Source organism: Phyllobates terribilis, unplaced genomic scaffold, assembly GCF_046119375.1.
Source record: "Phyllobates terribilis strain yellow unplaced genomic scaffold, ASM4611937v1 Scaffold_7__3_contigs__length_470593459, whole genome shotgun sequence".
In the NCBI taxonomy this organism is placed as follows: Eukaryota; Metazoa; Chordata; class Amphibia; order Anura; family Dendrobatidae; genus Phyllobates; species Phyllobates terribilis.
The window spans coordinates 442,559,989-442,704,167 of record NW_027362767.1 but is presented as its reverse complement, the minus strand read 5'-3'; positions in this window follow the sequence as shown (position 1 = coordinate 442,704,167).

Here is a 144,179-nt window from a genome sequence, read left to right as displayed (position 1 = left end):
CAGAAATGTAGAAATTTTAGCAAACTAAAACAGAAAAACGGAAATATCACATGGTCATAAGTATTCAGACCCTTTGCTCAGACACTCATATTTAAGTCACATGCTGTCCATTTCCTTGTGATCCTCCTTGAGATGGTTCTACTCCTTCATTGGAGTCCAGCTGTGTTTAATTAAACTGATAGGACTTGATTTGGAAAGGCGCACACCTGTCTATGACGCGCCCCCTGGGCCATATTCTTTAGGGGAATACCCGGAGCCGGATCAGATGGGGGTTGTAGTCTTCCGAGTGGCTGTGACCCGGTCCGTGCCCAGGGTGTCAAACTCAGTTGTATGTGGCAGTCCTACAGATGTTATTAAGTTCTTAATGTCGACTACGCCACCCGTTGTATTGCGGTCACTATGTCCGCCGCTGCAGCAGGGTCCGCTGAGGCTGATGGTGTAGGTGCAGCTTTTGATGGTATAACCCCCAACGGGTGGGGTATAGCCTCAGGGGGTCAGGTGCAGAGGATGGGGGTTGTGGTGGTGCAGCGTAGATGTAAAATGAAGACCGAGTCGGGTTGTGCAGTTTAGGGTATTTACTCACTGCTGATGTTCCGGTCACTCCAGCTTCAAGTGACCACCCGAGCCGTGCTGCGTCCACCAGGTCCTGGATCCAGCCAACCCCCAAGCAAGTCCGGAGCGTGACCCTGAGCTCTCCTTCTGTCCTTTCCTCTGGCCGTCCCCACTAGTGATCCACCTAGGTCCAGCTCCCTCGGGCCTTCTGTTGGGAGACCCTTGGCCTTGGGTTCCCTGACCCTCCGCGTGGTCTGCCTTCGGGGTGGATGTGGTGGGTGGCCGTGGCAGACGCTGCCCACGGCCTCCGGTCTCTGGCTAGGGTGTGCTTTTGCCCCCACCAGTTTGGGCTCCGGTACCCTATTGCCGACCCTTCACCCGGGGATTGAATTTGGGTTCTTAGAGTCTCTTCTTTTTACCCCCTCTGGGTCTCTCTTTCTTCTCCTCTCTCACTCTGGCTCAGGCCGCTCTGCTCCTCTGCTCTCTTTCACTCCTCTGCAAAGGCTGACTTACTCCACTCTGACAGACTGACTGACCCTGATCTTAGATGGTGCCCACCTTAAATACTCCCTCTATGTGTGAGCTCAGGTGACCAGCACCCAATGAGCTCCTATCTTTACCCAGGCTGCTCCCCCTATCTGCCCCTACACTACTTGGGATGTACCACCCCCCTCCCACTCCAGCCAGGAACAGACTCGGTCGTACCTGCACATTTCTAAGTGGGAGTACCGTTGGTCTGTTCCCCGGAAATGGGATGTGTGTAGTGCATGCAGCCTACCGAGCTCAGTTCCACACTCCATCCTTACCCGGGAGTGAAATATCACACCTCTGGGTTGAGGTGCAATACCCCTGTAGCAGCCGAATCCTCAGGGTGCTACATCTATATAAGACCTCACAGCTCACAGTGCATGTTAGGCCAAATGAGAATCATGAGCTCAAAGGAACTGCCCAAGGAGCTCAGAGACAAAATTGTGGCAAGGCACAGATCTGGCCAAGGTTACAAAAGAATTTCTGCATTACTCAAGATTCATAGAGCACAGTAGGCTCCATAATCCTTACATGGAAGAAGTTTGGGACCACCCGAAGTCTTCCTAGACCTGGCCGTCCAGCCAAACTGAGCAATTGAGGGAGAAGAGCCTTGGTGAGAGAGGTAAAGAAGAACCCCAAGATCACTGTGGCTGAGCTCCAGAGATGCAGTAGGGAGATGGGAGAAAGTTCCACAAAGTCAACTATCACTGCTGCCCTCCACCAGTCAGGCCTTTATGGCAGAGTGGCCCAACGAAAGCCTCTCCTCAGTGTAAGACATATGAAAGCCCGCATAGAGTTTTCTCAAAAACACATGAAAGACTCCCAGACTATGAGAAATAAGATTCTCTGGTCTGATGAGACGAAGATAGAACTTTTTGTTGATAATTCTAAGCGGTATGTATGGAGAAAACCAGGCACTGCTCATCACCTGCCAAATAAAATCCCAACAGTGAAACATGGTGGTGGCAGCATCATGCTATGGGGGTGTTTTTCAGCCGCAGGAACAGGATGACTGGTTGCAATTGAAGGAAACATGAATGTGGCCAAGTACAGAGATATCCTGGATGAAAACCTCTTCCAGAGTGCTCTGGACCTCAGACTTGGCCGAAGGTTCATCTTCCAACAAGACAATGACCCCAAGCACACAGCTAAAATAACAAAGGAGTGGCTTCAGAACAACTCTGTGACCATTCTTGACTGGCCCAGCCAGAGCCCTGACCTAAACCCAATTGAGCATCTCTGGAGAGACCTGAAAATGGCTGTCAACCAACGTTCACCATCCAACCTGACGGAACTGGAGAGGATCTGCAAGGAAGAATGGCAGAGGATCCCCAAATCCAGGTGTGAAAAACTTGTTGCATCATTCCCAAGAAGACTCATGGCTGTACTAGCTCAAAAGGGGGCTTCTACTCAATACTGAGCAAAGGGTCTGAATACTTATGACCATGTGATATTTCAGTTTTTCTTTTTTAATAAATTTGCAAAAATGTCTACATTTCTGTTTTTTTTTCAGTCCAGATGGGGTGCAGAGTGGACTTTAATGAGGAAAAAAAGAACTTTTTAGAATTTACCAAATGGCTGCAATGAAACAAAGAGTGAAAAATTTAAAGGGGTCTGAATACTTTCCGCACCCACTGTATGGAGCCTAAAAGTCAAAAGTTCAAAACATTGTTACCCTTTTTCTTGACAGTGTATGTGGTATGGCCATGATGTGATGGTATTTGTTCCTTGTATGTGGTATTATTCAGTCACAGTGTGGTGGTAATACATGATCTTGTCATGGTGTGGCAGTATTTATAACCTGTATGTGGTATTATTTGGTCACTACGTGGTGGTAATATGTGGTCTGGTCATGGTGTGACGGTATTTGTTCCTTGTATGTGGTATTATTGGTGATTTTAAAAAATGTATGTGACACATTCCTTTAAAGAAAAGTAAAGAAAAATTTACCCAAAAAGAGTAATGGGTATTTTAAGAAATTTTTAATAGAATAGAGTAGGGCCCAGTCAAAAGAGTCTACCTTGTCATGGTGGCGGCTTAAAAATTCTTTTTGCCAAAACAAAAGCTGCTGGCTATGAATGTGATCTGGTGTTTGATGGGAACTGTTAATGTGTGATTGGTGAGGACGTGGTGCAGAAGTGGAGTTTTTCCAAGAGTGGGCGGTGGGATTGTAGAAAGTTCGAGGGATGGAGGCAGAGCTGGGGTGGAGCCTGGGCGGAGTCTCAAGGGGGCCTGAAAATTTTGCCAGTATGGGGCCCTGAAATTTCTGGTGGCAGCACTGCTAACATGTAACATTTAATTTTACTTTGCTTTATTGAATCAGGTGTCGCTTACTTTGGACTTGTGCTTTTTCACCTTCCTTGCTTTTCCTTTGTGGATTCATATTTAACCATTTCCTGACATGACGACTTACCATTCTTGCACTTTTGTTTTACCTCTCCTTCTTCCAAGAGCCATAACATTTTTTCCTTTCTCCACTTAGCCATATTTGGGCTTGTTTATTGCGATAGAAGATTAAAATTTAAATGAAACCATTCATTTTACCATTGACTGTACGTGACAACAAGGAAAAAATATCAAGTGTGTTGAAATTGCACAAAAAAATGCAATAATCCAATTGTTTATAGGTAAATACCTAGAACTGACAATATGATACTCCAGGTCGGTACAATAACAGTAAACACAAACTTGTTTAAGTCATAACTGTAACTTTTGGGAAGGTACAGCCAATAAAAAAGAGCAATTCTGTCATTTCAGATTTTTTGGGGGGGCTTAAAGGAATTTACTAGTGTTGAGCGAACATGCTCGACACTGCTCGGTACTCGCCCGAGCATCACGCTACTCGGGATGTTCGGCGAGTACCGAGCATTTCCGGGTTACTCGGGCGGGAGCTCGGGTCTCCGCCCTGCATGTTTGGCGCTCTTTACAGAGCCAATGAACATGCAGGGATTGCCAGCCAGTCACTGTAATGCCGCAGCCATGTTGTTTGTGGGCATTACAGTGATTGGCTGGCCGCACAGCATCACCTCGAGTATTTAAAACCGGGCGCCGCCATCTTGGACACAGTCGCTCCGGATCAGACAGTGTAGGGACAGCGCTGCTGATTTAGGGAGAGATATATCCTGCAAAATAGTTAGTGTAGGGTCTGTAAAGGCTGCCAGATCAAACAAACAGTCCTTCTCAGGACTAATATCCATCCCAGGTATATCAGGCAGGCAGGCAGGCTGTATAGGAGACGCAGTGGTTATACCAGCAAACGCTGCATTGCAGTCCTGTGTGCTGCTCCTGTTGCTGAAATTGCTGGATTTAGCTCCAGGTCCCGGGGGCCAGGAAAAATCCATTTTTTTTATCTAAATCCTCTTTTTTTTTTCCTCCTTCACACTGTACAAATAGCCGTCTTATTAACCTATTGGTGTCCCCCCCCCCCCCCAAAAAAAAAAAAGTGTGCCTCTGATTTTTCAGACACAAATATATCTGTTGAAAATAGTCTGGTGTAGGCCAGAGAAATAGAAGTGTGGTTTTGCAGTTCTATGGGCCATTTGTATCTAAAAAAAACTGTTTGAGTGTGTAGCTCACTGTTCAGCCGCAAATATATATATTTAAAAAAGTCTGGTATACACCAGTAAATTATTACTGTGGTTTTGATGTTCCACGGTAAAACATCTCTATTATCCTGTTTTTGCCATTTTTTGCTGTATAAAAATAATAATAGTGTCTCCCTGATTTTTCAGACACAAATATATCTGTTGAAAATAGTCTGGTGTAGGCCAGAGAGACAGAAGTGTGCTTTTGCTGTTCCACGGTAAAAAATCTCTATTATCCTGCTTTTTGCATTTTTTGCTGTAAAAAATAAATAGTGTCTCCTGATTGTTCAGACACAAATATATCTGTTGAAAATAGTCTGGTGTAGGCCCGAGAAATACAAGTGTGGTTTTGAAGTTCCACGGTTCAAACCTCTGTATTATCCACTTTTGGGCCATTTGTATCTAAAAAAAAACAGTTTGAGTGTGTTGCTCACTGTTCAGCCGTAAATATCTCTATTTAAAAAAGTGTGGTATACCCCAGTAAACAATAACTGTGGTTTTGCCATCCCAAGGTAAAAAATCTCTATTATTCAGGTTTTGGTAGTTTTTTTCCGTAAAGAAAAACAGTAGTGTCTCCTGACTGTTGTGACACAAAAATATATCTGTTGAAAATAGTCTTGTGTAGGCCCGACCTCCCAGTGTGTTTTAGCAGTTCCACGGGTCAAATCGCTGTACTATCCAGTTTTGGGCCTTTGGTATCTAAAAAAAAAGCAGTTTGAGTGTGTTGCTCACTGTTCAGCAGCAAATATCTCTATTTAAAAAAGTGTGGTATACCCCAGTAAACAATAACTGTGGTTTTGCCATCCCACGGTAAAAAATCTCTATTATTCAGGTTTTGGTAGTTTTTTCCGTAAAGAAAAACAGTAGTGTCTCCTGACTGTTTTGACACAAAAATATATCTGTTGAAAATAGTCTTGTGTAGGCCCGACATCCCAGTGTGGTTTCGCAGTTCCATGGGTCAAATCGCTGTACTATCCAGTTTTGGGCCTTTGGTATCTAAAAAAAAAGCAGTTTGAGTGTGTCACTCACTGTTCAGCCGCAAATATCTCTATTTAAAAAAGTGTGGTATACCCCAGTAAACAATAACTGTGGTTTTCCTCTTCCACGGTTCTAATCTACTCTTTATTACCCTTTTTCCATTGATAGTGCAAGTGTAAGCTATTTTACTTCATTTACAATGGGCAAGGCGCGTGGCAAGGGACGTGGAAGTGGACGTTCTGGTGATGGTTCGAGCAGAGGACGGGGCCGTGGCCAAGGTGAAAATGTGCCAAAACCAACAGCCACGTCTTCTCGCTCCCACTTCTTGACCGAATTACTAGGGAAGCACAGAACAACACCAGTATTGAGAACTGATCAGTGTGAACAGGTTATTAATTGGATAGCAGACAATACTTCCAGTTACCTGGGCACCACCACCTCCGGTCTGTCTTCCACACGGTCAGCTCTTAGTAGCCGTGAGTCTCGACCGCATACTCCTCCTCACCCTGATGCTCCTTCCTCCCACCATGCCGAGTGTCGTCAGACAGCAACTGATCCCACACTTGGACACTCTGAAGAGCTGTTCACTGGTCCATTTCCATATTTGGGCCCCTCGCCTGATACGCTTGAAGTGGTGGAAGAGGAGATCCCATGTTGCGATGCCCAAATATTTGAACAGCCACGGCTACAGGAAGTCGACGTTGGCAATCTGTCACAAGAGGTGGACGATGACGAGACACAATTGGTGCGCAAGTGGAAGAGGAGGAGGTGGTGGATGATCTAGTAACTGACCCAACGTGGAAGGAGGACATGCAGAGTGAGGCCAGCAGCACACAGGGGGAGGGAGGCAGAGTACCCCAACAGGCAGGAAGAAGCAGTGTGGTGGCCGCAGACAGAAGGCAGGCAACCGTTCCCCGTAACACCAACACGAGGGACGTTGCCAGTACAAGCGGTAGGTCTTCCAGAGTCCGGAATTTTTTTAAAGACTCTGCTGATAACCCCAAAAAGACCATATGTTCCACCTGCCATGCCAGCATCAGCAGGGGTGACAAAACTACCAGCCTGACCACCACCAGCATGATCAGGCACATGGCAGCAAAGCACCCGACTTTGTGGGGGGAAACCCAGGGTCCATGACCAGTGTCAGCGGGTGTCACCACTGCTTCTTCCACTGTTGTGCGTGCAATAGAACCCCCTGTTGTGTGTGCAAGGCAATCCCATGTCCATACTGCAGGTAAAGATGCCCCCTCCTCTCAGTCTTCACTTGTTATGGCAGTTTCTCAAGAAACAGCATCAACGTCCACGTCCACATCCCACCGCAGCGTTCAATTGTCCATATCCCAGACCTTTGAACGAAAGCGGAAATTCGCAGCTAACGCCCCACAGGCCACAGTCCTAAATTTGTCCATTTCACGACTGCTTGCATTGGAAATGCTGCCTTTTAGGCTGGTGGAGACTGAATCCTTCCGCAATCTTATGGCGGTGGCCGTCCCTCGGTACTCAGTCGCCAGCCGACACTATTTTGCCCAGTGTGCCATCCCCGCACTACACAAGCACGTGTCCCAAAGCATCTGCCGTGCCCTCAACAACGCAGTTACTGGGAGAGTCCACCTGACAACGGACACGTGGACAAGTGCTTGTGGCCAGGGACGGTACATCTCTCTGACGGCACACTGGGTAAACATAGTGGAAGCCAGGAGCCAGTCGGACCTTGGGACGGAACACATCCTCCCCACACCGAGGATTGCGGGCCCTATGTCAGTCAGAGTTGCCCCCACAGTGTACAGCTCCTGCGCATCCTCCTCCTCCTCATGTTCAGCCTCCATCTCAGATATCACCACATCAGTTATAAGCTGGAAGCATTTCAGTACTGCCTCCGCCAAGCGGCAACAGGCTGTGCTGAAACTCATACGCTTAGGTGATAAACCTCACACTGCTTGTGAGTTGTGGACAGCTGTGAAAGAGCAGGCAGATCTGTGGCTGAGACCGCTGAACCTACATCCCAGCATGGTCATGTGTGACAATGGCCGTAACCTGGTGGCGGCTCTGAGGCGAGGTGAGATCACACACGTACCATGCCTGGCTCATGTGCTTAACATCGTGGTTCAGCGGTTTCTTAAATCGTACCCCGAGTTGCCAGATCTGCTCGTGAAAGTACGCCGCCTGTAAGCTCATTTTCGCAAGTCGGCTACAGCTTCCGCCGCCCTTGCTTTGTTGCAGCAGCGTTTGCAGCTTCCGGCACACCGACTGGTGTGTGATGTCCCCACACGTTGGAACTCTACCCTCCACATGTTGCAAAGAATTTGTGAGCAGAAGAGAGCAGTTGTGGAGTACCAGCTGCAACAAGGCCGTCGATATTCAGGTCAGACTCCACACATAAGACCTCAGGAGTGGACCTGGATGTCTGACATATGTACCATCCTGACAAACTTTGAGGAGGCCACCAAGATGGTGAGTGGCGATGACGCCATCATTAGTGTCAGCATCCCACTTGTCTGTCTTTTGCAACGCTCTCTGCAGAGAATTAAAGAGGAGGCATTGCAGCCAGAGTATGATGAGATGGATCAAGAAGCCGTAGCGGGCGATTACACACAGCCCAGCCTCATCTCATCCCAATGTGCATTGGGGGACAATGAGGGAGAGGAGGAGGAGGAGGAGGAGGAGGAAGAACAGGAGCTGCTATCATGCGTTGTAGACGGTAGTACCTGTACAAGTGTCATACCGTCGGTTCAGCGTGGGTGGCCTGAGGACAGGGGGGAGGAGGAAGAGGAGGAGGAGGAGGAGAGCATGGTCAGTCGTCATTTTGGTGAGGACGCGGAAATCTTGCCCGCTACCAGTCTGGCACGCATGGCTGACTTTATGTTACGCTGCCTTAACCGTGACCCTCGCGTTGTCAAAATGTTGGGTGACAGTCATTACTGGTTGGTGACACTTGTAGACCCCCGCTACAAGGAGAACTTTCACTCTCTTATTCCTGAGGTGGAGAGGTCTACAAAAATGGGGCAATACCAGAAGGCCCTTGCTGCAGAACTCTTAAAAAAATTCCCATCTGAACACGCTAGCGGCAGAGGTCACAGTTCGTTGCCCAACCAAGGCGTACAGGCGAGAGAGATGCAACTCCAATCCAGCAGAGGCAGGGGAACACTGTCAACGTTCTGGGACAGTTTTCTGACACCCGCCCAGCTTACAGGCCCTGAGGAGCGGGGTACTCTCACAAGGAGTGGAAAGTTTCAAAAGATGGTGAGGGAGTACCTTGCCGATCGTACCAGCGTCCTCCGTGATTCCTCTGTGCCTTTTAATTATTGGGTATCCAAGCTGGACACTTGGAATGAACTCGCTCTGTACGCCTTGGAGGTCCTGGCCTGCCCTGCCGCTAGCGTGTTATCGGAGCGTGTTTTTAGTGCCGCTGGGGGAATTATAACTGATAAGCGCACTCGCCTGTCAACTGACAATGCTGACAAGCTGACCCTTATCAAAATGAAGAAGGGCTGGATTGGGCCAGACTTCTCATCACCACCAAATGACAGCAGAGTAACATAAAGTCAAATCCACTGTATTATTTCGGGAGGTGTATTCACATGCACCACTTCACACCCACACATGGGTATATGCTTCCTCGTTTCGGCTGTTTAATCTTCTTCTCCTTATCCTCAGCCTCCACCACCACTATACCACCAGGGTGCCAGCAATGCAAGTTCCTCCGTCCTAATTTTTGGCAGCTTTTGCTGGGAAAGCATAAGCAAATACCATGGGACACCCACTCCCCTATAATGGGACTTATGTTTGTAATATGCTGTACTGCATGGCTCTTGTAAGGGGCATTGCAAGTTGCTCCGTCCTAATTTTTGGCAGCTTTTGCTGGGAAAGCATAAGCAAATACTACGGGAGACCCACTCCCCAATAATGGGACTTATGTTTGTAATATGCTGTACTGCATGGCTCTTGTGAGGGGCATTGCAAGTTGCTCCGTCCTAATTTTTGGCAGCTTTTGCTGGGAAAGCATAAGCAAATACCATGGGACACCGACTCCCCAATAATGGGACTTATGTTTGTAATATGCTGTACTGCATGGCTCTTGTAAGGGGCATTGCAAATTGCTCCATCCTAATTTTTGGCAGCTTTTGCTGGGAAAGCATAAGCAAATACTACGGGAGACCCACTCCCCAATAATGGGACTTATGTTTGTAATATGCTGTACTGCATGGCTCTTGTAAGGGGCATTGCAAGTTGCTCCGTCCTAATTTTTGGCAGCTTTTTGCTGGGAAAGCATAAGCAAATACCATGGGACACCCACTCCCCAATAATGGGACTTATGTTTGTAATATGCTGTACTGCATGGCTCTTGTAAGGGGCATTGCAAGTTGCTCCTTCCTAATTTTTGGCAGCTTTTGCTGGGAAAGCATGAGCAAATACTATGGGAGACCCACTCCCCAATAATGGGACTTATGTTTGTAATATGCTGTACTGCATGGCTCTTGTAAGGGGCATTGCAAGTTGCTCCGTCCTAATTTTTGGCAGCTTTTGCGGGGAAAGCATAAGCAAATACTATGGGACACCCACTCCCCAATAATGGGACTTATGCTTGTAATATGCTGTACTGCATGACTCTTGTAAGGGGCATTGCAAGTTGCTCCGTCCTAATTTTTGGCAGCTTTTGCTTGCAAAGCATAAGCAAATACTATGGGACACCCACTCCCCAATAATAAGACTTATGTTTGTAATATGCTGTACTGCATGGCTCTTGTAAGGGGCATTGCAAGTTGCTCCGTCCTAATTTTTGGCAGCTTTTGCTTGCAAGGCATAAGCAAATACTATGGGACACCCACTCCCCAATAATGGGACTTATGTTTGTAATATGCTGTACTGCATGTGACGCGCCCCCTGGGCCGTGTGTACACTTGTGTGGGATACCCGGTGCCGGGTCTCTGGGGTCTGTAGTCTCCGTGGCGGTGACCCGGTTCCGTGGCTCAGGCTGGTCAAACCAGTGGCAGTCTTTCTTAGGTTTAGAGGTTAATTGTCCGACTGCGCCACCCGTGGATTGCGGTCAGGGAGTACCACCGCTGCGAGGCAGACCGCTGAGGCTGGTGTTGTGTGCGCAGCATAGAATGGGATAACTCCCCTCGGGAGGAGTATAGCCTCAGGGCAGTGAGTGTGGATGATGGGGGTGATGGTGCACGAGCGCAGCAGGAACGACTCAGAGTCTTTGCAGTGCAGTTCAGGGTCTTTACTGATGATTATAAGGTAGACCCTCCTGGGAGTACTGGCTAGCATAAGAGGCCTGGTCAGTCTGTGAGCAAGCAGGAGTTCCCCTGGCCAGGTGGAGTTGTAGGCCTCCCTGTCTGTCTGCACTCTTCCTGGCTACCTTGCTGTAAGCGGGTAGAAGTAGCCCACGTCCCTGAGTGTACCGTGTAGTGCTCACCCGTATGGCTGGTGACTTGGGGCCTTCTGTTAGCCTCCGCTCCACGACGGCGGTGCTGGTCCCTTGCTTGTGACTGAGCCTCCGGGCTTCTATGGCCAGAGGACCTGAAATCCCCTGCCGGCTGGTTTCTGCTGCTGGATATATAAGCCCTCACAGCTTCGGACTCCTGTGTCCGGTTCCTATTGTCTTCTGCCAGGGCGAGCTCTGCTCAGCTTCCAGCCCCTGGTCTTTAGCTCCTAGCTCCTACAGAGCTCCTTGCTGTTACTTTCCCTTGCTCTCACTCTGACTCTGACTGTTCTCTGACTCACTCAACCCCGCCCCAGATCCAGTTTATAAGGGCAGAATTCTCCCCTCCCAGGACTGGGGCAGGAGGATGTTGCATGTTTAAGGGATCCTGACCAGGAAACCTCCCACTTGCTCTCCGACGTAATATCTCTATTACTGTGGTGACCAGATCCCTGAGGTGCCACACATGGCTCTTGTAAGGGGCATTGCAGTTCCTCATAATTTTTGGAAAGCCTTCCATTCACTGCTTAGGCCAACAGTGCACGGGAGACCCAGTTGCTATAAATCGAAAAAAAGGTTTAGTTAACGCCCTCTGACCTCCATGTCATTTCCAAGGGGCATTGGAGTGGCTCGAAATTTTTGGTAGGCATTGCACTCACTGTATGCCCTATAACTGTGTAGCCGAACCGCTCCTTTTGTTACAGAAACATATCCTACAAGACATATCTGGTTGACTGGCCTGATATTGATGTGAATGGTCCCTGTTCCTCCTGCTCTTTCTCCTTTGCTACCACCTCATCCATCATTTATCACCTGAAGCTTTGTTTTAACGGGAGTCATGGAACTGGGATAGTAGCAGGAAAACATCCAGCAATCCTCGGAGGAGGTAGGATATGCGCCAAAACGCGGACCACCTCAGGCCTACCCGCTACTACATACATGCGCTTGCATTCCAAGAAAACAAAGCAGATGCTAACTTCTATCATCATCATCATGCTCCTCACCTAGGCACTCTCAACTCCCCTGATGGAGAAGCCAGGGCCCACCGGAGGAGTCTGGTTCTCTGGTGGGCTCGTCCAATGCTGCCCTAAAGCAGGCCAGGCTAAGAAAAGTGTGGGGGAAGGTGACAGGAGAAATCAGGGCGGCTGGGGACCGAGTATGGACACCTGGCCACCACCTGGCGGCTGGGGACCGAGCGTGGACACCCGGCCGCCGGGCGGCTGGGGACAGAGTATGGATACCTCGCTGCCGAAGTGGCCATGAGGTAGTGGCCAGCTTCGGCCTCCTCCAAACTAAAAGGCCCCATTTCAAGTGAAAGCTAGCAGTATGGTATTGCAGCCTGCGGGTGGGTGGGTGGTTGGCTGCATATTTTCGCTTGCATTGCAAGGAATGGGGGAGGTACAATTGAACGCTGCCCTGGGACAAGGACTTGCACGGGGATAGTTGCAAGTCTGCATCTTCTGATGCGGCAAGGATCACTTCTGATGGGCACACTTTTAGACAGTGACCTGGGGGTCAGAGATGCTTCCAGGGGTCTTCCCCATGCTGATCCCTTGTCTTTTCAGCACTGTATGCATGTGTCACACAGCACATGGCCAGATAAGGTTGTAAAATGTTAAAATGACATTTCCCGGTGAACGCATTTGTCACGGTTGAAAGCAATACAAAAGTGCAAAAACGCATGAAAAATGCTACTTGTGAACATAGCCCAAGGTGTGGAGGAGTATTTTTGTTTTTGGTTATTTATTTTACCTTATACACAAGTTTTTACCCTGGAAAGGAAATTCCTTAACATATTTCACAGGAAAACCGTTTCAGTTTCGTTTTTGAACGTTTTATTGTGAGCCCGCAAAAGTGGCTTAATACCTGTAATGCACACGCCTGGACTGACTGGCGTGTGCGTGTTTATGTAGTGATTCCACTGTGCCATGAACCGGAGAGTGCCTGGAGGGGCGTAACTAAGTATCTGCCCGATCCGACCAAGGTCGCACGACATACGACGCCAGGGCACCAGGGAGGAACCGAGCAGAGGAACCAGAGTCTACTACAGGTCAGACTCCGGACACGGCAGTTGACCCACACCGGGGAATACAGGAACAGGCAGACTAGAGCACAGGCTGGGTAGGGTCCAGTACAGACTGGGAGACAAATTCGAAACGGCAGACGCGGTGGACAGGGCAGAGCAAAGCGAAAACCGCAGACGCGGTGGACAGGGCTGAGCAAAGCGAAAACCGCAGACTCGGTGGACAGGGCTGAGCAAAGCGAAAACCGCAGACGCGGTGGACAGAGCTGAGCAAAGCGAAAACCGCAGACGCGGTGGACAGAGCTGAGCAAAGCGAAAACCACAGACGCGGTGGACAGGGCTGAGCAAAGCGAAAACCGCAGACGCGGTGGACAGGGCTGAGCAAAGCGAAAACCGCAGACGCGGTGGACAGGGCTGAGCAAAGCGAAAACCACAGACGCGGTGGACAGGGCTGAGCAAAGCGAAAACCGCAGACGCGGTGGACAGGGCTGAGCAAAGCGAAAACCGCAGACTCGGTGGACAGGGCTGAGCAAAGCGAAAACCGCAGACGCGGTGGACAGAGCTGAGCAAAGCGAAAACCGCAGACGCGGTGGACAGAGCTGAGCAAAGCGAAAACCGCAGACGCGGTGGACAGAGCTGAGCAAAGCGAAAACCGCAGACGCGGTGGACAGAGCTGAGCAAAGCGAAAACCGCAGACGCGGTGGACAGAGCTGAGCAAAGCGAAAACAGCAGTCGCGATGGACAGAGCTGAGCAAAGCGAAAACCGCAGACGCGGTGGACAGAGCTGAGCAAAGCGAAAACCGCAGACGCGGTTGACAGAGCTGAGCAAAGCGAAAACCGCAGACGCGGTGGACAGGGCTGAGCAAAGCGAAAACCGCAGACGCGGTGGACAGGGCTGAGCAAAGCGAAGACCGCAGACGCGGTGGACAGGGCTGAGCAAAGCGAAAACCGCAGACGCGGTGGACAGGGCTGAGCAAAGCGAAAACCGCAGACGCGGTGGACAGAGCTGAGCAAAGCGAAAACCGCAGACGCGGTGGACAGAGCTGAGCAAAGCGAAAACCGCAGACGCGGTGGACAGAGCTGAGCAAAGCGAAAACCGCAGACGCGGTGGACAGAGCTGAGCAAAGCGAAAACCGCAGACGCGGTGGACAGAGCTGAGCAAAGCGAAAACCGCAGACGCGGTGGACAGAGCTGAGCAAAGCGAAAACTGCAGACGCGGTGGACAGAGCTGAGCAAAGCGAAAACAGCAGACGCGATGGACAGAGCTGAGCAAAGCGAAAACCGCAGACGCGGTGGACAGAGCTGAGCAAAGCGAAAACCGCAGACGCGGTTGACAGAGCTGAGCAAAGCGAAAACCGCAGACGCGGTGGACAGGGCTGAGCAAAGCGAAAACCGCAGACGCGGTGGACAGGGCTGAGCAAAGCGAAGACCGCAGACGCGGTGGACAGGGCTGAGCAAAGCGAAAACCGCAGACGCGGTGGACAGGGCTGAGCAAAGCGAAAACCGCAGACGCGGTGGACAGAGCTGAGCAAAGCGAAAACCGCAGACGCGGTGGACAGAGCTGAGCAAAGCGAAAACCGCAGGCGCGGTGGACAGAGCTGAGCAAAGCGAAAACCGCAGACGCGGTGGACAGAGCTGAGCAAAGCGAAAACCGCAGACGCGGTGGACAGAGCTGAGCAAAGCGAAAACGGCAGACGCGGTGGACAGAGCTGAGCAAAGCGAAAACCGCAGACGCGGTGGACAGAGCTGAGCAAAGCGAAAACCGCAGGCGCGGCGGACAGAGCTGAGCAAAGCGAAAACCGCAGACGCGGTGGACAGAGCTGAGCAAAGCGAAAACCGCAGACTCGGTGGACAGAGATGAGCAAAGAGAAAACCGCAGACGCGGTGGACAGAGCTGAGCAAAGCGCAAACCGCGGACGCGGTGGACAGAGCTGAGCAAAGCGAAAACCGCAGACGCGGTGGACAGAGCTGAGCAAAGCGAAAACCGCAGACGCGGTGGACAGAGCTGAGCAAAGCGAAAACCGCAGACGCGGTGGACAGAGCTGAGCAAAGCGAAAACCGCAGGCGCGGTGGACAGAGCTCTGTTCACACGGAACAGACTAGAAGGGAAAGGCAGAACCAGATACCCCCAGGGTACTTGCAGAGAAGTAGCGAGTGGTCCACAAACTCACAAAAGGAAGTACAGTGACAACGAGCAGGAGTAGGTACGAGTTCAGACTCTGCAGAAAAAGGGAAAGTACGAACATAGAGAAAAACAAAACAGGCTACTAGAGAATACAGACAGGACACAGTTCAGACACGGGAACTGATACCGAAGGCAGGAAACATAAACGGGACCTGGCATATCAGTGACCAAAGGCCAACTGACAGAACACAATGCTCAGGCAGGGATTCATTGGAGCAGCTGGGTTAAATATCAGATGGCAGACAGCAATAGGCTAAGGACGCACAAGGGGTGTGTCTGCAGCAGGTACAAAAAGCAGGAAGTGATCGGGCGCCGCCCTTAAGCAGCAGACACAGAGGCAAACAGACAGCATGGAGGGAAGCCAGGCTAGCAAACTGGACTGGAGATTAAGTGCGCGTTCTTGCACAGTGGGAGATGGACCACTATGCAAGGACGCCGCCAGGTATGTAACAATACCTCTGACCACGTTGTTGACAGCAGTGACCTGGGGGTCAGAAATGCTTCCAGGGGCGATCCCCATGCTGCCCCCATGTCTTTTGAGCACTGTCACTATCGTTTTGGGCACTTTTTAGGCTTTCTTCAGACTGCCGGGGGTGCTGCCGCAAAAATGCTCGGGTCTCTCATAGACTAACATTGGGCACGTTGCTCGGGTCGAGCACCCGAGTATCACGGTAAGCTCGGCCCGAGCTTCGAGCACCCGAGTGACGCGCCCCCTGGGACATATTCCTTTGTGAGGGGAATACCCGGCACCGGATCAGATGGGGGGTTGTAGTCTCCGAGCGGCTGTGACCCGGTCCCGTGCCCAGGGCGTCAAGCTAAGTGTTATGTGGCAGTCCTTACTGATGTTATTAAAGTTCGTTGTGTCGACTACGCCACCCGTTGTGATGCGGTCACTGTGGCCGCCGCTGCTGCAGGGTCCGCTGAGGCTGATGGTAGGTGCGCAGCTTGGTGGGATAACCCCCAACGGGAGGGGTATAGCCTCAGAGGGGACAGGCGCAGAGGATGGGGGTTGTGGTGGTGCGGTGCAGCCGGTAATGATGACAGACTCGGGTTGTGCAGTTAAGGGTCTTTACTTACTGCAGATGTTCCTGGTCACTCTAGCTCCAAGTGACCTCCCGAGCCGTGCTGCGTCCACCAGGTCCTGGATCCAGCCAACCCCCAAACAAGTCCGGAGCGTGGCCCTGAGCTCTCCCTCTGTCCTTTCTTCAGCCGTCCCCACCAGTGATTCACCTAAATCCAGCTCCCTCGGGCCTTCTGTTGGGCAACCTTTGGCCTAAGGTTCCCTGACCCTCCATGTGGTGTGCCTTCAGGGTGAATGTAGTGGGTGACCGTGACAGACACTGCCCACGGTCTCCGGTCTCTGGCTGGGGAATGTCTTTGCCCCCACCAGCTTGGGTTCCGGTACCCTTCTGCTGACTCCTCACCCGGTGTTCTTATTTGGGTTCTTGGGTCCCTTCTTTGTCCCCCTCTGGGTCTTTCTGCACTCCACTCTCTCTCTCCAGGGCTGTTGTTTCTTTCTCTCTCTTGCTGCAGGCTTGTCCTCTGCATCTGACTTCCTCTCTGCGTCTGACCCTGATCTTTGATGGTGCCCACCTTATATACACCCTCTATGTGTGAGCTCAGGTGACCAGCACCCAATGAGCTCCTATCACTACCCAGACTGCTCCCCCTTTCTGCCCCTACACTACATGGGATGTTCCTCCCCCCTCCCACTCCAGCCAGGAACAGGCTCGGTCGCACCTGCACATTTCTAAGTGGGAGTGCCGTCGGCCTGCTCCTCTGGAATGGGATGTATGTAGTGCATGCAGTCTATCTGAGCTCAGTTCCACACTCCTTCCTTACCCGGGAGTGGAATATCACACCTCTGGGTTGAGGTGCAATACCCCTGTAGCAGCCGAATCCTCAGGGTGCTACATTCCCCCCTGGTAAATCACAGCACGTCCTCGGGCTGCAAGACATAAAACACCAAAACATACAAATTTTTATAAACATATAAAACACATAAAACATATATATATAAAACTTTCTCGTCGTCTTTTTCTTTCTTCCTCCTCTGGTCACCGTGCAACTCGTGACCAGGTAAAGTGCGACAGTCTTTTGAAAAACAGTTTCTCATATAAAACCGGTAGGGGGCGCCTTAGGAAGCGCAACTATGTACAGGGAAATTTTGGCCGTTCTCAGTCCCCGGCCAGGTAAAGGGAAAGGGATGGCTGCTCACAGTCCTCAGCCTGGTATGGAAGGGGTCACACAGGTAAACAGTTCACTGGTCCCAACGGGGACTAAACTTTAAAGCAGCCACGGTTACTTGGGTACCCCGACAGGTAACTATATACAGTCCTTTGTACTATTTCAGTCATAGTACCTTCTAGCCTTGAACCCGTCCGGGTCTTCTGGCTCCTCCTCCCTACACCGCAACTCCTCCTCTGTCAGGCGATGCACGTGGAGGGCGTAAGGTCCCTTGGCACACTTGTGCCGGGTGAACGTTACCTCGTCACCGACGTAGAGGTCACGGCCTTTGTGACCCTCTGGCAGGTGAGACTCGACATCCCGTCGGGTAACGAAGACGTCACCCATGGTGTTCCGGTCCTTTATGAAGCCCCACCCATGCTGCGCATTAAACTTTATTACCGTCCCGATGGTACGGGGACGATCTGCTGCATAGGGGTCCCTTCTGGTCCGACTCTTTTGCTCCGCGCTGCGGGTCTGGGCCCATTGCTCTCTGGCCCGCCTCTCCTCCCGCTCTCTCTTGAACTCTGCCAGCTGTTGACGGCAACACTCGGTACGCTCTGCTGCAGCTGCCCGAGTCTCTCCGGTGAACCCCATCAAATCTTCTCCCGTGGGGTCCCACACGAACTGGGCTTCCTCGAGTGGAGGCGAGACCCGAGTCACGGGCTTCGGAGCCGGGATTAGGGGCTCACACAAGGGCCCCAACTTCTTTTGTCGCTCCAGTTCCAAGAATTCTTTGGGCCAGATGAAAGGCCGCCCGTCCGGCCACGTTAGCTGGCTGAAGGGGTCCTCTCCCAGATATGGCACCCTTGGTGTTGCGGGTGCGGGCGCGATGGTGGGGGCACCCAGGTTGCCCAGGCCTTGCGGCCAGGCCGGGGGCATCTGGAAGGTAAATGGAACTGTTAGGACGGCGGCGCCCTGGGCTACCTGGCCTTGCGACCAGGCCGGAGGCTCCGCGGAGGTAGATGGCTCTGCTGGGGATGCGGCGCCCGGAAACGCTAGGCCCTGCGACCAGGCCGGAGGCTCCTCCTTCTTCGCCACGCTCCGGGTCACGACGCGTGACGTCACCGGGGTCGCGACGGCGGCTTCCGGTCGGGGCCTAGTCGGTGGCGGTGTCATGGCGGTCTCGGGTACGGCCGGGGGACCTTCGGGCTCTGCGACGGGGAGCTGGGGCAGGTAAGCGGTCTTCCGGTATGGGGTATAGGCGTCCCCCTTACCTGCTGCCATGCGTCTCGCTCCCTCTTCTGCGCCGTCTCCGGCCTTGGGTCCTCCCGCGTCATCCGCAGAGGCAGTCGATGTCTTCTTCCAAGGGAGCGGGCTCCGTGGACGGGTTCCAGCTTGCTGGGCCATCTCCCGGCCCCACTCCGCCAGGATCTCCCTCTGCACTCGGGCCATCCTTCCCGCGAGGCCCTCCAGGGCACTCCGCGCGCACTCCCGGTCTCGGGGAAGCTGCGCCAGGATCTCCGCTAAGCCTAGCGGGGTTGTTGACTCCAGCAGGCTCCTGACCATCGGGTCGGTGCTGCTCTGCTCTTCTTCCGGCAGGCTCCTGGCCAGCGGGCCGGTGCTGCTCTGCTCTCCTCCTTCTTCCTTCTGCAGGCTCCTGGCCAGCGGGCCGGTGCTGCTCTGCTGCCGCTCCATTCCCGGGTCTACTCTTCCTCTTCTCGACTCCGGGTGCTCTCGCTCTGGACACCTTGCCTCCGGGTGCGCTCGTTCTAGACTGCTCCAAGCGACACCCATCTTTTCTCTTCTCTTTCGTCTCCTCCCCCTCCGAGGGCGGTCCCGGGGCAACTCGGTGACTGTCAGCTCCAGGGGTAGTTCTTTCACGCTGACAGACACCTCCAGCATCACAGTCTCTGTTGGTGGGGGCGGTTTCCACTTTTGGCGCCATTTTCTGTCCCGGCCCACGATGGGAGGTGGCCTCTTGCTCTCCTTTGGCACGCCCATAATGGCGTCCGCTGCTCTTCCAAGGCGGGAAATCTGCGGTTTTGGCGGGAATCGCTTCCCAGTGGCGGGAAACTCTGCAGATGGCGGGAACAAGCTGGAAATGGCGGACAATCGGCGGGAAACGACTGGTGATGGAGTCCGATGGCGTGGACCCTCCGGAACCGGCAGGAGTCTTCTTTCTGAGGTAAACTTGCACTTTTCTTCAGGCACGCAGTACCCGGGTGTTGCGGGCACGTAATCCTGCCGACTACGCCAAAGTTGACGCGCCCCCTGGGACATATTCCTTTGTGAGGGGAATACCCGGCACCGGATCAGATGGGGGGTTGTAGTCTCCGAGCGGCTGTGACCCGGTCCCGTGCCCAGGGCGTCAAGCTAAGTGTTATGTGGCAGTCCTTACTGATGTTATTAAAGTTCGTCCTGCCGACTACGCCAAAGTTGACGCGCCCCCTGGGACATATTCCTTTGTGAGGGGAATACCCGGCACCGGATCAGATGGGGGGTTGTAGTCTCCGAGCGGCTGTGACCCGGTCCCGTGCCCAGGGCGTCAAGCTAAGTGTTATGTGGCAGTCCTTACTGATGTTATTAAAGTTCGTTGTGTCGACTACGCCACCCGTTGTGATGCGGTCACTGTGGCCGCCGCTGCTGCAGGGTCCGCTGAGGCTGATGGTAGGTGCGCAGCTTGGTGGGATAACCCCCAACGGGAGGGGTATAGCCTCAGAGGGGACAGGCGCAGAGGATGGGGGTTGTGGTGGTGCGGTGCAGCCGGTAATGATGACAGACTCGGGTTGTGCAGTTAAGGGTCTTTACTTACTGCAGATGTTCCTGGTCACTCTAGCTCCAAGTGACCTCCCGAGCCGTGCTGCGTCCACCAGGTCCTGGATCCAGCCAACCCCCAAACAAGTCCGGAGCGTGGCCCTGAGCTCTCCCTCTGTCCTTTCTTCAGCCGTCCCCACCAGTGATTCACCTAAATCCAGCTCCCTCGGGCCTTCTGTTGGGCAACCTTTGGCCTAAGGTTCCCTGACCCTCCATGTGGTGTGCCTTCAGGGTGAATGTAGTGGGTGACCGTGACAGACACTGCCCACGGTCTCCGGTCTCTGGCTGGGGAATGTCTTTGCCCCCACCAGCTTGGGTTCCGGTACCCTTCTGCTGACTCCTCACCCGGTGTTCTTATTTGGGTTCTTGGGTCCCTTCTTTGTCCCCCTCTGGGTCTTTCTGCACTCCACTCTCTCTCTCCAGGGCTGTTGTTTCTTTCTCTCTCTTGCTGCAGGCTTGTCCTCTGCATCTGACTTCCTCTCTGCGTCTGACCCTGATCTTTGATGGTGCCCACCTTATATACACCCTCTATGTGTGAGCTCAGGTGACCAGCACCCAATGAGCTCCTATCACTACCCAGACTGCTCCCCCTTTCTGCCCCTACACTACATGGGATGTTCCTCCCCCCTCCCACTCCAGCCAGGAACAGGCTCGGTCGCACCTGCACATTTCTAAGTGGGAGTGCCGTCGGCCTGCTCCTCTGGAATGGGATGTATGTAGTGCATGCAGTCTATCTGAGCTCAGTTCCACACTCCTTCCTTACCCGGGAGTGGAATATCACACCTCTGGGTTGAGGTGCAATACCCCTGTAGCAGCCGAATCCTCAGGGTGCTACACGAGCATTTTAGTGATCGCTCAACACTATCAGTCGTCATCTTGGTGAGGACACGGAAGTCTTGCCCGTTACCAGTCTGGCACCCATGGCTGACTTTATGTTACGCTGCCTTAACCGTGACCCTCGCATTGTCAAAATGTTGGGTGACAGTCATTACTGGTTGATGACACTTTTAGACCCCCTCTACAAGGAGAACTTTCACTCTCTTATTCCTGAGTTGGAGAGGTCTACAAAAATGGGGCAGTACCAGAAGGCCCTTGCTGCAGAACTATTAAAAAAATTCCCATCTGAACATGGTAGCGGCAGAGGTCACAGTTCGCTGCCCAACTAAGGCATACAGGCGAGAGAGACGCAACTCCAATCCAGCAGAGGCAGGGGAACACTGTCAATGTTCTAGGACAGTTTTCTGAGACTTGCCCAGCTTACAGGCCCTGAGGCGCAGGGTACTCTCACAAGGAGTGGAAAGTTTCAAAAGATGGTGAGGGAGTACCAGCGTCCTCCGTGATTCCTCTGTGCCTTTTAATTATTGGGTATCCAAGCTGGACACTTGGAATGAACTCACTCTGTACGCCTTGGAGGTCCTGGCCTGCCCTGCCGCTAGCGTGTTATCGGAGCATGTTTTTAGTGCCGCTGGGGGAATTATAACTGATAAGCGCACTCGCCTGTCAACTGACAATGCTGACAAGCTGACCCTTATCAAAATGAACAAGGGCTGGATTGGGCCAGACTTCTCATCACCACCGAATGACAGCAGAGTAACATAAAGTCAAATCCACTGTGTTATTTCGGGAGGTGTATTCCCATGCATCGCTTCACACCCACACATGGGTATACGCTTCCTCATTTCGGCTGTTTTTTGCTCTTCTCTTTATCCTCAGCCTCCACGACCACTAAACCACCAGGGTGACCGTGGTCCATGTTGCCAGCATTGCAAGTTCCTCTGTCCTAATTTTTGGCAGCTTTTGCTTGGAAGGCATAGGCAAAGACTATGGGAGACCCTCTCCCCAATAATGGGAATAATGTTTTTAATATGCTGTACCGCATGGCTCTTGTAAGGGGCATTAAAATCGTCTTGTTAAGCTACTGTGACCTCCACGTCTCTTCCAAGGGTCGTTAATATTGTCTTTTTATTCCACTGCGACCTCCACCACTCTTCCAAGGGGCATTAAAAGCATCTTGTTAAGCTACTGTGACCTCCACGTCTCTTCCACAGGGCGTTGATATTGTCTTTTTATTCCACTGTAACCTCCACCACTCTTCCAAGGGGCATTGATATTGTCTTTTTATTCCACTGCGACCTCCGCCACCCTTCCAAGGGGCATTAAAACCGTCTTGTTAAGCTACGGTGACCTCCACGTCTCTTCCACGGGGCATTGATATTGTCTTTTTATTCCACTGTAACCTCCACCACTCTTCCAAGGGGCAATAAAACTGTCTGGTTAAACCACTCTGAACTCCACGTCTCTTCCAAGGGGCATTAAAACCATCTTGTTAAGCTACTGTGACCTCCACATCTCTTCCAATGGGCATTAAAACTGTCTTGTTAAACCACTCTGAACTCCACAGCTCTTCCAAGGGGCATTGACATGTTGTTTTTAATTACCTCTAACCTCCACGACTCTTGCAACGGGCATTGCATTTCCTCCTAATTTTTGGCAGCTTTTGCTTTTCAATGCATAGGCGAACACTAAGGGAGACCCACTCCCCAATAATGGGTAGAAGGTTTTTAATACGCTGTAATCCACGTCTGTTTCAAGGGGCATTGCAGTGCCTAATAATTTTTGGAAACCCTTCCATTCCCTGCTTAGGCCAACAGTGTACAGGAGACCCAGTAGCTATAAATGGATAAAACGGTTTAGTTAAGGCCCTCTGACCTCCATGTCACTTCCAAGGGGCATTGGAGTGCCTCGAAATTTTTGGTAGGCATTGCATTCACTGTATGCCTTATAACTGTGTAGCTGAACCGCTCCTTTTGGTACAGAAACATATCCTACAAGACATGTGTGGTTGGCTGGCCTGATATTGATGTGAATGGTCCCTGTTTCTCCTGCTCTTTCTCCTTTGCCACCACCTCATCCATCATTCATCACCTGAAGCTTTGTTTTAATGGGAGTCATAGAACTGGGATAGTAGCAGGAAAACATCCAGCAATCCTCGAAGGAGGTAGAATATGCGCCAAAACGCTGACCACCTCAGGCCTAGTTGCTACTACATACATGCGCTTGCATTCCAAGGAACAGAAAGCTAAGTAGGTGGATGGCCTCATGATCATGAATAATTTACTCGTTGTGTAGGAGGCCGACCACTGCTGCTGTCTACCTTCTGAACTTTGTGTTGAAGCCTGATTGACCCAGGACCCGCAATCCTCTATGTCTGGAGGACGTGTTGCATCCCAGTGTCCAACTGTGTCCCGGCTTCCACAATATTAACCCAGTGTGAAGGCGTCAGTGAGATGGACCATTCCTGGCCACATTCACTTGTCCACGTGTTTGTGGCTAGGCTGTCCTTCCCACTAAATGCACTGGGGAGGGCAAAGGTAATGTTTTGGTATGCGCGCTTGTGTATAAGGCGCACCGGGACAAATAGGGGCGGCTGGGGACCGTTTATGGACACCCGGCCACCCCCACGCAGCTGGGGACTGTGTGTGGGCACCCGGCCGTGGGGCGGCTGGGGACTGAGTATGGACACCAGGCTGCCCCATGGCGGCTGGGGACCAAGCGTGGACACCCGGCCGCCGGGCGGCTGGGGACTGAGTATGAATACCAGGCTAACGACGCACCCATGACGTGGTGGCCAGATTCCACCTCCACATGCCTAAAAGGCCCAATTTCAAGTGCAAGCAAGCTAGCAGTATGGTATTGCAGCCAGGGGGTGGGTGGGTGGCAGGCTGCATACTTGCGCTTGTATTGCAAGTTATGGGGGAGGTACAATTGAACACTGCCCTGTGACAAGGACTTGCACGGGGATAGTTGCAAGTCTGCATCTTCTGATGCGGCAAGGATCACTTCTGATGGGCACACTTTTAGGCAGTGACCTGGGTGTCAGAGATGCTTCCAGGGGTCTTCCCCATGCTGTTCCCATGTCTTTTTAGCACTGTATGCATGTGTCACACAGCACATTGCCAGATAAGGTTGTAAAATGTTAAAATGACATTTCCCGGTGAATGCATTTGTCACGGTTGAAAGCAATACAAACGTGCAAAAACGCATAAAAAATGCTACTTGTGAACATAGCCCAAGGTGTGGAGGAGTATTTTTGTTTTTGGTTATTTATTTTACCTTATACACAAGTCTTTACCCTGGAAAGGATGTTCCTTAACCGCTTTCCGACCTGGTCAGTAATAGGGAAGGCTGGTTCAGCGGGGGCTCCGGCGGTGAGCCCGCACTGAAGTGAGCACATGTCAGCTGATTATTGGAATCGCAATCCACCTGCGGCTGTTAACATGTTAAATCTCTGACAGTGGCATTTAACTCGCGCTTCCGGGAGTCCTAAGCCCCGCCCATCAGTGACCCCGTCACGTGATCGCGGGTCACCAATGGGTGGGCATGACAACTCAGGGTCTGCAGCAGACGCCTGTGGTTGTCATGTCTCAATTGCTATGAGCGCCACCTAGTGGTCAGCGCTCATAGCAAGTGAGCATTTCTCCTGCATACAAGCGATCTGCTCATCGCTTGTATGCAGTAGAAGCAATCAGACAACTGCTGCTTCTAGTCTCCTCTGGAGACTATAGAAGCAAGCAGAAAGTGTAAAAAAAAAGTTTTTAAAAAAAATAAAAAATATATAAAAGTTTAAGTCACCCCCCTTTCGCCCCATTCAAAATAAAAAAAAAAATATATATATATAAAAAAAAAAACACATACACATATTTGGTATCGCCGTGTTCAGAATCGCCCGATCTATCAATATAAAAGAAGAATTAATACAATCAGTAAACGGCGTAACAAGAAAAAAATTTTAAACGCCAGAATTAAGTTTTTTTGGTCGCTACAACTTTGCAATAAAATGCAATAACGGGCGATCAAAACATCGGATCTACCCCAAAATGGTATCAATAAAAACGTCAGCCCGGCACGCAAAAAATAAGCCCTCACCTGGCCCCAGATCCCGAAAAATGGAGAAGCTAAGGGTCTCGGAAAATGGCGTCATTTTTTTTGTTTTTTTTAGCAAGCTTTGGATTTTTTTTTCACCACTTAAATAAAAAAGAACCTACACATGTTTGGTGTCTATGAACTCGTAACGACCTGGAAAATAATGATGGCAGGTCAGTTTTACGTGGTAAAAAAAGGACCCAAAAAACAACTGTGGAATTGCATTTTTTTGCAGTTTCACTGCACTTGGAATTTTTTTCCCATTTTCCAGCACACGATATGGTAAAACCAGTGATGGTGTTTAAAAGTACAACTCGTCCCGCAAAAAATAAGCCCTCACATGGCCATATTGAACGAAAATTAAAAAAGTTCTGGCTCTGGGAAGAAGGGGAGCAAAAAAGGAAAACACAAAAACAGAAAGACCCATGGTCGTTAAGGGGTTAACATATTTCACAGGAAAGCACTTTCACTTTCGTTTTTGAATGTTTTATTGTGAGCCTGTAAAAGTGGCTTAATACCTCTGACCACGTTGTTGACAGCAGTGACCTGGGGGTCAGAAATGCTTCCTGGGGCGATCCCCATGCTGTCCCCATGTCATTTGAGCACTGTCACTATCGTTTTGGGCACTTTTTAGGCTTTCTACAGACTGCCGGGGGTGCCGCCGCAAAAATGTTCGGGTCTCCCATAGACTAACATTGGGCTCGTTGCTCGGGTCGAGCACCCGAGTATCACAGTGAGCTCGGCCCGAGCTTCGAGCACCCGAGCATTTTAGTGCTCACTCAACACTAGAATTTACCAAAAAGTGGTATAAGTACTATAGTATATTCTTGTACATAGGATCAGTATTATAGTAGTTATATTCTTGTACATAGGAGCAGTGTTATAGTAGTTATATTCTTGTACATAGGGGGCAGTATTATAGTAGTTATATTCTTGTACATAGGAGCAGTATTATAGCAGTTATATTCTTGTACATAGGGGGCAGTATTATAGTAGTTATATTCTTGTGCATAGGGGGCAGTATTATAGTAGTTATAGTCTTGTAGATAGGAGCAGTATTATAGTAGTTATATTACTGTACATAGGGGGCAGTATTATAGTAGTTATATTCTTGTACATAGGGGCAGTATTATAGTAGTTATATTCTTGTATATAGGGGCAGTATTATAGTAGTTATATTCTTGTACATAGGAGCAGTATTATAGTAGTTATATTCTTGTACATAGGAGGCAGTATTATAGTAGTTATATTCTTGTACATAGGAGCAGTATTATAGTAGTTATATTCTTGTACATAGGAGGCAGTATTATAGTAGTTATATTCTTGCACATAGGAGCAGTATTATAGTAGTTATATTCTTGTACATAGGGGGCAGTATTATAGTAGTCATAGTCTTGTACATAGGAGCAGTATTATAGTATTCTTGTACATAGGGGCAGTATTATAGTAGTTATATTCTTGTACATAGGAGCACTATTATAGTAGTTATATTCTTGTACATAGGGGCAGTATTATAGTAGTTATATTCTTATACATAGGAGCAGTATTATAGCAGTTATATTCTTGTACATAGGGGGCAGTATTATAGCAGTTATATTCTTGTACATATGAGCAGTATTATAGTAGTTATATTCTTGTACATAGGGAGCAGTATTATAGTAGTTATATTCTTGTACATAGGAGCAGTATTATAGTAGTTATATTCTTGTACATAGGGGGCAGTATTATAGTAGTTATATTCTTGTACATAGGAGCAGTATTATAGTAGTTATATTCTAGTACATAGGAGCAGTATTATAGTAGTAATATTCTTGTACATAGGGAGCAGTATTATAGTAGTTATATTCTTGTACATAGGAGCAGTATTATAGTAGTTATATTCTTGTACATAGGGGGCAGTATTATAGTAGTTATATTCTTGTACATAGGGGCAGTATTATAGTAGTTATATTATTGTGTACAGCGACAGGATTACATTATATTACACATGGACTATGTAGCAATGTAGGAAAACAAAAGAAGAAATGTTTATCCAGCACCAGAGATCCAATTAATACTTCATGTTTGGCTTTATTGATTTATCCACATAGAAATAATCCAGACCAAGACACAAGTTCAGCATCCGCTGTATTTCTGATCAGTTATGATCCTCAGTAATAGCACAACACATGTATGTACAGTATCTGATCATTTTATATTCTGCCCAACCTTCATTCATTAGCAACGCAGAGCCACATGGGCTTGCAGAGGTGAATGTTAATAAGATGAAATCAATCAAGGTAAGTGTTATCCAGGATTGAAAGAAGAAACTGATGACATTGTATAAACAAACATCAAAGAGCAAAACATATATACATGCATAAAAACATCATAATAAAATATGTATAGGAAAATTTATGAAGAGATTACTGATGTAAGATGCCACCTTGTTTCGGATTAAGACCATGTGTTACACTATTTTTATAGTGTTAGTTTAGTAAAAACTGTAAAGTTAGCTTAAAAGCCTAGTCATAGTAATTGTAGTAGCCTCACATTATAGTTGTATATTTAGCATTTTGTTCTCGGTGAACAATAAGCCACTGATGTAACACTTGTGTAATTTTGGCTTTCACTCCCACAGTTAAATGACTGAAGGATCAGACTTCAACAAACATCAGTAAAATGAGAAAAGACATAAAATAATTGCACCCCAAAGAACTGTCAGGTTATATGTGACCATTTGCAAATCCCCAGAAGACCATCCCATTAATTTTACTGAAATGCGTTTCCATTAAAATTATTCAGAGAGGAAAAGGAAGGTAATTTAGGAAGGTGAAATTCCAGGCACATTATGAGCCCCAGCATAAATATGAATCAGGGATATTTACTGCCAACAGATGCTGCAGTCAAAAAGCAATTAATGCAAAAAAATGGACTTAGGTATGTGTTTCTGAACCTCAGCAGAAAGTGAGTTCCAAGGGAACAAAGGCTCTCGTGCTAATTGAAACAAACTGCCTTGTTTTCGACAAAGTGAAAATTTGTCAGATGTTAACTTGTTAACAACTAACATAAAATTCCCTCTGATTACAATGAAATAATCAGCAAGGAGCTGCAGTATTGACAGAAATATCACTATTAGCGGAAAGCTGTCGCCCTATTCACGCCGTATGCAAATGTCTGCACTTGTGCCGGATTCTGACGCTTTGTCTGTAATAATTTTTTTTCTGTATTTGATTATTTTATGAGTTTGTGTCCACACATAGACTAAAATCCATGTCACCTCCAGCTGTATATGGGCCCCATGTCTAGTCGCCTCGGGTTCTTATAAGCCAAGTGAGCTCTGGCATCTATGCAATGAATACTGGTTTTACGTGATTATTCTCTGATCCGAGCTGCAAATAGAGCGGGCAATGATTAGATTTTGTGCCGCGTCCATTCATATCATTGTGCTGTCCGCACAGCAGTGATGACTTCAGCTCGGATTTCAGTTGGCAACATCCAACATATATATATATGGCAAAAATGTACCATTGTTACATGAAGTCCGTTCAGGAACTGAGCCTGCTCCATACAATGGGCACCCAAGTTATACAGAAGGCACTAATGTCTAACCGCTCTGATCAGAGCTCGCAGTTAGTGATGATCGAGCACTAAAATGCTCGAGTGCTCGTTACTCGACTCGAGCAGGTCGCACGCTCAGACGGGCTTGATTCGAGTAACGAGTATAATGGAAGTCAATGGAGAATTTGTCCGGAAGACCCTAACCGCAGATCTGGGGGGGCAGGAAAATCACAGAAATTGATGTAAACAGTGCTCAAATGGAATGGGAGCAGCATGGGGAAGACCCCTGGATGCATCTCTGGCTCCCAGATCGCTGCTAGGAACTAAATAAATAAATAATGTTAAAAAATGTCGTGGGTTCCTCCCTATTTTTGATAACCAGCCAAGGTAAAGGTGACAGCTGGGGGCTGATATTATCAAGCTGGTAAGGTGCATGGATTTTGGCCCCATCCCAGCCAAAAAATACCAGCCGGCAGCGCCCCAGAGGTGGCGCATCACATTAGATGCCCCAGTTTTGGCACTTTGCCTGGCTCTTCTAATTGCCCTGGTGCGATGGCAATTGGGGTACTATTTTTTTGGGGTTGCTGTCAGTTGTGTAGTGTCAGCTGGCATCAATCCCTGAGGTTAGTAATCGAGAAGCGTCTATCAGGCACCTCCCTTACTAATTCAGTAAGATAAAAGTAAAAAAAACACACACAAAAATATTTTATTTAAAATACAAACCCCGACTCCCTGCTTTACAAAATTATTAATAATGAAAAAAAATGCTGGTCTGAACTAGTCCAAGCATAGCTGCACTCACTATTCTGCTGGTGCAGTCACTGTGTACATACATTACATTACTGATCCTGAGTTACATCCTGTATTATACTCCAGAGCTGCACTCACTATTCTGCTGGTGCAGTCACTGTGTACATACATTACATTACTGATCCTGAGTTACATCCTGTATTATACTCCAGAGCTGCACTCACTATTCTGCTGGTGCAGTCACTGTGTACATACATTACATTACTGATCCTGAGTTACATCCTGTATTATACCCCAGAGCTGCACTCACTATTCTGCTGGTGCAGTCACTGTGTACATACATTACATTACTGATCCTGAGTTACATCCTGTATTATACTCCAGAGCTGCACTCACTATTCTGCTGGTGCAGTCACTGTGTACATACATTACATTACTGATCCTGAGTTACATCCTGTATTATACCCCAGAGCTGCACTCACTATTCTGCTGGTGCAGTCACTGTGTACATACATTACATTACTGATCCTGAGTTACATCCTGTATTATACTCCAGAGCTGCACTCTCTATTCTGCTGGTGCAGTCACTGTGTACATACATTACATTACTGATCCTGAGTTACATCCTGTATTATACTCCAGAGCTGCACTCACTATTCTGCTGGTGCAGTCACTGTGTACATACATTACATTACTGATCCTGAGTTACATCCTGAATTATACTCCAGAGCTGCACTCACTATTCTGCTGGTGTAGTCACTGTGTACATACATTACATTACTGATCCTGTACTGATCCTGAGTTACATCCTGTATTATACTCCAGAGCTGCACTCACTATTCTGCTGATGCAGTCACTGTGTCCATACATTACATTACTGATCCTGAGTTACATCCTGTATTATACTCCAGAGCTGCACTCACTATTCTGCTGGTGTAGTCACTGTGTACATACATTACATTACTGATCCTGTACTGATCCTGAGTTACATCCTGTATTATACTCCAGAGCTGCACTCACTATTCTGCTGATGCAGTCACTGTGTCCATACATTACATTACTGATCCTGAGTTACATCCTGTATTATACTCCAGAGCTGCACTCACTATTCTGCTGGTGTAGTCACTGTGTACATACATTACATTACTGATCCTGTACTGATCCTGAGTTACATCCTGTATTATACTCCAGAGCTGCACTCACTATTCTGCTGGTGTAGTCACTGTGTACATACATTACATTACTGATCCTGTACTGATCCTGAGTTACATCCTGTATTATACTCCAGAGCTGCACTCACTATTCTGCTGGTGCAGTCACTGTGTACATACATTACATTACTGATCCTGAGTTACATCCTGTATTATACTCCAGAGCTGCACTCACTATTCTGCTGGTGCAGTCACTGTGTACATTCATTACATTACTGATCCTGAGTTACATCCTGTATTATACTTCAGAGCTGCACTCACTATTCAGCTGGGCCTCAGGGCAGATGGGACAGGAGGATGGGGAGAGCAGTCCTGGTCACCTAGGCGCAGTGTGGTGCAGTGTGAAATAAGGAATCCGGAGGCCATAGGGATAGTCTTCCAGGGTTTTTACTCACAGTTCTTTTAGCTCAGCCGCAAGGCTTCTCCCTGCTCCTCGCGGATCACTGCGGCCACCAGGAATGAGGGCTCAGCGCACCCAGGTGCTTCAGGTGCCTAGGTCAGGACCCTCAGAGTGTTCCTAACTCTCCCCTTTTTGGACCTCTCCTGTCCATGTGTAGACTAAAGGCTGGGTATCCCTCTGGACTTTTGACAGATTTGGGGCACGGCGGCAATTGCTGTTGCGTCCGTCCCGCGACGGGATCCACTATAGCCCACCGGGCTTCTCTGACAGAAACTTATAGTGACAAAGTCAGATATCGGGGGCCGGCACCCCTCTTGCAGCAGGAGTCCCTCTGGCTGGGCCAGTATAGCGAGGACAGGTGGCGTACACCGCTCCGTCTGCATCCTCCTGGGATCCTTTTGCTATGGAGCCACACTATAGCTCCCGACCCTCTCTAGCAAGGGAACTTGACCGAGGTAGAGACTCTGTTAACTCGTCCCCGCTCCTCGTGTCGAGGTCAGAGCACGAGGACCGTGCATCTTCAGCACCCTGCAGGCTCCTACACAAGGCCACTGTCAGCTGTGAAGACCACAATCGAAGAACATTGTTCTAAGATGGCTGACTAATATATATGAAACTATGTGTGCAAACTAAAAGTGTGTTCTACTACCTCCACCCACTACATGGTTCCCCTAACTTTTGGTTCCCCCCACTCGTGATCCTGCTGAGGCAGCACTATGGTGCATACTTGCCTCCCATAGGTCAGGAGTGTGTAGTGTTGGATGCAAGACAGGGTCCTGACCAGTGCACCTTCCTTACCTGGGTGAGGAAACACTACACCTGCTGACAGGCTGCAGTACCCCCCCTTGTGGCGACCGAACCCTCAGGGGCGCCACACATCCTGTATTACACTCCAGAGCTACACTCATTATTCTGCTGGTGCAGTCACTGTGTACATACATTATATTACTGATCCTGAGTTACCTCCTGTATTATACTCCAGAGCTGCACTCACTATTCTACTGGTGCAGTCACTGTGTACATACATTACATTACTGATCCTGAGTTATATCCTGTATTATACCCCAGAGCTGCACTCACTATTCTGCTGGTGCAGTCACTGTGTACATACATTACATTACTGATCCTGAGTTACATCCTGTATTATACTCCAGAGCTGCACTCACTATTCTGCTGGTGCAGTCACTGTGTACATACATTACATTACTGATCCTGTACTGATCCTGAGTTACATCCTGTATTATACTTAAGAGCTGCACTCACTATTCTGCTGGTGCAGTCACTGTGTACATACATTACATTACTGATCCTGAGTTACATCCTGTATTATACTCCTGAGCTGCACTCACTATTCTGCTGGTGCAGTCACTGTGTACATACATTACATTACTGATCCCGAGTTACATCCTGTATTATACTCCTGAGCTGCACTCACTATTCTGCTGGTGCAGTCACCGTGTACATACTTTACATTACTGATCCTGAGTTACATCCTGTATTATACTCCTGAGCTGCACTCACTATTCTGCTGGTGCAATCACTGTGTATATATACTGCTCACAAAAGTAAAGGGAACACTGAAATAATACATCCTAGATCTGAATGAATGAAATCTTCTCATTGAATACTTTGTTCTGTACAAAGTTGAATGTGCTGACAACAAAATCACACAAAAATCATCAATGGAAATCACATTTATTAACCAATGGAGGCCTGGATTTGGAGTCACCCCCAAAATTAAAGTGGAGAAACACACTACAGGCTGATCCAACTTTGATGTAATGTCCTTAAAACAAGTCACAATGAGTCTCAGTATTGTGTGTGGCCTCCACGTGCCTGTATGACCGCCCTACAATGCCTGGGCATGCTCCTGATGAGGCTGAGTATTGTGTGTGGCCTCCACGTGCCTGCATGGCCTCCCTACAACGCCTGGGCATGCTCCTGATGAGGCTCAGTATTGTGTGTGGCCTCCACGTGCCTGCATGGCCTCCCTACAACGCCTGGGCATGCTCCTGATGAGGCTGAGTATTGTGTGTGGCCTCCACGTGCCTGTATGACCGCCCTACAATGCCTGGGCATGCTCCTGATGAGGCTGAGTATTGTGTGTGGCCTCCACGTGCCTGTATGACCTCCCTACAATGTCTGGGCATGCTCCTGATGAGGCTCAGTATTGTGTATGGCCTCCACGTGCCTGTATTGCCTCCCTACAACGCCTGGGCAAGCTCCTGATGAGGCTGAGTATTGTGTATGGCCTCCACGTGCCTGTATGACCTCCCTACAACACCTGGGCATGCTCCTGATGAGGCTCAGTATTGTGTATGGCCTCAACATGCCTGTATGGCCTCCCTACAACGTCTGGGCATGCTCCTGATGAGTCTCAGTATTGTGTATGGCCTCCACGTGCCTGTATGACCTCCCTACAACCCCTGGGCATGCTCCTGATGAGGTTGCGGATGGTCTCCTGTGGGATCTCCTCCCAGACCTGGACTAAAGCATCCGCCAACTCCTGGACAGTCTGTGGTGCAACGTGACGTTGGTGGATGGAGCGAGACATGATGTCCCAGATGTGCTCAATCGGATTCAGGTCTGGGGAACGGGCGGGCCAGTCCATAGCTTCAATGCCTTCATCTTGCAGGAACTGCTGACACACTCCAGCCACATGAGGTCTGGCATTGTCCTGCATTAGGAGGAACCCAGGGCCAACCACACCAGCATATGGTCTCACAGAGGTCTGATGATCTCATCTCGGTACCTAATGGCAGTCAGGCTACGTCTGGCGAGCACATGGAGGTCTGTGCGGCCCTCCAAAGAAATGCCACCCCACACCATTACTGACCCACAGCCAAACCGGTCATGCTGAAGGATGTTGCAGGCAGCAGATCGCTCTCTGCGCTATCTCCAGACTCTGTCACGTCTGTCACATGTTCTCAGTGTGAACCTGCTTTCATCTGTGAAGAGCACAGGGCGCCAGTGGCGACTTTGCCAATCCTGGTGTTCTGTGGCAAATGCCAAGCGTCCTGCACGGTGTTGGGCTGTGAGCATGACCCCCATCTGTGGACGTCGGGCCCTCATACCACCCTCATACAGTCGATTTCTAACCGTTTGCGCAGACACATGCACATTTGTGGCCTGCTGGAGGTCATTTTGCAGGGCTCTGGCAGTGCTCCTCCTGTTCCTCCTAGCACAAAGGCGGAGGTAGCGGGCCTGCTGCTGGGTTGTTGCTCTCCTACGGCCCCCTCCACATCTCCTGGTGTACTGGCCTGTCTCCTGGTAGTGCCTCCTGCCTCTGGACACTACGCTGACAGACAAAGCAAACCTTCTTGCCACAGCTCGCATTGATGTGCCTTCCTGGATGAGCTGCATTACCTGAGCAACTTCTGTGGGTTGTAGAGTCCGTCTCATGCTACCACAAGTGTGAAAGCACAACCAACATTCAAAAGTGACCAAAACATCAGCCAGAAAGCATTGGTACTGAGATGTGGTCTGTGGTCCCCACCTGCAGAACCGCTCCTTTATTGAGGGTGTCTTGATAATTGCCAATAATTTCCATCTATTGTCTATTCCATTTGCACAAAAGCATGTGAAATTGATTGTCAATCAGTGTTGCTTCCTAAGTGGACAGTTTGATTTCACAGAAGTTTGATATACTTGGAGTTATATTCTGTTGTTTAAGTGTTCCCTTTATTTTTTTGAGCAGTGTACAGTGGTGGCCAAAAGTATTGGCACCCCTGCAATTCTGTCAGATAATACTCTGTTTCTTCCTGAAAATGATTGCAATCACAAATTCTTTGGTATTATTATCTTCATTTAATTTGCTTGCAAGGAAAAAACACAAAAGAGAATGAAGCAAAAATCAAATCATTGATAATTTCACACAAAACTCCAAAAATGGGCCAGACAAAAGTATTGGCACCCTCAGCCTAATACTTGGTTGCACAACCTTTAGCCAAAATAACTGGGAACAACCGCTTCCGGTAACCATCAGTGAGTTTCTTACAATGCTCTGCTGGAATTGTAGACCATTCTTCTTTGGCAAACTGCTCCAGGTCCCTGATATTTGAAGGGTGCCTTCTCCAAGCTGCCATTTTGAGATCTCTCCACAGGTGTTCTATGGGATTCAGGTCTGGACTCATTGCTGGCCACCTTAGACGTCTCCAGTGCTTTCTCTCAAACCATTTTATAGTGCTTTTGGAAGTGTGTTTTGGGTCATTGTCCTGCTGGAAGACCCATGACCTCTGAGGGAGACCCAGCTTTCTCACACTGGGCCCTATATTATGCTGCAAAATTTGTTGGTAGTCTTCAGACTTCATAATGCCATGCACACGGTCAAGCAGTCCAGTGCCAGAGGCAGCAAAGCAACCCCAAAACATCAGGGAACCTCCGCCATGTTTGACTTTAGGGACCATGTTCTTTTCTTTGAATGCCTCTTTTTTTATCCTGTACACTCTATGTTGATGGTTTTTCCCCAAAAGCTTGACTTTTGTCTCATCTGACCAGAGAACATTCTTCCAAAACGTTTTAGGCTTTATCAGGTAAGTTTTGGCAAACTCCAGCCTGGTTTTTTTATGTCTCGGGGCAAGAAGTGGGGTCTTCCTGGGTATCCTACCATATAGTCCCTTTTCATTCAGACGTCGATGGATAGTACGGGTTGACACTGTTGTACCCTCGGACTGCAGGGCAGCTTGAACTTGTTTGGATGTTAGTCGAGGTTCTTTATCCACCATCCGCACAATCTTGCGTTGAAATCTCTCGTCAATTTTTCTTTTCCGTCCACATCTAGGGAGGTTAGCCACAGTGCCATGGGCTTTAAACTTCTTGATGACACGGCGCACGGAAGACACAGGAACATTCAGGTCTTTGGAGATGGATTTGTGGCCTTGAGATTGCTCATGCTTCTTCACAATTTGGTTTCTCAAGTCCTCAGACAGTTCTTTGGTCTTCTTTCTTTTCTCCATGCTCAATGTGGTCCACACAAGGACACAGGACAGAGGTTGAGTCAACTTTAATCCATGTTAACTGGCTGCAAGTGTGATTTAGTTATTGCCAACACCTGTTAGGTGCCACAGGTAAGTTACAGGTGCTGTTAATTACACGAATTAGAGAAGCATCACATGATTTTTCAAACAGTGCCAATACTTTTGTTCACCCCCTTTTTTAGGTTTGGTGTGGAATTATATCCAATTTGGCTTTAGGACAATTCTTTTTGTGTTTTTTCATTGAAGACAAATTAAATAAAGATAATAATACCCAAGAATTTGTGATTGCAATCATTTTCAGGAAGAAACAGAGTATTATCTGACAGAATTGTAGGGGTGCCAATACTTTTGGCCACCACTGTACATTACATTACTGATCCTGAGTTACATCCTGTATTATACTCCAGAGCTGCACTCACTATTCTGATGGTGCAGTCACTGTGTAGATACATTACATTACTGATCCAGAGTTACAGTTATATGAAAAAGTTTGGGCACCCCTATTAATCTTAAGCTTAATGTTTTATAAAAATTGGTGTTTTTGCAACAGCTATTTCAGTTTGATATATGTAATAACTGTTGGACACAGTAATGTTTCTGCCTTGAAATGAGGTTTATTGTACTAACAGAAAATGTTCAATCTGCATTCAAACAAAATTTGACAGGTGCATAAGTATGCACACCCTTATCATTTTCTTGTTTTAAATACTCCTACCTACTTTTTATTGACTTACTAAAGCACTTTTTTTGGTTTTGTAACTTCATTGAGCTTTGAACTTCATAGCCAAGCGTATGCAATCATGAGAAAAGCTACTTAAAGTGGCCACTTGCAAGTTGTTCTCCTGTTTGAATCTCCTCTGAAGAGTGGCATCATGGGCTCCTCAAAACAACTGTCAAATGATCTGAAAACAAAGATTATTCAACATAGTTGTTCAGGGGAAGAATACAAAAAGCTGTCTCAGAGATTTAACCTGTCAGTTTCCACTGTGAGGAACATAGTAAGGAAATGGAAGAACACAGGGACAGTTCTTGTTAAGGCCAGAAGTGGCAGGCCGAGAAAAACATCAGAAAGGCAGAGAAGAAGAATGGTGAGATCAGTCAAGGACAATCCTCAGACCACCTCCAGAGAGCAGCAGCATCAACTTGCTGCAGATAGTGTCACTGTGCATCGGTCAACTATACAACGCACTTTGCACAAGGAGAAGCTGTATGGGAGAGTGATGCAAAAGAAGCCGTTTCTGCAAGCAAGGCACAAACAGAGTCGGCTGAGGTATGCAAAAGCACATTTGGAGAAGCCAATTTCTTTTTGGAAGAAGGTCCTGTGGACTGATCAAACCAAGATTGAGTTGTTTGGTCATACAAAAAGGCGTTATGCATGGCGGCAAAAAAACACAGCATTCCAAGAAAAACACTTGCTACCCACAGTAAAATTTGGTGGAGGTTCCATCATGCTTTGGGGCTGTGTGGCCAATGCTGGCACCGGGAATCTTGTTAAAGTTGAGGGACGCATGGATTCCACTCAGTATCAGCAGAGTCTTGACAATAATGTTCAAGAATCAGTGATAAAGTTGAAGTTACGCAGGGGATGGATCTTTCAGCAAGACAATGATCCAAAACACCGCTCCAAATCTACTCAGGCATTCATGCAGAGGAACAATTACAATGTTCTGGAATGGCCATCCCAGTCCCCAGACCTGAATATCATTGAACATCTGTGGGATCATTTGAAGAGGGCTGTCCATGCTCGGCGACCATCAAACTTAACTGAACTGGAATTGTTTTGTAAAGAGGAATGGTCAAAAATACCTTCATCCAGGATCCAGGAACTCATTAAAAGCTACAGGAAGCGACTAGAGGCTGTTATTTTTGCAAAAGGAGGATCTACTAAATATTAATGTCACTTTTCTAGTGAGGTGCCCATACTTATGCACCTGTCAAATTTTGTTTGAATGCAGATTGCACATTTTCTGTTAGTACAATAAACCTCATTTCAAGGCAGAAACATTACTGTGTCCAACAGTTATTACATATATCAAACTGAAATAGCTGTTGCAAAAACACCAATTTTTATAAAACATTAAGCTTAAGATTAATAGGGGTGCCCAAACTTTTTCATATAACTGTACATGCTGTATTATACTCCAGAGCTGCACTCACTATTCTGCTGGTGCAGTCACTGTGTAAATACATTACATTACTGATCCTGAGTTACATCCAGTATTATACTCCAGAGCTGCACTCACTATTCCGTTGGTGCGGTCACTGTGTACATACATTACATTACTGAGCCTGTACTGATCCTGAGTTACATCCTGTATTATACCCCAGCGCTGCACTCATTATTCTGCTTTTGTTGTATGATCTTGGGTTACAATCTGTATTATACTTCAGAGCTGCACTCTGCTATGCTCTGGTGTAGATTTGAGGCAATCTGTGTTTTCCATTGTCTTCCTCCAGGTGTAAATTTTGTTCAGTTTGGTAAGTAATGAGAAAGTTGCAGATTTTATTGCTAAATGACAAATGCCATCAAAACCTGCTCTAAACTTCCTAACAAACACAGGCCATATAATGCACAGCACTCGTTTGCCTACCAACAAGAGTACAATTAAAACTGCATGTGATCAATATGCCAAAAGTAAAGTAAATCATTTAAAATTTAAAATGTTCAACTAAACAAAGATTTACTTAAATCACACACATTTCAAAAACAAGATTGACCAAACACGGCAAGTCTTTACTGTCCGACCACCACATCCCATTTGTTTTCCACACCATTGCCCTTCCCTCATAACCTCCCTTTCCAACATCATGGAAAGAGACCTTACTCGTCTCCTCTCCAAATCACACCTCACCACTTTGCACTTGACCCCATCCCATCCCACCTCCTCCCCAACCTCACCCTCACAGTCATCCCATCCCTAACCCATCTCTTCAACCTCTCACTAACTTCTGGTAATCTCCCCGCTGCTTTCAAACATGCCACAATCATGCCCATCCTCAAAAAGCCATCCCTCGACCTAACCGCCTTGTCCAGCTATCGCCCCATATCGCTGCTCCCGTTCGCCTCCAAACTCCTTGAGCAACAGATTCACGCTGAACTTTCCTCCCATCTCTCATCTAACTCTCTCTTCGACAACCGACAATCCGGCTTCCGCCCCCCACCATTCCACCAAAACTGCCCTTACCAAAATCACCAATGGCTTACTTATAGCCAAAGCTAACAGACAATTCTCTGTAGTCCTCCTTCTTGACCTGTTCTCTGCTTTCGATACAGTTGACCACTGCCTCCTACTGCAGATCCTCCCTTCCTTTGGTGTCAAAGACCTTGCCCTATCTTGGATTTCCTCATACCCCCTCTGTGTTGGAGTCCCTCAAGGCTCTGTCCTAGGAACCCCACTCTTCTCAATCTATACCCTTGGCCTGGGACAGCTCATAAAATCTCATGGCTTCCAGTACCATCTGTACGCTGATGACACCCAGATCTACCTCTCTGGCCCCGATGTCACCTCTCTGCTGTCCAGAGTCCCATCATGTCTAGCAGCCATAGCCTCCTCCTTCTCCTCCCGCTACCTCAATCTCAATGTTGACAAAACTGAACTCATCATCTTTACCCCCATCTAGCGTATCTTCCCCACCTGATCTTTCTATCACAATAAATGACATCACACTTTCCCCTGTTCAGACAATCCTCTGCCTCTGAATAAACCTCGATTCTGCTCTGTCTTTCAAACCCCACATCCAAACTCTCGCCACCTCCTGTCGCCTCCAGCTCAAAAATATCTCCAGAATCTGTTCTTTCCTCAACCCTCATTGTACTAAACTGCTTGTGCATGCCCTCATTGTCTCCCGCCTCGACTACAGCAAAATCCTCCTCTGTGGCCTACCTGCTAACACTCTCGCACCCCTCCAGTCCATCCTTAACTCTGCTGCGCAACTAGTTCATCTCTCTCCTCTCTATTTCTCTGCTACCCCCTTTGCAAATCCCTTCACTGGCTCCCTCTAACCCAGCATATCCAGTTCAAACTACTAACACTGACCTACAAAGCCATCCATAACCTCTCTCCTCCATACATCACTGAACTAATCTCCCGATATATTCCCTCACGTAACCTCCGGTCCTCCCAAGACCTCCTTCTCTCCTCCACACTTATTCGTTCCTCACCCAATCGCCTCCAAGACTTCTCCCGAATATCTCCCATCTTATGGAATTCTGTGCCTCAACACGTCCAATTATCAGCCACACTTGGATCCTTCAGACGGAACCTGAAACCCATCTCTTCAAACAAGCTTACAGCGTGCCATGACCCCACTGCCACCTCAACACCGGAGCTCCTGCAACCCCCCAACCTACTGTCTCCTTTCCCACCATCCTGTAGACTGTCACCTGCAGGGGCAGGGTCCTCCTCCCTCCGTACCAGTCTATCATTGTTAGCTCATTTACTGTAAGTGATACCTGTATTTTGTATGTAACCCCTTCTTATGTACAGCACCATGGAATCAATGGCGCTATAGAAATAAATAATAATAATAATAATTTAATCAGTAAAATTATAAATGGCAAAAGAAAGATATAGCACAATAAGTAATAATATTAGGTGAATTATTACAGTTTATGCACCTTATTCCTTTCCCTCTTGTGAGGTCGGTCAAATTTGAGTGGGGTCAAGATAATGTTTGCCTTTTATTCTATTTGTGTCTGTTTTTTTTATATTTCCTCAGCATATTTAAGAGCTGATTTGTCAGTGAATGTTACACGGGAGTCGCTCGCTGCTCATCAGCTTATCGCTGTTCATTTGAAGATCTCCTGGATGTTTATTCATTGAACTTCGGATGATTCTTGATGGCTGTTTTCAATAAGAAAAAGACATTTTGCTTCAATCAATAATCAGCTTTTACAATGACATTTATAGAGGAAAAAAAAAACTTTCAGGACTTTTATGTAAAATATTCAAGATGAATTTATTCTTTTATGTTGTTTGAGAAAAGGAAACTTGTTTTTTTACCTCTTATGTTTTATACAAGGTTGTCTTAGGTCAGGAGGATACATCAACTTCTAAATAAGCAGTTATCAATAGCATCATATGACCCCTGTACAGCCCCATACCCTCTCTGCAATATACACATGAAATACACATGCATATAACCATTAATCAAACATATAATTACACATTGTACACAAGATATTACACACATATTGACAGACATGCATAGAATATACGCAGACACATTACATACATATAAACATTACACACACAAACAAACAATGCACACAAATTGCCACACATGCATAAAATATACACCGTAGTAAAAACCTGATTCATACACACAATACACTTATAAACTGTAGCGTCGGCGTCCCTGCCTCCTGCTAGGCAGGGACGCTGTTCCCCTCACCTCTCCGCTCCGTGCCCGGCGTCTTCCTCCCGCTCTGCTGGCAGTGCGCGCTCCTTCCTGGCCACTGTGCTTAGGGCGCGCGCGCGCTCCCCCTCTCTTAAAGGGGCCGCGCGCGCCGTCCTAAGGAGTCCCCGGCCAATGGCCGGAGGATCTCTCCATATATAAGGCACCTCCTCCAAAATGGAGGTGCCGAGCAATGTTGTAGCATAGTTCATCACTCTGCTTCAGCCCTCAGGTCCCGTTACCAGATACCTGCCAGTTACCTGCCAGTTACATGCCAGTTACCTGCCAGTTTCCTGTCTGATACCTGCCTGACTCGTGTCTATCTGCTGTTATTCCTGCGGTCCGGCAGTCTGCCTACTAGCCCTGCCAGTCTGTCTATGGATCCGTCCACCCGCTCACCTGGGAGCACTCACCTGCTACCTGCCTGCTAGCCTACCTGGAGGCTCTGCCGTCACGTGCTGTGACCACCTGCCCATCCAGAGAATCTCACCCGCTCACCTGGGAGCGCTCACCTGCTACCTGCCCGCTAGCCTACCTGGAGGCTCTGCCGTCACGTGCTGTGACCACCTGCCCGTCCAGAGAATCTCACCCGCTCACCTGGGAGCGCTCACCTGCTACCTGCCCGCTAGCCTACCTGGAGGCTCTGCCGTCACGTGCTGTGACCACCTGCCCGTCCAGAGACTCTTACCCGCTCACCTGGGAGCGTCCACCTGTTACCTGCCTGTTAGCCTACCTGGAGGCTCTGCCGTCACTTGCTGTGACCACCCGCTTGTCCAGAGACTCTCGCCCGCTCACCTGGGAGCGTCCACCCGCTACCTGCCTGCTAGCCTACCTGGAGGCTTAGCCATCACTTGCCGTGACCACCCGCCTGTCAAGAGACTGTCCCCGTCACTTGCCGTGATCTCCTGCCCTCTTACCCAGAGACTATCCCCGTCACTTGCCGTGACCTCCTGCCCTCTTACCCAGAGACTGTTCCCGTTACTAGCCGTGACTGCCTGCCTGCCTTCCCTGGGTGTTACCCGCTTCCTTACAAGGACTGCCCCTTTGTATAGTTGCTCTGTGGTTCCACCTCCCAGACCCGTTACAGTTTGCTCGGGCCATGGAACCCGGTGGCACCCAAGCTCCCTCGCTCTCGGACCTATGTCATGAACTGTCCCGTCAGAGGTCCCAACAGGAGTCCATCCTGAGTCACCTGCGGAATGTCAACTCTCGCCTGGACACTCTGACTGCTCCACCAGCAACCACCGCTAGTGTCATGACTCGCAATCCGGCAGCGCCGCTGCCCACCAATACTATGGTATCCTGCCCCGGACCCCGGCTTTCTGCACCTCCTCGCTTCGGAGGCGACCCCGCTCAAGCTCGGGGCTTCATAAACCAGTGCACCCTGCACTTTGAACTCCTGTCCCACCAGTTTATCTCCGACCGGGCCAAAGTAGCCTTCATCATGTCCCATCTCCCGGGGGAGGCACTGGCTTGGCTAAATCCTCTATGGGAGAGAGGAGACCCCCTGGTGTCCGACCTGCCAGCCTTTCTCACGGCTTTCCGGAAAGTCTTCGACGAACCCGGACGGAAGACCTCATCCGCATCATCTCTGCTATGCCTCCATCAAGGAAATCTCACCATGGGCCAATATGCCATACGGTTCCGTACCCTTGCTTCGGAGCTGGCCTGGGATAACGACGCCCTGGTGTCTGTCTTTTGGGAGGGTCTGTCCGGCCGTATTAAAGATGAACTCGCCGGTCGGGACATTCCTACCACTCTCGACGACTTAATAACTCTTGCCACCTGGATTGACATCCGGTTCCAGGAGCGCGCCAAAGAGGTCACCCGTGAGAGGAGTTTTCCACGTCTAGCCCCTACCTTTCAGAAACCCGTCTCTTCTCCCGCTACTCCCCAGGCACACTCACTCGAACCTATGCAGGTCGACCAGACCAAGATGGTCAAAACCCGTCTAGAGTTACGCCGAGCTGAGGGGAGCTGCTTCTACTGTGGCAGTAAGGAGCACCGGATCCTTACCTGCCCGGAGAGGTCGGGAAACGCCTGTGTGTCTAGGATCGCTCAGAGAGGTCATCCTAGACAAGAATAAACCCTCTCCATCTCTGTTGCTGTCGGTCTCTATCATCTGCGTGGAGAACCGTTATTTTGAACTAGCCCAACTTGACTCTGGAGCTGCCGGAAATCTCATTTCTCAGTCCCTGGTAGAGAAATACCGCATTCCCACCAAACCTCTGGCTGTACCCTTATCTGTCGCTGCCGTGGATGGGGGCCTCTTACCACGTCCCATCCAACTCATCACCGAATCCATTACTCTGCAGGTGGGAATGCTGCACTCTGAGAGCATCTTCTTTCATTTTCTGCCTGGACTCTCTCACGCCCTCTTGCTAGGCCTACCTTGGCTCCAGAGACATGCACCCGTGCTTTATTGGCAGACCGGAGAAGTCCTTCGCTGGGGACAGGACTGCCATAAGACTTGTTTAGTTCCCGTCCATCCTGTCCGTCCTTCTCCTACCCCAGCTAATCTACCTGGACTTCCGATTCCCTATTGGTCTTATGCGGACGTCTTTAATAAAAAGGAGGCAGAGACATACCCCCTCATAGACCATACGACTGCCCAATCGACCTGTTACCCGGCGCTACTCCTCCCCGTAGGCGTATTTACCCTTTGTCCGCTGCTGAGACCCGGTCCATGTCTGAATATATTGAGGAGAATCTGGCCCGGGGATTTATCCGGAAATCTACCTCCCCGGCGGGAGCAGGCTTCTTCTTCGTTAAAAAGAAGGACGGCTCACTCCGTCCCTGTATAGACTATAGAGGCCTTAACCAGATCACGGTGAAGAATAAATACCCCCTTCCGCTCATTCCGGAATTATTTGACCGTCTGAGGGGGGCTAGAATCTTCACCAAGCTGGACCTCCGTGGGGCCTATAACCTGGTCCGTATCCGTCAGGGGGATGAATGGAAGATGGCATTCAATACCCGGGACGGCCACTATGAATACCTGATAATGCCCTTTGGTCTCTGTAACGCTCCCGCCGTCTTTCAAGAGTTGGTCAATGACATTTTCCGGGACCTTCTCTACTCCTGCGTAGTGGTGTACCTGGACGACATCTTGGTCTTCTCTCCGGATCTTCTCACTCACCGGAGGGATGTTCGTCAGGTCCTGCTCAAGCTCAGGCAGAACCACCTCTACGCTAAATATGAGAAGTGCCTCTTTGAGCAGACCTCGCTTCCGTTTTTGGGCTACATAATTTCTCAGACTGGCCTACGAATGGATCCTGAGAAACTGTCTGCCATCGAGAAGTGGCCTCGACCAGAGGGGTTGAAGGCTATTCAGCGGTTCCTGGGCTTCGCCAACTACTACCGCCTCTTCATACCGCACTTCTCTTCCCGGACTGCCCCAATCTCTGCGCTCACCCGTAAGGGTACTAATCCCAGAGAATGGCCGCCCGAAGCAGAGGAAGCCTTTCTTTCCTTAAAACAGGCTTTCTCTTCCACCCCGGTGCTGCATCGCCCGGACGGCAACAAGCAATTCTTCCTGGAAGTTGACGCCTCCTCCTCTGGAGCCGGAGCGGTACTTACCCAAAAATCATCTTCCGGAAAAATGGTAACTTGCGGTTTCTTCTCCAAACTCTTCTCCTCTTCTGAGCGCAACTATTCTATAGGAGACCGAGAGTTATTGGCCATTAAGCTGGCATTGGAGGAGTGGCGTTACCTGCTCGAGGGGGCTCTTCACCCGGTAATAATTTACACGGACCACAAGAACTTGGCTTACCTCCAGAGTGCCCAGAGACTTAACCCGCGACAAGCCCGGTGGTCCTTGTTTTTTGCTCGCTTTGATTTCGTTCTTCATTTTCGCCCGGCTGACAAAAATATCAAAGCTGATGCCTTGTCTCGATCCTTCCTGGTGTCTGATCTCGAGGAGGAACCTAAACACATCATCGATCCCGCCAGAGTAATGCAGGTGGCTCCCGTGAAACTAAATCGTCTCCCTCCCGGTAAGACGTTCGTAACTGTACCTGATCGGGAGAAGATCCTACACTGGGGTCACTCGTCTAAGCTAGCTGGCCATGCCGGTCAGAAAAAGACCCTCCAGCTTATTACCCGGCATTACTGGTGGCCTACCCTGCACAAGGACGTAATAGACTTTGTTTCTGCCTGTGTGTCCTGCGCCCGCAACAAGGTTCCGAGACACCTGCCAGCCGGTCGCCTTCTTCCTCTTCCAGTACCTGCTGCCCCCTGGCAGCATATAGCTATGGACTTTATTACAGATCTCCCTGTCTCTGCCGGTTGTACAGTCATTTGGGTGGTCGCTGACCGTTTTTCCAAGATGGCTCACTTCATTCCCCTGCCGGGCCTCCCGTCTGCACCCGAGCTGGCTAAAGACTTTATCCACCACATCTTCCGTCTCCATGGCCTGCCCCTCCACATCATGTCGGATCGTGGGGTTCAGTTCACCTCACGCTTCTGGAGAGCCACATGTAAGCTGCTAGACGTCACCCTGGACTTCTCCTCCGCTTACCACCCACAGTCCAATGGTCAAGTGGAGCGGATCAATCAGATCCTGACCAGTTACCTCCGGCACTTCGTTAATGCCCACCATTCAGACTGGGTGGATCTCCTACCATGGGCCGAATTCTCTTACAACAACCACGAGAGCGAATCTTCCTCCAAGACCCCGTTTTTTGTAGTCTTCGGTCAGCATCCTCGGATCCCATTTCCCGTCTCCACCTCGGTGGACAATCCAGCTGCGGAATCCCTCGTTAGCGAATTTTCCTCCATTTGGGAGAGTACCCGATCCGCACTCCTTCAGTCGTCCGAGCGGATGAAAAAACACGCTGACAAAAAACGCCTGGATCCTCCACAATTCCGTCCTGGAGATAAAGTCTGGCTCTCGTCCAAGTATGTCCGGCTCAAGGTTCCTTCCTACAAGTTAGGGCCTCGGTTCATCGGCCCACTGGAGGTTATCAAACAGATCAACCCGGTGGCCTATAAATTGAAACTCCCGGATCCCTAACTCCTTCCATGTATCTCTCCTCAAACCCGTGGTACTTAACTCTTTTTCCAAGTCTACAGGTACGCCTCCTGCTCCGGTTTCCGCTGAAAACGAATTTGAGGTAGAGAACATTCTGGCCACCAAAAGGGTAAGAGGAAAGACCTTTTTTCTGGTAGATTGGAAGGGGTTTGGTCCTGAGGAGAGAACGTGAACGTGGGAGCCCCGGGAGAACATCCATGCCCCTCTCATCCTTGATAAATTTCTGTCTGGCCTAAAAAAGGGGGGGCCTAAAGGGGGGGGAACTGTAGCGTCGGCTTCCCTGCCTCCTGCTAGGCAGGGACGCTGTTCCCCTCATCTCTCCGCTCCGTGCCCGGCGTCTTCCTCCCGCTCTGCTGGCAGTGCGCGCTCCTTACCGGCCACTGTGCTTAGGGCGTGCGCACAGTCCCAATGGCCGGAGGATCTCTCCATATATAAGGCACCTCCTCCAAAATGGAGGTGCCCGAGCAATGTTGTAGCATAGTTCATCACTCTGCTTCAGCCCTCAGGTCCCGTTACCAGATACCTGCCAGTTACCTGCCAGTTACCTGCCTGACTCGTGTCTATCTGCTGTTATTCCTGCGGTCCGACAGTCTGCCTACCAGCCCGGCCAGTCTGTCTATGGATCCGTCCGCCCGCTTACCTGGGAGCACTCACCTGCTACCTGCCTGCTAGCCTACCTGGAGGCTCTGCCGTCACGTGCTGTGACCACCTGCCCGTCCAGAGAATCTCACCCGCTCACCTGGGAGCGCTCACCTGCTACCTGCCCGCTAGCCTACCTGGAAGCTCTGCCGTCATGTGCTGTGACCACCTGCCCGTCCAGAGACTCTTACCCGCTCACCTGGGAGCGTCCACCTGTTGCCTGCCTGATAGCCTACCTAGAGGCTCTGCCGTCACTTGCTGTGACCACCCGCTTGTCCAGAGACTCTCGCCCGCTCACCTGGGAGCGTCCACCCGCTACCTGCCTGCTAGCCTACCTGGAGGCTTAGCCATCACTTGCCGTGACCACCCGCCTGTCAAGAGACTGTCCCCGTCACTTGCCGTGATCTCCTGCCCTCTTACCCAGAGACTGTCCCCGTCACTTGCCGTGACCTCCTGCCCTCTTACCCAGAGACTGTCCCCGTCACTAGCCGTGACTGCCTGCCCGCCTTCCCTGGGTGTCACCCGCTTCCTTACAAGGACTGCCCCTTTGTATAGTTGCTCTGTGGTTCCACCTCCCAGACCCGTTACATAAACACACATGTACAAAATATACACATGAACATTCACATTACACACATATATAACATACACACATGAAACTCCATGGAATCAATGGCGCTATATAAATAAATAATAACAATAATAATAATAACTCACACTATAAAATACACCCACAGATAAAATACACATTACACACACATGTACATTATACACACATACATTGCATATACATGCTACACATCACACACATACACATTACATACATATTACACACACATACGAACATACATGTATAAAGTATTCCCATGAATGTATACATTACACACATGTACACTACACACACATACGCATAGCACATACTACACCTTGCACACAGGCAGCTTACATGGATGAATGCTTCCTATCAGGCTGATGGAGGTTGAGTAACTATGTGAAGGAAGGTTTTTTTGGCGCACCCTGGATACCTGTGTATTGACTTTTGGTAAAAAGGTCTAACCTAAGCTTTGTGCCAACCAAGTTCTTAACCTTACGGCATCTTTTCACTCTGCAATGCAGCATGTCACAGGGGCAGCATAGTCTTGGATGGCTTCTAGTAGCCCAGCCGTGAGTTTTCCTTGCTGCCCTGGCTAGTCCCTAGATCTTAATCCTATGGCGTTAGAATAAGGTAGAGCAAGCTGTTCAGGGCATGTCTGTACCTCCATCTAAGGTGCAGAAACAGAGAACAGTAACCCTGTCTGCAGTTTGCCAATATTCCTGCAGAACCATTTCAACAGCTAGTGACTAGTGATGAGCGAGCATTAAAATGCTCGGGTGCTCGATGCTGGGATCGAGCACATTGGAATACTCGGGGGCTCGACCCGAGCAACGAGCCCAATGTAAGTCTATGGGAAACTCCAGCATTTTTCAGGCGGCTCCCCCCGGCGGTGTGCAGAGGGCCTAAAAATTGCCCAAATCGATGGGAACAGTGCTCAAATTACATGGGAACAGCATGGGGAAGATACCTGGAAACATTTCTGACTCCCAGGTCACTGTTGTCAACAATGTTGTCAGAGTATTACGCCACTTTTACGGACTCACAATAAAACGTTCAAAAACGAAACCAAAATGGATTTTCCTGGGAAATATGTTAAGGAACATCCTTTATAGGGTAATAACTTGTATATAAGGCAAAATAAATAACCAAAAACAAAAATGCTCCTCCACACCTTGGACTATGTTCACATGTAGCATTTTTGATGCGGTTTTGCACTTTTGCATTGCTTTCAACCAAGACAAATGCATTCACTGGGAAAAGTCATTTTAACATTTTACAACCTTATCTGGCCATGTGGTGTGTGACACATTATCAGACACATGCATACAGTGCTGAAAAGACATGGGAACAGCATGGGGAAGACCTCTGGAAGCATCTCTGACACCCAGGTCACTGCCTAAAAGTGTGACCATCATAAGTGATCCTTGGCGCATGCAAAGATGCCTCCCGCCATGCACCTGTCATTGCAGACTTGCAACAATCACCGTCCACGTCCTTGTCCCACTGCAGCGTTCAGTTGTCCCTACCCCATTCCTTGGAATGCAAGCGCAAGTATGCATGCAGCAATACTATACTGCCACATTTTGACAGCTGCTTGCACTTGAAATGTGGCCTTTTAGGCTCCTGGAGGCGGAAACTTTTCACAACCTCATGCTGGTGGCAGCCCCCAGCCGCCACTATATTTCCCGGTATCGCCTCCGCCTTCCACAAGCACGGGTCCCAGAACATTACCCGTGCCCTCCCCAGTGCACTTATTGGGAAGGACCGCCTAACCACAAACACGTGGACAGGTGAATGTGGCCAGGGACGGTACGGAGCCAGTCCACAACTTTTTTTGCTGAGAGTTGTATTTAGCTCGGTGAAAGGACTGGCATAGAGGGAAACCGTATCTACCCTGCGTGTCATTTCTCCTAGGAAGTCCTCTAAAGCTGCTTGCACTTGAAATGTGGCCTGAACATTACTGCTGGTACTTATCTGTGGGAATTTGCTTGCCTCCTACCAGCCTGGAATATTTCCAGCAAACTATGGTACGACGCCATGGTATTAGCATTTCCCCCAGTACCAGTAGCGAAGCCATCCCCAATTTCCTTCTCAGGAATTTTATTTGGTAGACTGAGTGGCTGCCCAAATACATTTTATCCCAAAGGAGCTGAAGATAGAGTGGCAGTAGGTGCAAGTTTCTCCAGCCTGTTAGATATTAGAGGGTGAACGGAAGCACATTGGATCAGTGGTTAGCACTGAAGCCTTGCAGCGCTGGGATACGGGGTTCAAATCCCAGCAAGGACAACATCTGCAAGGACTTTGTATGTTCTCCCCGTGTTTGCGTGTGTTTCCTCCTCAGTCAAAAAGCAGCCATAGAGTGTCCGGGAACCTTCCCACACACTTTCCTTAGCCAGGACTGCTTCTCGGCAGGGTTGGACAGTCCCACCAGAGAATCCTCTGGTGTGCCTTGGCTTCTACCTCAGGAGAGTTCATGATAGCGTTATCTTTGCAGCTGCTATGGGGTTCTTGAGCAGGGGAGAAAGGTTAGCCCTCAGAATCAAATCCTCTGGTGGGCACAATGTTTTTCAATCTGAAGCAGCTTCTCCTTGGGAGTTGTATTGCACCACAGCCATATTCTTTAGCTCGGTGAAAGGACTGGCATAGAGGGAAACCATATCTACCCCAGCTGTCATTTCTCCGTCACCAGGTTCCGCCCATTGTCACACAAGATCATGCCTGGCTGTATGTTCAGCGGTGAGAGCCACAGATCAGGCTGCTGTGTTACAGCTTTCAACAACTCTGCAACACTGGGCGGTTTGTCAATTAAGCATTAAGCATGTTATCTTAAGCACAGCCTGTTGCCGCTTGGCCAAGGCAGTGCTGCAGTGCTGTCAGCTTGTGACTGATGTTGTCATTTCGGAGACGGAGGAGGAGGTGCAGGAGCTGAACAATGTGATTACTGTTAGAACTCTCCTGTTAGGTTTTTTCTAGTTTGCTGGTCACATGACCTTTTTTGCCTATTTAATCCTGCTCCGCCCTCCTGGCCTTGCTGGACTTCATTGTAATTTCTACTCTTCAGCTAGCTTGGTGCTCTGTTACCTTTCTCAGTCAGTTTTGCTAGGTCTTCGGACCTCTATGTTCTATGTTGTTTGTCTTATTTCTGCTACAATTTCTGCCAAGAGGTGTCCATCTTTCTCCCAGTCCCTAGTTCTTGTAGGGATCCCTTCCTCACATCTATAGGTCTTCGTTCAGACTAGCCGAGGACTTTAGCGGGTCTGATCGCAGGATCAGGTTCCCCATTACATCGTAGGGATCCAGCTTAGTTCTATTGTAGGGACAGATCTCCTGTCTTTCCTTAGTGCTTGCAGCAGATCATAACAATTACATTGTTGTTAAATTGGTGACGCTGTTTTTTATACTAAAGAAAGATCCTATTGTTTTGTTTTTTTTACGTTATTTTTTAAGACAAATGCATTCACTGGGAAATATCATTTTAACATTTTACAACCTTATCTGGCGATGTGGTGTGTGACTCATCATCAGAAACATCCTTTTTTATTTATGATGGAGGGACTCTGAAAGTCATAAAGCCTATTTTTACAGGGACATCAGACGGCCCTTACTATTCTTAAAAGGCCAGCAGTTGGCCCTAGCTATTGTTAGAGAGCCATCAGCCGGCTATGCTTTGTTGTTCACATTATTAACAAGAGGGTCTCCTATACTATTATTGCGTATCCAGTGACTGCAAGGGCTGCCAAAAATTTGGACGCAACCCAATTCCCCTTTGAAGAGACATAGAGGAAGGTCTCAGTAAAAAAAATGTTCCCATTATAAAGGAGCAGGTCTGCTATAGTGGTAATGCCCATGCTGTGACTGCAAGGGCTGCCACAATTTGGGAAAAACCCCATTAAGAATTTAAAGACACATAGAGCAGGGCCACAGTAACAAGGTATGACATGTTCCCATTAGAAAGGAGAGGGTCTGCTATACAGTTATAGGGCATGCAGTGAGTCCAACAGCTGACCAATTTTAGGAAAAACCCCACTAAGAATTTAAAAACACATGGAGCAGGGTCACAGTAACAAGGTACGACATGTTCCCATTAGAAAGGAGAGGGTCTGCTATACAGTTATACAGTTATAGGGAATACAGTGAGTCCAACGGCTGACCAATTTTAGGAAAAACCCTACTAAGAATTTAAAGACACATAGAGCAGGGCCACAGTAACGACAAATTCTCATTACAAAGGAGAGAGTCTCCCATAGGGTTGGCCTATGCAGTGAATGCAAGGGCTGTCAAAAATTTGGACGCACTTCAATGCCCCTTGGAAGAGACGTGGAGGAGGGCCTCATAAAAAAATGTTCCCATTAGAAAGCGTATGGGCTGACAAACATTTACCCCTGGGGGTTATACATGAAAGTACTGTATAAAAAAAAATTTCTACGGGCATCATAAACACCCTTTAAAAAAATTATGCGGGTGTTGCATCACGGACCATGGTCACCCTGGTGATATGGTGGTGGAGGATGAGGAGAAGGAGGAGGACAAGAGCAAATAGCCAAAATCAGGAAGCGTATACCCATGTGTGGGTGTGAAAAGGGGCATGTGAATACACCTCCCAAGAAAAGACACTGGATTTGAGTTACGCTGCTATCATTCGGTGGTGTTGAGAAGTCTGGCCCAATCCAGCCCTTGTTCATTTTTATAAGAGTCAGCCTGTCAGCATTTTCAGTTGACAGGCGGATGCGCTTATCTATATATATAATCGTCTTATCCCGTCTGTCTGTCTGTCCAGGAAATCCCACGTAGCTCATTGGTCCGGCAGCGGCCAATCAGCGCCACGGGATTTCTGAAAAAAGAAGGCGGCCGTTATCGGCTCATCTGCGGGACGGAGCTCAGCGGCGATGCAGCCGGGAGATGACCGGCGCGAGGCGCTCATCTCCCGGCCGGTACCAGCAGAAGGACCTCGACCGCCGGACCCATCTGCGGGACGGAGATGCAGCCGGGAGATGAGCGGCGCGAGGCGCTCATCTCCTGGCCGGTAGCAGCGGAAGGACCGCCGGCGTCGCTGACCTCCATGTGGAAGGGAGGACCGGGGAGCGGCGCTGCGGGTCGGGATACTTCTGCTGCGAGCGCCCGCTCATGTCCCGGGTTCTCGCAGCGGAAGTACCCGCACAGGCAGCGCCGCTCCCCGATCCTCACCAAGATGATTCGATGATTGGTCGCGGTCTTCGGACCTGACCAATCACTGATCTTACCGCAAAAGTTAAACACCGCTGTGCTGATTGGTCGCGGACGCTGCCCGCGACCAACCACCGATTTGGGCGCCACATTTAAATATCGGCCGCGACCAATCACCGATCTTTGCTCCACATTTAAACACCGCTGTGCTGATTGGTCGCCGACGCTATTCAGATGTTGCGCCCAAATCGGTGATTGGTCGCGGTCTTGGCCCGCGACCAATCACTGATCTTGCCGCAAAAGTTAAACACTACTGTGCTGATTGGTCGCGGACGCTGCCCACGACCAATCACCTATTTGGGCGCCAAATTTAAATATCGGCCGCGACCAATCACCGATCTTGGCTCCACATTTAAACACCGCTGTACTGATTGGTCGTGGATGCTATTTAAATGTGGCGCCAAAATCGGTGATTGGTCGCGGCCGATATTTAAATGTGGCGCCCAAATCGTTGATTGGTCGCGGGCAGCGCCAGTGACCAATCAGCGATTTTTAACACAAATGTCCGGACCTTTGTAACACCATGCAGATACTGTGGGGACATCAGCGGCTAGAGTATCAAGGGAGGACCGGGGAGTGGCGCTGCGGGTCGGGATACTCCTGCTGCGAGCAGTCGCTCATGTCCCGGCTTCTCGCAGCGGAAGTATCCGCACAGGCAGCGGCGCTTCCCGGTCCTCACCAATACGAATCCGCTCCCCGGTCCTCACCAATACGATTCGTTGATTGGTCGCGCTCACCGCCCGCGACCAATCAGTGATCTTGGCGCTAAAGTTAAACACCGCTCTGCTGATTGGTCACGGCCGCTGCCCGCGACCAATCACCGATTTGGGCGCCACATTTAAATAGCGTCCGCGACCAATCAGCGAGCTTGGCGCCAAATTTAAACAACGCTCTGCTGATTGGTCGCGGACGCCAGACGCGACCAATCAGCGAGATTGGCGCCAAATTTAAACAACGCTCTGCTGATTGGTTGTGGCCGCCAGCCGACCGCGAACAATCAGCGAGATTGGCGCCTAATTTAAACAGCGCTATGATCTCCCGACGGCAAGTGTGAACGGAGGACCGAGGAGCGGCGCCGCCGGTCGGGATGCTTCTGCTGCGAGCAGCCGCTCATCTCCTAGCTGCTCGCAGCGGAAGTACGCGCACAGGCAGCGCCGCTCTCCGGTCCTCACTAATACGACGCTGATTGGTTGCGGCCGCCGGCCACGACCAATCATCGATATAGGCGGCAAATGTAAACCCCGCTCTGCTGATTGGTCGCGGTGGCCGGCCCCGACCAATCAGCGATTTTGGTGGCAAATTGAAACACTGCTCTGCTGATTGGTCGCTACAGCCAGCCGCGACCAAGCAGCAATTTTGGTGCCAAATTTAAACAACGCTCTGCTGATTAGTCGCAACCACTGGCCGCGACCAATCAGCGATATTGGCGCCATATTTAAACACCGCTCTGCTCATTGGTCACGGTTACCGGTCACGAATAACCAACATTATTGGCGACAAATTTAAACACCGCTCTGCTTATTGGTCACGGCCACGACCAATCACCATTATTGGCGCCAAATTTAAACCCCGCTCTGCTGATGGGTCGCGTTCGCTGGCCGCAAACAATCAGCATTATTGGCGCCAAATTTAAACCCCGCTCTGCTGATTAGTCGCGACCGCCGGCCGTGACCAATCTGCGATATAGGCGCCAAATTTTAACACCGCTTTGCTGATTGGTCGAGGCCTGCAACCGCGACCAATCAGCGATTTTGGCGCCAAATGTAAACACCGCTCTGCTGCTTGCGCCCGGTCGGCCGTATACCTATTCTAGAATACCCGATGCGTTAGAATCGGGCCACCATCTAGTCAGTTATAATTCCCCCAGCAGCACTAAAAACTCGCTCTGATAAAACGCTGGCGGCAGGGCAGGCCAGGACCACCAAGGCATAGAGAGCCAGTTAATTCCACGTATCCAGCTTGGATACCCAATAATTATAAGGCACAGAGGAATCACAGAGGACGTTGGTATGGTCGGCAAGGTACTCCCTCAGCATCTTCCCTAACTTTGCTCTCCATGTGAGAGTACCCCGCGCCTCAGGGCCTGTGCGATGGGAGGGTCTGAAAAAACTGTCACAGAACTTTGACAGTGTTCCCCTGCCTCTGCTGGATTGAAGTTGTGTCTCTCTCGCCTGTACTCCTTGGTTGTCCAATGAAGTGTGCCCTCTGCCGCCAGCGTTTTCAGATGGGAATTTTTTTAATTGTTCCGCAACAAGGGCCTTCTGGTACTGCCCCATTTTTGTAGACCTGTCCGGTATGACAGCTGTTCAGGTAGTACCATCTATAGTGCATGAAACTAGCTGCTGTCCTTCCTCCTCCTCCCTCTCTTCCTCATTGTCACCCAATCCACGTTGGGATGAGATGAGGCTGGGCTGTGTCTAATCACCCTGTATGTTTCCTTGCTCCATCTCATCGTGCTCCGCCTGCAATGCATCCTCTTTGATTGTGAGCAGAGAGCGTTTCTGAAGACAGAGAAGCGTGATGGTGATGCTAATTATGGCGTCATCGCCGCTCACCATCTTGGTGGAGTCCTCAAAGTTTTGGAGGATGGTACATATGTCTGACATCCATGTCCACTCCTGAGGTCTTATGTGTGGAATCTGAACTGAATACCGACGGCCTTGTTGATGCTGGTACTCAACAACTGCCCTCTTCTGCTCACAAATCCTTTCCAACATCTGCAGTGTAGAGTTCCAACGCGTGGGGACATCACACACCAATCTGTGAGCCGGAAGCTGCAAAAGCTTCTGAAACACGGCAAGGGTGGCGGAAGATGTAGCTGACTTTCTAAAATGGGCACAGAGGCGGCGTACTTTAACAAGAAGATCCGTCAGCTCCAGGTAGGATTTGAGAAACCGCTGAAGCACGAGGTTAAGCACATGGGCCAGGCATGGTAAGTGGGTGAGCTCGCCTCGCCTCAAAGCCGCCATCAGGTTCTGGCCATTGTCACACACGACCATGCCTGGCTGTAGGTTCAGTGGTATGAGCCACAGATCTGCCTGCTTTATCAGAGCTGTCCACAACTCTTCAGCATTGCGCGGTTTGGCACCTAAGTATATTAGCATCAGCACAACCTGTTGCCGCTTGGCCGAGGCAGTGCTGCAGTGGTTCCAGCTTGTGACTGATGTGGTCATTTCGGAGATGGAGGCTGAAAAGGAGGAGGAGGATGAGGTGCAGGAGCTGTAGACCATGGGGGCAACCCTGATTGACCTAGGGCCCGCAATCCTTGGCGTCGGGAGGACGTGTTCTGTCCCAAGGTCCAACTGGGTCCCGGCTTCCACTATGTTAACCCGGTGTGCCATCAGCGAGATGTACCGTCCCTGCCTACAAGCACTTGTCCACGTGTCCGTGGTTAGGTGGACTTTACCGGAAACTGCGTTGTTGAGAGCACGGCTAATGTTTTGGGACACGTACTTGTGTAATGCGGGGACGGCACGCCGGGAGAAATAGTGGCGGCTGGGGACCGAGTACCGAGGGACGGCCGCCGCCATCAGGTTGCGGAATGCTTCCGTCTCCTCGAGCCTAAAGGGCAACATTTCGAGCGCAAGCAGTCGTGAAATGTGAGAATTTAGTAGTGTGGCCTGTGGGGCATTGGCTGCATATTTGTGCTTGCGTTCCAAGGACTGGAGTATGGACAACTGAATGCTGCGCTGGGACAAGGACATGGACGTGCTTCCTGATGCTGCTACTTGAGAGTGTGCAACAACAGGTGCAGGGCAGAAGGCGTCTTCGCATGCACCATGGACAGGGGACTGGCTAGCATGCACAACAGCGGAAGAAGCAGTGGTGCCACCCGCAGACACTGTTCATGGACCCTGGGGTTCGGCCCACAAAGTCGGGTGCTTTGCTGCCATGTGCCTGATCATGCTGATGGTGGTCAGGCTGGTCGTTTTGCCTACCCTGCTGATGCTGGCCTGGCAAGTGGTGCAAATGGCCTTTTTGGGGTTATCAGCAGTCTTTAAAAAACAACCAGACTCGGGAAGACCTAACAGTTGTACTAGCAACTTACTTTGTGTTGGTGTTACGGGGAACGGTTGCTTGCCTTCGGTCTGCGGCCACCACACTGCTTCTTCCTGCCTGTTGGGGTGCTCTGCCTCTGTGGCACCCCAGGGGTCTGGTTGCCACAGTAATAGAAATATTATGTCTGAGAGCAAGTGGGAGGTTTCTCTGGTCGGGAGCCCTAAGCATGCAACACCGCCCGCCCAGACCTGAGAGGGGAAGAATTTGCCCTATATAAACTGGGTCTGGGGCGGGATTAGGGAGTGAAGTCCCAGACAGAGACGCAGTCAGGTCTGGAGGACAGCAGACACAGGGAAAGCAAGAACTAGGAGCTCTGTAGGAGCAGGAGCGAGTGCCAGAGGCTGGAAGCTAGAAAGCTCGCCTTGGCTGAAGACACTAAACCCGGACACGTAGTCTGAGGCTGTGGGGACATCCAGGTCCAGCAGCAGAATCCAACCGGCGGGGGATTCCATGTCCTCTGGCCATAGAAGCCCGGAGACATGGTCACAAGCAAGGGACCAGCACCGCCATCGTGAAGCGGAGGCTAACGGAAGGCCCCAAGTCACCGGCCATACGGGTGAGCACCACACGGTATACTCAGGGACGTGGGCTACTTCTACCCGCATAGAGCAAGGTAGCCAGGAAAGAGTGCAGATAGTCGGGGAGGCCTATGACTCCACCTGGCCAGGGGAGATCCTACTTGCTTACAGACTGACCAGGCCCCTACTGCTAACCAGTACTCCCGGGAGGGTCTGCGTGATACCATCAGTAAAGACCTTGAACTGCACCACACGTCTCTGTGTTTCATCGCCGCACCAGCACCATCAGTACTGGGACGCTCACACCATCACTCCCATCATCCACACTAGCTGCCCTGAGGCAATACTTCTCCCGTGGGGAGTCATCCCATACTTGGCTGTGCATACAACATCAGCCTCAGCGGTCTGCAGCGCAGCGGCGGTCCCCACTGACCGCAATCCACGGGTGGTGTAGTCGGACATTTGTCACATTACTAAGACTGCCACTGGTTTGACCGCCCTGGGCACGGACCGGGTCACAGCCACGGAGGACTACAACCCCCAGCGATCCGGCTCCGGATATCCCCTGCACAGCACAGGCCCAGGGGGCGCGTCACCTCCCTCACCCTGTGTGCTGCTGTCCTCGCTCTGCATGTCCTCCTGCCAGGTAGGGTCAGTTACTATATCATCCACCACCTTGTCTTCCATTTCCGCACCCTGGTCCTCCTCCTGACTTTCTGGCAATTAGGTCTCATCATTGTCCACCTCTTGTGACACTTTCCCACCGTCGCCTTCATGTGACCGTGGCTGCTCAAATATTTGGGCATCGCTACACGGGATCTCCTCTTGCCCCACTTCAAGTGGACCGGGCGAGAGGCCCAAATCTATAAATGAAAAGTGAACAGCTCTTCAGAGTGTCCAAGTGTGGGATCAGTTGTCTCTGGATACTCGGCATGGTGGGAGAAAGGAGCATCAGGGTGAGGAATATGCGGTCCAGACTTACAGCTACTGAGACTTGACCGTGTGGAAGACAGGGTGGTGGTGGAGGCTAAGTGACCTGAAGCATTATCCGCTATCCAACCAACAACCTTTTGACACTGCTCTGGGTTCAATAGTGGTGTGCTGCGGTCCCCTAGAAATTGGGACAGGAAGGTCAGGCGAGAAGATGTGGGTGTTTGTTGTGGCACAATTTCAGCTTGCCCACGGCCTTGTCCTCGGCCTCTGCATGCACCATCACCATCACGTCCAGTTCCCTGTCCCTTGCCACGTGTCTTGCCCATTTTAAATGGAGGACAGTATCTTCCACGCTCACTACAAATGACTGAGTTTGGAGCCAACTTATATGTGATCCGTGTGATGCAGAAAACAGAGTTTTAAATACCTGGCCTGTAGGTAAGTAGTTTGAACAGCAAACTGCGGTGAATTGCTTCAATGACACACTAAAGGAAATTTGGCAGTATTTTCTGACAACGTCTCTGTGATCCGTTTGACGGAGAAAACATAGTTTTAAATAACTGGATTTCTAGCGCTGTAATATGGAAAGGACCTGGCTGTATTCTGCAGTGGCACTAAGCAAATGGCGCAGAAAAAATGGTGTTCTCTGGATTGCTTTATAAGCAAATAATGAGGATTAAGATCCAAAGAAAAGTATTCCTCGCCCCTGAGACCTGGGCCTTTGTATAGAAATATCTAACAGCAGCAGAAGGCAGAATGGAATGGAGCCTCTTGTGCTATATGCACTGCAGTCTGCTATATACCCTGCCTGCCTGCCTATATACACTGCCTGCCTGATATCTCTGCAGATGGATTAGTCCTCAGAAGGACTGTTTGTTAGGATGGATATGTGTAATGTACGTTTTTTCTCCCTACACTGCCTAATACACAAGCAAATCTCTCCCTGACGAGCATGGCGGCGCCAGGTCTGATATACACCTGATGACGCTGTGCGGCCAGCCAATCACTGTAATGCCCACAACCAACATGGCTACGGCATTACAGTGCATGGCAGGCAATCCCTGCATGTTCATTGGCTCTGTAAAGAGCACCAAACATGCAGGGAGGGGACCCGAGCTCCCGCCGAGCAACCCGGAAATCCTAGCCGAGCAGTGAGATGTCCGGGCGAGTAGCGAGCAGGCTCGCTCATCACTTTTAGTGATATCTATTCCACAACGATTTGCCAAAGAGATCCAACCCACTATTACATGGCTGTCTCTAAATAAATGGTTATTAAGTGTATTTATACATTACACTTGCGAAGCCAGATGTAACGAAAACTAACTTGACACTTAACACATTATTTCTCCTAATATTACAAGTCAGAATCTGACATTTAACGCATCACAAGCCATTGAAAATGTCAAATTAGGGTTAGCGGCATCGTGTTATCATAACATGTGCGACGCATGTATAAGATAAGCACGCACTCATTAAGCAATTATATACACATTAGACACATTATGTACTCACACATATTTACATATTACACAAGTAAACAGTGTATACATGCATATACACATTATTCACACATATATACATTACACATGCATGCAGACGGTCAGAAGTGTTGGCACCCTTGAAATTGTTCCAGTAAATGAAGTATTTCTCCCAGAAAATTATCACAGTTACACATATTTTGTTATACACATGTTTATTTCCTTTGTGTGCTTTGGAGCAATGCAAAACAAGAACGAAAAAAAAGCAAATTGAACATAATTTCCCACAAGACCCTCAAAATGGGCCAGACAAAATTGTTGGCACTGTTCTAAAATTGTGGGTAAACAACTTTGTTTCAAGCATGTAATGCTTGTTCACACTCACCTATTGCAAGTAACAGGTGTGGGCACACCTGAATCACAGATAAATCACACCTGAAACCAGATAAAAAGGGGAGAAGTTGACTCAATCTTTGCATTGTGTGTCTGTGTTTGCCACACTAAACATGGAGGACTGAAAGAGGAGAAGAGAACTGTCTGAGGACAACCAAACTTAATGAACAATATCAACAATCTGAAGTACACAAGTCCATCTCCAGAAATCTTGATGTTCCTTTGTCCACGGTGCATAACACAATCAAGAAGTTTACAACCCATGGCACTGTAGCTAATCTCCCTGGATGTCAGAGAAAAATTGATGAAAGGTTGCAATGCTGGATATTCTGGATGGTGGATAAACAGCCCCAATCAAGTTCCAAAGAAATTCAAGCTGTCCTGCAGGTTCAGGGGCATCAGTGTCAGCGCAAACTATCCGTCCACATGTGAATGAAATGAAACACTATGGCAGGAGACCCAGGAGGCCCCATTGCTGACACAGAGACATAAAAAAGCTGCAATTTTCCACAATATACATGAGTAAGCAAAAATCATTCTAGGAAAGCATCTGTGAACAGATGGGACCAAGATAGAGCTTTTTGGTAAAGCACATCATTCTACTGTTTACCGAAAACAGAATGAGGCCTACAAAGAAAGAACACTGTACCTAGAGTCAAATATAGTGGAGGGTCACAGATGTTTGGGGTTCTTTTGCTGCCTCTGGCACTGGGTGCTGTGACTGTGTGCAAGGGATCATGAAATCTGAAGGTTATCAAAAGATTTTGGGTAATAACAGTGTAGTGCCGAGTGTCAGAAAGTAGGGCTTGCATCCTAGGTCATGGGTCTTCCAGCAGGACAATAACCCCAAACATATTTCAAAAAGCACCCAGAAATGGATGGAAACAAAGCGCTGGAGAGTTCTGAAGTGGCAGCAATGAGTCCGGATCTAAATCCCATTGATCACCTGTGGAGTGATCTTATAATTGCTGTTGGGAGAAGACGCCTTCAGATATGAGAGACCTGGAGCAGATTGTAAGAAGAGTCCAAGATTCCAGCTGAGTAAGAAGCTGATGGTTATAGGAAGCGACTGATTGCAGTTATTTATTCCAATATAATTGAAATCATTTTCTAGGAGAAATACTTAAATTTTCTGGAACAATTTTAATTGTGCCAACACTTTCGGCCATAACTTAATATAACACATGCCTTACTTAGCTTGCTGTAAGCTGCAAAGTTTATAATTAAATCCTTTCTTTGATAGAATTCTTGGTGATACCTGTTTTCTGGCAGCCAGAAGAATTTCTATCAGTTTTTGTTTTTTTGTGAGACAAGTTGTATTTTTAGGCACCATTTTATTAAAGACATTGTATTTCTTATATTTCTATTGACATTTTAATATGGGTTGAACGCAGAAAACTTACAATTGTGCCATTTTTATTAAGGAGAATTACCATACACCATTGATAATGTGTTTTCTACATTGTGTGTGCGTATTGCTACAATTATAGAGATAACAAATTAGTTTGTGATATTTATTCTGAAAAGTGTAGTAACAATGCCTTTGTTGCAGCTGTTTTGCACCTTTTTAGTAACTTTATTGAAAGAAATCTCTGACTTTTACATTTTAGTTTTTTTTTTTTTAATCTGTAAAGTATTGGCAAATAGTAAAATGTCTGTCTATATGGCTATATTATACTTATAAAGGAAGAAGACTATTGAGATTCGCCTGTAAGGAAGAAGACTATTGAGATTCGCCTGTAAGGAAGAAGACTATTGAGGTTTGCCTGTAAGGAAGAAGACTATTGAGGTTCGCCTGTAAGGAAGAAGACTATAGAGGTTCGCTTGTAAGGAAGAAGACTATTGAGATTCGCCTGTAAGGAAGAAGACTATTGAGATTCGCCTGTAAGGAAGAAGACTATTGAGGTTTGCCTGTAAGGAAGAAGACTATTGAGGTTTGCCTGTAAGGAAGAAGATTATTGAGATTTGCCTGTAAGGAAGAAGACTATAGAGGTTCGCCTGTAAGGAAGAAGACTATTGAGGTTTGCCTGTAAGGAAGAAGACTATTGAGGTTCGCCTGCAAGGAAGAAGACTATAGAGGTTCGCCTGCAAGGAAGAAGACTATAGAGGTTCGCCTGCAAGGAAGAAGACTATAGAGGTTCGCCTGTAAGGAAGAAGACTATAGAGGTTCGCCTGTAAGGAAGAAGACTATTGAGGTTCGCCTGTAAGGAAGAAGACTATTGAGGTTCTTAGGCGGAGAAAATTCTCTTTTAAATAACAGTGCAGTCTGTAGCTCACTGTTGCTGTTTCTGCCTTTCATGCTACAGGTCCTGAGTTTGATTCTTGGCAGAGACAAGTTTCGAGATGAAGATAACATTGAATCATGTATGTAAAAGCATCCACTGAGTACAGTCAGAGTACCAGGAGGAGCGAAGCAAATCTCCGAGTTTCTCCCCTTTAATAAAGTCCTCTCAGTTTAACAAATGTGCAGCAATTTCCCTAGAAACATCTTTTATAAGTTCTTGTAATTAATAATTAATCTGTCCTGCCTCTATTGGAAATCTGTTTGCCATCTCCTGATTGCTGCTGAGCCAAAGCTTGTACACAGCTGCCAGTATGAACAAGTAGAGCTGTACTGTAAAGTATGGGGGAAGAGGCAGAACAGCCTGTAATGAGACATAAACTAGATTTTAGGCTACAGTAGACTGAAAAGAGCAATGAAGTTGTTACAGAGTCAGCATCACCGATCATATCCCTAAGAAAGCAAAACTGCAGTGTAAAGCACGATGCAAGCTTTCGAATGCAATGCAGCCATGATATTGCAGCAATCAAATCTGAAAACCCCAAAACCCTCACAATTCTGATGTTTGGATTCACAAATGACTAGATTTTTTGTCACTCGTTTGCTCATTCTTTGCTTTTACCGCCAGTCAACCTGTTCTGAGCGTCGTTCATGAAGCGACATGCAAGGCAGAATATTCTGATTTTGGCAGGATATTGTCTATTTATGGGGACATTTTAATATTTTTTTTCTGCATGGTATTTAGCAATGAGATAAAATTATGGCCTTGGAAGGGGAATTATCCCTGACAGAGGCCATTTCTGCAGTCATGTTCTGTCTGCTGGCCTTCTGGTCGGGCCGTTTTGTCTTTCTTTGGTCCAGATTTGTGCTATTTGGGAGGCAGTTGCAGAACGCCTGCAGGAATAATATTAGCAGTCATTCTTCATCAGAGCGCTCCTGTTTACCAAATGGAGCCATCTGCACAGCGAATCCCAGTCAAAACCTTCCCTCGGTTCATTTTTACGAGGGTCGTTCGGAGCGTGGCAGCGCCGCGACAGCCCGCTCTTATCTACTGCTCGTTGGAGACTTGAGACTTGGTTATTCATCTGGTGGACTGTCACAGAGGTGCGCAGAGATAACAGAAGGCAGACAGACAGCAGAGCGCGCACACAGCGGAGCGCATAGCAGAGCGCAGACAGAAACGCGCGTAACAGGGGGGTGTACTGCTGAGCACGCAAACAGCACAAGACATTGCAGAGCACATTGCAGAGCACACAGCAGAGCACATAGCAGAGCATGCAAACAGCACAAGACATAGCAGAGCACAAACACAGCAGAGCACATATCAGAGCACAAACACAGCAGAGCACATAGCAGAGCACAAACACAGCAGAGCACATAGCAGAGCACAAACACAGCAGAGCACATAGCAGACTATAAACACAGCAGAGCACAAACACAGCAGAGCACAAACACAGCAGAGCACATAGCAGAGCACAAACACAGCAGAGCACAAACACAGCAGAGCACATAGCAGAGCACAAACACAGCTGAGCACATAGCAGAGTATAAACACAGCAGAGCACATAGCAGAGCACAAACACAGCAGAGCACATAGCAGAGCACAAACACAGCAGAGCACATAGCAGACTATAAACACAGCAGAGCACAAACACAGCAGAGCACAAACACAGCAGAGCACAAACACAGCAGAGCACATAGCAGAGTATAAACACAGCAGAGCACATAGCAGAGCACAAACACAGCAGAGCACATAGCAGAGCACAAACACAGCAGAGCACAAACACAGCAGAGCACAAACACAGCAGAGCACAAACACTGCAGAGCACAAACACTGCAGAGCACAAACACTGCAGAGCACAAACACAGCAGAGCACATAGCAGAGCACAAACACAGCAGAGCTCATAGCAGAGAGCAGACTGCAACATATACTGAGCATAATAAGCAAGGAAGCATATAACACAAAAAGGTGCAACAAGACCTAGTAGCAAGATATTGATAAAATATTAAATATTTATTAGGTCATATTAAAAATTGACAAAAAAAATAAAATAAAAGGGAAGCATCCCCAGCAATTCATATCATGAATAGAAAAATATATTATAACTCAAAAGACATACAGAGGTTGGAAAGATGTGTGAACACTCATGCTATGAAGGAAGTAAAGGTCGCAGAGTCAAAATGATAATAATATGTCAATGTTGACAGAATTATTAGCAATCCTCAGAACATGAGTTTAAACACAAATGTAAACTTCCTATAGTGGCATAATGAGTAACTAGATAGAGTAAACCAAATAGATATAAATGCCAGATCTGGGGGATGTGTGATAAGTCCCCTACACATGTTTCAGCACTTGCCTTCTTCACTCCCCCTCTTCACTATCCCTTGAAGAAGACAAGTGCCGAAACGCACTTTCATGATGGAAACTCTATATAAAGTGATCCTCCATGCTGACTTTACCTTACACAGTGACGCAGATCCGCCGTCTCCTTCTTTGTTTGTTCCTTTTAGTTTTCTCTTTAGTTGTCATGATTCCTCCGCTCAGTGTGTGATGGACAGCTCTGTCATCCTATCCAGTGCTGGGGCATGCTTTGATTGACAGCTCACTTGACCTATCTGAGACTGGGAGGTGCAGAGATTTCTCCAGGTAATTGCTCTGCTGTTTAGGTGAGCTGTCTGGCCCAGATCACAGCCAGTCTCTGGTGTGTGTCTGCCTGATTCCTGTGCTGCCTGACCTTTGGACCGTGTTCTGGCTACCCGTTTGTTTTTGCCCCTTTGCTGGGATCCGCTATTTCTCTGGTATTCTAATCCCGAACTGAGACCTGACTTTCACCTTCATCTTTTCCTTTAGTTTACTACGTACTGACCCCAGAACGTTTGATTCTCTGCCTCTTGGCCTGTCCGTGAGTAGTGGCTAGCGTCACATTAGCTGTGTTAATATCCAAACTTATCTCATTCTTGATCTTCCCAATGTGGGACATTTCAGTGTTGGCTCAGTATGTATAGATAATATACGTACATCCTACATTTGCATTTTTGTGCTGGGATTCTCAACCTTGTGGATTCCAACAATAACAAAAGCCATGATGCAGATGTGAACAGACACTAGGGCTGTTTGGGCTACACTTGGGGGTGATTATTGCTTTCAATCCTCCCTTTCCTGCCTCTTCTTTTGTGTATTCTCTCATGGTTTCTTGTCTTCCTCTTCTCGTCCATCCCTTGTACCATAGAGAAAGAGGCATCTAATGTACCTGGTATCCATTGTATATGGTGACACATTCTGGTCCTTTTGTTCTCTAGCAAGAAAAGCCATAACCCAAAGAGTTTTGCAGCAGTTTACTCCATTCTCTCCACAGAGAACATTGGAAACCTTAGCTGAGCCGAGTGTTCACGGGTGGGGTTGAGCCGAGAACGATAGCTGTGGGTTGACATAGCGTTCTGGGAAACTTTTCGAATGATAGCCTGGAAGATCCAAAAGTTCAGCAGTTGACCCGCTCCTCCGTTGAGTAAGTGGTAGATGATCCTGTGTGTAGTGGAGACTCATTATTGGATTCAGACCAGCGGAAAGAGAGCTGGCGTCATAGAGGATCCATCAACAGATTCCAGGGAAGAAGAATAAGTGAGAGGGGGGATTGAGGAGAGGACAACATCAAGTCTTCTAAGTGGTGGCACCTGGGGATCATTTTGGAAGAGTTTGGCAAAACTGGTGTAAAAACGTCATAAGTCACAACATTTTTTGCGTCTTTTTGGTGCCAGAACTGCTTAGGCCTTTTTGGTGAATCTGAGCCATTGTGTGCCAAGTGCCTAATAAGCATTTGATCATTATAATATATTCTTTGATTTCCAGTGATCCTTAAAAAAATCACATAATTCCCAATTTTTCAAGACCAGTGTTGTTCATGCCGATCTAGCCGAGGGGGGGGCACGCTGGAGTGAGACGCGACCGATTCATTAAGATCCGCACATATCCCAATGAATTAGGTGCATCTTTAAATTGGCGTGCCCCTCGCCACAAATTGTACTGCAGATCTGTCCCACCCCTCTACTGCCCATTTTGGCAGTTGGTCAAAACTGGCGAATTCCATGTTGCGCCAATATTTTCCAACTTTTCAAAGCTATTTACGTCAGAATTCAATTTGTATCTAAAATATTGGGAAACGGGAGTATTGGCAACTATGGCTCACCATAACAGACAAATCAAGGCACTCCGACATTCACCGCTCCGGAAGCCCCATCCTTCCCAACCTTTGCTTCCTAGGTTTACTGAAGGGTCAGATGGATAAGGGCAGCACAATCGGCAGGCACATCGGCTCTTGTATATGCAGCCGCTGCTGATTTTACGATTTTATCTCTTTCTATTTATTTTCCGACAAACCATTATCACCGTCTCCTAACACCATTCTACTTAGTACATAATGTGGGGGAATATCTGCTGGAAGAAGCCTCGGTAATCATCACATTACTCCGCGTTTCATTGCACTCCACTGTGAATTTACAGTGTCAGATAAAGGAAACATTTTAACATTGCAGAATTTTTTTTTGTTTGTTTTCTTTCTTTTTTTTTTTTCTGTGATTTATAAATGATTCAAAAAAGCCACAATTAACCGTGGAGGTTAATAAGTATAATAAGGTGAATTATTAGAAATCTCACGCAGAGTGAAAATACTGTAGAGAGGTAGCAGAGCTACGTACAGAAAAGGAAAAGCAAACCAGCCGAGATGTCAGGCAATTACCAGCAAAACATTCCTTAAGTAGCTACTGCCATTACAAGACATTTCGCACAAATCAATGGCGAATATACGAAACTTTGTATTACACCCTATTATAGAAATATGCTTCTTTCTCCACTTATGAGCCACTTCTTACCCCCCACATCCATAGACACACTCACCCATCTCCTAAATTCTTTACTTACTCTGAAAAACTCACAAAATTCATCTCTGTCAAGACAAGGTAAACTGCCAGCTCAATGAGGGATCCGATTACAGCCGATTATTCAAGTCTATAGTGAGAGCAGGATGGATGAGCTGAGTGAAAGTGGAGCAATAGTGCACACAGATAAAACTGCTGCTTTCTTGTAAGTTTTTATTTCACATTATTACTTTATTCACAGACACACTGCTCAGTACTGCTCTATAATGAACTCCATGCTGCTTTCTAGTAAGTGTTTTATTTCAATCCAGGTCTAGATTAAAAGCCACACTGCTCAGTACTGCTCCATAATGACCTCTATTCTGCTGATTTCTAGTAAGTGTTTTATTTCATCCTGGATCTATATTCATAGCCACACTGCTCAGTACTGCTGTATAATGACCTCTATGCTGCTGATTTCCAGTAAGTGTTTTTATTTCATCCCATATCTAGATTCAAAGCCACACTGCTCAGTATTGCTCCATAATGACCTCTATACTGCTGATTTCTAGTAAGTATTTTTTTCTTCATCTCGGATCTATATTCATAGCCACACTGCTCAGTACTGCTGTATAATGACCTCTATGCTGCTGATTTCTAGTCAGTGTTTTATTTCATCCCATATCTAGATTCAAAGCCACACTGCTCAGTATTGCTCCATAATGACCTCTATACTGCTGATTTCTAGTAAGTATTTTTTTCTTCATCTCGGATCTATATTCATAGCCACACTGCTCAGTACTGCTGTATAATGACCTCTATGCTGCTGATTTCCAGTAAGTGTTTTTATTTCATCCCATATCTAGATTCAAAGCCACACTGCTCAGTATTGCTCCATAATGACCTCTATACTGCTGATTTCTAGTAAGTATTTTTTTCTTCATCTCGGATCTATATTCATAGCCACACTGCTCAGTACTGCTGTATAATGACCTCTATGCTGCTGATTTCTAGTCAGTGTTTTATTTCATCCCATATCTAGATTCAAAGCCACACTGCTCAGTACTGCTGTATAATGACCTCCATACTGCTGCTTTTTAGAATGAACTTTATTGTACCCTAAATCTGGATTCACAGCATCACTGCTCAGCAGTGCTCTATAATGTACCCCATCCTGTTGCTGCTTTCTAGTGTTGTTCTCACCTTATTGCTATACTCACACTTGTAAGTACTGAGTCATTCACCTGCTTTGAAGTAAGTTTTTTTACGTCACCCCAGAGATAGATTCACATCTACACTACTCAATACTGCTAATGTCTGTGACTTCTGTATATCGAGACATCGTGTCAGCTAGTTTACATCCGCCAGCTCAGAGACAACTGGTAATAAGAGCTAAAGCCTACAGAGGTGAAATATAAGTCATATAATGACCAGAAATAATGTTATTCCTCATGTGCACATATGACAGCTCATTCTGAAATGACAGGAACCCTTTAAAGATGATGTCTCAACTGCATGATTTTTAATGGACATGAGGCAGAAAATGTAACAAGTTATGAAACATTTTGTATCTCTTATTACATCTCAGTAACAACCTCTAGTTTATCATTTGTGGTGTAGATCTTATTACCGTTTTGCTTGTGACGTAATAACCACAGGTGTTGTAGGTGAGGGATGGCGCTGACAATGCTGAATGTAACAGTGAAGGAAAAACGGAAGGAACTATCGATCTTCACCGCTCATGACGCAGACGGCTGCCCTACCACCCCCCCGCATACAAGCGACTAAGCGGTCATACAGATTACAACGGAGGAATATTAATCCCCGGAGCAGCCACCATGCAAAGGATGAGAATATTGTGCATAATAATTATTATTACGTCATCGGGTTTATAGCCAGAGCCGGTGCGGAGGTAGAGTCAGAGCTGGTGCCTGAGGGAAGGACACATTATCTGACACCAATATTATTAATGGCACATGGGTAATGGTGGTCCCGGTTATAAATCTTACATTGGAGCCTTTTACAGTGATGAAAATAATCCCGTTGTACAGTCAATATTGATCAGCGCTGGACTGATGTATTAGGTGAGTGGATCCAGAGCTGGGACTATTATACACTACGGTTTTATTAGAAGACATCTCAGGCATTTTGGTGCCCAAATTATAGGATTGATAAATCCACTCAAAGCTGTGAAATCCCAGCCGCAGGTAAAGTGATGTCCTACGTGGCACTTTCTGTTGGCACAAACCCTCCTATGTGATGTCTTGTCATACAGAGAACAGATAACCGTACCATACAATGTCCAGTATAATGCAGGACACATCCATGCCTGGACGCCGCAATACCTCTGAGGGTGGCCATAGTTATCTGGCGCTGCTCAGTGCGGCCCCCCATAAATCGGAATTGTTTTCCAGCAAATCCCACAGATGAACATTTGGATGGAGATCTGGGAATTTGGAGGCGACTTGAACTTTGTATCTTGTTCTTCGAAAACTCTCCTGGATAGTTTTTCCCTTGTCGGGGGTATGATTCCATTGAAGAGCAAGATAATAGACTACGCGCCGTCTATTCACCCAGGCAACAATATAGAAAAATAAATAATTCAAAATATGATCTCAAATGGCACAATGAGTCCTAAGACTTTAGTCTTTGACTGTTTATGTGAAATCACATTTTTGGAAACATCTGTTATTTTGTATTTATTTTTAACTGTTTTTCTTAGTTCCATTTTTCACTTTTCTCATCTATTATTTTTATCATTTTTTTAAGTTTATATTCCCTTTTTCTTTTGCTATTTCTATATATTATAGAGATTGTACTGTCCAGCTCTTTGTTTGAAAAGACTTTCAGCCATTTTGGACATTACCTAATGTTACATGATTATTGTATTGTTGTACTTTGCTGCCATCTACTGGCCGTTGTTAAAATACTGTATGTTATAACATGTATTATTCCTGTGTTTTACCCATAACACCTTTCGGTCTGTAACTCCTCCTATCTCATGCTTCTCACTTCCTTCTTCTTCATCACATCCATCTTGACTACACATGCTGCAGGACTGGAGAAAGGATTCTCTTGTTACCACTTTACCTGGCGCTTCTAATACCTACAATTCCTACCCTTTCCTCATCCTTCACCTTCCCTCATCTCGCCTCATCAAGAACTGTAAATAAATCTGTTGAATTCATCATCATTCCGGATTACCACGTGCAGTTCATGAGGAACAGGAGCGCAGGTCAGTGAGTTGACACTATCCACCATTGCTTATACAGAGATCCGTGTCACATCCCTCAGACACATCTCGCCCCACGTACATCGGTGGCAGAATAGTAACAAGAGGCCTAAGTCTTCAGTATCTGTGTGCATATGCATGTCTGCTAGCAAGTCTATGACCGTCCACCATCTTAGCTAAAGCATGTCTACAAAGGGCACAGTGGATCCCTCTGTGGGAGAAGCACATCATGTTCCTGACACCACAGATGCTCCAGTCCACACTTACTGCAGAGCAGGATGTAAGACCCAAACGTGTAACCAAGCCAACACAAAAGGTCAGGGAGAACCTGCAGACAACCAGAGATGAGCTCCATGATAACATAGATCATTTGTGGGGCAGAGTCAATCACTATTTAGCAGCTCTTCCACGTGCTAACAATGACGCAGCAGATTTAACCACCAAATTGAAGAGTTTATCTGCCGCCTATGATCGCTACCAGAGACTGTCTGTTAAGTATATTGCATTCCTGAGTAACTGTGACATGGAAGATGCCCCAGCAGAGCTAGCTGAAAGGGAGACTCTTCTCCAAGAAAAGACCGTATTAGTGCGAGATGCCCAGGATAAGGAAGAACTCCGCATCGCACTCCTCCAAGAGGTTAGGTCACATCGTACAGCCTCGACCAAAATCCCATCTCGGTCTTCCAGATCATCTCAGTCCAGGAAGTCAGCATTGTCTGACAAGATACTGGAAATCCGTGCATTTGCAGAGGAAGCTAGAGTAAGAAGCTCCTTTGCTAGGAAGGAGGCTGAAGTAGAAGCCCAATTCAAAAAGCAGGAAGCTGAAGTAGAAGCCCAATTCAAAAAGCAGGAAGCTGAAGTAGAAGCCCAATTAAAAAAGCAGGAAGCTGAGATGAAAACTCAATTAAAAATACTCCAAGCAGAACGGGAAGAAGCAGCAGCCCTCGCTAAAGTGAAGGTCCTTGAACAAGATGCTAATATGGACTGCTTTATTCCAGGAGAAATGGAGGACCCAGCTGATCGCACTACAGATTATGTGCTAAAACATTTACCATCTGTACCAGCGCCACCTCCAATCCACCACACGGACGCACCCGTAAGCCAAGAAATGTCGCCACCTACTGCTGACAAGGTAACTTCCAGCACTAACCCACAATTTAGGCCACAGCCAGCAGGCCCTATAGAGACTAAACCACAACCTAACCCTCATGCCACATCATTCCATCCTGATCCGTCTCAGTCATATAAGCCAGAGAATTTACATTCCCCAGGGATACCACAAGTTAATCCTGCAACTATGACCGGGAGGTCGGACATGTCTGAATTTGCCAGATATATGATTCGCAGGGAGTTAATAAACATCAGCCTCTCAAAGTTTGATGATTGTGCCGAAAATTATAGAGCCTGGAAATCGACCTTTCAAGCAGTAATCCAAGACCTTAATCTCACCGGCAAGGAACAACTAGATTTGCTTGTCAACTGGTTAGGTCCTGAATCAGCGGACCGCATCAAGACAATAAGGGCAGTTCATGTGGACTATTCAGATGCAGGTCTTATTGCAGCATGGGAGAGACTGAAGCAAACCTTTGGCAGCTCAGAAGCCATAGATTCTGCCTTATTTAAGAAACTGCAAGCCTTCCCAAAAATAACTAACAAGGACAATCGAAAACTGCAAGACATGAGTGACCTGCTAAAGGAAATAGAATTGGCAAAATTAGACCCACGTTTCAGGACTGAGCTACCTTGATACTGCTCATGGCGTGACTCCAGTAGTTCTCAAGTTGCCAAAAGGCATGCAGGATAAATGGGCAGACCACGGCTCACGGTATAAAGGACAGCATAATGTGTCTTTTCCTCCTTTTTCCTATTTTTCCAGGTTCGTCAGTTATCAAGCTCGGAAGAAGAATGACCCCAGCTTTGACTTCACTGAACCTACTCCACCAGCTTTATCATCATCGTCATCTACAAGGTATGATAACAATCTAACCAAACGTAGAGAGTTAAGGAGCACAGTATCCGTGAAAAAGACTGACGTTCCACTTACTGCACCCTCATTTACCAAAACAAACGCTGTTGCTCCTAAAGCTATGGACAGTAACTGTATATGCCCTATTCAGAAAAGACCTCACCCACTTAAGGAATGCCGTGGATTCAGGGAAAAGACTTTGCAGGAACGCAGAGATACTCTCAAGGAGCTAGGGCTATGTTACAAGTGTTGCGCCTCCTCAGACCACCATGCTAAGGACTGTAAGGCTGTCATTAAGTGGATCGAATGCAGTAGTGACAAACACGTTACATCTATGCATCCCACACCAGCTCCACACAATTCACAACCTTCTGCAGCAACCAATCCTGCTCAAAAGCATGGCGGGGAGCAACAAGTTCCTGATCCAGCTGCAACTGCTGTTTCCTCCTCATGTATGGAAGTATGTGGAGAAGGGACTGCTCCTAAATGCTGCACTAAAGTATGTCTAGTCAAGGTCTATCCAGAAGGACAACCCGACAAGGCCTCCAAAATGTATGCCATAATAGATGAGCAAAGTAACAGGTCTCTAGCAAAGCCAAAACTCTTTGAGATCTTCAATATAAAAGGACAAACGGCTCCGTACACCCTCAACACCTGTTCAGGTCGTATTGAGACTTCTGGTAGGAGAGCCTCTGGGTACATTATCTCTTCAATCAAGGGGAACGTGCACATACCCTTGCCAACTTTAATTGAATGTGACCAGATACCTGATAACAAGGAAGAAATTCCCACTCCGGAAGCCACGCTTCATCATCCCCACTTGAGGCACCTAACTAACGAAATTCCTCCTCTGGACACGAATGCTGATATTCTAATCCTACTGGGGAGAGACATTCTAAGGGTCCACAAGGTGCGCCGACAATGCAATGGCCCAGATGATGCTCTATACGCCCAAAGACTTGATCTAGGCTGGGTAATCGTGGGCAATGTATGTCTGGATAAGAGTCACAAGGCATCCGAAGTCAACTCCTTTAAAACGTATGTACTTCAAAATGATCGCACAACTCACTTCAAACCATGCTCTCATCACTGCGAAGTGAAAGAAAGGTTCTCTGACTCCATCCAAGAGCCTGACATCATTCCCACTCCCTATGGTGATGACTTAGGGAGAACAATGTTTCGTACAACACAAGATGACAACAAGGTCGCCTTATCCATAGAAGACAAGGAATTTATTAAAATAATGGACAGTGGATTCTTCAAGAACGAATCTGACCGTTGGGTCGCTCCCTTACCCTTCAAGGGTACAAGGGCCATGCTTCCTAACAACCGAGAACAGGCTTATCAAGGTTCACCTCACTGCAGAGAACATTGAGAAATAAGCCTGAAATGAAGGACCATTTTGTAGCCTTTATGGAGAAGATATTTCGCAATGACCACACAGAGCTTGCTCCACCCTTGCAAGCCAATGAAGAATGCTGGTATCTACCTTCCTTTGGAGTATACCATCCAAGAAAGCCTAAACAAATCAGTGGTGTTCGATTCAAGCGCCAAACATGATGGTGTATCTCTGAATGATGTTCTCCTCACTGGTCCCAACCTGACTAATAACCAGGTGGGAGTGCTCATGAGATTCAGAAAAGAGCCAGTCGCCATTACTGCTGACATTGAACAAATGTTCCATTGTTTCATCGTGCGACAAGATCACAGAAATTATCTCAGTTTTCTATGGCACCGAGACAACGACACCAGCAAGGAAATGGTTGAATACTGCATGAAGGTGCACGTGTTCGGAAACAGCCCTTCTCCTGCAGTTGCTACATACGGCCTACGTAGGACCGCCTCTGAAGTTGAAGCAGAATTCGGGATGGACGCCCAACAGTTCGTTGAAAAGGACTTCTACGTGGACAATGGTCTCAAATCCCTGCCCACAGCGGAAGAAGCCATAGATCTGCTCAAACAGACACAAGAATTCAGAGACTTGAATCTAGGTTCAGACAACCCACCAGTACAGAGAAGTCTGGGCTTGAGATGGAACTTGCTAAAGGACTCCTTCAGCTTTCAGGTTAGTGGTACAGAAAAACCATTTACTAAGCGTGGGGTTCTGTCAGTGGTGAACAGTCTATACGATCCACTCGGGTTTGTTGCACCCCTGACGATACAAGGCAAGCTTCTGTTAAGGCAACTCTCAGAGTCTACTAAGGACTGGGACGTACCACTCCCTGCTGACAAACAACTAAAGTGGAAGTCATGGAGGGAATCTCTTTGTGCCTTAGATAAAATCCACATACCACTCCAGCATCTCTTGCTACAAGTCAAAGGAAAGAGATCCATATATTCTCTGACGCCTCTACTGAAGCTATTGCAGCTGTTGCCTATTTGAAGGTTATAGACTCTAACAATGAAGCCCATGTTGAATTTTTATTTGGAAAGGCTAAATTGGCTCCTAAACCTGAACACACCATACCCAGACTTGAGCTCTTTGGGGCTGTACTAGCCATCGAGATTGCAGACTTCATACAGAGTGAACTAGCTATTCACGTGGATGACACAAGATTCTAAACAGACAGCAAGGTTGTTCTGGGCTACATATACAAGCAGACAAAACGCTTCTATGTCTATGTCAGTAACTGCATTGAAAGGATCAGGAAATCCTCTAAACCTGAGCAATGGCAGTATGTTCCATCCCATCTTAATCCTGCTGACCTTGCTACTAGGCCAGTGTCTGTTGGTGCCTTCGCAAACTCTTCTCGGTTAACAGAACCGGAGTTACTTTGCGGCCAGTGTGAAGAGACTGCCGTTGAAGACAGCTTCAGTCTTCAGGATCCAGACGTTGACCCAGAGATCCGTCCTGACATCAGCACCCTCATCACCAATTCCAAGGAAAAGGATGGCTTGGAGTGTCGGCGATTTGATGGACAAGGCTTGTTCGTGCTATTGCAAGGTCAGTCCACATCGCACAATGCTACTGCAATAAGGACAGTAATGCTGAGTGTCGCGGTTGGCACATCTGTCATAAGCCTCTCTCTGCAGAAGACATTGCTCTGAGTGAACTGTTTGTGATACGTAATGTGCAGCAGAATGTTTTTCACAAGGAAATGGAATGTATACTTAAAAAGCAAGATGTCCCTAAAAACAGCCCTATTGTTGACTTAAATCCCATAATTGACAAGAAGGGTTTACTGAGAGTCGGTGGTCGTTTAAACAAAGCCAAGTTGGAGGAGGCAGAAAAGAATCCTCTATTCATTCCTGACCATCAACACAACACCACTCAGCTAATACCATGAAAAGGTCAAACATCAAGGCAGACACTTCACTGAAGGTGCCTTAAGCGTTGCAGGCCTCTGGATTGTGGGAGCAAAGAGACAAGTTTCCCATTTAATTCATCTTTGTGTTCAGTGTCGCAAGGCAAGAGGAAAACTGCAACAACAACAGATGTCTGATTTGCCTGCTGATAGGACAAGCACAGAACCACCGTTTACCTATATTGGTTTGGACGTTTTTGGCCCGTGGGAAGTCACTGCACGTAGGACCAGAGGCGGACATGCACAAAGTAAACGTTGGGCAGTGTTGTTCACATGCATGAGTGTACAAGCAATACACATAGAAGTAATAGAATCAATGGATTCCTCCAGTTTTATAATAATATAATAATAATAATAATAATAATTTATTTTTATAGCGCCAACATATTCCGCAGCACTTTACAAATTTTAGGGGGGACTTATACAGACAATACAGAATAAGCATATCTCATATCGAAAGGAGTGAGGGCCCTGCTCGCGAGCTTACAGTCTATGAGGAAGTGGGGGAGACACAAAAGGTAAAAAGTACATATATTGTATAATGCAGCCTTGATATACTGAATAGGATAAATAATAATACATGGACTGGTCGCCAGCCAGTACGTGTGCAGTCCTGACAGAGGCTTTTATGTGCATGGTTGGTTTGAACCCGAAGTTGAAGAAGATTTTAATATGGGGGAAAGCTGGGATGGACAGAGTGTGTTTAGGTGATACGCCAGTCTAAAGAAATGTGTTTTTAGGGTTCGCTTGAAACTGTGGGTATTGGGAATTAATCGAACTGTCCTGGGTAGTGCATTCCAGAGAATTGGCGCAACACGCGAGAAATCTTGGAGACGGGAGTGGGAAGTTCGGATTATGGATGATTTTAGTTTCAAGTCATTTGCAGAACGGAGGGCACGTGTAGGGTAGTAGACTGAGACAAGGGAGGAGATGTAGGGGGGTACTGAAGCATGGAGCGCTTTGTGGGTAAGCGTGATAAGTTTAAAACGAACTCTATATTGGATGGGCAACCAATGCAATGACTGGCTCAGGGAAGAGGCATCGGTGTAGCGGTTGGCGAGGAATATGATCCTGGCTGCTGCGTTCAGGACGGATTGGAGAGGGGAGAGTTTAGTAAGAGGGAGACCGATTAGTAGAGCGTTGCAATAGTCAAGACGAGAATGAATAAGAGCGACAGTTTTTGCCGAGTCAAAGGTGAGAAAAGTCCTGATTCTTGAGATGTTTTTGAGGTGTAGATGACATGAACGAGCGAGTGATTTGATGTGAGGAGTGAAAGAAAGATCTGAATCAAAAATGACCCCAAGACAGCGGGCTTGTAGCTCGGGAGTAATGGTTGAGCCACAAACGGAAATGGCAATATCGGGCACAGGTAGATTAATGGAGGGAGGAAAGACGAGTAGTTCAGTTTTTGACAGATTCAGTTTTAGGTAGAGGGAGGACATAATGTTAGACACAGCAGACAGACAATCACTGGTCTTTTGTAGTAATGCAGGGGTGATGTCCGGAGCAGAGGTGTATAATTGGGTGTCATCAGCATAGAGATGGTACTGAAAACCGAATCTACTGATTGTTTGTCCAATAGGAGCGGTGTATAAGGAGAAAAAAAGGGGGCCTAGGACTGATCCTTGAGGAACCCCGACAGTAAGAGGAAGTAGGGAGGAGGAGGAGCCGGCAAAAGACACAGAGAAGGAGCGGTCAGAGAGATAAGAGGACAACCAGGAGAGAACCGTGTCCTTGAGGCCAATAGTGCGGAGCATAGTGAGGAGGAGCTGATGATCCACAGTGTCGAATGCTGCAGAGAGATCCAGGAGAATCAGCAGGGAGTAGTGACCATTAGATTTAGCTGTTAGTAGATCATTAGAGACTTTAGTGAGGGCAGTTTCAGTAGAATGTAAAGAGCGGAAACCAGATTGTAAAGGGTCAAGAAGAGAGTTGTCTGAGAGATAGCGGATTAGACGGGAGTGGACCAGGCGTTCCAGGAGTTTAGAGATAAAGGGAAGATTGGAAACAGGTCTGTAGTTGGCCGTGCAGTTCTGGTCGAGGGATGGTTTTTTAAGTAATGGTTGTATGCTGGCGTGTTTAAAAGAAGAGGGAAAGATACCAGATGAGAGGGAAAGGTTGAAAATTTTAGTTAGGTGAGAGGTGACAGCTGGAGCAAGGGACTGAAGGAGATGTGAGGGAATAGGGTCGCTGGTGCAGGTGGTAGGGCGAGAAGATGCAAGGAGCCTGATCACTTCATATTCCGTGACTGGTTCGAAGTCAGAAAATGAGCAAGATACAATGTGGCGGGGGGGAGCATGCATAACATTTGGGGATTGGGAGAAAATTTCCTGTCGGATATGGTCAATTTTTTCTTTGAAATAGTTAGCCAGATCGTCAGCGCTGAGGTCGGTGGTCGGGGCCTGTGCTGTTTGATTGAGGAGAGAATGAAACGTGTCAAAGAGTCGTTTAGGATTATTGGAAAGTGAGATGATGAGGTTGTTAAAGTAGGTTTGTTTGGAGAGGTGAAGGGCAGAGTTATATGTTTTCAGCATAAATTTATAGTGGAGGAAATCTTCGGGCAGATTTGATTTTCTCCACAGCCGTTCAGCGCACCTGGAGTACCTCTGGAGAAGACGTGTTTGAGGCGTGTGCCAGGGTTGTCGCCGTCTATGCCGAATTGTTCTTTGTGTAGGAGGTGCGGCTTCATCCAGGGCGCATAGCATTATTTTGTTATAATGCTTAAATGCAGAGTCGGGACATGAGAGGGAGGAGATTGGGGCCAATGATGATTGCAACCTTTTTATAAATTTCTGGGTGTTAATGGCGCGTAAATTTCTATAAGTGTGGACGGTGGGAGTGTCTTGAGTAGAGTCACAGTTCTTGACAGAGAATGAAAGAAGATTATGGTCAGAGAGTGGAAGGGGAGAGTTAGTAAAGTCATGTACTGAGCAAAGCCGGGAGAAGATCAGGTCCAATGTGTTCCCGTCCTCATGTGTAGGAGAATTAGCAAGCTGTGAAAGGCCGAAGGAGGAGGTTAATGATAAAAGATGCGTGGCAGATGGGGAAAGAGGATCGCCAATTGGGATGTTAAAGTCTCCCATGATTATCGTGGGGATGTCGCAGGATAGAAAATTTGTAAGCCAGGCAGCAAAGTGATCCAGGAATTGACGGGGGGTCCTGGGGGGCGATAGACAACCGCCACTCGCAGGGAGAAGGGCCGGTAGAGTCTGACTGTGTGGGTTTTATCAATGCCTTAAGACGATTCCTCGCCATACGAGGACCAGTCAAGCAAATACGGTCTGATTGTGGAACAAACTTTGCAGGTGCCTGTCGAGAACTACAATTAGATTCAACAGCAGTCCAGGATTTCTTGGCAAACAATGGCTGTTCGTGGGTCTTCAATCCTCCTCACGCTTCCCATATGGGCGGATCATGGGAAGGAATGATAGGCATCACTCGTCGGATACTGGAGTCTATGTTGATGGACTCAAACCTGAGACCTTAACCACTTTCTTAGCAGAAGTATCTGCTATTGTAAACTCAAGACCACTTGTTCCCATATCTACGGATTCAGAATCTCCTGCTATTCTTACACCAGCAACTCTCCTCACTCAGAAACTTGGAACCATTCCTAATCCACCTGAAGACTCTGCGTCCGGTAACAAATATCAGAGACGTTGGAAACACGTGCAACATCTGGCTAACTGTTTCTGGAGTAGATGGAAGAGGGAGTACCTTAATCTTCTTCAAGGACTGAGAAAATGGCAACAAGTTAAACCTAGCTTACAAGTAGGAGATCTTGTTCTCATGAGAGACCAGAAAGCGGAAAGAAACACATGGCCAATGGGACTTATATTGAAAACCTTTCCAAGTGAAGATGGCAAGGTGCGCAAGGTGGAAGTAACAGTCACGAAGCAAGGTGACCACAAATCTTTCATTAGGCCTATATCAGAGGTCATCTTACTTATGTCGGTTGAGAATTAAGGACTATCCACTCAGCCACAAGGAACTTTCCAGGAACTGTAACCACTGGATTACAATTGGGTTGGAGACAGTTTGGCCTAGTGCGGCTTCTCCAATCCGAAGATGGGCATCCTTTGGATTGCTTCATGAACTGTTATAGACATTCGTCTACCTCGTTTGTTATATGTTATTGTTGCATTGCATGCATTGTCTGTCTTTCAGGTTGAGGTATCCCTCAGTACTTCAGGAAAACACCTCCACCTCAAGAGTGTTAATATAGTGAAATCCAGGGATTTCAGACGGGGAGTGTGCTGTCCAGCTCTTTGTTTGAAAAGACTTTCAGCCGTTTTGGGCATTACCTAATGTTACATGATTATTGTATTGTTGTACTTTGCTGCCATCTACTGGCCATTGTTATAATGCTGTATGTTAAAACATGTATTATTCCTGTGTTTTACCCACAACACCTTTTGGTCTGTAACTCCTCCTATCTCCTGCTCCTCACTTCATTCTTCTTCATCACATCCATCTTGACTACACATGCTGCAGGACTGGAGAAAGGATTCTTTTGTTATCACTTTACCTGGCGCTTCTAATACCTACAATTCCTACCCTTTCCTCATCCTTCACCTTCCCTCATCTCGCCTCATCAAGAACTGTAAATAAATCTGTTGAATTCATCATCATTCCGGATTACCACGTGCAGTTCATGAGGAACAGGAGCGCAGGTCAGTGAGTTGACGCTATATGCCACTGCTTATACAGAGATCCGTGTCACATCCCTCAGACACATCTCATCCCATGTACAATAGTGGCAGAATAGAGGTGCTTTTAAGTAATTTTTACAGTGTAGTTGTCAATTGTATCTTAGCATTGGTTATACGGCCTGCATCTCACAAAGGTGAAAGAGTATTAGGCCGTGGGACATGCTTGGCCTATCAGATTGCCTGCCGCTTTAACACTGACAGGCAATATTAACGCTTTGGAATACTAAGTTTTACCAAGTATTAAAGAAGCGATCAAATGATTACATATTCAGGCCATCATGGGAACAAAAAAAAAATCATATAAACAGGACAAAAGAGAAACCAAAAGAAAAAAATTCTTTAAATAATATTGTATTTTTTCTTAAAAAGCAAAAAACTGACATATTATACTAATGCAATTGCATCAACCCATCTAAAAAGTGTTCAGTTATATATGCTAGAGAAAGAAAAATGTGAAAAAATAGTAGTGTTTCTGTTGTTCCCATTCTATTTTTAAAAAGTCAAATAATAAACTCTATGTTTGCTAGAATACCATTACAAAAAAAGCAACAACCCGCCCTAATAGAGAACCTAAGTCTTCCAACAATTACGTTGGCAAAAAAAAAATAAAAAAAATATAGCAACATAAAAACTTTTCTTTTTCTAAAAATTTGAATTTTAAGCACTTAAAATGATCAGATTTGAAAAAATAATAGCAATAATAATAATAAAAAATATCTATTTTTTAAAAGACTATATATTAGTTTAGATATATTCTATTATTTTTTATTTCATTCAAAATCTTATTTTTGTTTATTAAATATCTACTTTTTAGAGAAATTTTTTTCGCTGTTACATTTTTCACAAATATTTTCATTTTGTTTTTGAAAGTTTTCTTATATATATACAGTACAGACCAAAAGTTTGGACACACCTTCTCATTTAAAGATTTTTCTGTATTTTCTTGACTATGAAAATTGTAAATTCACACAGAAGGCATCAAAACTATGAATTATCACATGTGGAATTATATACTTAACAAAACTTTAAGTGGGTGTGTCCAAACTTTTGGTCTGTACTGTATATATATATATATATATATATATATATATATATATATATATATATATATATACCGTATTTTCTGGCGTATAAGACGACTTTTTAACCCCTGAAAATTTCAAAAGTTAGGAGTCGTCTTATACACTGGTTGTCATCTTATAGGGCTTGTAATTATGGTAATTTATAAGCCCTCCCTGTCTCCAAGACTATCAGAGCGGTAGCACATCCCTCTGGCCCGCCGTTGTATTACCTCCTTCTCTGCCTCTCAGATCTCGCTCCTGCGGACAGCAGTGAAGCGGCGCAGGCGCGCATGTGTGAGATCTGAGAGGCAGAGAAGGAGTTAATACAAGGGCGGTCCAGACGAGTGAGAGAGGCGTGTTTTTTTGGGCACAGCGCCGCTCTTTCTCTTTTATCCATACCCCGGGCGTCCTGCTTCACTTACACTTTCCCGGTGAGGCGCCCCCTCACCTCTTCACTGCAGTCCTCAGGAGCGAGATCAGAGAGGCAGAGAAGGAGGTGACGGTAATAGGATACAAGGGCGGCCCAGAGGGATGTGCTACCACTCTGATAGTCTTGGAGACAGGGAGGGCTGACCAATCCAAGAAGGATTTGTATACAACAACCAGCCAATCGCCGGTAAGGTTCATTACTTTAAAATTAACATATTGAAATCAAATCTGATTTTTTTTTTTAATTCTTACTGTATGTCCGTTAGAAGAGGGGTAGTCTTATATGGCGAGTATATCCCAAACTCTATATTTTAACTGGAAAAGTTGGGTGTTGTCTTACACCCAGTCGTCTTATACTCCGGAAAATACGGTATGTATATATATATATATATATATATATATATATATATATATATATATATGACTGCCCCAACCAATAAAAAAAGATACATGAACATTCCTTCTGACAAGTCATCATACAGTCTCATTGAAGACAAAGAAGTTAAAAAAAGTGATGAATCTTGGAGAGCAATGGTGGAAAATAATGTCAAATACTGCTTAGCTCTAAAGTCCCCAAAATTTGACTGGTCCTCAAGGTGTTGTAGAAAAAGGGTTCGTCACTGGAAACCTGTTTATGACAAAATCCTGACCATATGACTTCAGATGTGGTTTGGCAGAATTTGAACACTGCAGAAGTGGTTAAGTTTAGTACTCAGCAGCCCCATGTAAATCCACCCGTAGGGGCTTCAGAAGAATAGGGGAAGCAATTGTCAGCGCATTAATGCTGGAAGCTTCGTAACATTGACTAAAATGCTAATGTTGAACATGTTTTAACAAATAGCTTTGTTTTCCCGTGAAGCTGCAGCAAGACTTGTGTTTGTTCTTCGTCTTCCTATGTTCATCACAGACGACATGATTTACAGCGATAATTTCACAAAGCAGATGGTAAAATGCCGCTCTCGCTAATGAATCATACGGAGCGCGCCACCGACTTTTCCTCCATTTTGCTGGAAACTTCTGACTCTTCTGGAAGCAGATTAATCAGTAAATCACGGCCGCCATTGTCGTCTTCAGATCAGTTTCTTCTTGATTAGATACAAAGTAAAGAGCAGATTTATCAAGAAGTCAAGAATTTCACAGCTTGATCCATAACTGTTCAAGAAGTGACATAAAAACTTCAGCCGAGGAGAAATTCATCGAAAATTTACAGGAGGAATTTACCAATTGTCACAACATAATGGGAGAAATAGAGAAGGATGTGCAGTCTGAGCTGATGGGAGTGATAGTAACAATCATGGAAACATTGTATCTAACTCTCAGCCTCCAGACTGGGGAGAAGTAGCAGCATGGATCAGTACCTGGAGCTTTTCTACTTGCAGGTCCTAAAATGATATTGACATTTTTATTAATTAAGAATATAAATTATAGACACATCTCCAGATGAGATTTGCGATCCTTCTGACTATACTGGAAGATTAGTTACAGTTTATAATCCTTCCTACCTGGTTGCTGTGAAAATCGGTCCTTTATTCTCTGTATTTATACTCATGAGCAAACAGAGAAGAGGCGTGATGATGAGTATAAAGTAAGACACAATGCAGGTACTCTGGAGTCACAGTACACTAAAGAAGCAGACCGGTAGTATAAAGCAAGGCGGATGGAACAGATCAGCAGTCTAAACATTTGTTTAGATAAGAACTTTTATTCTACCACAGACGCCAATAGATAATGCAGTTAAAGTGCACATGTCATTTCTGGTGATTTTTTTCAGAATAAGCTGTCCATGTGTATGTGAGGAATAATACAAATTCCCGACCTTATATGACTTGTGTTCTGCACATTCAACCAGTTTTTACCTGTGCAGAGTATCTCTCCAATTTTTAGTTATTTCTGAGCTAGTGGGTATAGACTAATCGCTATGATGTCTCTCATATAGAGCAGACACATACACGAGGGATTTCTGCTCTCCTGTATCTATGTAATACATGTTCAAAAGCATTAGCAGTGAGTATATTATACAGCAGTACTGAGCAGTGTAGCTGTGCATCCAGTTCTGAGGGTAGTATAAAGTACTTAGTAGAAAGCAGCAATGTGGAGCACATTATACAGCAGTACTGAGCAGTGAAGCTGTGACTCCAGCAGTGGGGTGAGATAAAACTCTTACTAAAAAGTATCAACATGGAGAACATGATACGGCAGTACTGTGACTCCAGCACAGTGTGAGATAAATCATTTCTTAGAAAGCTTTCTGAAAAAGATATATTACAAGGTTTCTGATACTTTCTCGTTATGTTGATTTGTTAAAAAAAAAATTGGATTGTGAATATTTAAGCATAAGTCACTTTTAATATCAGTACCTTAAAGGGGTAGAACTCTAGTTTAAAATATGGAAGGCGGAACTTAAAGGGGTTTTCCCACGAATAAAAGTTAATTTTAATAATTGTCTGTGTGTGACCGTGTACGGAACATACCACAGCTCCTTTGCGGGGGAGGAAGCAAAAGACAATACAGACATTACAGCAGGGGACCGCACAGGATTCATTTCTGGAGGTAAAATATTTCACTGCCTGTTTTTAAACAATATTTTACCTAACAAAATGAATCCTATGCGGTCCCCTGCTGTAATGTCTGTATTGTCTTTTGCTTCCTCCCCCGCCCAGGAGCTGTGGTATGTTCCATACACGGTCAGACACAGACAATTTTTAAATTATCTTTTGTTCGTGGGAAAACCCCTTTAAATTTAAGAGATAGATACCAAAAGTCAGGGGTACTGTTCCCTTCCTGATAATCCTTTAAAATGAATTTTCATTAGCTGCAACTGTATGTTGCCAGGTCCCCCGTTCCTGTCCTGTTATAGTGTTCTCGTGTCCCATATCCTGAGTCCCTTAGTCCAGCCTAGTTGTCCGTGATCCTGGAACCGCATCCGCAGTACTTGTCCACCACCCTGGGGGCTGAATATGTGGCACCCCAGAGGGCCTGGTTGCCACAGTGGTATTGCTTCCCTCAAAAGAGGTAATACCATGTCTGGAAGCAAGCAGGGGTTCTTTTGGTCAGGTACACTATACATGCAACACTTTCCTGGCTCCAGGCCAGCATGGGGAGTTCCTCCCCTTGGCAACTGGATCTGGGGGCGGGGTTAGTTTAGCTTAGTGCAGGAGTCGAGTTTAGGACACTGAAAAGAGAGGAGCTAGGGACTGGAGCTGGAGATAGCTCGTCCTAGCTGGAGCTACACAGGAACTGGACACCGGAGTCCGAGGCTGTGGGACCCTTCAGGCCCAGCAGCAGATACCGTAGGGCAGGAGATTGCAGGTCTCCTGGCCCTATCAGACGCCCGGAGGTTCAGCAGCACCGAGGGACCAGTACCGCCAAGGAGGAGCGAGGCATCCACAAGGCCCGAGCTGCCAGCCATACGGATGAGCACAGCACGTTACACTCAGGGACGTGGGCTATAGCACAGCTACAAGCAGAATAACCAAAAGAGTATAGTGAGCACGGCAGGCCTACAACTCCACCTGCCCAGGAGGACTCTATGCTTGCTCCCAGACTGACCGGACTCTTATCTCTACCAGTACTTCAGTCCAGGCCTGTCTAATTGCTACCAGTAAAGACCCTGGGACTGCACTATACGGACTCTGTGGTTATTTCTGCACCGCGACGCCCTGCACAACCACCATCATCCACACACATTGCCCTGAAGCTACACTCTTCCTGTGGGGAGTTATACCACCCTTGCTGCCAACCCATCAGCTTCAGAGGACTGTTCCGCAGCGGTGGCCTCATTAGCCGCACTCCACAGGTGGCGTAGTCGGACATTATAAACCTATACATAAACTACCCTTGGATTGACCACCTGGGTCACGGACCGGGTCACCGCCACGGTGACTACAACCCTCAGCATCTACAGGCCCGGCTCCAGGTACCCCACGGCCCAGGGGGCGTGTCAAATACCTAGGTCCGAACTCTGAACTTTGTCCCAGTGGCCGTCCTGCCTGCACCACTTGAGCCTGTCCCAGTGTCCGCCCCACCTGCACAGTGTGAAGCTGTACCAGTGGCCATCCTGCCTGCACCTCGTGAGCCTGTCCCAGTATCCGCCCCACCTGCACAGTGTGAACCTGTACCAGTGGCCGTCCTGCCTGCACCACGTGAGCCTGTCCCAGTGTCCGCCCCACCTGCACAGTGTGAACCTGTACCAGTGGCCGTCCTGCCTGCACCACGTGAGCCTGTCCCAGTGTCCGCCCCTCCTGCACAGTGTGAACCTGTACCAGTGGCCGTCCTGCCTGCACCACGAGAGCCTGTCCCACTGTCCGCCCCACTTGCACAGTGTGAACCTGTACCAGTGGCAGTCCTGCCTGCACCACGTGAGCCTGTCCCAGTGTCCGCCCCACCTGCACAGTGTGAACCTGTACCAGTGGCCGTCCTGCCTGCACCACGTGAGCCTGCCCAGTGTCCGCCCCACTTGCACAGTGTGAACCTGTACCAGTGGCCGTCCTGCCTGCACCTCGTGAGCCAGTCCCAGTATCCGCCCCACCTGCACAGTGTGAACCTGTACCAGTGGCCGTCCTGCCTGCACCACGTGAGCCTGTCCCAGTGTCCGCCCCACCTGCACAGTGTGAACCTGTACCAGTGGCCGTCCTGCCTGCACCACGTGAGCCTGTCCCAGTGTCCGCCCCACCTGCACAGTGTGAACCTGTACCAGTGGCCGTCCTGCCTGCACCACGTGAGCCTGTCCCAGTGTCTGCCCCACCTGCACAGTGTGAACCTGTACCAGTGGCCATCCTGCCTGCACCACGTGAGCCTGTCCCAGTGTCTGCCCCACCTGCACAGTGTGAACCTGTACCAGTGGCCGTCCTGCCTGCACCACGTGAGCCTGTCCCAGTGTCCGCCCCACCAGCACAGTGTGAACCTGTACCAGTGGCCGTCCTGCCTGCACCACGTGAGCCTGTCCCAGTGTCCGCCCCACCTGCATAGTGTGAACCTGTACCAGTGGCCATCCTGCCTACACCACGTGAGCCTGTCCCAGTGTCTGCCCCACCTGCATCGTGTGAACCTGTCCCAGTGGCCGTCCCCAGGGCTGCCACCAGGAATTTCAGGGCCCCAAACTGGCAAAATTTTCGGGCTCCCTTGAGGCTCCACCCAGGCTCCACCTCAGCTTCGCCTCCACCCCTCGAACCTTCCGCAGTCCCACCACCCACTCTTGGAAAAACACTTCTGCACCACGTCCTCGCATATTAACAGTTCCCATCAAACACGATATCACACACATAGCCAAACATTTTGTTTTGGCCAAAAGATTTTTTAAGCTGCCACCATGACAAGGAGACTCTTTTGACCGGGCCCTAATCTACTGTAACCTATTAAACATTTCTTTCTCTTTTTTGGTATATATATATATATATATTTTTTAAAAGGAATGTGTCACATACATTTTTTAAAATTACCAATGATAACACATACAAAGGACACATACTGTCACACCATGACCAGACCACATATTACCACCACATAGTGATCGAATAATACCACATATAAGGGACAAATACCACCACACCATCACCCGACTACATATTACCACCACATAGTGACTGAATATTACAATACTGATCATTAATAAAAAAAAAACCACAATACTAAGTGCCATTATACACAGGAGCTCTGTATATAGTGTCAGTGTAGTGGTGATACAGTGAACACCAATGACATTATACACAGGAGCTCTGTATATAGTGTCAGTATACAGGTAATACAGGGATCACCAGCAGGGGCGGACTGGCCCACCGGAGGATCGGAAAAACCCCCCGGTGTGCTCCGGGTCCCAATGGCCATGCCCCCCAAGCCCCGCCCCCCTCCCCCCCCTGGGCCCTGTACAGAGAACAGAGGGCCACCCCGGTTCGCTAATCATATCAGCAGCACTGCCGATATGATTAGTGATGGGCCCTCTGCAGCAGCAAAGCAGGGAGAGCGATCTCCCTGCTCTGCCTGCTGCCGCAGTGCCCCTCTGCCTCCTCTGCGCAGCGCGACACTGCCGGCGCATGCGCAGGAGGTCAGTCTCAGGGCGATGACATCATCGCCCTGGGACTGCTTCCTGTGCGCACTGTGGAGGACTGACCCAGCGTCGCCCCAGGCAGCGGATGCAGGTCTGCAGCTCATCTCGACGCGTGAGTATGAAAAGCGGGGGGGGGGGGACCCCTGGCCGGGGCTGGCAGTAAATACTACTGGGCAATGGGCATGATTATCATCATTCCCATTGCCCAGCATGTCCTGCTGCCAGCCTCTGGTTACTGGTACTATGCCCAGCAGCATGTACTACCACCAGTGGCTGGCAGGACATGTTAAGTGGGCATGATAGTACCACGGAGGCTGGCAGGACATACTAGGCATGAATCTGCGATTGGCTGTTGGGTCTGTCACATATATAAGTGTGAAAAGAAATTTTTAAAAACGATGTAGCGCTCCACAGAATTTTTGATTCTCACCGCAGATAAAGCAGACAGCTGCGGCCTACCACCCCCAGCTGCCTGGCTTAACCTTGGCTGGCGATCAAAAGACAGAGAAGCCGAATATTTGTTTTAAACTTATTTAACTTTTTTTTTTTTTAAATACGTGGGCTCCCGCCATATGTTGATCGCCAGCCAGCCAGCCAGATAAAACAAGGCAGCTGGGGGCTGGGATTCGCTGCATGGTAAGGCCCAAGCGTTCTTGGCCACCCACGCTGAAAATCGCAGCCTGCAGCCACCCCTGAAAATGGCGCATTCCTCATAGCACCATTTCCAGGTGCTTTACCCGGCTCTTCCAGCTGCCCTGGTGGTGAGTGGCACCTTGGGTAATAATAGGGTTAGTACCAGGCCAGCTTTGTATTATCAGCTGGTACTAAGCCTGAAATTCATGGTGTCACGCCAAATTAGACATAGCCACTATGAATTTCTAGTAAACAGAAAAAAAGACAGACATTTTTTTTTTTTTATTAAAAATAAAACACATTTACGGACTCCATCTTTAATAGAGAAAAATCCTCACTCCTATGTAATCCATGGGTCTTCTGTCTTCAGCTCTGCTACATCTTTGCCATCAGACGAATATGTCTGCTGACAGAGATGAGCAGACACAGAATGACACTGGAGCACTGTTAATGTGTAGTGCCGCACTATGTTGCTTTTCTGTCATTTCAATTATTGTAGAAGTCTTGGGAAAAGTGTGGATTGTGCTCTGGAAGTGATCAGTTTTAGCTAACTATGTTATTTTGTGCAGACATAAGTCCTACATAGAAGATGTGATATATAGGTCTGCGGCAGATAAAGAACTTAGGAGTATGTGTATTACGTATACACGCACACTGACACTATATACAGAGCTCCTGTGTATAATATTGCATTACCTGTACACTGACACTATATACAGAGCTCCTGTGTATAATGTCACTGGTGAGCACTGTATTACCTCTACACTGACACTATATACAAAGCTCCTGTGTATAATGTCACTGGTGATGACGGTATAACCAGTACACTATATACAGAGCTCCTGTGTATAATATCAATGGTGATCATTGCATTACCTGTACACTGACACTATATACAGAGCTCCTGTGTATAATGTCACTGGTGAGCACTGTATTACCTGTACACTATACACTATATATAGAGCTCCTGTGTATAATGTAACTGGTGATCACTGTATTACCTGTAAACTGACACTATATACAGAGCTCCTGTGTATAATATCACTGGTGATCACTGTATTACCTGTACACTATATATAGAGCTCCTGTGTATAATGTCACTGGTGAGCACTGTATTACCTGTACACTATACACTATATACAGAGATGCTGTGTATAATGTCACTGGTGATCACTGTATTACCTGTACACTATATACAGAGCTTCTGTGTATAATGTCACTGGTGATGACTGTATAACCTGTACACTATACACTATATACAGAGCTCCTGTGTATAATGTCACTGGTGATCACTGTATTACCTGTACACTAACCCTATATACAGAGCTCCTGTATATAATATCACTGATGACCACTGTATTACCTGTACACAATACACTGTATACAGAGCTTCTGTGTATAATGTCACTGGTGATGACTGTATAGCCTGTACACTGACACTATATACAGAGCTCCTGTGTATAATATCAATGGTGATCATTGCATTACCTGTACACTGACACTATATACAGAGCTTCTGTGTATAATGTCACTGATGATCACTGTATAACCTGTACACTATATACAGAGCTCCTGTGTATAATGTCAATGGTGATCACTGTATAACTTTGTACACTGACCCAATATACAGAGCTTTTTTACATTTTAATTATTTTAGTATTATTTGTCACTATGTGGTGGCATTATGTGCTTTGCTCATGACATGACGATATTTGTCCCTTGTATGTGGTATTATTCAGTCACTATGTGGTGGTAATATGTGGTCTCATGTTGTGTCAGTATTTATACCTTGTATCTGGTAGCATTTGATCACTATGTGTTGGTATTATGTGCTTTGGTCATGGTGTGGTGGTATTTGTGCCTTGTATGTGGCATTATTTGGGCACTATGTGGTGGTAATATGTGATCTGGTCACGGTGTGGTAGTATTTCTGCCTTCTATCTGGTAATATTTGTCTTGGTAGAATGGATTGTGGTTGGTCATTTGTTTTATCTGATATCAATAAGGGGAAACCTCTTTATTTCCAATAGATATTAAATACTTGAATGTTTAACCCCTCCCTGTCCTGTAACTATTACACCGCAGCAGAGATGCAGTTACAGAGGATCACCAGAGAAAGCAAGTTGGCATTTGGTGAGATTTTCACCTCTGTATTTATAATACAAAACCAGGAGTGGGTGAGAAATGCATAAAACATTACCTCAGATTGCTCCACTCCTGGTTTTGTCTTATAAATACTGAGGTAAAAATCTCACCAAATACTCAAAGTGCCACAATCTTCTGACAGTGCGGATTCCACCAATAAATAAGTGATCCCCTTCCCAACCTGTGCATCGCTGATAACTTGTTTTCACCAATAAAAACCCTTTAATGCAAACTACAGTAATTGTACATCGCAGTTCTGGTGAGCGCACAGTGATGGGCAGGAGTCACCAATATAATGGGTATAACGGCTAACAGGTATTTGTAAATAGCCGAAGGGTGGGTTAGCCCGAGTGGGTGGGCCCCTGGAGTCAATTTCCCTGGTGGGCCCCAGACACCCCAGTCGGGCGCTGATCACCAGGGACATTATACACAGGAGCTCTGTATATAGTGTCAGTGTACAGGTAATACAGGGATCACCAGTGACATTATACACAGGAGGTCTGTATATAGTGTACAGGTTATGCAGTGATCACCAGTGACATTATACACAGGAGGTCAGTATATAGTGTACAGGTTATGCAGTGATCACCAGTGACATTATACACAGGAGCTCTGTATATAGTGTACAGGTAATACAGTGATCACCAGTGACATTATACACAGGAGCTCTGTATATAGTGTCAGTGTACAGGTAACACAGTGATCACTGGTGATATTATACACAGGAGCTAAGGTATATAGTGTCAGTATACAGATAATAGAGGGATCACCGGTGACATTATACACAGGAGCTCTGTATATAGTGTCAGTATACAGGTAATACAGTGATCACCGGTGACATTATACACAGGAGCTCTGTATATAGTGTCAGTGTACAGGTAATACAGTGATCACCGGTGACATTATACACAGGAGCTCTGTATATAGTGTCAGTGTACAGGTAATACAGGGATCACCAGTGACATTATACACAGGAGCTCTGTATATAGTGTCAGTATACAGATAATAGAGGGATCACCGGTGACATTATACACAGGGGTCTGTATATAGTGTCAGTGTACAGGTAATACAGCGATCACTGGTGATATTATACACAGGAGCTCTGTATATAGTATATAGTGTACAGGTAATACAGTGATCACCAGTGACATTATAAACAGGAGATCTGTATACAGTGAATAGTGTTAAGGTAATACAGTGATCACCAGTGACATTATACACAGGAGCTCTGTATACAGTGAATAGTGTACAGGTAATACAGTGATCACCAGTGACATTATACACAGGAGCTCTGTATATAGTGTCAGTGTACAGGTAATACAGGGATCACTGGTGATATTATACACAGGAGCCCTGTATATAGTGTCAGTATACAGGTAATACAGGGATCACCGGTGACATTATACACAGGAGCCCTGTATATAGTGTCAGTATACAGGTAATACAGGAATCACCGGTGATATTATACACAGGAGCTCTGTATATAGTGTACAGGTAATACAGTGATCACCAATGACATTATACACAGGAGTTCTGTATATAGTGTACAGGTAATACAGGGATCACCAGTGACATTATACACAGGAGCTCTGTATATAGCGTCAGTGTACAGGTAATACAGGGATCACCAGTGACATTATACACAGGAGGTCTGTATATAGTGTACAGGTTATGCAGTGATCACCAGTGACATTATACACAGGAGCTCTGTATATAGTGTACAGGTAATACAGTGATCACCAGTGACATTATACACAGGAGCTCTGTATATAGTGTCAGTGTACAGGTAACACAGTGATCACTGGTGATATTATACACAGGAGCTAAGGTATATAGTGTCAGTATACAGATAATAGAGGGATCACCGGTGACATTATACACAGGAGCTCTGTATATAGTGTCAGTATACAGGTAATACAGTGATCACCGGTGACATTATACACAGGAGCTCTGTATATAGTGTCAGTGTACAGGTAATACAGTGATCACCGGTGACATTAGACACAGGAGCTCTGTATATAGTGTCAGTGTACAGGTAATACAGGGATCACCATTGACATTATACACCGGAGCTCTGTATATAGTGTCAGTATACAGATAATAGAGGGATCACCGGTGACATTATACACAGGGGTCTGTATATAGTGTCAGTGTACAGGTAATACAGTGATCACTGGTGATATTATACACAGGAGCTCTGTATATAGTATATAGTGTACAGGTAATACAGTGATCACCAGTGACATTATAAACAGGAGATCTGTATACAGTGAATAGTGTTAAGGTAATACAGTGATCACCAGTGACATTATACACAGGAGCTCTGTATATAGCATCAGTGTACAGGTAATACAGGGATCACCAGTGACATTATACACAGGAGGTCTGTATATAGTGTACAGGTTATGCAGTGATCACCAGTGACATTATACACAGGAGCTCTGTATATAGTGTACAGGTAATACAGTGATCACCAGTGACATTATACACAGGAGCTCTGTAAATAGTGTCAGTGTACAGGTAACACAGTGATCACTGGTGATATTATACACAGGAGCTAAGGTATATAGTGTCAGTATACAGATAATAGAGGGATCACCGGTGACATTATACACAGGAGCTCTGTATATAGTGTCAGTATACAGGTAATACAGTGATCACCGGTGACATTATACACAGGAGCTCTGTATATAGTGTCAGTGTACAGGTAATACAGTGATCACCGGTGACATTATACACAGGAGCTCTGTATATAGTGTCAGTGTACAGGTAATACAGGGATCACCATTGACATTATACACAGGAGCTCTGTATATAGTGTCAATATACAGATAATAGAGGGATCACCGGTGACATTATACACAGGGGTCTGTATATAGTGTCAGTGTACAGGTAATACAGTGATCACTGGTGATATTATACACAGGAGCTCTGTATATAGTATATAGTGTACAGGTAATACAGTGATCACCAGTGACATTATAAACAGGAGATCTGTATACAGTGAATAGTGTTAAGGTAATACAGTGATCACCAGTGACATTATACACAGGAGCTCTGTATACAGTGAATAGTGTACAGGTAATACAGTGATCACCAGTGACATTATACACAGGAGCTCTGTATATAGTGTCAGTGTACAGGTAATACAGGGATCACTGGTGATATTATACACAGGAGCCCTGTATATAGTGTCAGTATACAGGTAATACAGGGATCACCGGTGACATTATACACAGGAGCCCTGTATATAGTGTCAGTATACACGTAATACAGGAATCACCGGTGATATTATACACAGGAGCTCTGTATATAGTGTACAGGTAATACAGTGATCACCAATGACATTATACACAGGAGTTCTGTATATAGTGTACAGGTAATACAGGGATCACCAGTGACATTATACACAGGAGCTCTGTATATAGTGTCAGTGTACAGGTAATACAGTGATCACCAGTGACATAATACACAGGAGCTCTGTATATAGTGTACAGGTAATACAGTGATCACCAGTGACATTATACACAGGAGCTCTGTATATAGTGTCAGTATACAGATAATAGAGGGATCACCGGTGACATTTTACACAGGAGCTCTGTATATACTATATAGTGTAAGTGTACAGATAACACACTAACTCACCAGTGATGTCAGTTGAAGATATTCATCTTCGCTTTTTTTCATCCAGTGCAGACTGCCATCACTTCTTCCAGCCAGGATTCATCTCTGCTGAAAATAACTGAATTACAGACGTGCACCCACCATTAATATATAATTAGGTATTATGCAACCCACCATTCCAAATATACATTATAATCCACCACTGCGCCCCCACTAACTGTAAATAGCCACTTTCCCCACCTAATAAATATATAAATTAATTAGCACCTGTACTCTTTCCCCCAATTCATTATCAGTCACAATCCTGCATCCTCAACGCCCCCCACTCTGTACCTCCCTCTTCCCCGATCCATTAGATTTACATGCCCTCCTTCTGCCCCAATTCATTGTCATGTCATGTCCTGTCCTCTCTCCCACCCCCACCCGCTATTGATTGTCAACTATTCTCCCCCACATTGAAAACATCATTTACTCTACCCCACCCTCAATTTATCATTATTTGCTGCCCCATCCCCAATTCATCATTTGTTACCCCCATCCTTAATTCATCATCATTTACTGCCCCCACCCTCAAAAGTCATCATTATTTTCTCTCCCCCAGCCCCCGCAAGTCATCACTTGCTCTCACCACCCCCAAGTCATCATTCGCGGACCCTCGCCCCCTCATCTTTTGCAGTCCCCCCTCAACTCATCATTTGCAGTCCTCCTCCTTCTCTTACTTCATCACTTGCAGTCCCCCTCCCCTTCATCATTTGCAGTCCCCCTCCCCCTCTTACTTCATCATTTGCAGTCCCCCTCCCACTTCATCATTTGCAGTCCCCCTCCTCTTACTTCATTTGCAGTCTCCCTCCCCCTTCATCCTTTGCAGTCCTTCTTCCCCTTTTACTTCATCATTTGCAGTCTCCTTCCTCTTCATTATTTGCAGTCCCCCTCCCACTTCATCCTTTGCAGTCCCTCTCCCCCTCTTACTTCATCATTTGCAGTCCCCCTCCCCTTCATCATTTGCAGTTCCCCTCCCCCTCTTCTTTCATCATTTGCAATCTCCCTCCCATTTATAATTGGCAGTACCCCTAGCCCTTTCACTTCATCATGTGCAGTCCCCATCCCCTCACCCCTTGAATTCATTTTATAAAGAAAAAAATAAAGTTTTTTTATACTTATGACGCGCCCCCTGGGCCGTGGGGTACTCGGTGCCGGGCCGGTCGTTGCTAGGGGTGATGTCACAGTGGTGGTGACCCGGTCCGTGACCCAGGGCAGTCAATCTAAAGGGGAATTATTTACAGGGGATTAAAGTTCTTATATATATAGTTTGTGACGCCACCTGTGGTATGCGGCCATATGGAGCCACCGCTGCTGTGCAGAACTTCTGGAGCTGATGTCAGTGCAGCAGAGTTGGTTTAGCTCTCCACAGGTAGAGCTAAGCTCCAGGGCAGTGTAGAGATGTTGTAGATGTTATCGTTGATGCTGGGCATTGTAGTGCAGGGGTGATGGCGCAGATAATAATCACAGAGACAGTGGGGTGCAGTCCTCAGGGTCTTTACTCACGATTGTTGCAGTCCAAGTTACAGGTACCAGTGTAACTTCCCTTGTCGTGCTGCGCTTACTCAGGGAGGGGTTCTGTCAAACCTCAGATATCTCCGGAGTACTTAGCAGGACCCCCTTCTGTGTGTTCTCTCTCTGGCCGTCTCCCTGCACCTCATACCTAGTGTCCCAATCCTGTCCATGCCGGCCTTGTCGGGCGACGTCTGTTCCGTCCCCTGGGTCCTCTATGGCTACCTACCTGGTGAGACTGATATGGACTGTTGGCTGCAGGACTTGAAATACTGCAGCCTCCGGTTTCTAGTTGAGACATACAGTCTTCCGCTAGTTGAGGGACCAGTCCCCTTTGTGAGGCCTGACCCCTCCACCTCCTGGTGGATTCGGGCGTACGGGTGGCCTCCTGCACTGCCCGTACCCCTGGGGTCCCTTCCTCGTTCCTGGAGCCCTTCCTGCTCCTCTCTCTTCTGTCCCGGGCCTCTCCTCAGGCCCTCCTCCTGAGCAGAGCTCCTACAGAGCTCCTGCTCCCAACTCCTCTCAATGTAGACTGATCTTCTTACTCTCCTCCTAAACAAGATGGCTTCTCTATTTATACCTTCCTTCATGTGCTCCCCTAAGCTACTTCCTCCACCCACACCCACTACATAGCTCCTCCCATCAGCTAGGGACCAGGGACTGTGCTCTCCCTTAGGAGCAATCTCGCCCTGTCCTCACTGCTGGTATGTGTTGGATACAGTGGAAGCAGAAAAGCAATGTCTGACTTTCATTTGTTCATTTTCAAAGATTTTTAATTTATTATTACTTTTGTCAGATTCAAGTTATTTCTGTGACCATTGTGGGTTTTTCTTTCATTAAACGAGGGGCACCAACAATTTTGACCACGTGTGTATAAGGTGAAGTCATGGAGCTTGAGGTAGGGATTGCTAATGCCCAGCACAGTGGTAAGACGCTTCGTCTGCTGGAATAGGATCTTACTATTAATTAGGGGATACTTTGTAATTAATGTTGATTTCGGTCTTTTGTATGAAGTTCTCCCGATTTTTCCTCCCGCCTCATAGTCATTTTAAGCGTTTGTGACATGTTACATCTCTTAATGTCATATTTCATTAAGTCTTCATATCTCACCATCTGCTCTCATGACAATGTGGAAGATTCATGGCAAGAAGGACGTTATTCATATTAGAAATGAGTTTGCTGTTTAACCCTTGATAGGCTTGAATGTCGCAATTAATAGATTTTGCCACAAACTTAAGTGAGAAAAAAATGGAAGAATTTGAAAATTGAGAAATTACTAATTTTTGGTTTTTGAAATATTTGTTAATTGGCTGTGTGACTTGTGAGCACTGGGAATAATGAGCAGATATGAGATGGAGCTGCTCTCTGCGGATGAGGCTTGTCTGTCCTTCATCGCTCTCAGCCACACGTTCTGGCGATTCCTGCCGCTATTGCATCTAATGCTGCATTTATAGGTGTACACACATTATAGAGACAAATGTTTTTGTTTTTTTATTCAAATTTACCGAAAGCGACAAATTTTCTCAGGAGATTTGAGTTGAAGAAAATCAATGCAAAATACTTCAAAACTTTCAGCTGTCCTGCATGACAATATTCTCATTTCTTCACAATCTAATCTTCACTGTTTTCTTTGCTATCTGTAATGTTTCTTTAGTATTTCCTGACTATCTTGACCTGTTGCTATGGCTAAGCTATGAGCTCTGATGTCTTCTCATTATTCATTCATCACACAATGGCTGCTGCATTCCCTGCCTCTGCTTTTATACAGTCTGTGAAAGTCCCTCCTGATTGACTGTGCTATACCAGGTGATATGATAGCTGCAAGGTGTTATGTAGATGCTCCCCTCCCCCCCCACAACTACGTCCAAGGTCCTGTGGGCCCTCTCTATGTGATGCAATTCTCTGCAACGTGTAAAGTGGTGGTGACAACACAAAGTGAACCACAAGTTGTTTGAATTTTCCAGGATAAATTAATTCCTAAAAAAATTCCATACATTTAATTCATATACAATAATTTTACTACAGTATATCCTTCTTATTTTCTGTTTTATTACAATTTTGATATACACTATAAAGTTAAAAGTATGTGACCCCCCAAATTAACTGGCAAGTTTGACTATTTTAGCAATACCCATTACTCACCATGCCTTTTCCATCAACAAGATTAGTAGCAGGACAGATCATACCATGGCGAACAGTGACCATCACCTTGGCACTGTCAATGGTCCAGTTGATCCCATTTCTATCCTGCTAGAACTGCTCTGGTCATTTGGAAGAGCTGAGCAAAGGAAAATCTTGTAGGAGCAGCACAGCTCAGCCATGAAATGATAGTGCTAACATAGCAAAGACCAGGACCCACCAGTGCTGAAACCTGAAAAGTGCAAAAATAAGCTTTCACAATATATCATTCTTCACTGAGGTCCAAACTGGAAACAAAATCACCAAAAGAAGAATTAAACGGAAGCTTTGTAGCCACAAACTATTCCACTCAGGATGTAAATGTTTTTTCCCAGCGATATGCGCTCCTGAAGGATGATGATGGAACTTGATATTCGGATTCAAAGAATTTTTATTTCAAACTAAAATACAACCGGTTTCGACTTCTTTGAGTCTTCCTCAGGTATAACATCATGCATATAAACAGATCTATCTACACACATTTTATAGCAGATATCCCTGCTTGTCATTTTGGGTGGAGACTGAAAGATCTGTTTTTCAGACACACCCAGATACTCAGATATGCAGGATTTTGCACTCTGAGGAATCTAACAAAACCCATATACTAAATGACTTTCATAAAAAAAAAAAAAAAAAAAATTTTTACACACAAATTTTTTCTTTTTTTCCTCCTTTCCTTCCTTCCTTCACACAGAAAGCATTTTCTTTTCTAAAAACACTATAAATATAATTATAATTTTACCATATATAAAATGTCTTCTAAAATGTTATTGAACATACTAAAAGTGTGATTTCATACAGAAATGTAAAATCCTGCAAAAATGTACATTATGACAAAATTTAAAACCTTTTCTTTCTTCATATTAAAACCATTATCAAATACAATTTAGTAGAAAAAAAAAAAAATTTATACACATATATATATACATACATACACATATATACACATACATGCATATATGCATATATACACACGAAAAAATATCTACACATGTATATATATATATGCATGCACATGCATACCTGTCGACATTTGCATGTCAAATACCCTCTATAATATCATTTAATCCATCTGGGTATAATGTACCCAGACGGAAGATCCAATATGATTCTTTCCGGTTTAAATTTTGTACCCTATTAGTACAATTCTCAGGTATTTGCTCCAACGGGGTCACGGAAATATTAAATATTTTATTATGCTTCAAACATAAGTGCCGAGATAAGCTCTGTTTTAAAAACCCATTTTTGGTATTGTGCCTGTGGCCATTCATACGGGATCGTAGGGACTGGATGGTCCGACCCACGTATTGCAGGCCACAGGTACAGGTAATGACATATATTACAAAATCACTATCACACGTTAATTTTTGTGTGATTGCTATGGTTTCACCCTTACTGTACGATGTAATGTACTGAGTCATATGATTGATGATTTTGCAGGTACAACATTTTCGGGAGCCACATCGATGGACCCCCGGTTTGAAAGCATCCGTTTTATTTGTCCTAGTTTTTTCTTTTTTCTTAATACATTCCTGTTCCCCATCTTTGGTCATTCTGAGATTACTAGGGGCAATTATACCCTTCACTGTTTGGCCCCTACGAAAGGTAATATTGGGTCTATCTGGTAGAAGTTTTTTCAAAAATGTATCCTTTTTCAACAAGTACCAGTATTTCTTTAAAATGTTTCTTATCTCCGTATTACTACGATTGAAAGCAGTAATAAAGTTATACAGCCACCCATCTTTTTTTCTTTCCTTATTCTTATTAATTATCTGCTTGGGCTTTTCTCCTCCTTCCTTCGTTATCCCCTCCTCCACGTCCTTATTTTTGTTATTCTCTCTAGATAAGCACTCCTGCTGAGTTCTTGCTAGATTAGTTCTGTATGCTGCCATAATTAATCGTTTTGGATATTTCTTATCTGTAAACCTATGTTCAATAACATTTTAGAAGACATTTTATATATGGTAAAATTATAATTATATTTATAGTGTTTTTAGAAAAGAAAATGCTTTCTGTGTGAAGGAAGGAAGGAAAGGAGGAAAAAAAGAAAAAATTTGTGTGTAAAAAAATTTTTTTTTTTTTATGAAAGTCATTTAGTATATGGGTTTTGTTAGATTCCTCAGAGTGCAAAATCCTGCATATCTGAGTATTTGGGTGTGTCTGAAAAACAGATCTTTCAGTCTCCACCCAAAATGACAAGCAGGAATATCTGCTATAAAATGTGTGTAGATAGATCTGTTTATATGCATGATGTTATACCTGAGGAAGACTCAAAGAAGTTGAAACCGGTTGTATTTTAGTTTGAAATAAAAATTCTTTGAATCCGAATATCAAGTTCCATCATCATCCTTCAGGAGCGCATATCGCTGGGAAAAAACATTTACAAAGTGGTATTGCCTATGAAAGCTCTGTCCAGTGCTCTCATCAGCTCCCAGATTTCTGCAGCAAACTGAATGGAAAGAGGAATGGAGTGATCCACTGATTGGATTTACATGCTTTACCTCAAGATACCAAATAGGTGAGTGGATTTATACTGAGTATATACCCTTGAATCTAACTACTACACTTAGAAGCCTGCGCTTCCTATTTTCTCTCCCTACAATCCCCTCTTGTTTCATATTCCACTCAGGAGAGATGCAAAGCCAAAGACCCCAGACTCTAGAGCAATATGTTGGTATATGCAACAGTTGTGGACTTGTTTGTTTGTGTGAAGGAGGACTTTATGCTGATCTAACAGTACATGGCGATGCTGTGAAAAGTTTCCTTGTTTACTGTATTGTAAAAAGGAAAAAAGTCTCTCTTGTTTATTGTGTTCTTACTTCCTGGTGCAGTACTGTGTGACTGTGTGTTTTTTTCCTTTCCCTCATGTTCTGAGAAGTAAAAGCTTGTTATCCCATGTAATCTGCTCTGTGAAGTTTCTACCGCAACTGTGGATATCCAGAAGCTGTACAACATTGTAGTCTGTTGATCTTATGGCTCTGTTGCTATTATTTGCAACAAATTTACTAAAGTGTCACACGATGTTTGATAAATAACTTTATTAGCAACTTTAGATAGAACACTTCCTTTTAGAGCCATTTATACAGTTTTTGCAGCTCAACAAGATTGAGAACTGCAACTTTTGTGCAACCTTCAAATATTTGCAATTTATAAATCTGAGTAAAACAAGTTGTCCCTTTTCTGAAACGTTTTAACTATAAGCACTTAAAGCAGCAACAAAAAAACAAACTATGGTTTACTTATCTGTCTGGGTCCAGCGCAGAGTCTCCGGCGCTGCCGCAGCATCTCTTGTTGTCTGCAGTACTGGTGTCATGTAGACAGCGCTGCAGCCAATCAGTGAGCTCAGTAACTCTCAGCAGTTCATGCCATCTACATCGACAGAGCTGCTGAATTCAGTTACTGCCTGCAGCGCTGTCGACATGACTCTGTCAGCTCTGCAACAACAAACATTGGTGCAGCGGCAGGTCCCGGGCTGGGGAAGTAAGGTAATTGTTTGCTTTTTTGCTTTTTACTACTAAAGGAGCTTATAGGAAAAACTTTTCTGAAAGGGACAACTTTTTGAAGCTTATAATTATTTCCTACAGACATGAACAAACCTGCCATAATTCAAATTCAGCATCTTGCTCAAATTTGGCCGGGAAATTCAATTTGCACCTATTTTATTTGCTGCCAATCAAATATGCCTCGTTATTCTTCAGGGTCTCTTGAGAACACAGAGAATAATAAATATAGAGATTAAAAAAGGAAAAAGTGTATACTCACCTAAATGCTCACCTGACTCAATAAGGCAGTATCCATCCGTCCTCCACTGGCTTCCTTCAGCTCCAGACTCTCCTGATCTTTATGACACGAGACGTCCTCTTCTGCGTCTTCCTTCAGTCTGCCCCAACTCTTCGGAGACCATAAGCGGCGTACAATATTTGAATCTAATTTTTTTTGTAAGCAACTTTAATACATTTGCTTATCTCTAATTGTCATGCAATGTCATTTCAAAAATGGTGAAAGCAGTATAAAATCGCAAAAAAAGTTGCAAATTATGCATAAAAAATAATGTGCGAGACAATATGTGAAATTATGAAATGCACAAATGTCTTGATTCATTGCCCCCATTCTGATTCTTTTTAATCAAAAACTCTTTGTAGTAGGGTTTGCTACAGATGGGTATTGCTTAAAATTTATTTGTTTATTTTTATTTGACAGAAATTATGTTTTAATTAGTATTAACCATACAGGAAGCCCTACACACAGGCCTGACACATAATATGTTGGAGTCGTTACCAGGAAGTTGACTTTCTTTGTCCCATTGTGCTCAGTAGTTTGACCAGGCTGCAGAAAAATCTGTTTTATCAGGTAGAGCCAGAAGCTCATGGTGTTGAGCGAGGTCCAGACGTCTCCTCACAGTGTGCGTTTCCCATTAGAGTCGAGATTGTTTAACCTTCCAAACTTACATTTTGTAAAAATCTGTCAAACAAGTCAGCGGAGTCGTTCACGTCCAGAAGCATGCAGCTTTCTGTATGGAGAGAGAACGCCCGTGCTCAGCAAGAAGCACCAAACTCTGCAAAGTTACGCAAAATCATAGGCGGCCGATTCACAAAGCATTTATTATTGTCACAAAGTCTTTATTATAATACATTGTTATAATCCTACAATAATACATTTTCTTTTACTTTTCTTAATACTTATTCAGTCTTTATTCCTAATATTACACAAAAAATGAAAACTACTATAATACTGCTACAGTATACAAAAATATAACTGTTTTAATACTGCTCATATGTACAACAATATAACTACTATAATACTGCTCCTATGTACTAGAATATAACTACTATAATACTGCCCCTATGTACAAGAATATAACTACTATAATACTGCCCCCTATGTACAAGAATATAACTACTATAATACTGCCCCCTATATACAAGAATATAACTACTATAATACTGCTCCTATGTACAAGAATATAACTACTATAATACTGATCCTATGTACAAGAATATAACTACTATAATACTACTCCTATGTACAAGAATATAACTACTATAATACTGCTCCTATGTACAAGAATATAACTACTATAATACTGCTCCTATGTACAAGAATATAACTACTATAATACTGCTCCTATGTACAAGAATATAACTACTATAATACTGCTCCGATGTACAAGAATATAACTACTATAATACTGCCCCTATGTACAAGAATATAACTACTATAATACTGCCCCTATGTACAAGAATATAACTACTATAATACTGCTCCTATGTACAAGAATATAACTACTATAATACTGCTTCCTATGTACAAGAATATAACTAATATAATACTGCCCCTATATACAACAATATAACTACTATAATACTGCCCCCTATGTATCAAAATATAACTACTATAATACTGCTCCTATATACAAGAATATAACTATTATAATACTGCTCCTATGTACAAGAATATAACTACTATAATACTGCTCCTATGTACAAGAATATAACTACTATAATACTGCTCCTATGTACAAGAATATAACTACTATAATACTGCTCCTTTGTACAAGAATATAACTATTATAGTACTGCTCATATGTACAACAATATAACTACTATAATACTGCCCCCCTATGTACAAGAATGTAACTACTATAATGATGCCCCTATGTACAAGAATATAACTACTATAATACTGCTCCTATGTACAAGAGTATAACTACTATAATACTGCTCTCTATGTACAAGAATATAACTACTATAATACTGCCCCTATGTACAAGAATATAACTACTATAATACTGCTCCTATGTGCAAGAATATAACTACTATAATACTGCTCCTATGTACAAGAATATAACTACTATAATACTGCCCCCTATGTACAAGTATATAACTACTATAATACTGCCCCCTATGTACAAGAATATAACTACTATAATACTGCTCCTATGTACAAGAATATAACTACTATAATACTGCCCCCTATGTACAAGAATATAACTACTATAATACTGCTCCTATGTACAAGAATATAACTACTATAATACTGCTCCTATGTACAAGAATATAACTACTATAATACTGCCTCCTAAGTACAAGAATATAACTACTATAATACTGCTCCTATGTACAAGAGTATAACTACTATAATACTGCTCCCTATGTACAAGAATATAAATACTATAATACTGCCCCTATGTACAAGAATATAACTACTATAATACTGCTCCTATGTACAAGAATATAACTATTATAATACTGCTCCTATGTACAAGAATATAACTACTATAATACTGCTCCTATGTACAAGAATATAACTACTATAATACTGCTCCTATGTACAAGAATATAACTACTATAATACTGCTCCTTTGTACAAGAATATAACTATTATAGTACTGCTCATATGTACAACAATATAACTACTATAATACTGCCCCCCTATGTACAAGAATGTAACTACTATAATGATGCCCCTATGTACAAGAATATAACTACTATAATACTGCTCCTATGTACAAGAGTATAACTACTATAATACTGCTCTCTATGTACAAGAATATAACTACTATAATACTGCCCCTATGTACAAGAATATAACTACTATAATACTGCTCCTATGTGCAAGAATATAACTACTATAATACTGCTCCTATGTACAAGAATATAACTACTATAATACTGCCCCCTATGTACAAGTATATAACTACTATAATACTGCCCCCTATGTACAAGAATATAACTACTATAATACTGCTCCTATGTACAAGAATATAACTACTATAATACTGCCCCCTATGTACAAGAATATAACTACTATAATACTGCTCCTATGTACAAGAATATAACTACTATAATACTGCTCCTATGTACAAGAATATAACTACTATAATACTGCCTCCTAAGTACAAGAATATAACTACTATAATACTGCTCCTATGTACAAGAGTATAACTACTATAATACTGCTCCCTATGTACAAGAATATAAATACTATAATACTGCCCCTATGTACAAGAATATAACTACTATAATACTGCTCCTATGTACAAGAATATAACTACTATAATACTGCTCCTATGAACAAGAATATAACTACTATAGTACTGCCCCTATGTACAAGAATATAATTACTATAATACTGCTCCTATGTACAAGAATATAACTACTTTAATACTGCTCCTATGTACAAGAATATTACTAATATAATACTGCTCCTATGTACAAGAATATAACTACTATAATACTGCTCCTATGTACAAGAATATAACTACTATTATACTGCCTCCTATGTACAAGAGTATAACTACTATAATACTGCTCCCTATGTACAAGAATATAACTACTATAATACTGCCCCAATGTACAAGAATATAACTACTATAATACTGCTCCTATGTACAAGAATATAACTACTATAATACTGCTCCTATGTACAAGAATATAACTACTATAATACTGCTCCTATGTACAAGATTATAACTACTATAATACTGCCCCCATGTGCAAGAATATAACTACTATAATACTGCCCCCTATGTACAAGAATATAACTACTATAATACTGCTCCTATGTACAAGAATATAACTACTATAATACTGCCCCCTATGTACAGGAATATATCTACTATATGGCGACTACTAATATATTGGTCCTGTGTACAAGACTTTATCTATTATACTTCTTCCTCTTCTTGCTTCTTGCCGCTTGTATCTTTGTTCCTTTTTGTTTATTTAACCCGTTATTGTTCTCTGTTGTATGTCATCTATTCTGCATTTATAAAGATATATGATATTTTACTGCACAGTCTTGCATTTTTGTTTTGCCCCTGATCCCCCTCCTGAATAGATGATTGAGGGAGATTAATGAATCAATGACAGTAATGTAGAAACTCCAGAGCGGGGATCACAATGTGTCGCTCCACGTATGGCTTTTATCATCCACATAACCCGCTTACATGTTTATGTTGTGGGACTATACAAGTCAATAGATATTTGTTCTCAGCTGCTGTCAAGTGAATTTATTTACTGCTATGTTGATAAATCTTGAATCTTGCTGAGGTTTGTGCTTCAAAATCTTCTCTTGCTATTAATTTCTACAGGATATGCTCGCAGGCAGTTATTAGTCCAGCCAGCAGTAGTTTCAGACAACTTGTTAATCAATGAAATAAAGTTTTAAGAAGTGTAACTTTTAAGGTATTCTTGGAATCGCCGTAAACTGACCGACCTGGACAATCACGTTTCTGGGTGATTTTTACTGTGCAATGAATGCTGTAAAAAGAAAACAGAACTAACAATGGCAAAATTTGCTTTTTTTATCATTTCATCACATTTGTAATTTTTTTCCCATTTTTCAGTACATTATATGATACAATGATATGATTCAAAACCACAAATCTTACTGCAAAAAAAAACAAGTCCAGTCCTCACCTCACTATGTTGATGGCAAAATAAAAACATTATAGCTCTTGCAAAAAGACAAGGAGTAAGAAACAAATTGCAAAAACAAAAAATTATCTGGTCCTCAAAGGGTTATTGTTTAGTTGACCGCAACCTATCTGGCTAGGGGGAATGAATTGTCACTCATGATAAATAGCAGGCTATTTAATAACACCCTGCAGTATGAGACACTTTAGACAACTAAAGTTTTAGAAATAGCCCAAAAATTATCCCTTTTTTTTGGAAAGATGCTGATTTGCTGGTGTTGTTACCCACGCAGTGCAACAGAATCAGCTAAGTCTTTTTAATACAGAGGGTGCAAACATTATTACTTTTTGAGCAGCAACAAGAGCTTTGTTCTTTGCTAATTTAAATATCAATAGCTTTTTCACAAAAATCATCCCTGTATTTTAGCAAGCAAAACAGAGCTGTGCTTTTTTTGAACATAGAGAAGTAACGGCTTCTCAATTGGAGTGAAACAAATCTTCCTTTTTTTTGTGATCTGCAAGACATTTGCTATTCTCAAAATGTTAAAGCAATTAAAAAGGCTTTTCATTAAGCCGTCTAAAAATTATTGTTTTTTTTTTAGGGAGCTGGAACAGGATGTCTATTTTCAAAGTGAAGAAGCAATGGCTTATCGTCAACAACCTTTTCCAAAAATTACCTCTTTTTTTCTGAGCTGATTCAAGTTTGTGGGCCTTCATGAGAGGACATTTCACATCAACAGTGCCGTCTATCACTAAAATCGACAGTGGGCAGCCAGGAGATATGTGGCTGACATGGCTGCTCAGTGCGAGGGGCTAGCTGCAGAAGTCGCATAGTGGATAATTATGTCGGTGCTGTGTTCAGCTTTAGGTGGTAATTACTACGTTCCTTCTGCTGAAGTACTTAGCAGTTGATAGGAAGTAGTCTCTGAAAAGTTCACGCCTCCATACATGGCGGATGCTGGCTGAATTATACAGCCAGCATCCGCCATTGTTTATCAGCTGATGTCTGTGGTCATCATCCTCATTAGTGTTGAGCCACCCCCGTAGTGTTCGAGTTCGGTTCGGTTCGTCGAACACCCGTGTGTTCGCCGAACTGTTCGTCGAACTGTTCGTCGAACACCTTCGAACACCGTTAAAACCAATGGCAGGCAAACAAAAACACATAGAAACACATAGAAAACACCTTCAAAGATGTTCAAAAGCTGACAAACTGCTCAGAAGACACAACTAACACATGGAAAAGTGACAAGTACATATAGTCATGCGAAAAGAAAAGAGGTGGAGGAGTAAAAGGAGGGGGAGACACAGATATAGGCATGTCATGCCCTTCTAAAATCCAAAAAGTGAGAAGCCGACACGTTCAGTCCGCTCCTGCCCGTGCAACCTCCGTGTCGCCGGGTTTGTGCCAGAGCCGCGGTGAACCCTGACGGCCAGCCCCCCTCTCCCAATACTGGTGCCTGTCCGCTGGTGGGTCGAGCGAGCCCCCCTGTGGTGGAGGCAGCTCTAAGCTTTTTAATTTAAATTGTCTCTCTAATTTGAATGAATACACTTTAAATCCATTTACAAGGATCTATTGGAGGGCAAGTCTCATGCCAGCAGCCGCGTAATTCCAGCTCCAGTAGCGTCCACTAAAGCTGCTGCAGTTAAAAAGCTTTTATAAGGATCGAGCTCGGCTGTCCACCGCAAGGCATCCTACTGCCAGTCCCAGCCCCTATGCCTTGGGGTGCCTCCTGATGCTCTTCACTGAGTATCCCGTGGTCCCGAAGCATTTCCTTTGAAAAAATTAAGTGTCCAAACTACAGGTGGTGTAGCTTGCTTAACAGCCGGGATAATCCGCTGACTAGCAGACACTGCTACTAGGCACAAAGTATTTCCTGGGCTAGATGCAGTTAAAAATTTGTAATTAGATACTCTCGTTGGATGCTGAGAAAGCATTCCATAGAGTCTCCTGGCACGCCATATATGATTCTCTTAAAAAGCTTGGGGTAGGGGTCTAGGGGACCCTTTTATAGCCAAAATCACGGCCCTGTATCGCAATACGTCACCTAGGCTGAAGATAAATGGAACTGTAGCACCCTGAGGGCTCGGTTGCTACAGAGGTATTGCACCTCACCCAGAGGTGTGATATCTCACTCTCAGGTAAGGATGTAGTGTGGATCAGGACCCGACACCTGCATGCATTACACCACATTGCCGTGGGGCAGGGCGACCAATATGCCCCTGAGATGGGCACGACAGTCCCTGTCCCTGGCTGGAGTGGGGGGGAGGGAACGCTGAGGAAGGGGAACCCTGTAGTGCAGGAGCAGGGAGGAAGCAGTTCCTGGGTGCATTGAGAAGGGAGTATAAAAGGTGGGCACCATCTTAGTTCAGTGCAGAGAAGTCTGAGCAGAAGTGGCAGGGAGCAGGGGCTCTGCATGAGCTCTGCTCCGGAGGCGGGCCTAGTAACAGAGGCCCAGGCCTGGAAGAGGGAGAAGGAAGGAAGAGGAGCGGAGAAGGCTCCAGGAACGAGGAACGAAGGGATCCCAGGGGTGCGGACGGGCGAGTCGCCACCGCACGCCCGAATCCACCTGCGTGGAGGGGTCAGGCCAAAGGGGGAGACCGGTCCCCGAAACTAGTGGAGGCAGGAAATGACCCTCAGCTAGAAACAGGAGGCTGTGACATTTTATGTGGCACAGCCCCTCGCTACACCCGCTAGGAAGGCACCACATAGGGTCAGGGAAACTGGCACCAAGTTTACCAAGAGGAGGCCCGAGGCAGCCGGACAGAAGGGTTGGTAAGAAAGGCCAGACAAAGGACACACAAAGGGGGTCCTGTGAAGCGCTCCAAAGTTATCTGGGAGTTGTCTGAGCCCCTCACCTGGTGAGCACAGTACGACGTGGGCAGCCGTTACCTGCAGACGTGGTCTGGATAATAAGAACTGTGAGTAAAGGCCCTGGACTGCATCACTGACTCCGTGTCGTTACTGCTGCTGCCCTGCACCATCACTCCCATCCTCCGCATACACTGCCCTGAGGCTATACTCCTCCCGTGGGGAGTTATGCTACGCTCTGCTGCACCCACAACACCAGCCTCAGCGGTCTGCCCTGGAGCGGCGGTTCACTCTGACCGCAATCCACGGGTGGCGTAGTCGGACATTTAAACATCAAAACCACATAAATAGTTCCGCCACTGGTTTGACCGCCCTGAGCCACGGAACCGGGTCGCCGCCACGGAGACTACAACCACCAGCATCCACCAAAAAGGGTCCGGCTCCGGGTGTCCCAAGGCCCAGGGGGCGCGTCAGAACATTTTCATCACCTTTCACAATCACCAATGGGACAAGGCAGGGATGTTCTTTGTCCCCTCTCTTATACATCCTAGTGACGGAGCACCTGCTCTCATCAATTCGCCATAACCCCAATATTAGGTGGATTGAGGTGGGAGGCACCGAGTACAAGTGCTCTCTATTTGCTGATGATGTCCTAGTATATATCACTCAATCACATAGATCCATCCATGCTGTTATGGCTGAAATAGATCACTTTGTTACATGGTCAAATTTTAAAATCAATGCAGCGAAGTCTGAGGCCCTCGATGTCTCCCTCCCCAAATCCATATAGGATTCCATCCAGTCCAACTTTCCCTTTGCCTGGCCCTCACAGGGTATCAAATACTTAGGAATTCCTATTCATAGAGACCTCTCCCATCTATGTTATCTTAATTTTGGGCCCTTTATTGAACAACTCCATACAGACCACGGTTGGCAAGTTAGAACTGTAAGATTCACTACGTGAACCACTGGTGTTTTGTGGAAAAGCACATGTACACTGTGTTCCAAATTATTATGCAAAAAGTGTTTAGGAGTGATAAGGTAAGAATTTTTTTGTTTGTCAGTTAAACTCATTGATGGTGATGTGTGTCAGGGCTCTTTATATCACTGTAAGCAATTGCAGACACCTGTGCTAATTAGTTTGGCAGGTGTGTCCAATGAAAGGCAAGACTACTTAAGAAGGCTGTCTCACATTATTAAGCAGCCTACATTTTCTGCCAAAATGGGAAAGAAAAGGATGTGTCGGCTGCTGAGAAGCAACAAATTGTGGAGTGTTTAGGTCAAGGCATGACTACAATCAACATTGTGCGATGATCAGGATGAAGTGTCTTGGCAATCAAGAAGTATGTAGCTGATTCACAGTACACACGTGTGCGTGCTGATAAGGGCAAATTGAGGACTCTTTCCTACAGGCAATTACGTCAGGTTGAAAGAGCAGCGGCAAAAAAGCCTTGTCATAGCAGCAGACAAGTTTTTGAAGCTGCTGGTGCCTCCAACGTCCCCCGAACAACAAGATGCAGGGTCCTTCAGAGGTTTGCAGCTGTGCATACGCCATCCTGTCGACCTCCTCTATCCACTTCACACAAGCAGAAACGGCTCCAGTGGGCCAAACATTACATGAAGACTGATTTCAAAACTGTTTTGTTCACGGATGAGTGCCGTGCAGCGCTCGATGGTCCAGATGGATGGAGTGGAGGATGGCTGGTTGATGGACACACCACGCAAACACGGCTACAGCGCCAACAAGGAGGAGGTGGAGTAATGTTTTGGGCTGGAATCATGGGGAGAGAGATTGTCGGCCCCTTTAGGATCCCTGAAGGCGCTAAAGATGAACTCCATAATGTATGTGGATTTTCTCAAACAGCACTTCCTGCCATGGTTCAAGAAGAAGAACCGTGTATTTCACAGCAAGATCATTTTTTTGCATGATAATGCACCATCTCATGCTGCACATAAAACATCTGCATCTCTGGCTGATATGGGCATAAAAGGGGACAAACTTATGGTGTGACCCCCATGCTCCCCTGACCTCTACCCCATTCAGAACCTTTGGAGCATCATTAAAAGGAGTGTCTATGATGGCGGGAGGCAGTTCACATCTAAGCAACAGCTCTGGGAGGGTATTCTGTTCTCATGCAAAACAATTGAAGCAGAAACCATCCAAAACCTGACAAATTCAATGGACGAGAGAGTTCAGAAGCTCCTTTCGAACAAGGGGTCCTATGTGAAAATGTAACATCACCTAGAATAAAGTTTTGAGTTGAAAACTGTTTGATTTCAGTTTCTAACAACCTGCTAATGCTTATAATTTCAAAAATGACCATTTTTTTGGTCTTTATTAAAATGAAAAGGTTGATCGAAAAGTTTGGGGGATCTAAGAGTGTGGCAACCCAGTAGTCATGATTACTTCGAATTCTGACAATATGAGGGTCATGCTGCAGGTAGTGCAGCAAGAAGGCACTTATGTGTCTTGCGCATCTCGGAGCCCCAAAATTATTTTCCGTGCTAGATGCAGCTTAAAATTATTATTAATTTTAAATCTGGTGAAGCTTTAGTATAGATGGCCTAATAGGATCAGTGCTGCACACTGCTACAAAGCCCAAATTATTTTCCAGTCAAGATACAGATAAACATGATTAGTAATTTTAAATCTGGTGGAGCTTATTATAGATGGCCTAATAGAATCAGTGCTGCACACTGCTACAAAGCCCAAATTATTTTCCAGCCAAGATACAGATAAACATGATTAGTAATTTGAAAGCTTAAAACGGTTGGTAGGGTGATTTTAACCAATCATCAAGCTTTTACTCTCCCCAGGATGACACAGGGGTAGAAAAGTCGTTTCGGATCCATGATTTGTTCATCTTTATGAACGTGAGTCTGTCTACATTATCAGTGGAGAGCCGCGTGCGCTTATCTGTCAGCACACCACCAGCAGCGCTGAACACACGTTCAGACAGAACGCTGGCTGCGGGGCATGACAAGATCTCCAAGGCGTAAGTGGCTAGCTCCGGCCATTTATCCAGATTGGAAGCCCAAAAAGAGCAAGGGTCCAGTGACACAGTCATGGCTTCAATGTTTACTTGGAGATACTCCTGTACCATCGTCTCTAGGCGTTGACTATGTGTCAGACTTCTTGTCTCCTGTGGCCTTGCAAAGGATGGGCTAAAAAAGTGGTGAAATGATTCCGCAAAATTGATGTTACCAGCAGATACTGTGGTTCTGTTACGGTTTGAGTGCTGAACACTTGACGGTCCCACGGTTGGCAAGTTGGAACTGTGAGATTCACTACGTGCACCACTGGTATTTTGTGGAAAAGCACATGTAAGATTCTGCAACAGTCTCTGCTGATACTCCTGCATGCGTGCATCCCTTTCTATGGCAGGAATAATTTCTGCAAATTTACTTTTGTACCGGGGATCTAACAGTGTGGCAACCCAGTAGTCAGGATTATTTCTAATTCTCACAATTCGAGGGTCATGTTGCAGGTAGTGCAGCAAGAAGGCACTCATGTGTGTTGCGCATCCAGGAGCACCAAGTCCCTGTTGTGTTGGTGGCGAGGTAACAATCATGCTTCCTTCCTCTGTCCTCTCCCCCCAACCTCGCACAACAGAAATGTGATCAAGGTCTCCCTCATCTGATGAGTCTTCCATCAGTTCGTCCTCCACTTCTTCCTGGGCTCCTGCACCTTCCTCACTAGTTTGACTGCTACCATGCGCCCTGGTAAAACCATCTCCCCCACCCTCACATGCCTGCCGCCTTGGTGCTGCCGACCGTCTGGACCTTGCAGATGTTAGCCCTTCCGCATACAACTCCTCCTCCTCTACTTCCTCCACCTCCTCTTGTGCCACCACCTGACTCCGAATTCTGTTTAACATGTGCTCCAGCATGTAAATCACCGGAATAGTCATGCTGATAATGGCATCGTCAGCACTAAACATCTTCGTCGCCATTTCAAAACTGTGCAGAAGGGTGCATAGGTCCCTGATCTGAGACCACTCCTCCAGCGTGATTTGCCCCACCTCTGGATCAGAACGTATTGCACCAGGGCTTGTCGGTGCTGCCACAGTCGCTGCAACATGTGCAGAGTTGAATTCCACCGGGTAGGCACATCGCATTTTAGCCGGTGAAGTGGCAGGCCCAACGACTTCTGTAGAGATGTAAGTCGCTGAGCTGCGGGATGCGAACGGCGGAAGTGAGCACTCAGCAACCGTGCCCTCTGCAGAAGGCCATCTAGTCTGGGATAGTGGGCTAAAAATTGCTGGACAACCAGGTTCAACACGTGAGCCATACAAGGCACGTGTGTGACATTGCCCCGGCGAAGGGCCGCACCCAGGTTTGCAGCATTGTCGCACACGGCCTTCCCTGGTTTCAGGTCCAGTGGAGACAACCATTCATGAAATTGGTTCTCCAGAGCTGACCACAACTCCTCAGCTGTGTGACTCACATTTCCCAGACATTTCAATGTAAAAACCGCCTGATGACGTTGAGCCCTACTGCCAGCATAGTAAGGAGGTGTGCAGGATCCCTTCTGCGCAGTTAGAAAGCTTGTGGCATGACCAGACAGGCTTTGGGTGCAGGTGGAAGACCGAGAGGAGGTTGAGGAGGCAGAAGCAGTGGAGGAACTTTGACATAAAGAGGATTGACGCACAACTCGTGGGGACGGCAAGACTTGGACAGCAGCCCCTTGTCCTGCTGTCACCATAGTTACCCAGTGCCCAGTCAGCGACATGTAACGCCCCTGTCCATGCCTACTCGTCCAAGTGTCTGTGGTGAAATGCACCCTGTCACACACAGAGTTTCTCAAAGAAGCGGTGATGTTGTGTGCGACATGCTGGTGGAGCGCAGGCACACCTTTCTTTGAGAAGTAGTGCCGACTGGGCATCTGGTACTGGGGCACTGCGACGGACATAAGGTCTCGAAAATCCTCTGTGTCCACCAGGCGGAAAGGCAGCATTTCTGTAGCCAAGAGCTTGCAGATGTTGAAATTCAACCTCTTAGCTTTCTCATGGCTAGGAGGAAATGGTCTTTTACTTGTCCACATCTGAGGGACCGAGGGCTGGCTATTGTGCTTAGACGGGGTTGATAAGGGTGTCCCCGGCAAACTGCCGGTCTGTGAGGAAGATGCAGGCGGACATGTTAGGTTGCCTTGATCCAAAGGTGGTGCTATCGATGTCGGACAGCGCTCAACACCAGCTGGTGTTACCACCTCCAAAGAAAATGATGACCTGCCAATCACGCTGGCTGTTGCGGGTAAAGAGGTGGCAGGTCTGTGCCCCAAAACAGGTGTGACTGCTGTCCCCCCAGTCACAGAGGATGAAGAGACCGCGGATGCACAAGATATGGCAGACGGTGGTTGGCCCGGCCGGCTAGGCCGCATTGTAGCACACTGAGCTTCCCACTGCAACTTATGCTTCATGTCCATGTGCCGGTTCATGCATGAAGTACTCAAACTATGTATTTTTTGGCCTCTACTTAGCTTTTGCTGACAAATGTTACAAATAACACGAGTTGGGTCATCTTTATCGATCTGAAAAAATGCCCAGGCTATGCAAGGCTTAGCACCCATGCGACTTGAAGAGCCACCACGACTTGTGGTGAGAGGCAGAGTTGTGTTTGAGGATGCAGTTGTTGACGTGCTTCCAGTACTATGTCTCTGTTCAGGAAGGCGCAACCTGACCTCGTCGTCACTAGCATCTTCCTCCACCTCCTCTGCTGACCTCATCTCTTGGCTGACTGTGGGTTGACAGTAAGTGGGATCTCCAACCTCATCATCATCACCCTGTGCGTTATCACACCCGTCGTCCTCAGAGCCAACCTGTTCCTGCCCTGACAAAAAACTAAAGTTGTCGCTCCAATCAGGTATTTGAGTCTTATCATCGTCTTCCTCATTGTCTCCACCAACAGGAGTTACAGTTTGGGAATGAGGGTCTACATTATGGTCAGAACCTTCTGCGTTTGGTCCTGGATCCGACTCATAAAGATTGTGGGCATCAGTGCAGATCATTTCCTCGTCTGGATTCACAGAAGCGCTGGAGTCGACCTCTGATTCCCAGGCTATAGTATGAGTAAACAGCTCTGCAGACTCAACCATCTGTTCTACCTCATACTCAGACGGGCAGCTGGAGATTTGGGAGCTGTGAGGAAGCAAGTGCGATTGGGGTGACACCTTTGAGGACTGGAGTATTTGTGATGTTGAAGTTGATGTGGAGGAGAGCCCACTTAAAGGAGCACTTGATATCCGTTGAAGCACCTGCTGTTTTTGTGCCTCATCTGGAATTTGTAGCGATTGGCGTGGCCGTAACAAAGGGATCTTATCACATTGTCCGCTACAAGAAGTAGACATTTTAGTTTGGCTGGAAGATGGTCTTTCTTCTACAGATGTTACTGTTGCTTTAACACCTACCCCACGGACACAACCTTTTTTCCCCTTCCCAACACGCCTATTCCCCTTTCCACCAGCAGCAGGCCTTTTTCCACTCATTTTGGTGGTTAACTAATTCACAACTCTGGAGTTGTTTGCACAAAAATACAATGGATGGGAACCGAGCAGAGCTGAGTGGCCAAACTGTGGTATTAAGCCAAAACTATTGGCTGGGTTAGATGCAGAAAAAAATTATATTCAATTTGTAACCTGATGGAGGTCAGTATAGATGGACTAATAGAACAAGTCCCACACACAGCTAGAAGCCCAAATATTTTTTCAGAGGTAGATGCAGAAAATTTTTTTATTCAGTTTGCAACCTGATGGAGGTCTGTATAGATGGATTAATAGAACAAGTCCCACACACAGCTACAAGCCCAATATTTTTTCAGAGGTAGATGCAGAAAAAAAATATATTCAATTTGCAACCTGATGGAGGTCAGTATAGATGGACTAATAGAGAAAGTCCCACACACTGCTAGAAGGCCAAATATTTTTTCAGAGCTAGATGCAGACAAAAAATTATTTTGAATTTGCAACCTGATGGAGGTCAGTATAGGTGGACTAATAGAACAAGTCCCACACACTGCTAGAAGGCCAAATATTTTTTCAGAGCTAGATGCAGAAAAAAATTATATTCAGTTTGCAACCTGATGGAGGTCTGTATAGATGGATTAATAGAACAAGTCCCACACACAGCTAGAAGCCCAAATATTTTTTCAGAGGTAGATGCAGATAAAAATTATTTTTAATTTGCAACCTGATGGAGGTCAGTATAGATGGACTAATAGAGAAAGTCCCACACACTGCTAGAAGGCCAAATATTTTTTCAGAGCTAGATGCAGATAAAAATTATATTCAATTTGCAACCTGATGGAGGTCAGTATAGATGGACTAATAGAACAAGTCCCACACACAGCTAGAAGCCCAAATATTTTTTCAGAGGTACTGTAGATGCAGATAAAAATTATTTTTAATTTGCAACCTGATGGAGGTCAGTATAGATGGACTAATACAACCAGTCCCACACACAGCTAGAAGCCCAATATTTTTTCAGAGGTAGATGCAGAATAAAATATATTCAGTTTGCAACCTGATGGAGGTCAGTATAGATGGAGTAATAGAACAAGTTCCACACACAGCTAGAAGCCCAAATATTTTTTCAGAGGTAGATGCAGATAAAAATTATTTTTAATTTGCAACCTGATGGAGGTCAGTATAGATGGACTAATAGAGAAAGTCCCACACACTGCTAGAAGGCCAAATATTTTTTCAGAGCTAGATGCAGATAAAAATTATATTCAATTTGCAACCTGATGGAGGTCAGTATAGATGGACTAATAGAGAAAGTCCCACACACTGCTAGAAGGCCAAATATTTTTTCAGAGCTAGATGCAGATAAAAATTATATTCAATTTGCAACCTGATGGAGGTCAGTATAGATGGACTAATAGAACAAGTCCCACACACAGCTAGAAGCCCAAATATTTTTTCAGAGGTACTGTAGATGCAGATAAAATTTATTTTTAATTTGCAACCTGATGGAGGTCAGTATAGATGGACTAATAGAGAAAGTCCCACACACTGCTAGAAGGCCAAATATTTTTTCAGAGCTAGATGCAGAAAAAAATTATATTCAGTTTGCAACCTGATGGAGGTCAGTATAGATGGACTAATAGAGAAAGTCCCACACACAGCTAGAAGGCCACATATTTTTTCAGAGGTAGATGCAGAAAAAAATATATTCAGTTTGCAACCTGATGGAGGTCAGTATAGATGGACTAATACAACAAGTCCCACACACAGCTAGAAGCCCAATATTTTTTCAGAGGTAGATGCAGAAAAAAATATATTCAGTTTGCAACCTGATGGAGGTCTGTATAGATGGATTAATAGAACAAGTCCCACACACAGCTAGAAGCCCAATATTTTTTAAATATATTCAGTTTGCAACCTGATGGAGGTCAGTATAGATGGACTAATACAACAAGTCCCACACACAGCTAGAAGCCCAATATTTTTTCAGAGGTAGATGCAGAAAAAAATATATTCAGTTTGCAACCTGATGGAGGTCTGTATAGATGGATTAATAGAACAAGTCCCACACACAGCTAGAAGCCCAATATTTTTTCAGAGGTAGATGCAGAAAAAAATATATTCAGTTTGCAACCTGATGGAGGTCAGTATAGATGGACTAATAGAATGATGCTATGCCCAAAAGGTTTTACTTCACTAGGTGCAGTAAAAAAATTGGTATTCTATACACATGTGGTGTAGCTTGCAACACAGATAGGCTACTCCACTGACTAACACACTCTGCAATAGGCCAAAAAGGATTAGCTTTGCTAGATTCAGCCAAATGCTGTGAAAAAAACTTGCACAGCACTGGCACAGACCTGCCTGGCAATAACTGATAGGAACTGATGTAACCTATTCATGAAAAGGACTCCAATTACAATTAGTCTTTACTCCCACAATCTATCTATTTAAGAGCACAGACCTGCCTGATAAAAGTCGTAGGAAATGCTGTAACCTAGTCCTTAAAAGGACTGCAATCACAACTATTCCCTACTCCCAAGCTATCTGTAGATTTGTGCGAAAATTGGCTTGAAATTAACAAGGTATAGCGCACACAGCAACTGCGTTGCCGTCTAACACGCAGCTGCAGCAGTGAGAAAATGGTGGCGACGGGGAAAATGGCTGGGTCTTATAGGGCAAGGACATGTGACATACACTGCCAATGACACATGCCCTTGCTTGTGTGAAAAAAAGCACTTCGCTCCGTGTGTGCGCTGCTGATAGGCTGACAGATTGCACCTCCCCACTGCAAATGCGGGAAAGAGAAAAAAAAATGGAGATCTTCATTGTTCCTGCAGAGATCCATCCCCTGCCCCTCCCCCCACCCCGCTGTACACTCAAACTGCGTATTAACATTAATTTTCATCATTACTGAGAAAAAATCCAGTTATGATTTTGGTGCACGAACAGTTATCGAACATAACCTCGAACAGCCAAATTTTTTTCAAATCGTTCGTGTTCGCCGAACGGCTCGAACACCGCCCAAAACAGCTCGAATTTGAGATTGGCGAACAGTTCGAGTAGAACAACGCTCATCTCTAATCCTCATCCATTGCTCGTCAGCAGGCGGCTGTAATTTTATGGCCTCCGTTAGATCCTGGGCGTCTGCTCTGTGTTTACATTGCGTCCTAGGAGGGATAGATATTCTTCAATCCTTCTTCTCATCAGACAAGTCGTTCATGGCCGCGCATGTATTAAACGTAATGGATGGTTTTAAAGTATGAGTATTGATTATAAGATAAGACTCTGTATTGCATATGATTCTCAGCGGGTGGCAGAGGACTGTGATGAACAGTGAGAGGCATTGACTCCCAGGCGGCACAATTTAGCATCAATACGCTTCACAATTTTAGAAGAAAAACAATAATTTTGTGTTCAGTTCCGGAGATTTCACCCACAGAAGATGAAATGGAACAGCTCCAAAGGGATACAAAAAAAAGATAAACGTATGGAATGAAGTAAATTACAGCTTGAACAAACAAAAAAAATGTGATTTGCTAATTAAAGGTATTTAGAAATGTATTTTTAATTACATTCTTTATTTTTTTTTCTTTTCCCGGAGAATTCATTTGTGGTGACATCTCAAAATAAGCTGTTGTGCGTATGTGGAAGAACAGCATTTCATGACTTCTGCATTTTTCACCAGTTTTTCTCTTAACTTTCTGTTGTCTCAGAGTTAATGGGTGAAGATTCGCTTCTATGATGTCTCCCACGTGTAATGACCGGTGGTCCGAGAGAGATCCAGTGAGTCACAAACTGAGACAGAGACAGAAATAAACAACACTTCCTTTACTGAAACAGAGATTAGACTAAAATTCAGTATAGGATGAATCAGTCTCAGGTTCTGCCTGGGACACTACCTCTACTAGATACACACAATCAGCAAGAGCTGAAATCAATGTGCCAATCTCAAGGTTTCCAGCTCATGTAAATTATTCAAAAAAATCTGGAGCAATTTTACCTAAACACAGTGTCAGACTAGTGAGGGCGGTATATGGGGACCCCCTGAGATGGCACACTGCATACAATCCTACCACTATAAACAATAATAATGCATGAAACTATATCAATTGCTCTTATTATTAGGATATCCGGATATCTTAAAGTTATGGCACCGTTAACCTCGGATGCAGTCTATCACAGGCCTATGAATCGCGGTGGCTGCAGCTAGTCCCGGAAAACTTTGGTGCCAAAACAAAAACAAAGTTCACAAAACAGCAAAAATTCCTTGTCTTATCGGCCGATGCTGAGCCCACACGCCGGGGACTTAAGTCCTGTAGCCTCAGCTTATAGTCTGGGAAGATCTCTTCACAAAGTCTTGTCAATATCGTCTCAGTGGAAATAGCAACAGAAATCGTCTTTCCTCCCGAAGTCTCTCACTGTTATCCAGTACACCATACACGTGTTCAGTCACAGAGATGGATTGCTCAGCCTCTTCATCACCCGACAGTGATTCCCCAAGCACAAAGTCTATAATCCACTCAGCATGGACTTTCACAAAACTCCACAGAGCCACACAGCTTCCCCAGCTCAGCACTTGTCCTTAAACATGGATAGGGGTCAACAAACTCCACACAGAAGAGAGTAAAGACAGCGTCTTCTTGCAGCTCCTTCTCTCAGACTTATTGTCTAGACTCACACATCAGACGCTCTCAAAATACACACAGTTTCTGGCCCTGCCCCTCCTCTGAGCCCAACCATGCAAAAGTCACAGGGTCCTAGTGCTCTCCTGCTGTTATCACATTTCACACTCTCACACATGCAAAGCACACACAGACATAAGGGATTCCTGCTCTGTCTCTATGTAGCATATCTTCAGAGTAAGCAGACGCATGTATGACATTCAGTTAACATTACTCTGCAGTGTAGCTGTAAATCCAGCTCTGGGGTGAGAGAAAACACTTGGTAGAAAGAAGCAACTCTGAGGACAAAATTCAGCAGTATTTAGCAGTGTAGCTGTGAATCCTGCTCTGGGATTACATTAAACCATTAGTGGAAAACAGCAGCATAATCTCTGTATGTTTCTTTGCCTTTATCTATGCCTACGTGCCACAATAGCTTTATGATATGAGGTCTACCTGTGAAGCCCAGCAAAGACCACCAGATCAGCAGCGCTGGAGCAGGAATCCAAGTGTGGAGATGAGTATGCATTCTTTATTGTTTTAACTCCCTAGCAGCCGACTTCTGAATTTACTTTTTGACCACAGAGCCACTTTAAGTATCCAAAGGTCCCAGCAGGAATTGAGTGGCCCTGACCATGTGACTGCCCATTTTACTGAAATGTGAGCTTTATTGTGGACAGTGACTAATGTGAGTGATAATGTCTTGGTACCGCTCAGTGGAATGTGTTGGAGTTATGTAACCAGAGATCACTTACTACCACGCATGAGCAATGATCCCGCTCATGAAGGCTTGCCTGTGACCTAAAAGAAGTGATCAATTTTTGTGCAGTTGCATCAACTTGCGACCCTTCTCACAACTACTTTATAAGGTTGCCATAGTCTGCACATAAGGAGATCTTCATAACGTCGGTTTTAGGGCCATAATTTGAAGAAAGAGTTGAATTTCATCTTTTTGCCTGGAGGTTCAACTCTAGATCACTAATGGTTAAAAGAGAATAGTTTGGATACAATTACAGAACAATTGGACAGAACTGCTACAAGTTTGTGCCTCTTTAAGAGAATAACAGACTGTGAAAAATGTTCTTTTGGAAATTGGATATTTTTATCCCCATTTCCCTGCAGGCTCCTGTGTTTGTTATTATGCCCATATTACATCAGGAAAGAACTTTTTTTTTATAGCTCAATTTTATCAGTTTTTGATAAATGCAAATTTTGTATTTGTAAAACGGTCGAAAGACTTTAATCCGTTCTCCATTTTATGGGACCAAACTAAAATCATATCACCGTGACTAAAAAAAACGCTCTATTTAAAACAACTCCAAGCAGATATTGTCAGATAAAGTAAGTCTACGCCATAGAATATTCCCTCGGAAAATGGCAGCGGAATAAAAATCAGTATAAAATTCACTCTTCCATCACTAATTTAAATATTTGTGTTTTTGGAACAATTTGGAGGAAGCTCCTCAGAATGTAAATGACCTGATGCTGAATGCAGAGCGCTCATTAACCGGGGAGGTTTGCCTTAGTTAAGACTCAAATATACATTTCATAACAATATATCGCTTAACTGTTGGGGGAAAGTGGAGCATTTGCCTTCCTCATTTCTTCTACTTTATTTATTTCTCATAGAACAAAGATCATAAACTTTCCTTTACTACCGAAAATAGGTGAAGGCATCGGAGTCCAATTGTAATGGAAACTGTTGACTCAAAAAGTACTTCCACGACTAGAAGTTGTGCAAACCACTTACCGTAGCAGCCCCCCATGGATGCTCCTTTAAGCTTATACAGGGATTTAGTCTTCCATTTAGAGGGTCCATTGCTGGATCCATGGAGTAGCTGGAAAAGCACATGTGGCTGGCCAGCTAGCCATCATCCAGAAAGGTGAGGACAGTGACAAAATCAGAAAAAATAGGCAAGGAAATAGGATCCAATCCAGTGGATCAAACAAATATGAGAGAAAGAAAGGATTCAAGCAATCCATGGTAATATCCAACACAGCATGGTCAAGTGGTTAATTAGCCGATCCATTCGCAGAGGAGCCGAGTCAGAACACAGAGTCAATCCAATATGAAGGTGTTACGCACCTGTCCCAGTCAGTTAGATTTTTTTGCTCGCCACATTGAGCTTTGCAAGTAGCCCAGTGTGCTCCCATGTGTTGAATTTCCCAGGACTATATAAGGCCTCCCAAGACACACACCTATGTTTTGGTATTGAATTAAGACTTTCTAGTAATTTTAGTTTGCTGTGGACAATTCCTGTCCACAGATTCCAGGCTGTCTCCTGTTCGTCTGTGGTTTCCAGACCCTGAGTTACTTGTCTGCAGCTTCCTGTAACCCTTCCGCCTGTAAGTTTTCTTCAGGACTTAATTTGTCTTCGGCCTCCAGTAACCCTTCTGCCTGTCAATGGTCTTCAGGACTTCACCTGTTTATTGGCGGCTGCCAGTAACCCTGCTGCTTGTCAGTGGTCTTCAGAACTTCACCAGTTTGTCTGCGGCTTCCAGTAACCCTGCTGTCTTTCAGTGATCTTCAGGACTTCACGTGTCCACCTGCAGCTTCCAGGATGACTCCTGTCTTTTGCGACTTCCAGGACCTCTTTAAGACTTTCAGTTTGCTTCTATGTGTGTGCCTTAAGCTTCCAGGACATCCCCTGTCCACTTGCAACTTCCAGGACTCCTTTAATACTTTTAGTTTGCCTCCAGTAACTCTACTATCTGTTTTCCACATGCAACAACCACCTGTTATACTGACGCCCATGGCTTGTGTGCACGCACAGACCTTGGGCTTAGAGGATCTACCTCACCTAGTGTGCCCACTTTCTGTAACTAAAGCATGGCAGTGACATGGGGATTTAAATAGGTCGCTTGTACTCCTATCAGCCGCCTAGCCTGTCCCCCCAAAGGTCAACTGAATGGCTCCAACAAATATGATAAGGGTTAATGTATTGAAGTGGATTCTCTAAGTCATTATTCAGAATGAACAGCATGGATAGGAGGCAATGAATCAGTGGGGCACCTTATGTTCAACGGCATGTGGATAAGCGGTGATCAGGATAGCAGGTTATACAAAATGGCAGATAGACAAGCTGAGCAGGAAGCACTAGGTGAAGCAGAACCAGGTGAGCGGACAGACATGGGAGCACAAAATGTATAGGCAATCTGGTAACTTTCTTGCAGAGATGCAATCACACAAAGAAACAAAAGTGTTACAACTATAGGCAGCATAAGAACGGAAGAGATCACCTTGTAGAGATCAAGGTGTGAATAGCACTAGTATTAACAGAAGTAGTAAGTAGTTACAGATTGCTGAATTACAGACAGGATACTTTCCGGATTACCAGAGAAACCTGGCATGCACTAGTTCAGAGGGAACCGGCCATAAGAAAAGAGAGCAAGGCCCCGAACTGGAGTCAGGATAGAGAAATAACAAAATAGTTTTTTTATGAGGAGCTCATACATCAACTTGTGTCTAGACTCAATGAAGCCTCACTTTCCTTCTATCTCAGCAGAAAGTCACAGCAGTCTTGGATTTGTAGATAGTTACAGTAGTCACGTACCAAAATTATGTGTTTCTGTGTTGGGGAAATCAACTTAGTCATCATCTTGTTGACTTATAAAACTTCAGAGTTATGTGATATAAAGCATACAATAGGAGTTATTAATAAAGAGAAATGAATACTATACCATTCACACGCAGATTTTCTGAATAGACAGTATATTTCCTAGGTCATATGCATCCTCCGATATCTCACGGTTGTGTTCCTGGATGTTGTAGTAACACAATGCTTGAGATTCTCCATTTATGAACACCAGTCCATTATGTTAAGTTTATTTCTAGGAAAACAAAATGAGTCATCATTTCCTATGTAATAAAAAGAATAGGTGCTTGTTCATTGTTGCTGCCTTCTCCATGCAAATACACAGAAATGTTGCAGCTTTTCGCACATAGTGAATATATGATTTATCAATCAAAGAGTGTGAGCTCACCTGCCAGTGACAAAGCAGCCTCTATAGATTGGGTCCTACACTTCACAGATTTACCGTAACTGTTTTTGAACTCGTCACTGGCTCCACCAATCGGTGACCCCGTCAAGTGATCGCGGGTCACCGATGGGTTGGAATGACAACACGAGGTCTGCAGCAGACCCCTGTGGTCGTCATGTCTAGATTGCTATGAGCGCCGCCCAGTGGTTGGCGCTCATAGCAAGTGAGCATTTCTGGTACACAGAGCTGATCTGCTCATCCCCTGTGTATAACAGTAACAATCAGATATCTGCAGCTTCTAGTCTCCTATGGAGACTATTGAAGAAAGCAGAAAGTTTTTTAAAAAAATGTTTAAAAAAAATAAAAAAAATATAAAAGTTTCAATCACCCCCCTTTCGCCCCATTCAAAATAAAACAATAAAAAAATCCCCACATACATATATTTGGTATCGACGCTTTCAGAATCTCCCGATCTATCAATATAAAAAAAGAATTAATCCAATTGGTAAACGGCGTAATGAGAAACAAATTCTAACTACCAGAATTACGTTTTTTTGGTCGCCGCAACATTGCAATAAAATGCAATAACAGGCGATAAAAGCATTGGATCTACCCCAAAATGGTATCAAGAAAAAGATCAGCTCGGCGGGCAAAAATTAAGTCCCCAGCAAGCCCCAGATACTGAAAAATGGAGGAGCTATGGGTCTCGGAAAATGGTAACTTTTTTTTCTTTTTTTTTTTAGCAAACTTTGGATTTTTTTTCACCACTTAAATAAAAAAGAACCTATACATGTTTGGTGTCTACGAACTTGTAATGACCTGGAGAATAATAATGGCAGGTCAGTTTTAGCATTCAGTGAACGTGGTAAAAAAAAAAAAAAAAAAAACAACTGTGGTATTGCACTTTTTTTTTGCAATTTCACCGCACTTGGATTTTTTTTCCCCATTTTCCAGTACATGATATGGTAAAACCAGTGATGGCGTTCAAAAGTACAACTCGTCCCGCAAAAAATAAACCCTCCCATGGCCATATTGACCAAAAAATAAAAAAGTTCTGGCTCTGGGCACAAGGGGAGCAAAAAACGAAAACACAAAAACGGAAAATGCTCCGGTCATTAAGGGGTTAACGGGGTTGTCCACTACTAGGACAACCCCTTCTGACTCAGAATGTTTGACTTTGTGAAAATAAAAAACACCTATACTCATCTCCTTTGCAGGCGCCACTCCAATGATGTCATTCACGTTCCTGAGGCTCACATGAGGTTGTTACATCACGTGAGCCCCAGCAGCCAATCAGTGCCGGCGTCACTGTGTCCACCTTCAAACGTATAAACTCTCACTCCTTCTTGATTATTTATATGTCTGATGGAGGAGACAGTGACGCCGGCGCTGATTGGCTGCAGGACTCACGTGATGTAACAACCTCAGGAGCGCAAGTGCCGACACTACTGGAATGGCGCTAGCACAGGAGTTGAATATAGGTGTTTTTATTTAAACGGGGGCAAACTTTCCGAGTGAAAAATGGGTTGTCCTGATAGTGGACAACCCCTTTAACTAAGTGCAATTCAACTGCAGAGAGCCATAGAGGGGAAGGGATCAGTGGTCACACATGTACAATACCATGCCCATAAACCATAGAAGTAAACGGAGTGATGGTGCTGAATGCACAATACTGCTTCTGTAGACCCATAGAAGCGAATGGAGCAATGGTCATGCACGTACACTGCTTTATTCACACAAGTTACTTTGGGACCCCGATTCTCATGATTGGTTGGGTTTTCTCTAGCCAGATGTCCAATGATCTTACATTTTTACCTTTTTTAAGCCTTCTCCCACATCACATTGGTTAGGTTTAAAACAGATGTCCCTGTATCATGGTGGATTACGGATGCGATACACTGGTCAGTGGTCTCCTGATCTCTACTTGTCAACCTCGAAGGCATATTTGACCATGTGAAGATTGGGTCAGAAAACTTGTTGCCATTTAATGCATTTGTGCTTGGACCATGATACTCAAACATCTGAATTCGGCCTTGGGCTGCACTCATACATACAGCTGAAACCAGAAGTTTCCATCCACTATATAGAAAGACACATCTGCATGTTTTTCTCAATATCTGACATGAAATCAAAATAAACCTTTCCCGTTTTAGGTCAATTAGGATTACCATCATTTTTAATATTTGCCAAATGCCAGAAAAATGAGAGAGAGAGAATGTTTAAGGCATTTTTATTACTTACTGCAAAGTCACAAGTTTCCATCCATTTCATTAGTATTTGGTACCATTGCCCTTAAACTGAATGACTTGGGTCACACATTTGGGATCTCCTTCCACAGCTTCTCACAATAGTTGGTGGGAATTTGGGTCCATTCCTCCTGACAAAACTGGTGTAACTGATCCTGATGTGTAGGTTGTCTTGCTCGCAGCTTTTTCAGCTTTGCCCATAAATTTTCAATAGATTTGATATCAGGGCTTTGTGACGACCACTCCAAAACATTGACTTTCTTATCCTTAAGCTACTTTGTTACCATTTTGGCAGTATGCTTCGGGTCATTGTCCATTAAGAAGACCCATTTCTGCCCAAGCTTTATCTTCCTGGCTGATGTCTTGAGATGTTGCTTCAGTATTGCCACATAATCTTCTTTTCTCATATTGCCATCTATTTTGTGAAGTGCACCAGACTCTCCTTTTGCAAAACAACCCCACAACATGATGCTGCCACCCCCGTGTTTCACAGTCGGGATGGTGTTCTTAAGCTTCCAAGCGTTTCCCTTTTTCCTCCAAACGTAACGATGGTCATTATGCCCAAAAAGTTCAATTTCAGTTTGATCAGATCATAGGACGTCTCCAAAAATAAAGGTATTTGTTCCTTTGTGCATTTGCTAACATTAATCTGGCTTTTTTATGTTTCTCTTGGAGTCATGGCTTCTTCCTGGCACAGTGGCCTTTCAGTCCATGTTGATACAGTACTCGGTTCACTGTGGATATTGACACAATCTTACCAGCTTCCACTATCATCTTCACAAGGTCTCTTGCTTTTGTCTTTGGGTTCATATGCACATGTTGGACCAAAGCACGTTCATCTCTGGGACACAGAACCCGTCTCCTTCCTGAGCGGTATGATGGCTGGACATTTCCATCTTGTTTGTACTTGCGTATAATTGTTTGTACAGATGAACGAGGCACCTTCGGGTATCTTTAAATTGTACCCAAGGATGAGCAAGACTTGTGCAAGTCCACAATTCTCTTCCTGATATTTTGGCTGATTTCTTTAGACTTTCCCATGATTCTACCCAAAGAAGCAGTGTGTTTCAGGTGTGCATTAAAATACTTCCACATGTGTGTCTCTAATTAACTCAGATGTTGCCAAAAAAACTATCAGAAGCTTCCAAACACATGACATCATCATATGGGCCGTCCAGAATTGTTTAAAGACAGAGTAATCTTAATGTATGTAAACTTTTGAATTTGTAGTAAGTAATAAAAATGCCTTAAAACATTCTCTCTCTCTCGTTATTCTGGCATTAGGCAAATATTAAAAATGATGGTAATTCTAATTGACCTAAAACGGGAAAGGTTTATTTTGATTTCATGTCAGATATTGAGAAAAACATGCAGATGTGTCTTTTTATATAGTGCATGGAAACTTCTGGTTTCAACTGTATATCACCATCTGAAAGAAACAAACCAATTTTTTTCTCAGGTGTCATCCTAGTTGCCTCCGGCCTTTTATTCTCATCCTTTATTTTCTCTGAAGTCGGTATAAACTGTCTGAACTTTTTTTATCCATTGATTCTTAAATATATCAGTTAAAAATGAATGATCCCCATAGATTGTATTGGCCAAGAATAATGTGCTAAAGAAATGAGACTAGGACACGATCGGAGTCTCCTATATGGTAAAGCTGATGTATGCTTGGATCAATGAAACTCCATGGGTCAATGTGCGAGAAAAAAAACCTGACAGCACACGGACGAGTCTCACGGATGAGTTTCTTGTATTATTTTAGGTATATTTCATTCTACCCCGATGTTGGAAAGTCCTCGCTCGACCTCGAAAGCTGCATATCCTCCTAAATAATGTCAATATTTAAAGAGTTTATGAAGAAATTGAAATCTATAAAGCAAATATACAAAGCGTCAATCGTCTACTATTGACATGATAATTGCTGTCAAAAGAGCGGCCGAACGGCATTCATTTGTCTGCAATTAGTGTAAGAGGAAATTTCACTTAAATTATTTCGGATTAGCAGGATCTCTTTCAGTTTGCATCCTAACATCAGCCAGGTGGACAACTGCCAGGTCCTTGTCATGCAAAGTCGGAATCAGTAGAAAATAGTTGATTCAGCGTAATGGACTCATTGTGTCCACTGCTGAGTCAACAATTTTCGATTTATAGACTGCATTATCTAAAAATAAGGATGCTGAATGCTTCGCAGCAGCGTCCAAGTACAAGGAATCATGGGCAGGACGCGGCGTTATGTGGTCGACATGCTTGCAGATGGCTGCAAATTTGTCAACAGACGATGAATAAATGCTGGACTTACATATATTAAAAATACATTTTGGAAATTGATAGCACACCTTGTGTCAGGAGAATCGCCTGCTTACTCTGCATATCCTCAATAGACCATCATTTATATAATACAATTACTGGTGGATAGGCGCTTCTATCCCATTGTGCAGTCACTTTAAAGTAATGTTCTACCATTAGTTTTCATGGAATATATTTTTACTATATTTTATTTATCAGTCTCTGCTTTATTTTTCTGATACAAAGGTCCAAATCCCCTGTGCACATATAATGAAAATACTGATTGTAGCCACCACTAGGGGGAGCTCAAGAGCTAATTGCATATAGGAAACCTAAGTGTCCAAAAAAAGTCCTAACACCTGGGAGGGCAACACTTCACAATAAGTCGGTGCGATATTTTTATAATGATATTCTAGTAATTTTTATTTTTACACATTTATAATCAGTTTGTGTAGCATTGGACATTATTCATTATACCAATATACATCATGTATAATATATTATATTGTGCCACACATCTGACTCTTCTGTGCATGGCAATTGGTGACGATGTGGCTTCTGTCTGCATCCCATTTGGGCGTGATGAAACCCATGCGTTTCACCGCAATCGCGTCACTTTACATGTGATGGCGTCGGGACCGGATGTGCTGCAGTAACTATACGTGCTCGTTATTATCAGGTGCTATTTTCAGATTGGTACACATTTGTTAAGGGGGGTGGGTTTTAATATGGTTTGGTTAGCGACCTTATAATTGTTCGATTTGATTTTATACAGCAACGGCGCTCCCTAACCTTGACATGCCCCCAGAAGAAGCAAGGCGAAACGTACGTCGGGGTGGAGGGACGCAGTACTATCTTTTACGTAGATGCCACCAGCATTCCTGTTTGAGGTGAAACAAACCTGTATACCATGTCTATTGTTTTTGTTGCTTTCACTTTATGCAACTATACTCAAAACTCTGCACCACTGTTTATTACATTAAATATTAAGGTTGTACATTTGTACCTGGATTATCAATAGAGTCAATGTTCGACAGTTATCTTATATATTGCCTATAAAGGTTTTTTGTTACTAGGTCTTCTCTTGGCATGAAGTACCTTATCCTATTTTATTGAGTTTTGAGACTATTTATTAATAAATATTAGGGTTGAGCGAGTATGTTCTGTTCCGAGTATGCTCGGGCCGAGCTTCGAGTATTTACAGCTGCTCTTTAATATGGTTGAATCCCTCCCGTGTGCATGATTTGCAACTGTTTGACAGCTTTATTACATGGGTGGAATGTGTAAGAAATAGACAATCCTCACATGTAATAAAGCTGTCAAACAGTTGCAAATCATGCACACGGGAGCGATTCAACCATATCACCGAGCAGCTGTAACTACTCGGAGCTCGGCCCGAGCGTACTCGGCGAAAGGGTTAAGAGAACATTCTCGCTCAACACTAATAAATATATATTTTAGACATAAATCATATTTTCTCATACACTTCTTGATCCAAGGAAAACATTTCCTTGGGTCATTATGTTGTGATTGCATAAAGTGTCAATGTTGAGTTCTATGTACATGTTGTATGCAGTAGACTCACAAGCTCCCTCTGGTGGTGGCTGCACATAATCTCCAATACCAGCAAGACACCTGGGATTACAATTATCAGAAAATGAAATTTTTGTTAATGGTGTGAATGCCCTCGGCACAAATGAAAATAACGTAAAATATTCCACTGGGAATTAGGCAAAGATGAGCAAATTCTAATGCAGCGGATTCACTTGAAGTACTCTACTCATCTAACCCTTGCCTGTCCCTGCTGCTGTAGCTCTCTGCCGGTCCTCCGCCTGCTCCCTAAGGCAGCTGCTTTGCTGCAGCTCCTGCTCTGTTGGTCACTTTACTTTCTACTTCAGGTGCCGGCTATCACGCACTTCATGACCGGCGGGCGGCTGCCTCAGGCGCCTGGCTGGATTTGTGCAAATTAAATTCCGAAAAAATTCAGATTTAAGAGATTCTGTGAATTTTGAAAAATTCTATACAGATTAGACTTGTTTAGAATCGATTTCTTCATCCTTAAAACTGTTAAATCAGTCAGACTCTCTTTTTATTTTTATCTGTATTTATTAGGTTCGCGCAACTTTTAATCACATAAGTGTGAGAACGCAATGGACATCATCAAACATAAAAGGCAAGAACAATGAACAATGCCCTCCCCAATCCCACGCTAATCACTTCTCTCCTTATGAAGAATTTGAATCCTGACGAAGAGTTTGTATGTTCGAAAAATTCTACAGAACAGGATGTAAATATAAAACTATTTTATGCATTGATGAACTGATCGAGTTATAATCAATGATTGCCATGCAATAGAGAAATGTCTTGATTAACCCCTTTAAGATTGAGCCTGCTTGGGATGGAGTGCACATTACCACTCATGGGTAAACTAAACACATTACTATTACATTTGATGCTTTAAAGGGAATCTCTCAGTGGAGACCTTGACTGACAGCCCCTATGTATTGTGGCTTCAGGCAAAGGAGCCATCAGTCCATCAGAAGATGGCAGCGCTGGGCAGGAAGTAGAGCTGGAGTGACAGAGGCTTCAGATCTACAAATAGCTCTTCAGCCACATTTGCATAACCATTCAAATGCTGATTTCTCAGTAACAGAGGAGCGGACCGGACATTTATGTATGAGATTGCTGCTGGACTGGTGAGAACCTGCTCGCACATTCCCATTAATAGCCTTTTGCAATCTACAATGTATCTGTTATATATGTTATGATCTGCAACAAGTACTAAGGAAAGATAGGGGAAACCTATCCCTACAGTAAGACTAAGCTGAATCCCTACGATGTAGCGGGCTGCCTGTTCCTTGCGAACAGACCCGCCTTAGTCCTTGGCTAGTCTGAACGAAGACCTATAGCATAAAGGAAGGGGTCCCTAAAAGAACTAAGGACTGGAACAAAAATGGGACATCTCCTGAATAGAGAAGGTTGTTGAAGAACACAAAAAGATAAAACTGACAAAAAGGTACTAGAGGTCTCAGAATGACCAATCAAACTGACAGAGAAAGGCACAGAAGCACCTGGCTAGCAAAACAGTCAAACAACACTGAAGTCCAGCACAGCCAAAAGGGCGGAGCTGGAATGTATAGGCAGATCTTACTAAAACGGTCCACGACCACCCAGATGACAGTAAAACCCTCGGACACGGGCAGATCAGTAATAAAATCCATTGTGAGATGCGTCCAAGGCGCACAAGGAACCTCGAGAGGGCAAAGCAACCCCGCAGCAGGAGTATGTGAAGCCTTTGACCTAGCGCACACCATACACTGACGCACCCACTTGATGACTTCTTTCTGCCATCCAGGCCACCAAAAACTGTAACTGATAAGTCTCTTAGTCTCAGAAATTCCTGTATGACCTGCCAACCGAGACTCATGACACTCCACAAACAAATCTCTCCTAAAGGCTCTAGGCATGAACAATCTCCCATGAGGAGTGTTAGATGGATCATCATCTTGAGCTTTCAGAATCCCATTCTCCAAAACGGAGTCCAATGCCGCCACGACAACTCCTTTCTGTAAAATGCTCTCCTCCTCCTCGGCACCAACCGTAGGAGAGAAGCTGCGAGATAAAGCATCGGCTTTAACATTCTTAGTACCAGGGATATAGGTAACAGAGAAATGAAACCGAGAAAAAAAAAGTGCCCACCTAGCTTGACGGGCATTCAAGCGCTTGGCAGCATCCAGATAGATCAAATTCTTATGATCTGTGAAAACCTGAATAGGAAATCTAGCGCCTTCCAAAAAATGATGCCATTGTTCAAATGCGAGTTTAATAGCTAGCAACTCCCGATTTCCAACATCATAATTCAGTTCGGTTTCCAAAAATTTTTTCGAAAAGAAGGCACAAGGATGTACTCCATCCCTGTTCTCCTGAGACAAAACTGCTCCGACCCCCACCGATGAAGCATCGACCTCGACCAAAAAAGGCTTGGTCTCATCAGGCTGCATAAGGATAGGGGCAGAATTGAACCTCTCTTTGAGATACTTAAACGCTTCAATAGCCTCAGTAGTCCACTGGGCCGTATTCGCACCTTTCCTGGTGAGATCGGTCAGAGGCTTAACAATTACAGAAAAATTCTTAATGAATTTCCTGTAATAATTGGCAAAACCCAAAATTCTCTGTATAGATTTCAAACCAATAGGCCTAGGCCATTCCTGCACAGCCTGAACCTTCACCTTCATCTCAAAGCCCTCACTGGAGACAATGTAGCCCAAAAAACTAATTTTCTGCACAGCGAACTCACATTTCTCCAGCTTAGCAAAGAGTGAATTATCACTCAATAACTGCAATACCTCACGTACACTCTGCCAATGGGACTCTAAATCTGGTGAGTAAATCAAAATGTCATCCAAATACACAACCACATTCTTACCAATCAAAGGTCTCATGATGTCATTAATAAGGTTCTGAAAAAATGCAGGTGCATTGGTAAGACCAAAAGGCATCACCAGATTCTCAACATGACCTACCGGAGTGTTAAGGGTAGTGTTGAGCCACCCCCGTAGTGTTCGAGTTCGGTTCGGTTCGTCGAACACCCGTGTGTTCGCCGAACTGTTCGTCGAACTGTTCGTCGAACACCTTCGAACACCGTTAAAACCAATGGCAGGCAAACAAAAACACATAGAAACACATAGAAAACACCTTCAAAGGTGTCCAAAAGCTGACAAACTGCTCAGAAGACACAACTAACACATGGAAAAGTGACAAGTACATATAGTCATGCGAAAAGAAAAGAGGTGGAGGAGTAAAAGGAGGGGGAGACACAGATATAGGCATGTCATGCCCTTCTAAAATCCAAAAAGTGAGAAGCCGACACGTTCAGTCCGCTCCTGCCCGTGCCACCTCCGTGTCGCCGGGTTTGTGCCAGAGCCGCGGTGAACCCTGACGGCCAGCCCCCCTCTCCCAATACTGGTGCCTGTCCGCTGGTGGGTCGAGCGAGCCCCCCTGTGGTGGAGGCAGCTCTAAGCTTTTTAATTTAAATTGTCTCTCTAATTTGAATAAATACACTTTAAATCCATTTACAAGGATCTATTGGAGGGCAAGTCTCATACCAGCAGCCGCGTAATTCCAGCTCCAGTAGCGTCCACTAAAGCTGCTGCAGTTAAAAAGCTTTTATAAGGATCGAGCTCGGCTGTCCACCGCAAGGCATCCTACTGCCAGTCCGAGCCCCTATGCCTTGGGGTGCCTCCTGATGCTCTTCACTGAGTATCCCCTGGTCCCGAAGCATTTCCTTTGAAAAAATGAAGTGTCCAAACTACAGGTGGTGTAGCTTGCTTAACAGCCGGGATAATCCGCTGACTAGCAGACCCTGCTACTAGGCACAAAGTATTTCCTGGGCTAGATGCAGTTAAAAATTTGTAATTAGATACTCTCGTTGGATGCTGAGAAAGCATTCCATAGAGTCTCCTGGCACGCCATATATGATTCTCTTAAAAAGCTTGGGGTAGGGGTCTAGGGGACCCTTTTATAGCCAAAATCACGGCCCTGTATCGCAATACGTCACCTAGGCTGAAGATAAATGGAACTGTAGCACCCTGAGGGCTCGGTTGCTACAGAGGTATTGCACCTCACCCAGAGGTGTGATATCTCACTCTCAGGTAAGGATGTAGTGTGGATCAGGACCCGACACCTGCATGCATTACACCACATTGCCGTGGGGCAGGGCGACCAATATGCCCCTGAGATGGGCACGACAGTCCCTGTCCCTGGCTGGAGTGGGGGGAGGGAACACTGAGGAAGGGGAACCCTGTAGTGCAGGAGCAGGGAGGAAGCAGTTCCTGGGTGCATTGAGAAGGGAGTATAAAAGGTGGGCACCATCTTAGTTCAGTGCAGAGAAGTCTGAGCAGAAGTGGCAGGGAGCAGGGGCTCTGCATGAGCTCTGCTCCGGAGGCGGGCCTAGTAACAGAGGCCCAGGCCTGGAAGAGGGAGAAGGAAGGAAGAGGAGCGGAGAAGGCTCCAGGAACGAGGAACGAAGGGATCTCAGGGGTGCGGACGGGCGAGTCGCCACCGCACGCCCGAATCCACCTGCGTGGAGGGGTCAGGCCAAAGGGGGAGACCGGTCCCCGAAACTAGTGGAGGCAGGAAACGACCCTCAGCTAGAAACAGGAGGCTGTGACATTTTATGTGGCGCAGCCCCTCGCTACACCTGCTAGGAAGGCACCACATAGGGTCAGGGAAACTGGCGCCAAGTTTACCAAGAGGAGGCCCGAGGCAGCCGGACAGAAGGGTTGGTAAGAAAGGCCAGACAAAGGACACACAAAGGGTGTCCTGTGAAGTGCTCCAAAGTTATCTGGGAGTTGTCTGAGCCCCTCACCTGGTGAGCACAGTACGACGTGGGCAGCCGTTACCTGCAGACGTGGTCTGGATAATAAGAACTGTGAGTAAAGGCCCTGGACTGCATCACTGACTCCGTATCATTACTGCTGCTGCCCTGCACCATCACCCCCATCCTCCGCATACACTGCCCTGAGGCTATACTCCTCCCGTGGGGAGTTATGCTACGCTCTGCTGCACCCACAACACCAGCCTCAGCGGTCTGCCCTGGAGCGGCGGTTCACTCTGACCGCAATCCACGGGTGGCGTAGTCGGACATTTAAACATCAAAACCACATAAATAGTTCCGCCACTGGTTTGACCGCCCTGAGCCACGGAACCGGGTCGCCGCCACGGAGACTACAACCACCAGCATCCACCAAAAAGGGTCCGGCTCCGGGTGTCCCAAGGCCCAGGGGGCGCGTCAGAACATTTTCATCACCTTTCACAATCACCAATGGGACAAGGCAGGGATGTTCTCTGTCCCCTCTCTTATACATCCTAGTGACGGAGCACCTGCTCTCATCAATTCGCCATAACCCCAATATTAGGTGGATTGAGGTGGGAGGCACCGAGTACAAGTGCTCTCTATTTGCTGATGATGTCCTAGTATATATCACTCAATCACATATATCCATCCATGCTGTTATGGCTGAAATTGATCACTTTGTTACATGGTCAAATTTTAAAATCAATGCAGCGAAGTCTGAGGCCCTCGATGTCTCCCTCCCCAAATCCATATAGGATTCCATCCAGTCCAACTTTCCCTTTGCCTGGCCCTCACAGGGTATCAAATACTTAGGAATTCCTATTCATAGAGACCTCTCCCATCTATGTTATCTTAATTTTGGGCCCTTTATTGAACAACTCCATACAGACCACGGTTGGCAAGTTAGAACTGTAAGATTCACTACGTGAACCACTGGTGTTTTGTGGAAAAGCACATGTACACTGTGTTCCAAATTATTATGCAAAAAGTGTTTAGGAGTGATAAGGGAAGAATTTGTTTGTTTGTTAGTTAAACTCATTGATGGTGATGTGTGTCAGGGCTCTTTATATCACTGTAAACAATTGCAGACACCTGTGCTAATTAGTTTGGCAGGTGTGTCCAATGAAAGGCAAGACTACTTAAGAAGGCTGTCTCACATTATTAAGCAGCCTACATTTTCTGCCAAAATGGGAAAGAAAAAGGATGTGTCGGCTGCTGAGAAGCAACAAATTGTGGAGTGTTTAGGTCAAGGCATGACTACAATCAACATTGTGCGATGATCAGGATGAAGTGTCTTGGCAATCAAGAAGTATGTAGCTGATTCACAGTACACACATGTGCGTGCTGATAAGGGCAAATTGAGGACTCTTTCCTTCAGGCAATTACGTCAGGTTGAAAGAGCAGCGGCAAAAAAGCCTTGTCATAGCAGCAGACAAATTTTTGAAGCTGCTTGTGCCTCCAACGTCCCCCGAACAACAAGATGCAGGGTCCTTCAGAGGTTTGCAGCTGTGCATACGCCATCCTGTCGACCTCCTCTATCCACTTCACACAAGCAGAAACGGCTCCAGTGGGCCAAACATTACATGAAGACTAATTTCAAAACTGTTTTGTTCACGGATGAGTGCCGTGCAGCGCTCGATGGTCCAGATGGATGGAGTGGAGGATGGCTGGTTGATGGACACCCCACGCAAACACGGCTACAGCGCCAACAAGGAGGAGGTGGAGTAATGTTTTGGGCTGGAATCATGGGGAGAGAGATTGTCGGCCCCTTTAGGATCCCTGAAGGCGCTAAAGATGAACTCCATAATGTATGTGGATTTTCTCAAACAGCACTTCCTGCCATGGTTCAAGAAGAAGAACCGTGTATTTCACAGCAAGATCATTTTTCTGCATGTTAATGCACCATCTCATGCTGCACATAAAACATCTGCATCTCTGGCTGATATGGGCATAAAAGGGGACAAACTTATGGTGTGACCCCCATGCTCCCCTGACCTCTACCCCATTCAGAACCTTTGGAGCATCATTAAAAGGAGTGTCTATGATGGCGGGAGGCAGTTCACATCTAAGCAACAGCTCTGGGAGGGTATTCTGTCCTCATGCAAAACAATTGAAGCAGAAACCATCCAAAACCTGACAAATTCAATGGACGAGAGAGTTCAGAAGCTCCTTTCGAACAAGGGGTCCTATGTGAAAATGTAACATCACCTAGAATAAAGTTTTGAGTTGAAAACTGTTTGATTTCAGTTTCTAACAACCTGCTAATGCTTATAATTTCAAAAATGACCATTTTTTTGGTCTTTATTAAAATGAAAAGGTTGATCAAAAAGTTTGGGGGATCTAAGAGTGTGGCAACCCAGTAGTCATGATTACTTCGAATTCTGACAATATGAGGGTCATGCTGCAGGTAGTGCAGCAAGAAGGCACTTATGTGTCTTGCGCATCTCGGAGCCCCAAAATTATTTTCCGGGCTAGATGCAGCTAAAATTTATTATTAATTTTAAATCTGGTGAAGCTTTAGTATAGATGGCCTAATAGGATCAGTGCTGCACACTGCTACAAAGCCCAAATTATTTTCCAGTCAAGATACAGAAAAACATGATTAGTAATTTTAAATCTGGTGGAGCTTATTATAGATGGCCTAATAGAATCAGTGCTGCACACTGCTACAAAGCCCAAATTATTTACCAGCCAAGATACAGATAAACATGATTAGTAATTTGAAAGCTTAAAATGGTTGGTAGGGTGATTTTAACCAATCATCAAGCTTTTACTCTCCCCAGGATGACACAGGGGTAGAAAAGTCATTTCGGATCCATGATTTGTTCATCTTTATGAACGTGAGTCTGTCTACATTATCAGTGGAGAGCCGCGTGCGCTTATCTGTCAGCACACCACCAGCAGCGCTGAACACACGTTCAGACAGAACGCTGGCTGCGGGGCATGACAAGATCTCCAAGGCGTAAGTGGCTAGCTCCGGCCATTTATCCAGATTGGAAGCCCAAAAAGAGCAAGGGTCCAGTGACACAGTCGTGGCTTCAATGTTTACTTGGAGATACTCCTGTACCATCGTCTCTAGGCGTTGACTATGTGTCAGACTTCTTGTCTCCTGTGGCCTTGCAAAGGATGGGCTAAAAAAGTGGTGAAATGATTCCGCAAAATTGATGTTACCAGCAGATACTGTGGTTCTGTTACGGTTTGAGTGCTGAACACTTGACGGTCCCACGGTTGGCAAGTTGGAACTGTGAGATTCACTACGTGCACCACTGGTATTTTGTGGAAAAGCACATGTAAGATTCTGCAACAGTCTCTGCTGATACTCCTGCATGCGTGCATCCCTTTCTATGGCAGGAATAATTTCTGCAAATTTACTTTTGTACCGGGGATCTAACAGTGTGGCAACCCAGTAGTCAGGATTATTTCTAATTCTCACAATTCGAGGGTCATGTTGCAGGTAGTGCAGCAAGAAGGCACTCATGTGTGTTGCGCATCCAGGAGCACCAAGTCCCTGTTGTGTTGGTGGCGAGGTAACAATCATGCTTCCTTCCTCTGTCTTCTCCCCCCAACCTCGCACAACAGAAATGTGATCAAGGTCTCCCTCATCTGATGAGTCTTCCATCAGTTCGTCCTCCACTTCTTCCTGGGCTCCTGCACCTTCCTCACTAGTTTGGCTGCTACCATGCGCCCTGGTAAAACCATCTCCCCCACCCTTACATGCCTGCCGCCTTGGTGCTGCCGACCGTCTGGACCTTGCAGATGTTAGCCCTTCTGCATACAACTCCTCCTCCTCTACTTCCTCCACCTCCTCTTGTGCCACCACCTGACTCCGAATTCTGATTAACATGTGCTCCAGCATGTAAATCACCGGAATAGTCATGCTGATAATGGCATCGTCAGCACTAAACATCTTCGTCGCCATTTCAAAACTGTGCAGAAGGGTGCATAGGTCCCTGATCTGAGACCACTCCTCCAGCGTGATTTGCCCCACCTCTGGATCTCGTTGGCCCAGGCTATACGTCAGAACGTATTGCACCAGGGTTTGTCGGTGCTGCCACAGTCGCTGCAACATGTGCAGAGTTGAATTCCACCGGGTAGGCACATCGCATTTTAGCCGGTGAAGTGGCAGGCCCAACGACTTCTGTAGAGATGTAAGTCGCTGAGCTGCGGGATGCGAACGGCGAAAGTGAGCACACAGCGACCGTGCCCTCTGCAGAAGGCCATCTAGTCTGGGATAGTGGGCTAAAAATTGCTGGACAACCAGGTTCAACACGTGAGCCATACAAGGCACGTGTGTGACATTGCCCCGGCGAAGGGCCGCACCCAGGTTTGCAGCATTGTCGCACACGGCCTTCCCTGGTTTCAGGTCCAGTGGAGACAACCATTCATGAAATTGGTTCTCCAGAGCTGACCACAACTCCTCAGCTGTGTGACTCACATTTCCCAGACATTTCAATGTAAAAACCGCCTGATGACGTTGAGCCCTACTGCCAGCATAGTAAGGAGGTGTGCAGGATCCCTTCTGCGCAGTTAGAAAGCTTGTGGCATGACCAGACAGGCTTTGGGTGCAGGTGGAAGACCGAGAGGAGGTTGAGGAGGCAGAAGCAGTGGAGGAACTTTGACATAAAGAGGATTGACGCACAACTCGTGGGGACGGCAAGACTTGGACAGCAGCCCCTTGTCCTGCTGTCACCATAGTTACCCAGTGCCCAGTCAGCGACATGTAACGCCCCTGTCCATGCCTACTCGTCCAAGTGTATGTGGTGAAGTGCACCCTGTCGCACACAGAGTTTCTCAAAGAAGCGGTGATGTTGTGTGCGACATGCTGGTGGAGCGCAGGCACACCTTTCTTTGAGAAGTAGTGCCGACTGGGCATCTGGTACTGGGGCACTGCGACGGACATAAGGTCTCGAAAATCCTCTGTGTCCACCAGGCGGAAAGGCAGCATTTCTGTAGCCAAGAACTTGCAGATGGTGAAATTCAACCTCTTAGCTTTCTCATGGCTAGGAGGAAATGGTCTTTTACTTGTCCACATCTGAGGGACCGAGGGCTGGCTATTGTGCTTAGACGGGATTGATAAGGGTGTCCCCGGCAAACTGCCGGTCTGTGAGGAAGATGCAGGCGGACATGTTAGGTTGCCTTGATCCAAAGGTGGTGCTATCGATGTCGGACAGCGCTCAACACCAGCTGGTGTTACCACCTCCAAAGAAAATGATGACCTGCCAATCACGCTGGCTGTTGCGGGTAAAGAGGTGGCAGGTCTGCGCCCCAAAACAGGTGTGACTGCTGTCCCCCCAGTCACAGAGGATGAAGAGGCCGCGGATGCACAAGATATGGCAGACGGTGGTTGGCCCGGCCGGCTAGGCCGCATTGTAGCACACTGAGCTTCCCACTGCAACTTATGCTTCATGTCCATGTGCCGGTTCATGCATGAAGTACTCAAACTATGTATTTTTTGGCCTCTACTTAGCTTTTGCTGACAAATGTTACAGATAACACGAGTTGGGTCATCTTTATCGATCTGAAAAAATGCCCAGGCTATGCAAGGCTTAGCACCCATGCGACCTGAAGAGCCACCACGACTTGTGGTGAGAGGCAGAGTTGTGTTTGAGGATGCAGTTGTTGACGTGCTTCCAGTACTACGTCTCTGTCCAGGAAGGCGCAACCTGACCTCGTCGTCACTAGCATCTTCCTCCACCTCCTCTGCTGACCTCATCTCTTGGCTGACTGTGGGTTGACAGTAAGTGGGATCTCCAACCTCATCATCATCACCCTGTGCGTTATCACACCCGTCGTCCTCAGAGCCAACCTGTTCCTGCCCTGACAAAAAACTAAAGTTGTCTCTCCAATCAGGTATTTGAGTCTTATCATCGTCTTCCTCATTGTCTCCACCAACAGGAGTTACAGTTTGGGAATGAGGGTCTACATTATGGTCAGAACCTTCTGCGTCTGGTCCTGGATCCGACTCATAAAGATTGTGGGCATCAGTGCAGATCATTTCCTCGTCTGGATTCACAGAAGCTCTGGAGTCGACCTCTGATTCCCAGGCTATAGTATGAGTAAACAGCTCTGCAGACTCAACCATCTGTTCTACCTCATACTCAGACGGGCAGCTGGAGATTTGGGAGCTGTGAGGAAGCAAGTGCGATTGGGGTGACACCTTTGAGGACTGGAGTATTTGTGATGTTGAAGTTGATGTGGAGGAGAGCCCACTTAAAGGAGCACTTGATATCCGTTGAAGCACCTGCTGTTTTTGTGCCTCATCTGGAATTTGTAGCGATTGGCGTGGCCGTAAGAAAGGGATCTTATCACATTGTCCGCTAAAAGAAGTAGACATTTTAGTTTGGCTGGAAGATGGTCTTTCTTCTGCAGATGTTACTGTTGCTTTAACACCTACCCCACGGACACAACCTTTTTTCCCCTTCCCAACACGCCTATTCCCCTTTCCACCAGCAGCAGGCCTTTTTCCACTCATTTTGGTGGTTAACTAATTAACAACTCTGGAGTTGTTTGCACAAAAAAGCAATGGATGGGAACCTTGCAGAGCTGAGTGGCCAAACTGTGGTATTAGGCCAAAACTATTGGCTGGGTTAGATGCAGAAAAAAATTATATTCAATTTGCAACCTGATGGAGGTCAGTATAGATGGACTAATAGAGAAAGTCCCACACACTGCTAGAAGGCCAAATATTTTTTCAGAGGTAGATGCAGAAAAAAATATATTCAGTTTGCAACCTGATGGAGGTCTGTATAGATGGATTAATAGAACAAGTCCCACACACAGCTAGAAGCCCAATATTTTTTCAGAGGTAGATGCAGAAAAAAATATATTCAGTTTGCAACCTGATGGAGGTCAGTATAGATGGACTAATACAACAAGTCCCACACACAGCTAGAAGCCCAATATTTTTTCAGAGGTAGATGCAGAAAAAAATATATTCAGTTTGCAACCTGATGGAGGTCTGTATAGATGGATTAATAGAGCAAGTCCCACACACAGCTAGAAGCCCAATATTTTTTCAGAGGTAGATGCAGAAAAAAATATATTCAGTTTGCAACCTGATGGAGGTCAGTATAGATGGACTAATACAACAAGTCCCACACACAGCTAGAAGCCCAATATTTTTTCAGAGGTAGATGCAGAAAAAATATATTCAGTTTGCAACCTGATGGAGGTCTGTATAGATGGATTAATAGAACAAGTCCCACACACAGCTAGAAGCCCAATATTTTTTCAGAGGTAGATGCAGAAAAAAATATATTCAGTTTGCAACCTGATGGAGGTCAGTATAGATGGACTAATACAACAAGTCCCACACACAGCTAGAAGCCCAATATTTTTTCAGAGGTAGATGCAGAAAAAAATATATTCAGTTTGCAACCTGATGGAGGTCTGTATAGATGGATTAATAGAACAAGTCCCACACACAGCTAGAAGCCCAATATTTTTTCAGAGGTAGATGCAGAAAAAAATATATTCAGTTTGCAACCTGATGGAGGTCTGTATAGATGGACTAATACAACAAGTCCCACACACAGCTAGAAGCCCAATATTTTTTCAGAGGTAGATGCAGAAAAAAATATATTCAGTTTGCAACCTGATGGAGGTCTGTATAGATGGATTAATAGAACAAGTCCCACACACAGCTAGAAGCCCAATATTTTTTCAGAGGTAGATGAAGAAAAAAATATATGCAGTTTGCAACATGATGGAGGTCAGTATAGATGGACTAATACAACAAGTCCCACACACAGCTAGAAGCCCAATATTTTTTCAGAGCTAGATGCAGAAAAAAATTATATTCAATTTGCAACCTGATGGAGGTCAGTATAGATGGACTAATAGAATGATGCTATGCCCAAAAGATTTTACTTCACTAGGTGCAGTAAAAAAATTGGTATTCTATACACAGGTGGTATATCTTGCAACACAGATAGGCTACTCCACTGACTAACACACTCTGCAATAGGCCAAAAAGGATTAGCTTTGCTAGATTCAGCCAAATGCTGTGAAAAAAACTTGCACAGCACTGGCACAGACCTGCCTGGCAAAAACTGATAGGAACTGATGTAACCTAGTCCTGAAAAGGACTGCAATTACAATTAGTCTTTACTCCCACAATCTATCTATTTAAGAGCACAGACCTGCCTGATAAAAGTCGTAGGAAATGCTGTAACCTAGTCCTTAAAAGGACTGCAATCACAACTATTCCCTACTCCCAAGCTATCTGTAGATTTGTGCGAAAATTGGCTTGAAATTAACAAGGTATAGCGCACACAGCAACAGCGGTGCCGTCTAACACGCAGCTGCAGCAGTGAGAAAATGGTGGCGACGGGGAAAATGGCTTGGTCTTATAGGGCAAGGACATGTGACATACACTGCCAATGACACATGCCCTTGCTTGTGTGAAAAAAAGCACTTCGCTCCGTGTGTGCGCTGCTGATAGGCTGACAGATTGCACCTCCCCACTGTAAATGCGGGAAAGAGAAAAAAAAAATGGAGATCTTCATTGTTCCTGCAGAGATCCATCCCCTGCCCCTCCCCCCGCCCCGCTGTACACTTAAACTGCGTATTAACATTAATTTTCATCATTACTGAGAAAAAATCCAGTTATGATTTTGG